We start from the raw sequence: 129,805 nt of genomic DNA on the forward strand, positions 1-129,805 counted from the left end.
AGTTATCACACGTTGTTTATGCCTCAATCTGGCTTCAACGCATGCGTGGAGTAGCCCATACCTACTTTACTTTGTCTATCACTGTAATATGTTCAGAAAATCGAAACTTTCTTTGGCCTTTTATGTCAAAATAAATTCAAATAAATACATAAATAGCCCAGCTGAGATGATCCCAAGCCCTTTACAAGGCACAGCATTAATAGCCTACTAGTATGCCTAGATTTAGTATGCATTTTCTGTCTTATACATTTAAAAGTTTCCTCATTTGTGGAAGGAAATAACGAAAAATAGTTGAACTGTCCTTTCAGTCCACTGAACAATGTTTAGGCCTATTTTTATTTATTAAGATCATCTATGAGATATTTTGATTAAGGTTATGGCTTTGTTCAGCTTTGTAATATTCTGGAGTTTTTCATTGTGTCATTCAGTTGGTAAATCAGTTGAGTTGATGTTGGACTCGTCATCATTAGGCCGGCCAGGAGGTTGTGTAACTCGAACCCCCATGTGTCCTTGTTTGGAGACGGGGGGTCCCAATCACGACTCGTGTGTCTCCCACACCGTGCACGACTTGGCAGCTCACTTTTCCAGATGTATTTTTTTCTCTGATGGGGAAAATTGCGGTGTTTGTTTGTACAAGGCGCTTGTGCGGGCCTTATCTGCTCAGGCCACTCACACCGTGATTTCAGAGCTTCAGCATGTAGTTTACGGGCTATTGTTCTGTCGAATGGCTTGTAAAGATATGCTCATGGCCTCCCACCTCATTATAAGCAACTTGCAAGTTCTGATTTTAAAACACCCTATCTGTCCTCCGCCCTGGCTGGCATGGGTTTATGCTTAGTCGACGTTGCCAAGCATAGAGAAAGGTAATGATTTCCATAGATTTTTTTAATTACTAAGTCAATAGCCAATTGATAGGCATACAGGCGTTTTGGTGTAGCCGATTGGGTAGTCGCTATTGACCTAATTGGGGGGAAAACATTTTCTCAGTACATTGGCAAGTTTTATATTGGCCTAATTTAAATAAAATAATTTGTAGATCAAGTTGTATTCCTATAAAATATAGCTATGAATACACTAATAAACTTTCCATACATTATATGATCATGAATGGGTTGTCAATTTATCATGGGAGTAAGATAGCCAATTGGGCATGCAATGTTAATTAGATTTTGGGCGCTCAATTGACCATTTTATGATACATTTTTGTGAATGGGTGTGTGTCTGGCTGCCAAATCTGTGTTCGTGAGTCGTGGCTGACGTCACGGCCAGTTAAACAGCAGTTTTTTGGGACTGGGGAGTCACGAAGCAAGAGGACACATTCCTTTGCACCGGGGAGCAGGCACGCCCCTCAAAGCTCCGCTGCTTTATAACGGGACTGGGCCGGGCAGAGGGAGACAACACAACTGTAACTCTGAACTCCAAGTGGAAGCAACTGTTCCCGTCAAATACGTACTGGGATACCATCCTGAAATCCAACGAGAGAAACATAGACACCAGAGACTCTAAAATAAAGGTAGGATTTTGCCTCCTGCGATTTTAAGTTTGTTTATGTATGCAGCCTGCACGAACCCTTAAATGATTATGAATGCAATATATATTTACATTTTCAGAGACCATTTTAAAGAAATCCGATTATGCATATCAACCAAAGCTGTAAAATTGTATGAAAAAGATGTTCCACAATAAAATGGGCATGACATATGTATTCCACTTTTTCCACACAGATGGATATGTACCAAGCTGGATATTATATGGAAGACTTTAGGACACAGGAAGTCCCTGCTGGTTTGGACTTTGCATCATATGGTAAGTCATGTTCTCATTGGATAACTTATTGATGAACACTTATCAATGCAAAAGTTCAGATTGAACTACACCCCAAACCAAATAACTGTCACCAACGCCACTAGAATTCTGATGAATCATCAACTTTATTAGTTCTCATTGTACCCTCTGAAAATAACTTTCAGAGTATCCACATTTTTCTATGATAAGATTTTGAGCTATGTTTCCTGTAGCTCTGTGTAGTAGTTGAAGGACAACGGAAATGTTTTTTGCATAGTTAGTATCTCATCAGCCCTGTCAGGAACTCAAAATGAGACCTTGACATCTGCTTCTTCTACCCAACCGAGGGCTGCGTCAGGAATAGGGCTGCTGGGGTGTGTGTCCATGCACTGTTTGTAGGAATGTCAGTCTGACTGAGGGAGGTAGAGCGAGGCCGGGTGGTCGGGTTAAAGACCCTCCCTCTCTCTTTCCCTAATCCTTTCCTCCAGACTTCCTTCTCCAACAGATTTAGAGCCCCTCTCCTCCCCCTTCATCACTACTCTGTCACACTCCCTCCGCTGGCGCTTCCTCCTCTTTCCCTCTGTTTCCCTTTCTCCCTCCATTCAACTAAAATGGATATGGTTGAGATTTTGTTCTGGGTGCCTCAGAATAGTTGTTGAATAGATATATTAATGTATTATTATTACTATTATTAAACGTAAATAAGAATGAGTAATAGTAGTAGACCATAACATTATTATTGCTTCAAAAATAGCAGTTAGACAGTTTTTCGAGATAAGCTTGTAACCCCTTCATATCAATATAACTCATTACATTCTAAACCATTTCTATTTCTATTCCATTTTGAGTTCTGTTCAGATCTTTATGCCTTTTGACTCATCCCCATCCTTCTCTTCTATCTCTGTGACCTCCAGACTACAGTGACGAAGACCTGTCTTTTCTATTAGACAGTAAAGGACCCGAGCAGCAGCAGTATCCAGAGAGTTCTGGAGAGCTGCAGAAGAATCCACGTCCGTACGACAACAAAGGTACGCATATAAAGACTCTTATAGAGGTTGTTTAACAACCACTTTATTAGACCACTCTGATAATAATTCTGGGGGAAAAAATCACTAGATAGGCCTGTCAATGACCATTGACTAACTTCCAATGTTGCTCACGTGTTTTTATTTTTGACGTCTTTCATTCTTTTTTTTTTCAGTAACCTCCAGTGACTCTGTCCTGTTCAACCTGGATTCATACCCAGAGTTTAACTGTTGGGCGTCATACCCAAGTGGTGAGTGTCAGTCCCCTATTCTCCAATGCATATGTTTCTATCATTTTGAGAATGATTCTATTATCAACACCTGTTGTAGTATTAGAAATGAATGAATATTGATCATGATTGTTCATTCCTTTTTTCTCTCTATCCATTATTAGATGGGCTGACTTTGGGCCAGTCTCAAGCGGGGTGCCAGGATTCCACCCAGACGTACCACAGCCTTGTGCCCCTGTGTTCCCCAGCCCAGAGTGGACAGTTCAGCCCAGGCATGGAGGATGCCAGCACCAGCAACTCTGTCCTCCCTGGAAAAGGAACGAGCCACAGAGGGACCCCCAGCACTGTCTGCCTGGACCACCTCAGTAAGAAAGACCACACATTTGAGACATAATGCAAAAAAAAATGGAATTAACCAATGCATGACCATTAGGCCTGTTTGTGTTTAGAAACATATTGCCAGTTTTTTGTAGGTTGTGTAATGTCTAATTCATATCATTTTTCAAGCTGTCTGTTATTACCAGCTCTTCTTCGTTTATTTCACTTTAAAAATAACCACACAGAGAAATCCATAGGCTATGATTACTTTGATAATATATGCAATATCTAACTCCTCCTCTTCCATAGGTGAAGCTGAGCACCGTCACTCAGGTGAAAAACTGTACGCACAGAAGACGTCACCCTCCTTCTGGCCAGACTACCCCTCTCCCAGCTACTGCGTATCCCTGCTGCCCCCTCACCACCCTCCATCTTGTTCCTCAACCCCTGGACCACAGCAGCCCTCAGAGCAGTACTGCCCCCGTGTGGCCAAACGCAAAAGTACACACTCCCAAAGACCCGAGAGGGAAGGAGGACAAGTGATGAGAATGTCAGCTTATCCAGGTGAGACTAGTCTCTTATCATGACTTATCATTACTACTGTTATACAAGTGTGTGTGTATATTGGAGCCTGATTGTGTGTTTGCTCTAGAATGTGTTTTTGTCATTACTGTGTCTTTTAAAATGAAACAAATTCATAGTATATCTTAAGAGTAGCAGGCAAAAACAACTTTTGTATGCAGTCTAGGGTTAAAGATAATACAATTCTGAATTTTTTTCATATGCATTTCTCTCTATTCAGGATCAGGGCCCATCCAATTGTGGCAGTTCTTACTGGAGCTGCTTCTAGACTCCGCCTGCTGTACCTTCATCTGCTGGACAGGAGACGGTTGGGAGTTCAAGATGTCCGACCCAGCAGAGGTGAGTTTCTCTACTGATTGTGAGAGATTTGAACCACTCGTAGTAGGAGTTGGAAACCAGCATAGGATTGAGCAATGGGAATATGCTATCAGGTGTTTGTGATTCTTTTTTAACCATCACCCCCTTTGTGTTTCATCCAGGTGGCCAAGCGCTGGGGCCAGTGTAAGAACAAGCCCAAGATGAACTACGAGAAGCTGAGCCGCGGCCTGCGCTACTACTACCACAAGAACATCATCCACAAAACGACGGGCAAGCGCTACGTCTACCGTTTCGTCTTGGACGTGCAGGGGATGTTGGGAAAGACGGCACAGGAGGTCCTGGCCAGCCTGAACATTTTACCCACGGGTACAGAGTCATCCTGGCAAGGCCAGGGGGCACCAGTATCATCACCAGTGTCCAGCGAAGCATGGGCGTCGCAGTAGAGGGAGTGTACCAGCACCACTGGTTCTCATTGGTGCTATTGTCTCTTGATAGTGTTATGGCTACATCACTAGAAAAATGCTATGTAGAATAAGCATGCCTCTTTGACATGTAGAAAAGGAATAACATCGGCTCTATTCATGGGATTTCTATCTGCAACATTAGACAATGTTTGGTGTAACACTTTTATTACCAAGTGATACAGTAGTAGCCATAGCTGTGGGAAGTAGGCATGTTGAGGTTGCTGCAGCACCCCCTGAAAAATCTGAATTTAAAAAAGTAAGTAGTAGCCTTCAATTTGATTTGGTTTTAGTGTATGACTTACCTCCTATTAACATCAGCATAATAAGAGCTCAATGAAACTGTATGCCCAGCTGTCTCCAATACTGATGCTCTTTATGGTAATGACATGGTTAGTGATTAACAACCCCCCTCCATCCTCAAGTACTTATTTCCCCCTCTAAAATAATGGGTGCATGACACCCCTGCTTACCACCCATGCTGTTATCCATGCTGTTGAACAATGTTTGACATTAACTTTGACTGTGAGGATCAGTCTGTTTTTATACTCTTACATATCTACCTCTTTTATTGCTGACAAAATAAAGCTAAGGGGGACAATGCTTGTTCTGTTGAATATAATGTGTGTGATTTGCATGATTTAGGGAACAATGTTTGTAAAATGATTGTAAATAAACTGTACATAACTTAAATACTATTTACATTTTCTGTATTATTTCGAAAGGTATAAAACTAAAATGAGCAGGCAAAAATATATACAAATAATATAATAGATTCGATAAGATACATTCTAAATGACATTTTTGTAAAAATGTAATGGATTAGGCTATTTTGTTTCTGCTGGAGTGTGCTGACGGACCTCCCCTGGTCTATGACGTGTGACGGTGTGAATTGTACAGTACCTTGAAGAGAAGACAGTCAGTAGCCTATTAGACAACATAATAGAAGACACGTAGCCTAAAGTCACAAAACCTTGTTGAAATTACAGTTTGGCATAAAATATGTCGAAAACCGTTGGCGATATATTAATTGGAGTCCTTGATGACTTGGGTGAGGCTGAATTGAAGAAGTTCAGACGTAAACTCTGTGACCGAAAGCAGGAGCCAAAAGTTCGCCGGGGCATTGTTGAGAAAGCGGACCCAGTGGACTTGGTAGACATTCTGACCCGTACCTTCACTGAAGACGGCGCTGTGAATGTGGCTATAGAGGTCTTGGGTGCAATTAACTGCCAAGATGTCGCAGAGGAACTGACGGAATTCAAGAAATGTAAGTCGAATAAAGTAGGAGGCACGTCCATTGGACATTTAAAAAAAACATATATATATATATATAATTTCATATTTGAAAGGTTTAAAAAACACTTCAGTTAACCCAAAAGTAGGCTAGAACAAAACTTGATTAGATCTAGGGCCTAATAAATTACATTGAAATGTCCATAACGTAGGTGAAGGAAAACTTTAAGGAAGTTGACAGTTTTACTTTCACTTATGCGAGCATTCTGTTTTGCTCTTCTGACCAGAATGATAGCATACAGTAGTATATATTACATTTGCAACTCAAAATAGGCCTAATACATTATGCAATAAACACTCGTTTAGATTGCCTGCTGATTTTGATTTATCTTTAGGTCTACTATTCATATTTTTATTCGATTGGTGGCATCTCATGAAGCCTATTTTACAGCTCAAGGATCTTGCGTAACATCGGGTGATGCAATGACAAGTGCAACTGGACCAAAGCTGAACAAAGGTAAACACTAAACCAGGTGTTATATAGCCTGTCTCAAATAGGCCAACGTTATTAAAATGTACAATACTGTTCAAAAGTTTGGGGTTACTTAAAAATGTCCTTGTTTTTGAAAGAAAATCGTTTTTTTTGTCCATTAAAATAACATCAAATTGATCAGAAATACAGTGTAGACATTGTTAATGTTGTAAATGACTATTTATCATTTTAAAAGGCTAATTGATCACTAGGAAACCCTTTTGTAATTATGTTAGCATAGCTGAAAATGGTTGTGCTGATTAAAGAAGCATTAAAACTGGCCTTCTTTAGACTAGTTGAGTATCTGGAGCATCAGCATTTGTGAGTTCAATTACAAGCTCAAAATGGCCAGAAACAAAGAACTTTCTTCTGAAACTCGTCAGTCTATTCTTGTTCTGAGAAATGAAGGCTATTCCATGCGAGATATCTCATACAACGCTGTGTACTACTCCCTTCACAGAACAGCGCAAACTGTCTCTAATCAGAATAGAAAGAGGAGTGGGAGGCCCCGGTGCACAACTGAGCAAGAGGACAAGTACATTAGAGTGTCTAGTTTTCTTTCAAAAACAAGAACATTTCTAAGTGACCCCATACTTTTGAATGGTAGTGTATGTATTACTGTAATTAGTGATGGTTTATGGGGAAACATTCAATACCTAAAGTATTTATCTTGATGAACAATGACAAAAGTCCTTCCTTTTAATTTCTTCTCCAACATATTGTAGGTGCAACTGCTGCCCTCCTCTAGAATCTTCAACAGCATTTTTAACTCCCCATAGCCTATTTAATCCTGTATGAATTAGAAAAAGTGCATCACGCCTATCCTCCAATTTTCACACCCTACACACATGCACGCATGCACACACATACACACACACAAACACGTAACATTATAGGAGGCGTGTAGAGATATAGGCACTATCAAATACATAATCTATGCTTTGCATTCCATCACTGCCAAAAGTCCCAAGCCATGTCCTATCTCTACCTCAGATAAACACTTTGTGGACCATCACCGGACGGCCCTGATCGACAGAGTGAGCCAGGTGGAACCCCTATTGGATAGACTCCAGGACAGGGGAATCATCACCCCAAACACCTACAGTGAAGTGAGGGCTAACAAAACCAACCAGAAAAAGATGAGGGAGCTTTTCGATGGCCCTCTGAAAGCATGTGGGTCCAAAGGCAAAGATATATTCTTAGATATCCTGATGGAGCTGGAGCCATTCCTAATCAGGGACCTGAAGGGGGAATAATGGAGATAGGGGCCATTCCATTTTTTTTTTTAAAGGCAAGCGACAACAATATGATGATAATAATGCCCTCTGTTTTACAGTATATTCTTAAATTGGAAAAATGAATTGTCTCCAAAGTTTGCAATAAATTAACACATTTTATTTTGGCTGCTGTTTTTTTCTTTTCCAAGGCAAATACTGTGTGGTGAATTCTGATCATAATTTTTTTTAAACCCAACAATAGAAAACATACGAATACATGTAGTAACAGTGTTATGCAGCCTATACAAATTAGTGAACAATTATTTGTTTCTTGAACATAAACAAGCATACGGCCATTTGAATGTAAACGTCTTCTTAACGTAAGAGAGCCATTGACAGCCTGGTCCTAGATCTGTTTTTTCTGTCTGGTCAATTAGTTGTCATTGTTTGCATAAGGAGCGGCAAGGACGGGCATGATGATGGCACAAACAGACTGGTACCCAGGAGTGTATTTTTTTGTCTCGTTAGAGTTTCCATTGGACACATTCAGGTAGGTCCCTCCGTTTCGTTCTTTCTGCTTTGTTTGCATCAGTCTTCTGTTTGGTTTCTTTTGGTTGCTAGCTAGTGATTACAGGCTAACATCCATATATGGCTGTCTGTAGACGTAGATGGCATAATGCCGCGTTCATGTGCTAGTCGGAAATAGGAAAGTACATTTTCGATTTATAACTGGTTGAGCTAGTCTGAACTAGGAAATGGACATTTCCGACTTCCTAACTGGTTGTAGTTATACACGTGCTGCGTTCAACAAGTTAACAAGTCGGAAATGCCGTTTCCTAGTTCCGACCAACACATGAACGCGGCATTAGGCTGTTTTTAATCGTTCCAATGAATTCTGCCTTTAGTTGCATGTACAACACATTCACAGTGTCTTTTTTCTTTTTGGGGAGGACACATCATCTGTTTAAAATGCAGGCTACTTGCACAAAATGTTATCTTAGTAGGCTTGTGTGACAATGCTTTGTTTGAACAAAACAAATTAATATTGAACAGTCAACTCAATGTATTAGAAATAAAATGCAATAAAAAATAAATTTAAAAAAGCAATAGACTATGCTGCTAGCATATTCAAACCCCACATTTGTTCACATTAAGTTTTGTCTTCAGTGTCTATCTGTAGTTTAAAAAAAACACAGGATTAGGCAAAAACGTCCACTCCCTGCATTCATTGGGAGAGTTAGCTAACAGCACCAAACAAGCATGTCCGACCCGTTCTTATTATACCTAGGTGATCCGACCTGATTGTTGTCTGGCGCTGAACCTAGTGTGAAATAATACTGTCTGAAACTAATGAGAAGGGTGACTGTATTTGAATAATGTTAGTGCAATTAGTATCTTGTTAGCTAGATACTTTGTTTATCTAAAACGCGCGAAGAACGATGCAGTTAGCCATGGAGTTCAGCTAGCACGATTTAGCTTCTAGCTATCCGGGTAATAAAGATGACAGCTAGCTACTGGTGTTCATTCATAACACGGGCATAGTTACTGTAGTCACCGATTACATGTCTGTGAGGTTACATGCTGTATCTTTAATGCATGTGACAGTAGGTGTCAAATTAAGAAGTGCATAATTCCATCAAATAGTGGACTACTACCAGCGTGGGTACCACCAATCTGTTTCTAATATCATGCCACTCCTTACCGATCCCTGGCAATGACATGGAGTACAAGGAGGGGCATGTTAGCAAAATTGGTTCTGGATTTCAGGCTAGACCGCTACGAACAAAATGTAAGCAATGGATCAAAAGCATCCTGTGACCTTTTCAAATGCATGATTTACATCCCTATGCTAATAATTAAGTGTGGGAACAAGTACAACAAGCAACATCGTGTTTCCTGTCACTGTTGGGCAGGTGTGTGCCTCTGTGTGTCACCAGCAGAGATGAGTTACGCCATACAGCTGTTGATTCACCATGGGGATTTCTGTCATGGCTGCGCGTTGCTCCCCCTGACCCGCCGGTTCCTTCTCCGCAAGCTGAGTTCTGGTCCCTGTGTGAGCTGCAGCCTTCGGGAGAGCTACCAGCTGCTACAGTTTGAGCTTCTGGATGAGGGCGAGAGTAGCCCTGCGCAGGTGAAAGAAGCCTACCTGCGCATGGCCAAGCTGTACCATCCAGACTCGTGCGCTGCTACGGCAGACGAGGCGCTGTTTGCGCGGATAGAGGAGGCATGCAGTGCGACATCAGAGAGGACATCGCGCAGATCCGAGAGAGACTGCTGCAGGGCAGGGCGCGGCTCACCGACCCCATGGGTCTCAGGGAGCATGCCCAGTGGCAGCAACTGTGTGGGGCGGTGGCGGAGGACCTTAAGAAACTCAATTAGACGTTGGATAACTTCAACCTGATTGCACCCATGCTTACCATGCAAATGGTCCACTTCTGTTTGGAGCACGAGAACGACCGCGCAGCGAAAGCAGCCATTCAAGGCAGACAGGAGAGGAAGAGGTAAAGAGTGAGGGAGTGGGAGGTGCAGAGAAGAGAAAGGGAGCAGGAGAAGATAAGATTAAAACACATCAACACTCTTAGCAAGGTGGCCTGCTGGCATGGATGCAGAATTTACTCAAATGAACAATGGACCATGAAGGCAAAATTAGATTAAAAAAAGGATATTTCAAATCAAACTTTTATCTATAATCCATTTACACAGGTGTCAACACACTTCGAAGAGGATGAGACAGAGGTGTTGAATCATTTGTCTATTATGTCATTTGCTGTGTTTTTGCTACATTGGGTTGATTACAGTAGCGTGTTATAACACACAGAAAACTAGAACAAGCCACTACTACAACACGGTTACTTGACCTTACTGTAACTCAACTGTGCTTTACAATAATGCTACACCGTGTCAGTGTCTGGACCTCAGGACACAATGGTAATGGTATTAGACTACAATAATCCGTTTAATGAAATACTTTTTGTCTACGTTTATAAGCTAAGCGATTCTAATTACATTGATTGGCTTCTTTGCTGAATGAAGGAATGAAAGCATAGAATACTCGATGTTCGTTATGAATGAGCAGTTGACTGAAACTGCTCTGAAACCTCTGAAGATTTTTTCGCACACTTCCAGTCAGATGAAAAAATCTTGAAATAGGAAGTAAGCTTTCGGGTCAGTCGACCTTCATCAGAGTCGATTGACCGAATGCTAAGCTACTATGAGTGGAAGTGTTCGGTGACTTTTTCCAGTTTTGCATTTTGCTTCCCGCAACTTCACTAGTCGATTATGGGTGTGCGGTAGATTCTGCCTAAGATTGCGTTGCAATAAAAGAGGTATTGTAACTCAATCTCTTTCTCACTTGTCATCGTGACTATAATACGTTATATTAGGATTGAGAACATCAACACTATTACCGCCTCACTATCCATCCCAACCTATCCTGGGAGCTGCTCCAATGCAGCAGGGTTGCAGATGACCATGGGGTTCTCCATATTGTCTCCAATACGTGTGTCTACCCCGTGCAGTGCTTGTGTGACGGCCCGTGGGAGGGTGAGTCCTTTGGTCCAGTCGTGGGAAATGTACTGGTGATACGGATCGTGGGAGCTCTCTACCTTCTTGGAGCGGATGTAGCTCAGCATGATACCAAACGTGAAGAAACTAAACATACCTACCATCAGTAGAACGTACACAAATCCCTGAGCTTGAGCCTTAGGCATAGCTCCGCGCACTGGGAGAACGGCCTGCTGGGTATTGTAGTTCTGAGGGAGAACTGGGACCGGTAAACCTGTGCCGTTCAGACATTGCTGTAGGAAGGATAGCAGGAGAGTCTGTAGCTCTGTGCCGTTTAAGTGCAGCATTGCTGACCTCTGCTGTGGAAGGGATCTGCTGCTCTGTCAACTGATGAGGGAGGAGAGCCTTGGTCAGTACACTCGCCCAATGAGACACACACAAAAACACACATTGCAGAAAGTCTAACACAGACACACCACAGCCAATTCGACACGAACACACAAACACCTTTGGAAGTTCAAGCTATTGTTGCTCACAAAGGTGCTAGTAGAAGATGATGATGGGGACCTTGTAAATAGAGTACTCTGTTGATTTCGAGGTCTTCATATCCCATAAGGGTATAAACTGTAAGGTAATCTGGTTCCACCTACTCTTCCTCTCCAAGACTTCTCTTTCTCTCACTGTACGGTCAGTTTGTGGTCACGTCTGTATTGTCATATCTGTATGGTCAGTGTATGCTCATGTGTGGTTGAGATGGAGCTAGGCTGTAGATCAAAGCAGCATTCAGACAGGAAGGAGAGTGGCGAGATTACCTTACAACAGGAGCAAATCACAAATCACCTCCAAACGTCCTAGCTATACCACTGCTTTTCCGTGTCTGTGTGTGTGCGTGCATGCGTGCGTTACCTGGAGACTCACCTTCAGGGGCCTAAGCAGTGGAGTGAACATTCAGCATTGCAGACGGAATGAACAACATATAATTGTGGCAATACTCCATTCTGCATGATAAACACATCCCAGTTAGTAGACCCCAGGCATTCTGCACCTAAGGAGTCCTTGGGACAATCTCATAATTTGCACATAGAATATTGTTTGACTATGCCTTTGGATGTTTGGTGTAAGCCTATACAAAAAGAATATCCTATAATCCCATTGTATGTTTTTCTGTGACCTCTGGGATAACTGTTTAATTTATCCTTATTGATTGTATCTTACTATTTCCGACTGCAATGAATATCAAGGTTGTGTGGTCTAAATTCGCATCCGTTAGCAGAGTTTGCCACCTGCTGGTCATTTTGGATTAGTTTCTGACAGAGGACCGCTGGCTCTGTTGCAAACGTTCAATTCAAGACAGATACATCGTTCGGACACAAAAGGAAAAGTCCCGAGTTTATGAGCACATTTGATTCGATTTTGCCTTGCTCCATATATGACTGTTCAAATTCTGCTTACAAACACTACGAAGAAATATACAGTGGCAGGTCTAGACGATCACACTCAACACTCCCACCTGCAAATCAACAGTCATTACATTCCTAAAACATGCTTAGGCAAGCCAAAGTATAGGTTGATCATGTCAAATCTTTTTTTTTTTTCATCGCTTTGGTACCATTTTCACAAGTATGTGATGAAATTTCACAACTCTTACTACATGACTCAAAACAGATCATCAAAAAGGCAGATTTAAAATTTTTTTTTTTTTACATACATTTCACCATCACTTAATCCAACTGCGCTTGATGGTTAATCACTTAACCGTTTGGTAAACCTATAGATTTTAAGCTTTTGTCAATTATGTATGGATTTTGAGAATTACAGATATAAAATGTGTGTTTGTAAAGTAGAAACATCTAAATTACATGTATGATACATGATAACCATACATAATGACTAGTCATTATTGCTAATTGATTTCACATAGTGTTAACCACAAGTGGTCACCATATAAAAGGGTGTGTGTCAACACTTGCAATTTCTTTCAACATGGAGCAGGATAGACAGCAAGGGAGAGGAAGAAATCAGAGAGGTGGGCATGGGCCCCATCAAAGAGGTCAAAGAGGTGGGCATTGGCCCCTTCAAAGAGGTGGACATCAGAGAGATGGCCGATTGCAGGGAACTGTTGTGTCTAGTGAAGTCCGGGCCATCGTCGTTGACCATGTGGTAAACAGAGGCCTTACCATGGCAGAGGCTGCCAGATTTGTTCACCCCAATCTGAAAAGATCAACTGTCAATTCCATCATGAGAACATTTTGCCAAGAAAACCAGTAAATCTGTAGGATATGCACCATTACAAAACATAGCTGCTATGGCTGACTTGCTTAAACAAATGTGGTTTCTACTGACAATTGAGATGTACAAACTATGGCATAAGGGAACGATGAGCGGATAACAATGAGGCATTCCGTAATTTCGATTAAGACATTAATGAGCGAGCTAAAACGGACGTAGTCAATATAACTATGTGTTCAGCACTTTTGAAATGTACATCAACAGAATGCAGAACATGGGCTGCTCTTACAGTAGTCAGTCAGAACCATAGGATAAAGGGGGCATATAAGCTAACAATGAAACCTCTTACAATATTAGATGACATTTCTCAAAAACAGATTATAGGCTACTTGTGCAGTACCACCGAGTTAGAACAGCAACGTTAGGCGAAATTAAGAGGTGAAAATAGACCAAATTATTTTGGTGAGGCACATGGGCTACTAACAGCTTACTACACAACATACACTTAGTATTACTTAATTAGCTACAGTATACATATCTCCCTGGCATATTACATAATTTATGCAGCAGCATACAAGACATTATTGGACTCATCTTGGCTTGTGATGTGCTCACTTAAACATGAAGGTGGCGCGGCGGTCCTTTGTCGGCAAATTTGTCATCATAGTCTGGCATTCTCTGGATTATTGGTGGGAACTCGGACAAAAAACACACAGCCACTCCATTGAATAGCAGGCTAGTGGTTGCTTTGCAATGCTTGCAGTAGTTAGCCACTGATTCCTTCCAAACGACTCTGTAAGAATTTGCAATTTCCAACTTGTTGTCTATCTTTATGTCCAATGGCCGATGAGAACCGATACGTTTTATCTTTAATTTCTCTTCATTATTTCTCTTCATATGACAAGGATTTGGCAGTAGATTGCTAACTTGATTCATGATGATGACTTCTAGCTAAGATTTTGAAAGTAAGACGTTGACACGATCAGTTCAATCAAAGCTACTGTACATATAACGTGATTTGACATCATTTTATCTGTGGCCAATGACCTTGAGCCTTCTTGGAAGGGCACTTGTAATATAACTCTATGGCAGGACCCAAAGGGCTGAAGTTTTGGATGTCTACCCTTACTAAGGACTTAAACTTAGCGATGACTCAGTGTCCTATGGGTGACAGAACACTGAGCCAATCACGGCGCAATGCTCCTATTTTTTGCTTGCTTGCCCCACCACCACAGAAAGCACTGGGCTAGGCTGAAACACCTGCATTTTGGAACTGCCTTACTCAAGAAAACAAAAAATAGGCCGTGTATGTGACTTTATTAACTCAATTATATATTTTTTTACATTGTTAGCAAACTGATATGTGACACATAAATGCCAAAATAACATGCAAAACAGGCAAGCCCCCCCCAAAAAAACATATATATATATATATATACACACACATATATGTACACACATATAAACTGCTCAAAAAAATAAAGGGAACACTAAAATAACACATCCTAGATCTGAATGAATGAAATAATCTTATTAAATACTTTTTTTTTTACATAGTTGAATGTGCTGACAACAAAATCACACAAAAATAATCAATGGAAATCCAATTTATCAACCCATGGAGGTCTGGATTTGGAGTCACACTCAAAATTAAAGTGGAAAACCACACTACAGGCTGATCCAACTTTGATGTAATGTCCTTAAAACAAGTCAAAATGAGGCTCAGTAGTGTGTGTGGCCTCCACGTGCCTGTATGACCTCCCTACAACGCCTGGGCATGCTCCTGATGAGGTGGCGGATGGTCTCCTGAGGGATCTCCTCCCAGACCTGGACTAAAGCATCCGCCAACTCCTGGACAGTCTGTGGTGCAACGTGGCGTTGGTGGATGGAGCGAGACATGATGTCCCAGATGTGCTCAATTGGATTCAGGTCTGGGGAACGGGCGGGCCAGTCCATAGCATCAATGCCTTCCTCTTGCAGGAACTGCTGACACACTCCAGCCACATGAGGTCTAGCATTGTCTTGCATTAGGAGGAACCCAGGGCCAACCGCACCAGCATATGGTCTCACAAGGGGTCTGAGGATCTCATCTCGGTACCTAATGGCAGTCAGGCTACCTCTGGCGAGCACATGGAGGGCTGTGCGGCCCCCAAAGAAATGCCACCCCACACCATGACTGACCCACCGCCAAACCGGTCATGCTGGAGGATGTTGCAGGCAGCAGAACGTTCTCCACGGCGTCTCCAGACTCTGTCACGTCTGTCACATGTGCTCAGTGTGAACCTGCTTCATCTGTGAAGAGCACAGGGCGCCAGTGGCGAATTTGACAATCTTGGGGTTCTCTGGCAAATGCCAAACGTCCTGCACGGTGTTGGGCTGTAAGCACAACCCCCACCTGTGGACGTCGGGCCCTCATACTACCCTCATGGAGTCTGTTTCTGACCGTTTGAGCAGACACATGCACATTTGTGGCCTGCTGGAGGTCATTTTGCAGGGCTCTGGCAGTGCTCCTCCTGCTCCTCCTTGCACAAAGGCGGAGGTAGCGGTCCTGCTGCTGGGTTGTTGCCCTCCTACTTTCTCCTCCACGTCTCCTGATGTACTGGCCTGTCTCCTGGTAGCGCCTCCATGCTCTGGACACTACGCTGACAGATACAGCAAACCTTCTTGCCACAGCTCGCATTGATGTGTCATCCTGGATGAGCTGCACTACCTGAGCCACTTGTGTGGGTTGTAGACTCCGTCTCATGCTACCACTAGAGTGAAAGCACCGCCAGCATTCAAAAGTGACCAAAACATCAGCCAGGAAGCATAGGAACTGAGAAGTGGTCTGTGGTCACCACTGCAGAACCACTCCTTTATTGGGGGTGTCTTGCTAATTGCCTATAATTTCCACCTGTTGTCTATTCCATTTGCACAACAGCATGTGAAATGTATTGTCAATCAGTGTTGCTTCCTAAGTGGACAGTTTGATTTCACAGAAGTGTGATTGACTTGGAGTTACATTGTGTTGTTGAAGTGTTCCCTTTATTTTTTTGAGCAGTGTATATATATATATATATATATATATATATATATATATATATATATATATATATATATATATATATATATACACAATCACATATATATATATATATATATATATATATATATATATATATATATACACACACACATATATATATATATATATATATATATATATATACACAGATACATATATATAGCACACACACACACACACACACACATATATATATATATATATATATATATATATATATATATATATATACATACAGTTGAAGTCGGAAGTTAACATACACTTAGGTTGGAGTCATTAAAACTTGTTTTTCAACCACTTCACAAATTTGTTGTTAACAAACTATAGTTTTGGCAAGTCGGTTAGGACATCTAGTAATTTTTCCAACAATTGTTTTCAGACAGATTATTTCACTTATAATTCACTGTATCACAGTTCCAGTGGGTCAGAAGTTTACATACACTAAGTTGACTGTGCTTTTAAACAACTTGGAAAATTACAGAAAAATGATGTCATGGCTTTAGAAACTTCTGATAGGCTAATTGACATCATTTGAGTCTATTGGAGGTGTACCTGTGGATGTATTTCAAGGCCTACCTTCAAACTCAGTGCCTCTTTGCTTGACATCATGGGAAAATCAAAATAAATCAGCCAAGACCTCAGAAAAACAAACGTAGACCTCCACAAGTCTGGTTCATCCTTGGGAGCAATTTCCAAACGCCTGAAGGTACCACGTTCATCTGTACAAACAATAGTACGCAAGTATAAACACCATGGGAGCACGCAGCCGTCATCCCGCTCAGGAAGGAGACGCATTCTGTCTCCTAGAGGAAACCGGTACAAAAGTATCTATATCCATAGTAAAACGAGTCCTATATCGACATAACCTGAAAGTCCGCTCAGCAAGGAAAAAGCCACTGCTCCAAAACCGCCATAAAAAAAGCCAGACTACTGTTTGCAACTGCACATGGGGACAAAGATCATACTTTTTGGAAAAATGTCCTCTGGTCTGATGAAACAAAAATAGAACTGTTTGGCAATAATGATCATTGTTATGTTTGGAGGAAAAGGGGGAGGCTTGCAAGCTGAAGAACACCATCCCAACCTTGAAGTGGGGGTGGCAGCATCATGTTGTGGGGGTGCTTTGCTGCAGGAGGGACTGGTGCATTTCACAAAATAGATGGCATCATGAGGGAGGAAAATTATGTGGATATATTGAAGCAACATCTCAAGACATCAGTCAGGAACTTAAAGCTTGGTCGCAAATGGGTCTTCCAAATGGACAATGACCCCAAGCATACTTCCAAAGTTGTGGCAAAATGGCTTAAGGACAACAAAGTCAAGGAATTGGAGTGGCCATCACAAAGCCCTGGCCTCAATACTAAGTGATTTGAAGATGTTGTACCCACTGTGACTATTAAAACCGACCCTAACCAGAAACCATGGATGGATAGCGGCATTCGCACAAAACTGAAGGCGCGAACCACTGCATTTAACCATGGAAAGATGACTGGGAATATGGCTGAATATAAACAGTGTACTTATTCCCTAGGCAAGGCAATTAAACAAGCAAAATGTCGGTATAGGGACAAAGTGGAATCGCAATTTCAAAGGCTCAGACACAAGACATATGTGGCAGCATCTACAGGCAATTACGGACTACAAAAAGATAACCAGGCACGTCACAGACACCGACGTCTTGCTTCCAGACAAACTAAACACATTCTTTTCCCGCTTTGAGGATAATAAATACAGTGCCACCGATGCAGCCCGCTGCCAAGGACTGCGGGCCCTCCCTCTCCGTGGCCGACGTGAGTAAGACATTTAAACGTGTTAACCCTCGCAAGGTTGACGGCCCAGACGGCATCTCTAGCCGAGTCCTCAGAGCATGCGCAGACCAGTTGGCTTGTGTGTTTACGGACATATTCAATCTCTCCATAAGTACTGCAGAGATGCACTGCAGTACTTAATGCAGCTGGTGGCCACATCAGATACTGACTGTTACTTTTGATTTTGACCCCCCTTTGTTCAGGGACACATTATTCAATTTATGTTAGTCACATGTCTGTGGAATTTGTCTCAGTTGTTGAATCTTGTTATGTTCATACAAATATTTACACATGTTAAGTTTGCTGAGAATAACCGCAGTTGACAGTGAGAGGACGTTTCTTTTTTTGCTGAGTTTACCATATTCTACACATCTATTACATCTTGCCCATGCTGCTCGGTCATCGCTCATCCATATATTTATATGTACATGTTCTTATTCCATCCCTTTACTTAGATTTGTGTGTATTAGGTAGTTGTTGTGGAATTGTTAGATTTCTTGTTAGATATTACTGCACTGTCGGAACTAGAAATACAAGCATTTCGCTACACTCGCATTAACATCTGTTAACCATGTGTATGTGACCAATACAATTTGATTTGTGAGCCTATACCTGCTCCCATACTCTCTTTTCCTCAACCTTATTGAGGAATTATTTTCAGCATGGAGGTGGAACGTGTGTTGTTATGTGTTAATAACATTTAGACTACGTTACCCAGCAGGCTATGCGGGAAGTGAATGGTTAAAGAATGCCTTGCATGGCTAAACATGGAGTTTTCTAGCTGAAGTATATGTTCATTAAAAGTAGTTAAACCTACGCCACGGTTTGTCATTATATAAGGAACAAACATAACAGAAGGTGTACGATTACTTTCCCCATGAGCGTGCCACCCTCCTTCTGGCCATGGATGAGGCATGTAACACCATCAATGCAGACCAATATCAAGCTTGGATTTGCCTTACCAAAAGATTTTTACCGCAATGCATGAACAATGACATTCACTTGTGGATGAGAATTTATGGCCAAATGCTCAAGACAGGCTTGATGCAAATGAATGCATGCTAAACGTTGTTTTATTTTCATTTAATTTCTTACATTTGATTACAGACAGTATATCTATGATGCAATCAGCACTTCTAAGGGCGATTTGAAACACGTATCTTGCGATTTGAAACATGTAGCTTGCATGGTTTGCTATTGGATTAACTGGTAATTACAACGACTCATTTGAAAAGATATCGTTGTGTTTTGGTGATTTAAACCAATTCTCGTTACATTTCACAATAAACTTGAGTCAATGGTGTGGTGAGATATGTTTATAATCCAAATGAACTCACAATGACAGGTTTTGAATGAGACTTGCTGCATTACAAGTGTGACCAGCTTGGAGTTTTGGATTAAGAGTTGTGAAAATAGCACCAAAGCGATTAAAAAAAACTGTAACAACATGGTCGCAGATGAGATCTATCTATGTAGATGCGCAGTTGTTCCTGCCAAAGCGTTCTATGTAGCGTAGGTGGAACCATCTGTAATCAGAGCTTTGTCAGAACTGTTGATCCATCACGTGATGACATTCTCTGTTGACTTGACACACTAAGTCTATTCGGCACCACCTGTCAATCTAATCACCACTCACACCAGCTGCAACTACCTCGTACAATAAATCAAGTACATTGTAAACTGCATGTGTTACACACTATGCTAAGACATTCAAATTATGTTTCTATGATGTAATAGCCTTGTAGCGTAGTGGTAACAATTGCTTGTGACTGGGTTCTCCACCTTTGATGTTTACCTGTTAGATACACACAAACAAAATACATCAAGATCGAACATCTGCTTTAAGAATAGCAATGCAAAAAAGCTTTTGATTGCAGCAAAATGTGTTCTAAATTAGAATAGGGAAAGTAATTCAACTTATTCTCTACAGTCAGCGGTCTACAGTTAAATCTACGGTACAATCAAGCCTATAAACTTACACTTTCAATCATGTGAGAGGATTTCAAAACAAACTCACCGTAACAAGTCACTCCAGAAGCACTCCACCACAACTGACCTTTGAGTCTAAAGGTCTGGAAATGTCAAAAGATAGACTGAGTTAATGGTCAGGAAGTGAAAGAGATGGAGGGATAATGAGAGAGAAAAAATGACATAGAAAGTGAAGTTACAGTGTCTGGTATAGAGTAGAATGGAGAATATGTACCATAGACATCCTTTAATTCACAAATGATACAACCTCTGTGGTGTGTATATTTGCACAGTATGAAGTATACATTAGCAGATAGTTAAGACCGGCTCTCACTCGTTTATTAGGGCCAGTTCTTGGGCCCTCAAGGCTTTGCGGGCGTCCCGCGCCTCGTGTTCAGCCCAGATCTTGTTGTAGCAGTGGATCAGCACCACAATCATCCACAGCTGCAGCACCACGATCAGCACGTACATCATGATCTCTGACACCACCGACAACAGCTCCCGATTGGCTAGGAAGAGGAGAGGGAGTGCTATGCAGAGATCATGAGTACTTTACTGTATACATTCATTTCATTTCTATAGAGCACATGTAGAGTTCAAGGTGAATTGGAATTATTTTAAGTAGCTGGTTAATGGCCTCATTTTTAAATTGGTAGGGATGAGGAAGTAAGAAAAGCAAATGTGGATATTTAACAGTATTTTGGGATTCATCCTATCGTCACATAAATGTGTGTTACATAAGAGACATTGTTTTTTTACTAAGAGGGAAAAGAGTGTAAATATGCAGTGTGGTCAGACTGACTGAAAAACTAGAAGGAAGAACTTCAGGAGTTTGTCACATACACAACAAAGATCATTAAAGAGAGATTGATTTAAAAAGCAATAGATCGTAGAAACATTGTTCACTGGGAGGGATCCCCATTACCTTCGGCCACCACAGTAAGCTCCATCTCCTTTTTCACTGTGATATATTCATTATCCAATGGGAGGTATGATCGTGGACTTCAGGATGATCGTGGACTTCAGGAAACAGCAGAGGGAGCAGCCCCCTATCCACATCGACGGGACAGTAGTGGAGAAGGTGGAAAGTTTTAAGTTCCTCACACATCACGGACAAACTGAAATGGTCCACCCACACAGACAGCGTGGTGAAGAAGGCGCAGCAGCGCCTCTTCAACCTCAGGAGGCTGAAGAAATTCAGCTTGTCACCAAAAACACTCACAAACTTTTACAGATGCACAATCGAGAGCATCCTGTCAGGCTGTATCAGCGCCTGGTACGGCAACTGCTCCGCCCACAACCGTAAGGCTCTCCAGAGGGTAGTGAGGTCTGCACAACGCATCACCGGGGGCAAACTACCTGCCCTCCTGGACACCTACACCACCCGATGTCACAGGAAGGCCAAAAAGATCATCAAGGACAACAACCACCCGAGCCACTGCCTGTTCACCCCGCTATCATCCAGAAGGCGAGGTCAGTACAGGTGCATCAAAGCGGGGACCAAGAGACTAAAAAACAGCTTCTATCTCAAGGCCATCAGACTGTTAAACAGCAATCATTAACATTGAGTGGCTGCTGCCAACATACTGACTCATCTCTAGCCACTTTAATAATGAAAAAATTGATGTAATAAATGTATCACTAGCCACTTTAAACAATGCCACTTTATATAATGTTTACATAGCCTACATTACTCATCTCATATGTATATACTGTACTCTATACCATCTACTGCATCTTGCCAATGCCGTTCGGCCATTGCTCATTCAGATAGTTTTATGTACATATTCTTATTCGTTCTTTTACACTTGTGTGTATAAGGTAGTTGTTGTGAAATTGTTAGGTTAGATTACTTGTTAGATATTACTGCATGGTCGGAACTAGAAGCACAAGCATTTCGCTACACTTGCATTAACATCTGCTAACCATGTGTATGTGACCAATAAAATTTGATTTGATTTGAGGTAGAGGGTGCGCTGGAAGGTGCAGCGGTAGGTGCCCGTGTCGTTAAACGTGACGTTGTGAATGAAGACGGCTCCTATCTGTACGTCCTTACTCCCCATCGTTCCCTGCCACTCTAGCCGGTCATTAAAGTCCTCATGGAGGGTGTTGGGGTGTGGGTGGTCATAGTGAAAGCTCTAAAAAGAAAGTAGAACACCCACACAGTGTTTATATACTCCCAGAGTATAAGTTATGTAATATTTCAACCATGGTATTACACATACATTCCTCTATACCAAATTGTTCCATATTGTCATTTTTAGCCTTTCTACCGTCTTGGTAGTCAAGTCACATTTTATTTACAGTGCATTTAACAAGTCTCATTACACTTTACAAAAACATTATACACTTACATAATACACACTTAATAATACACAATATATAGTACAGCTAGTCACTATGTAGTAGGCCTACTTACGTGGATGTACTCCTCCTCTCCTGTGGCTCTGAAGTGCCAGTCAACCGTGGTATAGGCCTGGACCTCCTCTCTCCTCTTACAGGAGATGCAGCCCATGAGGAAGCTCTCCCTGGCCACTGCCTCTGTCATGGAGTCCACCTCGGCACAGCCCCCATGACAATGTGGCACTTGGGTAACCAGGGGATCATGGTGCCAGAGGCAGAGTAAGAGGAGCGGGAGTTGGGGTCAGAAGAGAGAAGAGCAAAGAATTAGACAGCAGTTTGACATGAAGACGAAGTCCTCGCCCAAGATCAATGGGGTTATAAATAACAACAACACTAACATGATCAGGAACAATACATTGTATTGATCATTAGAATCATGTATAATATAATAACCAAGCTAATATTGCAATTTTTGTAGGCTACATATCATATTATAACAACAGTACACACTTGACTTTTGCATTAGGCCATATATCTTTTTGGTCTCAAATGTTTTAAGGGAAAACTTACCACAAAGACCAGGAGTGTCTATAACTGTTGTGTCATTTTTCTTCCAGAATTCTTGCCAGCAAATTAATAGAATAAAATTCACCACTTTTTTATTTTCTTTCTTTACTCCCCACAAGTTTCTTCTTACATGAAATGGAGTGAACTAATTTCCAATAGGTTGCTATGTTGTTAACTTCACTATTGTGAATCAATATTTTTCTACCTTCTTCAGGCAAGTTCTGATCTCCGCTTAATCAGAGTTGGTTTGACATTTCCAATTGATAACTGTTCAGATAAAAACGTATTGAAGTTTATGTATGATCTCTATCAATTAATCTGTGTCCATTACCTATTAATTTGCTTCAAACTACGAGAATAATAAAAATACAGAAGCTATCGATGCAGTTTTCAGCCTACACTTTAGTCTACACAGTATGAGTTCGTATTTTACGATGGTATTTTTAGACCGTGTAAATTCATGCCTGTCTTGAATGTCCAACAGTTTTAGCGCGCCAAGGTGAAAGATGAGAAGTTAAAATCAATGTACATGTCACATGCGTCGATGAAAGGTGACCAAAACGCAGCGGGTATAGTGCTCATCTTCGTGTATTTATTAAGAGAGAGTGAACACTTAAACAAAAATAACAAACGACAATCAACAGTTCTGTAAGGTACACCAACTATACAGAAAGCAACCACCCACAAACCCAAAGGAAAAAACAGGCTGCCTAAGTATGGCTTCCAATCAGAGACAAAGAAAAACACCTGCCTCTGATTGGGAACCATTTTAGGCCAAACATGGAAAAAGAAAGTGACGTCACCCGATTCAAACGCTATTAGCGCGCACCACCGCTAACTAACTAGTCATTTCACATCGGTTACATCTTCCACCAAAAATGGGGTTGAGTGTAACCGATGTGAAATGGACAGTTAGTTAGCGGTGGTGCGCACTAATAGTGTTTCAATCGGGTGACGTCACTCGCTCTGAGACCTTAAGTAGGATTTCCCCTTGCTCTGCCAGGTGTCACGGTTTTTGTGGCGCGATGGGTAACGATGCTTCGTGGGTGTCAGTTGTTAGTGTGTGCAGAGGGTTCCTGGTTCAAGCCCAGGTTGGGGCGAGGAGAGGGACGGAAGTTACACTGTTACACACGCACCATTTAAGCTTTGTCTTAACGCTAAGGTAGGCTAATGTGATTAACATGAGGTTGTAAGGTAAGTAACAAAAACTTTTCCCAGCACATAGACATATCTGATATGGGCAGGAAGCTTAAACTAATTTCAAAGATGATGGTACAAAAATACAGGTTTTTTTCTTGGTATTATCTTTTACCAGATCTAATGTTTTATATTCTCTTAAATTAATTTCACATTCCCACAAACTTCAAATCGTATCAAGAATTTGCATATCCTTGCTTCAGGTCCCGAGCTACAGGCAGTTAGATTTGGGATTTTATTTCAGGCGAAAATGGAAAAAAAAAAGGGTTCGATCCTTATGAGGTATTTAACGAGCAACCGATTCTTATTTTATCCATCAATTAAATTGTTATTTGTTTGGATTCTTTCAGTGGCCTAACGTTTTGATTGAATGGTCTGTCAATGATGGTTTTAATCTCTGAGAATAGATGGACCCTATAGGCAATAACAAAATTGCAGTTGTAATGCACATTGTCCAATTAACAGTTTGGTTATGAAGGATGATTATTTTGAGAAACATGTTGTCCACACTCTAAATGTAGAGAAAAAAATAAATAAGTATTCAGTTTAATATCACTGACCAGGAAATGTGAAATAATATCAAATTTGTTAAGCAAATGAGGCAAGAGAAAGACATGCGTATGTGTATTCAAATGTGTGCCTGTGTATAGTTTGCTTATAGGACACACATGATGCACAACTCGACAATGTTCCAGAATATCAAACCATCCGTTAATGTATTTGTCATTGTTGGCCTTTCCTATTAGTGTCAGAATTGGGATGGAAAATGAAGTTATTAAATTCTATTGTATTCTATTTCTAATAACTCCCTTGGCAAAGCTAACTTTTTTTCAACTGTCAGTCTGATGCACAGGAAGGGTTGACTCAGCATCAACAAGACGTATCAGATGTCCTCAGATATCTTTTATCAGGATTCTGAAGCTCATTCAATGCCAAATGACTTGGAAACACAAGGCTATTGCAATAGAAGGCAAGGTCAACAAAACAGATGACTGAAGGATAAAATAATGACAAAAAGACCCAAGGAGCAGATAGCCTACGAGGATCTAATAACATGCTGTTCATCACCTCTTTACCTTGTCTGTATGTACACATGTCTACCTCACATGTTTTCAAATGTATTTGTTATGTGATGAAATCTCAGCTGGTTAATGAAATGTGCTCTACTGATGTACAGTAATTTGATATGCACAGTAACAAGAGATGCAATTAATCTCTGGCAGGGAATGTCTAGGTCTTGTTTGTATGTTCTGGATGTCTAGGACATTCTCATGTGATGCAACCACACACGCGCGCGCACACACACACACGCACACACACACACACACACACACACAGGTATACTTAGGCCTTGAGGGTTGACAACTTTAAAGCTTTAAAACAAATATTGACTCATGATAAACACAGTTACAGTTGCGTATGAAACTGATGCCTGTTGATGTAGAGGGGGGGGGGCATCCATTTGTTATGTTGCTTTCACCACTCCTGTATAGGACACACACCTCCCCTCTCTTTATTCCAAACCACACATGCTGGTGTTTTTTTATTTTTAGCCCAGATCGGGTTTCTAGTTCCCCATTCTGCGAAGGGAAGCGTTCAGCAACACATCTCTCTGTGACGTGAAGTGGTTGGCGCAGGCATAAACTCAGATTCTCGTTGAGTCGTTGGCACCATGGAACTGGAGCTGTCCAAGTGTTTATAACAGGATGTAATTACCATGAAGCGCAAAGATGTAAATCAAAGAGGGAATTCTGAAAATGCTAAGTAATTGCGACCAGTATTGGCTATTCTCCGGGATAATTGTCTTGTGAAATAGTCTGAAACTGAAGCTCGAGTGAAACTAATAAAAACCTGTGAGAGGAGCAGCTTTTACCAGCAACATTATTCAGGTATGGACGTATAATAGTGTGATAGATTTGTTTCATTTGGTTTATTTATCATATTAAATGTAACAAACGAACATACCAACGTATTTTATTGATTAGACTATTGATTTGATCTTTCTATGCATTTTACTTATAGCCCTGTAGGCCACCTGTCCCTGAAGTATCAATCATGATGTAGACATACTGTAGACTGAGCAGTCTATTTCGTCAAAAACTTTATCACACGTTTTTGAGGTAACTTCTAAGACAGCTTTACTTATTTGTCACGTTATAGCCTAGTTACACATGCACTTATACAATATAGGCCTACACAGAAACGAGGGTAAGCAGAGAGACCATATTGAATTTACTTATGTAAATGAATATTGTCATGTGCATGAACACTGTCCATGTCTCTGCCCCTGTCTAGATGCCATACACGAACATTGACCTGTTGACCATTGCACTGTCATAGTAACCTAAATATTATACCTTTATATCATACATCTTTTTCGGCTACTAAAATGATTATTATTAATTATTATTGTTATTATTATTATTATGTATTATTAGTATACAAATAGGTAACTGTATTGTGTCTGTTGTCTTTCTGATATAATGTCCAAGTGGTGAAACCAAATTCTCTTGTTCCTTGTCAATATCCCCTTCTTGCTTTCAGTCTTCTTCCAGAACAAGGTGACCTGTCCTTCGCCCAGCGCCAGCAGCCGCGAAGTATTCGACTATATGGATAAAGTATCTCTCAGCTCCGCCCGAAATTATCAGTTACAGCTCAGAGAGAGTAGCCGATAGCAGCAATGGTGGGCCAGTGTGACCTACCTCATAAAGGTGAGACCCGGCCTAATAAACCTATATTAATCCATAATACCAAGGTTGTTTCATAGTAATTTAAATATCTGTATTTAGTTGTACTTTTCCTGTGTGAAGTTTCAAGCGTGGTTAAGTCCATCATTTTGCACAACATTATTGTGACTGCACATATTTGAATCACAAGAGGGCGCAACAAGTCTATTCCTGCCCTTCTATACATTTCTATATGCATTATTGGACTTGGTTTAAACAGCTCCCATGGTATTAAGTCATTAATTGAGAGGCATTACAGAATGACAGGTTGTTGTGGGCGCTATCCATGCGATTTATATTCTAGTGTTTATCGTTGAGATTGCGTTGATTCAGTAACCTGTGGCTGAATAAAGTTTCACCGTTTTAAGCCCGCCCTACTAGGATATAGCTTCGTCTGATTCGCTTAAAGTGCTTCCCATCATCATGAGAACCCGTTATTTCTCCTCCAGCGTTCTTATCACCAGACTGCACCACAAGTTTTGGGGTTTGGGTTATAATTAAAAATGATTACGGAACAATGTATTATTATTTAGCAATATTTTAACGCATTTAGAGAAACATCAACCCAGAGTTAGATATTTTTGTTGGTCTGGAACATAATGTTACATTTTAGAAGTAGTCAGGGAATATACTAATATACATGACTGTTGATGCCCCCCTCTTCAAAGTTTTTGTTTGGCTCTGTTGAGATTCTGCTTTTCGGTTCGATCGATTTCTGTCTTGCAGAAGTTATTTAGCCAACAACTTAAGTGCTAGACACAAAAATGGGAAACATTAAAGTTTCCCATGTAAGACTCATCATCGATGTTTAAGCCAACAAGATAAAAGCACAAGAAATACCAGCAAGCAATGTAGGTAGCGTTAGCAAGCCAGTTAACGTCAGACCATCAGCCAGCAGACAACGAACCGCGTTACCCGGTGCTTAGCTAGCTGGCTTACGACGGCGTTAGTATAACTAGTTAAGGGTGTTGTTGTTGTTAGCTAGCCAACAGTTAGCTCGCTTCAACTAGGCAAATGTCAGAATAAACAATACATTGACTGCTTCTATGTTCCACCAGTAGCTAGCTACGTGTATAGCCAGAAAGTTTGGGTAGCTAACTAGCTATCTTGTCAGTCAGGTCTCTGTCGGCTAGCTGCCTGCTGTGTTGGCAGCAGGAGTGGAGGGTTTTACTTCTCAAAAGGATGCTGCTAATGGGATCCTGTGAAAAAGTGGATTTTAATATCGCTCCTCGCACAGTCGCTCGGCTTGTCTTCGAAGCCGAGCAAGATAATCGAAATGGGGGAAATTCATCAAATGGGAGGTAGGACTGAATGCAACGGTTAACCGTTTAAAGTTTGTGTTGTGCAATCAATCAAATGTATTTACAAACCCCTTTTTGCATCAGCAGATGCCTAAACCCCCAAACAGCAAGCAAATAAGATGTAGAAGCACGTTGTTGGCAACTTCCTCAGAGGCTCTGAAGATATTGAAAGCTTGGCAAGCCAGTTAGCTAGGCTAATTTTAGCTAACTAGTTACAATACTAATGTATTTTTATTGTACCGACCAAAGACTAGTTGGCTAACTAGACAGACTATTGAATACAGACTGGATACCGTTACTGTATTGAAACCCGTTTGAAGTTGTGAATATTAGCAACCCAACTGTTACCCAACAGACTTGTTGTCATCAATGCCATGATCCTATTTTACCCATGCATTTGTGTCATCATGACTTTTAAGACTGGAGCCAGGTTAGTATTGCACCTACAGAAGCATGATTTGGGGAAGTCCTTGCTGCTGATCGTTTAATGCCCACCTGAATCTCTGGTGTGTTTTATTGCTAGTTTACAAGATATGGCTGTGTGTGAAGTAAAGATGGAGAGGGTCACACGAGTATTACCATTGAGTACTCTGAGCAAACAAGAGCATGCCAAGATTTATCTTGTGCAAACAGAAGAGCAAATACACTGTAGGGCTTGGGCCTTGACTTCAACAGGTGCCTGCATTGAATTGGTCAAAAGCAGCTAGACAATATATACACACACATTATCATGTCTGACAATATGATGTATGTTCGGCATCATCAGTGCTGGCCATGACTGACTGGCTGAGATAGTTGATTTGGCTTTGTCGATTAAAATTGCTCCACCATTTCCAGGTTTCCTCATTTCAGTTTGTGACAAAACAAGCGATTTATAGTGTAGAGAATCATTGTACCATCTAAACCGCTGTGAAATATTTTTTCCATAATCAAAAAATGTTGTATTTTCAGCTGTTTTGAAGCTGGTGCACAAAACTGGGAAGCATAGAAATAGCACACATAGGATGTCTAAGAAACAGTAGATCTGTTCTGTGATTTTTGTCTGGTCGCCCAAAAAGTTACATATTGCAGCTTTAAGAATGAAAAGAAGGGATGTTAATGTGGTTGAGCTGGACCTTGAGATTTGAAGGAGGGGAGATGTTGACGTGTTGTTGGTGTTTGAGCTGATCTTTGAGATGGGATAAAGGATTGTTGTACGTATTGTATATGTTTTTTGTTTTTAAAAAGTGCTTGAATAGCTTGATCTCTCCATTTGACTCCCAAGTGCGCGCTATAATCACTTTTACTGACTTAATACCAGAAGGGAGCAAACCTACAAAATCTGTCTAACAGCAATTTCCAACCAAACAATGCATCAAAAGCAATCAGACACCACTGATATTGGACACGGAATACATAACTTCCATCGATCTGTCTCTCTGATGATCAATAATTCACAAGCAGTCTGTGTCATGCAGTACTTCCTGATGCCATTTGAGGTCAGATCACAAAACCAATCGAAATAGACACCAACATGTATCAAAGTAACTGGGATCATCTTTTGTCCAGAAACTGATTTTCTACGATGTTAGTTTTTTTTCTGTCTATTAAGGGAGAATTAGACTGTTAGCCAATACTACAGTCTCTCTTCTCCTCAGCCCCCTGCCACAGCCGGACATAGATCGTTATCTCTCCCACTGCAAGTTCAACTGTTGCTATGATGAGACCAATTGTGAAACTGCACGCCCTGTGAACTTGGCTCAAGGTAAGAGGGAGAGCAGGCACATCGAAGGAGAGACGGAGACATCGGACAGAGGGAGAGTTGCAGAAGAAGAGGAAGTGAGGAACAAACCTACAGACGACTGACAAAAAGAGGCAAAGAAGCCCTACGCACAGAGCATGAGGTGGAGAGTTGGGAAAGATTAGAGAAGAAGACTGCATTGTATTAAATTCAATGAGGGCCCCACCCTGGCTGCAACATTATTGACTAAAATTAGCGGGTGAAGCCAACGGCTGTAACCTAGTGTAGTACTGTCATGCCCTACATTACCATGGAGAATAAAACCTGCCTTCCATAATGGGATCTTTCATACTGCACCATCTGGATGTCTCTGGAAACATGAGGTACATTCACAAATGTTAGCCTAGCTGGTCTAGGACCAGTCCACAATTGATTTGTACCAAAATGCTGTGATCGGATCTCAGACCGACTTCCTCAACATCCTGACTTGGTGTCAGCATCATTCATCGGAGTGTTTTGAAGTAAAACAATTGGTCTGAAGAAGCTCTGAGAATGATGACCATGTCTGTGCTGGCCACCACCGGACCAGAAAGCGGCGGCTCCATGACCCAGCTCGTCCCCATCCCCACGCTGAACATCCTCCCCCCGTCCTCAGACACCGATGCCTGGTCTCGCTCTCCCAGCCCTCGGCCTCCCCGCCGCCACCGGTGCTCCCGCCCCCACCGGAGCAGAGCCCGGACCAAGAAGAGGAGCGATGGAGAACAAGAGGAGTCACCCAAACCCCGGTGGGACGGCACTGAGGAGGAGGGGAGGGTGAAGGGGAGCGCTGCCCAAAGAAGCCCCTCACTTCTCCCTTCAGCCCTCTTGCCCCCCCACGTGGATGACGCGGTCCTGGGCCCTTCCCTGGACCTCTTGCTACCCCCGTCGTCTCGCACCTCCTGGTCATGTAGCTCGTCTCCCGGCCGGCGTTCACGCTGGTCCCTCAGGAGTCTGCTCAGCAGGGAGTCTGACTGGGACAGCTGCAGGTCAGTGCTCTGCGCTCTATCTCTCTCCTCTCTAGGACAGGCAGGCAGCCAGAGGCCTCAGGTTCCCTGCAGACTCCCTTCAGAACCCCCTCAAGGCCCTCCCATCTAGGGATGGGCTCAGTTATCTGCTAGCTGCAGGACTTTGGTTCATGGCCTAGTCATGTACTGAATCAGGAAACTGTAACTTAAGGCACTTAGTGCATTTTATGTCTAAGCATTAGGCTAAATGATCATTCACATGCAACATACTTCACTGATATTACATTAGATAAGATGAGACTATGTTGTCACAGATAAAAGATGTCACTGTTGTTTGACAGCGACTGGAGTTTTCTGTAATGGCACACCACAAGCCAACTATTTGGAAAGGGCACAGCAGACAGGGCTTATTGGTTAAGCACTAAAACCGCGGAGGGCAGATTATGCTGTTAAAGTCCTGGTGAACTCCAATCTGGGTTATATCACAGTTTGATTTTCTCAGGCAGGCAGAGGAACATGTTCATCATGCTCTTATAGTATTTCAGAGAACAAAACCATTAGCCCATGTCACAATATTAAAGGTGCTTCCTCACAATAATTGAAGTAAGCCTGCATCTTAAATTCTATTCTAGAGAAATTGTAACATTTTGAGAGAGGAAGAGAAATAAGCATATGAAGACAAAGGCATGAGGCTGAAAAGAGAGTAGGCTAAATGAAATGTTAGGGAAAACGAGAGGTCTATCTGTTGTAGCTGAGAGAGAGAGAGACCTCCGCTTGGTCAGTCACAAGGAGCAGGGAGGTGGGTTTGTGTGCACCGCTCATCCTGCTTAGAATGCATGACATCACCGCCGGCCAATAGGAGCCCACGCTTCGTCTGATGATGTCACCTCCGTCCAATGGGAGGGGGTGCTGCATAGCCCGCAGTGTCCTCGGTGGGCCTGTTAAAGAGCCATCCAGGCAGGCAGAGCGTGTTCCTCTCTCCGCTCCATATGAACAGCTGTGCCCTTGTCCTGTTCATTTACCAACCAGTTTTATTGACCCAGTTTTTGTTTTGTTGAATGAAACATATTACTTAGATAGACCTCTGACATTATTTTACAGCTCCTTAATGATACTGCCTGTATTTTCTATGTAAGGTGGTTAAATCTATATTAATTAGTTGAAACAATAACAAAGCGGCCACCCCGCGTCTGTTTTGGTAAAAAGCTAAGGGATGGGCCTGGATAAATGTAACCACTTTGAAATTCATAGACCGAGCTATGGATATAAGGACTGACCATCAATGCTGTCAAAATAATCGTTTTTGCTTTTACATTGTTTACAGTAAAAAAATGTGGTACGCCAGTTGAACTAAGCTCATAAGTTATCGTCAAGAATCAATGGCTATATATAATTAATTCAATGCTTAATCGATGATTTCATTGATCATTGAATCATTCATTCAGAAATTAAGTTTAAAAAATGGATGTAGCAACTAAGGATTCCAGTTTTAAGCAAGGGCTTTGTTTATCTACAGTACACACATCATACTTATCTATGCACTTCTCCCGTTGTCTGAATGTTGCCATTGTCAAATGATATACCACTGTTTGACAATGCATTAGGTTCTGAGTGAATCCTTTTCTAGATGCAGTCAGAGCATCAGGCAGGTAATACAGTGAGAAACGAGAGTGCTGGTGGTATTCATATATAAAACAGGAAAGGCCATGGCTGTGAATGATAAAGTCATCTTGTCATCAACACTTCATTGATCAAGTTGTTGTGAAATCCAGGCATTTTCTGTTTCGTTCCGGTGTTTTGTAACACCAGCCGACCGTCTCTGATGTTTGAGACGACACGTGAAATTATTAGGCCTGAGACTATTTGGACTCGTTCCCATTTAGCCTGGACGCGTTAATACAATGAGGCACAGTATTCTTATATCATTAAAACACTAGTCAGTTCATTTCATGTCTTTGGTTACCATTGTTTTTGTCCTGTTGCATGAAATAAACCCACAGTGTAGATGAGAATAATTGACCATTTGACAGCCACACCCTGACGAGAACGGATGATTAAGGCCAATGAAGGCGTTTTAGATATGGTTAGGCTAATGACTTCTGCGTGGTCGCTGTGGGGGTCTCAACAGACGGCTGATTTCCATGGGGATCTGAATAACGATTTGCATTGGAAGAACATGGAAGGATTCCAATGCAAATAATGAGTTTTAATACAGTCGAGTATTCTGGGGTGTTTTAGTTGATTTGAATGAGAGGCCAACAACTCGTGTGCGAAGCAGTCTGACGTGGAGAAATGCGAGATATGTTATGCCAGGCATGTTCCTACAAGATGCTGTGTAGCCACATCTCCCAGTCATTCTATTGTAGAGACTTGGTAGTTAGGCTAAATATTAGCCTTAGTCTACTAAGGTGATATTACCTCTGCCTTAAACCTCAGATAGGCTACATAGTCTATAGGCTCCTTTTGGCTGACTCCAACACTTTGTTGGTTGGGGACAGCTGTGTTGTGTGTTTTATCTATAAGAGATCAAGTTGGATTCCTCAAAAAGCACCTTTCCGTGGTGATCAAACCTCAGTCACTTGCGCAACACTGAACGCACAACACTGACCGCACAACTGTCTAAGCAGTAGCAGAATTGTAGTCTGAGCGACGGCGCGGCAACCTCTTCCAATATAAGGCTAGTAAACGGCCTTGCAAGTAGCCAACAGTTCTGTGTTAGGCTGTCAGGTCTCAACACCACAGTCATGAAATCAGTTAACATCTTAAAGATTGCACTTCCTTTGGCGGTTTAACAGAGTGTTCATGTAAGACCAACATGACGTGTACCATGTCTCCATAACCTGTTAGGTGACAGTAATATGGTGGGTGGGGGAGGGGTTCATCTTTCCTCCAGCTCCACCACTGTTGAATGCACACTTGGTGCTGAACAACTAAAAGCATCACATTTAAAAAGTAGGTTAGGCATATGTTCTTTATCCTTGGGCTGTTTTTTTTTGCGAACAGGTCATCAAACATTACTTGCAGACTGGGGTTAAATTAACTGAGGTGAAGGGAAAACAACTATCTTGTACATGTCCTCCCTGTCTGTTAAGGCCTGACCTGCTTGGCAGACGGATATCTAATTGAGTAATTGGCGTTGACCCCCCCCCCACCTCTCCAATTCACCTCTCTGCTGGCCACATAATCCCATTTGATAATCCACCGACACACAAAAACAACTGCAGATCAATTGTCTGCAGGCCAAGCCATTGTGTCTCTCTGTAGCCTATATTTGAGGTGTTTGGTGTCGCCCCCAGTTCATCATATTTCTGTTTGGATTAACGTTGACTAATTGAGTTTTGCTTCAGGTCTCCCACTCAGCAGAAGGCTGCCTCAGCCATTTTTTTTCTGCTAGATAGTTTGGAACGGTGCCTCACCTGAAAATGTGCTGAGCACAGGCCTAAAACACCACTCAGCTAATTAGCCCAACGAACATTGATCTCTCCCCATTGACGTTGTGCAACCACTGCTCTCTGGTAATAAGTGACTTTCTGTTGAATGTGCCGGGGACCAGATTCTTCTCCACTCTTTATTTTTCTCTCTCTGTCTAAGCATGTTCTTGTTCTTTCTCTTGCTCCCTTCTTCATCCCCGCCTGCCCTATGAATGGAAGAGATTACAGTAGGCACTCCTGTACCTCAGAAAAGCAGATTACAGAGAGAGGGAGGGAGCGCGCAAGAGAAGGGGGGGGGATCTGCATAGCATGGATTATGATGTATTCTACTCAGTGGGTCTCTAATCCAGAGATGGACAGAGCGATTGTGGGTTGAACGACTGGGTGGGCTTCGGTCAGGATAATTACAGTCGGTGTGATAAACCATGTTAGCAAACGGCTGTGATATTTTATTACACCATGTTAGGCCTATATTTATATAATCTGTCTACAACTGGCCCTAATTCATGTTTGCATTTACTCTTTCATAACCTTTCCCAGTACTGTCTTTATATTGATTTTAAAATAACTCAAGTCTTCTAAAAACCTATTTTATTTGAATCCCCCAGTTCAACGCTACACTCGTAGAAAAAAAAAAGGTTCCAAAATGGTTCTTTGGCTGTCCAGGTAAAACTCTTTTGGGTTCCATGTAGAATCCTCTGCGGGAAGGGTTCTACATGGAACCAAAAGGGTTATACCTACAAGGGTTCTCTGAAGAACCCTTTTAGGTTCTAGATGGCACCTAGTTATTTTTTTTTCTTCCCAAGAGTGCACTGCTACTATACATCCGTGCATGGCCTCTTGTGCCTGTGCCTCCACCTCCCCCCTCTCTCTGCTGCCTGTGTGTTCAGTACGGATTACTTATGGGCGCAGCTTGTCAACGCTAGTTTGCCCAGACACGGAGTAGGAGACTGGTTGAGGTCGCGCTACCTGCCTGGATGCGAGGGAAGGATGTTGGTGATGGGGAAGTGAAACAGGTCGCACATGAAGTGCTCTTTTCTATTCGGGGACCCCTGTGCGTTTTTATATCCGACAAAACAGACATCGGGATGGACAGTGTAGCGTCGGCTGGCTCGGCGCAGTGCACACAGGACCGGTGCCCTAGTGATACAGATACTATGAAGCAGCGTGTGGACATCACGTCCAAATTTAAAACACCTCATGACATGGAGTAAGTGGCAAAATGATTATTTACGTAATGGGGCTGTCTGCCCTCCAAATGGAAAAATTTCGCCTGTTTGTCCTCGTATTTAAATGCATTTCATAAAGGTGTAGGCTGCACTCGTATCCATGTGGTTGGGAAACTGGGAGGTCAGTGATTGCCTGTTTGAAAGATGGGCTGGTAGAAAGGATATGAACGTCGTTTGATTCGAATGGCCATTTCGGCACCGTGTCTGCTGTAATTGTGCGTCTATAGCAGTCTGAAATCAGCGACCTAATTTGGCTAATTTCTGACAGCATCTGTTATTGTGCTTGTATAACTCATACTTCCCTAGACAGTGCGATTTCACGGAGTTACATTCTAACCATGTCGTTGTTTACGTTCTGTTGTCTGACGGGCGCTGTGAATGGCGGTGGCGTTGATTTTGCGCCTGACTGTCATGTGCTTGGATGAAAGTCGTCTTCTGAAAACAGCTCTAAACAAAATATATGCAATATTGTGGTAGTTCCATTTGACAGTCGTTTGCATCTCTACATTGCATGATTTGTGATTTAGTTTGTAAACTCACTGACAGATTGATGCTGTCCGGGTCGGTCACACCAGTGACGTTTTGAAGGGTCACACCCCATATAATTAGAATACCAGAAAAGACATGAACCTTCTTATGATAAGATAAACTTAAACCATTTTGGTCAGGGGGTTGGGTCAACCATGGCTTGCCATTTCTGTGATAAGATATTATTTAAAATAAGGAATTTGAAGGATTGATCTGCACTGTATGTTAGCTAGCTAGCCAGTCAGCCTTTTTTTTAGAGGAATGATTCCATTCATTTGTCAAGTCAACTGCCAATATTGTAACATCCCATTCACACAGTGCAATCAATCCACAGCCATACACTGTCTGAAATCAGTTGATGATAGGATTTAGACAAGTTGTAAATGTAACAAGTAGGCCTACTGATATTGTATCATATAATAGCACTCTCAGCTTTCCAGGAAAACACACATTTCTACATTTATGTTCTGTTTGTATATATTTTAGAGGCGATTTATACAAAAAATGTGCATAAAACCTTTTATAAACGAATTATATGACAATTCTCACACAATTTCTGATATCACATACCTTTTTATTTTCCTGCATAAGGAAAATTAGGATTATGCCTCTACTGCCATTAATTCCAATTAGACTGGTTTGGAATTCTCCCTGACCAATATGGCTGCCATTTTCCATTCTGGAACTTTGTGTTCAATTATATATCTCCTCTAGTAATTTAGTAGGATCTCTATGGGACACTGTCCCAGACTGAACACAACAACAAGCCTATTAGTGTAGGTGGGTAGGCCTGTATGCGGTTATAATTAGCCCTACTGTACTTTGACTGTGCGCACAATTTAGTTGCAATGATGTCACTGAATCCTCACCCACCTGTACTGTACTGCAGGGTTTCCCAAACTTGGTCTCCCCCCCCCCAGCACTACACAGCTGATTCAAATAATCAACGCTTGATGATGAGTTGGTTATTTGAATCAGCTGTGTAGTGCTAGGGCTAAAACCAAAACGTGCACCCAGGGTGGGCCCCAGGACTGAGTTTGGGGAAACTGTACTGTACATGGATAAAGTGCTTTGAGATCATTTCTGAATGCACAAATCTGGCAGCAGGCATCACCCCAAGTGTTGGCTCATTCCTATGATTTCATTATTCAGAATCACAGCTACTATTGGGTTTTTTCTTCACAAGGGGGCTGTTACCTTGGCGATAATGCTGATATTAACCCCTACTCCCCCCCCCCACCTTTGGTCACCACGACAACCGGCAATTGGACTAGTGTGGTTTCAATGCATTTTGGCAGTAATGAGAGAAGAGTTGGAGGACAGAGCCGAGGAAAGGGAAGGGAGACTGCAAGGGAGAAGGGGAAGCTGACTGAACTGAGACTACGGATAGAAAAAAAAACACTGGGGGGGAAAAGAAGAGGGGAACACTGAAGAGAGAGAGAGAGAGAGAGAGAGAGAGAGAGAGATGGGGTGACCAATATGATCTAGAGGTTGGTGTATAAATGCTTGTGGCTGTATACAGTGGAGTGATTACTCAGTGTCGGTGTGTGGGCTATGAGTTATTGTTTGAGAATAACAAAATTATCAAATGAGCTCACACAAGTAGACCACAGTGTCCGTTGAAAGAGACTGTTTTTGTGTGTTAATAGCTCGTTAGTACGATATGATTCTGAGAGTCAAAACAGAAGGCGGTTGTCAGTTTTCACCGAACTGCAAATGAAGCGCAAGTCTGCAACCATGGAAACTTTTTTATGATGGCATCAATATAGCCATTTTTACGGGGCCATGACCTGAACTCTGAACATGAGATGCACATATTATGACAGCAATATAGGTTTGACCTTGTCTTTGAGTTCAGAATGTCTGCTTTCACTAGAAGGAAGACAACAGGTGTGTAGTATGCTTACACAACCATGCTACCTTGATAAAAGTGCTCTTAATAAAAACCTCCATTGAATATTTTCTGCCCTAATGTGTTTCTCATGTAGGCGTATTCATTCTTGCTCAAGTGCCTTGGAAATAAGATCAATTGAGCAACAGCCCCCACCTACTGTACTATTACCAAGCTGTGCTTCTTTTCATTTATGTTGATGGTAGAGGAAGGATCCACAAGGTTCATACCACTGCACTGCCACAGGTAGGATATCTAGGCTATATAGGAATGGACAGTGTCTGACCGCTCTAATTGCCACCAATCAGTTGGGAGAAAGGTTAGAGTTAGTGGTTGGTGATTGTGTGTTTTTAGCTAAATACAAAAGCACAGTTCTTCCATCCTTTCCGGCATGGCCAGATGGGCTTAACTACTTACATCTTTGGCCACTGAAATCTTGAGGATGACATGAATATGAATGTCTGTACTCTTTCCCTTAGCCTACCACTAATCTCTTCTATCTCTCTCTCTTTAGTACCGCCAGTAACTCTCCGCGCAGCACCCCTGGCAGCTCCCCCTCTCTGCGCCGCCGGGTGCTGGGGGGTAGTGGTGGGGGCGGAAGCAGGACCAGTGACGCGGAGGGTGGCCCGGGGGAGCGCAGCGGGGAAAGGAGAGGTTCGGACAGCCCCCTGCTCTCCTCCTCCTCTGCCGCCGCCTCCGCTTACCCAATCGCCTCGCGCCATTTCAGCCGCAATGCCAAGGTAACGGTGCCCCGTCTCATGCCACTCTCTCATTTTGTTATGTCAACAATATACCGGGGCCATATTCCGTAGGAAAAGGAGGTGGAGCGTTGCAGATAGAAATGTCATGAATAGAGCTGACGTGATTCCTTTGTCTACATGTCGGAGAGGCATTTGTGTATTTCTATACTATATTTCTATCTGAACATTCCACAACTATGTGCCCTGCTGAACACAGCCCTGCTTAATGTAGAGATAAGGACACACATGACAACACAGGGACACAGCCACGCAGTCAGTAGTCATTGGCCGTGTGAGAATACCCATAATTGTGTTGTAAATAGTAGCCATTTTGGGTAGGTGAAAAAAGTAACTTTTTTAATAGTATGTGAAATGTGGTGCTTTAAATGTCAGGATGTCATACTCATTTCGGCATTTAATGAAATAGAATTTGCTGAACACGTGTGGAAGAGAATAGTCTTTCGAGACCCAAGTGTGTCTGACAACAGCTGATAATCAGCTGATGGGACGTGCTGTACCAAAATTGAATGAATGAAGGGAGTAAAAGCAATTGCCATAGGATGATACATTCTCCGTAGGATGCCTAGTATGCTGATATTTGTTGCTTACTGCATTTTGTTTTCACGAAACAGTACGTTCTAAATAGTATGTGGTACGATTAGTACACAGTATGGAATTTAAGTAATGGCGTCAGCATGCTTCAGTTCGGCTGGCGCCTAGCTGAACTCGTCTAACCAAATGACTGTGCTTGCACACTCACTTAAAGACCTTAGCTGGAAAAACTAGAAAAAGCAGCAATAGTACTGTTTGTCCATTTTGACACACCATAGCCAGTATAAACTTCTTCAAAATAGTCAGAATTAATCTAAAATAACTCAAGAAATCTGTCATTAATTTTGACCTTTTTGCAGAGGAGATCTGTCGCACACTTTGACATCTAACTAAAATGTTTGCTGTAGTATTTCTTAATGAAAAAATGTGCACCAAATGTCATTGAATGACAGACTTTATTGAAGAATCCCTACTGTTGACCAATCACCGGCGAAGGGGCGTAGACTTCGCCTTGCCTCCAGAAAAAATGTTGTGAGCCCGACCAGCCGAAGTCCCCTGAAAAATAACTCACGAATTCCAAAACGAACAAAAACGTCACAAAATGTCATAATATATGCAGGAACTCTTGCGAACTGTTTCGGCTGGGAAGCCTTAAGTAGTAGACAAGCCAGATTTTGGACACGGCCAGTGTTAAATGGAATTGGAATAGATTGACTGTGGGCATATTGTCAATGCATGAATCATGGGCTACAAGCCAAACGCTAAAGGCTCAGTGCAGTCAAAAACATGAGTTTTGGAAAAATATTGTGAAATTTAGAAAATTCTGATAATGTCATTTTAGTGTAAGAGCTGTTTGAAAATACCATCTGGCATTTCAACCTGTTTTGGTGGGATGGAGTTCCAAACCTCTAACAATAACAGCTAGTTTTCAGTTTTTCCCTCCCCACTCCCAGAAAGTCTTAGCAAATATCTTGCTTAAGGAATTGCTCTTTGCTAAGAAGCCATTTTGTTTATTTTTGACCATTTTGATTGTTTTTAATCACAGTAAGGTACATCATTTTTACACAGAAATGATTTAATATTAAGATTAAAAACGGCTGCATTAGACCTTTTTACACACATAAAAGTCAGAGATGATAGAAACACACACACACAGCAAGCTTGATAAATGACCAGAACATCAAGGAACGCCATACAGGCCTAATGGCTAGTTTTTCCGCAGTGTCCCATTTGAACCTATCCCCCAACTACATGAATGTCAAAATAGATAAGACTCTACATTTACTGTTTGAGGATGGAGGAGCCTTTTGGATGCTGTTCATCACTGATTGTGTGCTGTTCTTTCTTTCCCTTGCAGAAAATGCAGAGCTGGTACAATGTAAGTATACACTTTAAGGAACTGTTCATTAGGGGCTCACACTCCGGTGCACTTTATTCTGCTGACGTGTAGCTACAGTGTTTCCTGGTTGGAGTGCACAGTACAGTATGAAATAGCACTTTACAGTGAAATGGCACCAATCGATGCCGAAAACGGTTTCTGTTAAATTGCCACCCCCTCGTTTAACCATTTCACTAAGCTTTGAACTTAAGCTGATTTAACTGTTCATTCACCTTAGTGTTCTTCTCATTTACCTTCTCAGTCTGTCGGTTTTACCTCAGGGACATTTTATCTGATGTAATCTCACATGGCAGATGTACAGTGGGGTCCAAAGGTATTTGGACAGTGACACATTTTTTGGTGTTTTGGCTCATAATTTTGAAATGATACAATGACTGACTAGGAGGTTAAAGTGCAGATTGTCAGCAGTCTTGTTGTGAGTCACAAGCTTGATGTAGTTATTGCGTGCTAGGAATATGGGAACCAATACTGCACTTTTGACTACTTTAATACACCTATTAGTGAATTTGTCCAAATACTTTTGGTTTTTTGGTTCACCCGATATGGATGAAAATCCCCTCAAATTAAAGCTGACAGTCTATACTTTAACCTCTGTCATTTTCTCATTCCAAATCCAAAGTGCTGGAGTACGGAGCCAAAACGACACACTGAGTTCCAAAAGTATTTGGACAGTAACAGTGTATATACAATATTCATAGACACGACTGGTTCTGCAAGATTATATTTGATAACGCATAGAACAGCAACAAAGTAATCTTTCTCTCTCAGGTTCTCAGTCCCACTTATAAACAGCGCAATGAGGATTTCCGCAAACTCTTCAAGAAGCTGCCAGACACGGAACGCCTCATAGTGGGTGAGTCACACACACACACACACACACACGTACACACACACACACACACACACACACACACACGTACACACACACACGTACACACGTACACACACACACACACACACACGTACACACGTACACACGCACGCACGCACGCACGCACGCACGCACACACACACACACACACACACACACAAGTACTTTGTGTGCGAGATTGCATCTCTGTGCTGACACTGTGGAAGTGAAGGGCCGACACTGTTGCTTTGTCAGCCTGATGTCTCCCCTCCAACCTCATTTTCCTCTCCTCCCCAGACTACTCATGTGCGCTGCAGAAAGACATCCTACTCCAGGGGAGACTATATCTGTCAGAGAACTGGCTCTGCTTCTATAGCAATATCTTCCGCTGGGAAACCACTGTAAGTTATAGACGCACGCACACACACACGTTTTGTTCTTCTATCTTCGTCGGGAGCTACATTTGAGTCCCAATAAAAATCCTATTTTTCTAAACCCTAAACCCTAAACCTAACTCTTTACCCTAATTGCAACCCTAAACCTAACATCTGAGCTTTAAATAGCCTTCATCCTCATGGGGATGTGGGAAATGTTTTACTATCCTTGTGGGGACTTTGGGGGATTTTAGATCCCCACGAGGATAGAACAACCCCCCCTACACACACACACACACACACACACAAACACTAACCCTCCTGTTCTGTTCAGATCACAATCCTGCTGAAAGATGTGACCACCCTGACCAAGGAGAAGACTGCCAAGGTCATCCCCAACGCCATTCAGATCAGCACCGACCACGACAAGGTGAGCCAAGGGGCTCGATATTCAGTCACACAGCCTACTATGACGGTTCAGAGTAGTGGAAGAACAGTAGGTAACAGGTGTATCAATGACATGTAAAGGAAAATAACTTTTATAATAGATTGTTGTAGACTGTGTGTGTGTGTGTGTGTGTGTGTGTGTGTGTGTGTATATATTGTTTAGATCAGTAAATGTCAACTGGGGGGGCGACGTCGCGGGAGGTTTATTTTGAAAGGATACCGCTGCAGCGCTTACTGTTGCTGACTTTACACGTGCCGTGCGTCCGCAGTGGTGAAATGGCTAGCTACGTTCAGACTCAGAGGGTTTTCACGCTGCACACACTAACTGACCAATACAATAACGTTCTCGCCACACACACACACACACTGATCCAATATAAATGTAATTCTGCAACACTGTTTTATTTTAAATGTGAGACGTCCAATCAGATAATACCGATCATCTTCTGACAACTACCTTGATTGACAGCTAACTACGCAGTTGTGTTCTGCAGGCGTTGCACATGTGGATAGTTAACTGTCATTTAAGTTTTTAAAACGTGCAGCTCCCTCTTCATCTACTGCTGCTTCCAATGTCAACAACAAGGCAGACAACCCGGTCCCTGTCGAGAGGAGAAAATACGACCCCGACTTTGTCAAATATGGTTTTATATATAAGACAGTGAGTGTGGACCGCAGTGCATCCTATGCAACGAGCTGTTAGGTAATGAGAGCTTGAAACCCCTCCAAAATGAAAAGGGATCTGGACACCAAGCACCCAAGACACAAAGATAAGACCGCTGACTTAAAAACAGTAAAATATCAATATCTGGAGGCCTCACAAGATTCATTGAAGAAAAGGCACTTCGCATCATACGTTGTGGCCCAGCGCATTTCTAAGTGCAAAAAAAGCCCACGCCAGCACAGAGGATCTCATACTTCCTGCTGCGATTGATATGTGAACTGAAATCTTGGAAGAGTCAGCCGCCAACAAACTTAAAACTATACCCCTATCCAATGACACCATGAGGAGAATCCAGGACATGTCTGAGGACATAACGTGCCAGACATCAGAGCGCATCTGTAAAAATGGCCATTAATCACTGCAGCTTGATGAATCCACAGATGTGGCTAACCATAAATTCTGATGGTCTATGTCAGAGACGTCTGGGATAATAAGTGCTGATTTGCCCACCACCAACACTGCAAAGTCTGTCTTTAACACAATGGATATGTACCTGGGCTCTTTGGGACTGGCCTGGGATGGGTGTGTTGGTGTGACCGCTGCTGATGGGGCAGCTGCCATGACAGGAAAGCACTCCGGGGTAGTAAAGCGGATCCTGGAGAGAGCACAAAGTGCGACGTGGAACCACTGCTTCCTACACAGGGAGGCATTGGCAGTGAAGGACATGGTGCCTGAGCTCCACGCCACTCTCCAGGATGTGCTCAAGTGTGTCAACTATGTCAAAAAGAGTTCTACGAAAGCAGGTGTTTCCAGGCCTTCTGTAGGGATATGAGGAGCGAGCACCAGCAGGTGCTTTATCGTGCAGAGGTCCGCTGGCTTTCCAGGGGTAAAGTGTTGGGTCGCTTTTATGAGCTTCGAGCGGAGATTGCTGCGTTTCTTTCAGAAAACAAGTCACCTCTGGCTGAACATTTTGATTGTGAGGAAAACGCTCGCACAGGTTGCCTACCTGGTGGATATGTTTGATCGTCTGAATTCTCTCAAAGTGTCAATGCAATGGAGGGGGCACAATCGATTTGAACAGAGGGGCAAAATGGATGCCTTCAAGATGAAGCTTACCGTTTGGGCAAATCATGTTTCTAATGGGAGTATTGACATGTTTCCCAATGCTGATTTCGAGATTCATAATCTGATCAACAAAGCGCACGGCGACACACTGAAGAAAAAAACCCTGTTTAACAGCATCTTGTCAAACTGCAGGGAAAGTTTTGCCACTACTTCCCAGAGGAGAACAGGAGACAAGATGACTGGATACGGGACGGGACCCCTTTCGAGTGGAGATGGGAAGCGTCACGTTGCCAGGCAACGAAGAGGATCAGCTGGTGGAGCTGTCATTTGATCACGGACTGAGCATGCGCTTCCTGGAAATGACACTGCCACAGTTCTGGTGCAGCGTAGTGGGAGAATATCCTGCTCTCGCCTGTCATGCAATCAGAATCATGCTGCCGTTCAGCACTACCTATCTGTGTGAAAGTGGCTTCTCTGCTATGGCCGTTCTGAAAACAAACTCCAAGCAGAAAAAAACTGGACAGCCAGCATGATCTCCGAGTTGCCCTGTCAACCATCACCCCAGACTTCAATAATACAGTGAGGGGGAAAAAAGTATTTGATCCCCTGCTGATTTTGTACGTTTGTCCACTGAAAAATAAATGATCAGTCTATAATGTTAATGGTAGGTTTATTTGAACAGTGAGAGACAGAATAACAACAAAAAAAATCTAGAAAAACGCATGTAAAAATTTTTATAAAGTGATTTGCATTTTAATGAGGGAAGTAAGTATTTGACCCCTCTGCAAAACATGACTTAGTACTTGGTGGCAAAACCCTTGTTGGCAATCACAGAGGTCAGACGTTTCTTGTAGTTGGCCACCAGGTTTGCACACATCTCAGGAGGGATTTTGTCCCACTCCTCTTTGCAGATCTTCTCCAAGTCATTAAGGTTTCGAGGCTGACGTTTGGCAACTCGAACCTTCAGCTCCCGCCACAGATTTTCTATGGGATTCAGGTCTGGAGACTGGCTATGCCACTCCAGGACCTTAATGTGCTTCTTCTTGAGCCACTCCTTTGTTGCCTTGGCCGTGTGTTTTGGGTCATTGTCATGCTGGAATACCCATCCACGACCCATTTTCAATGCCGTGGCTGAGGAAAAGAGGTTCTCACCCAAGATTTGACGGTACATGGCCCCGTCCATCATCCCTTTGATGCGGTGAAGTTGTCCTGTTCCCTTAGCAGAAAAACACCCCCGACGCATAATGTTTCCACCTCCATGTTTGACGGTGGGGATGGTGTTCTTGGGGTCATAGGCAGCATTCCTCCTCCTCCAAACACGGTGAGTTGAGTTGATGCCAAAGAGCTCCATTTTGGTCTCATCTGACCACAACACTTTCACCAGTTTTCCTCTGAGTCATTCAGATGTTCATTGGCAAACTTCAGACGGGCATGTGTATATGTGCTTTCTTGAGCAGGGGGACCTTGCGGGCGCTGCAGGATTTCAGTCCTTCACGGCATAGTGTGTTACCAATTGTTTCTTGGTGACTGGTCCCAGCTGCCTTGAGATTATTGACAAGATCCTCCCGTGTAGTTCTGGGCTGATTCCTCACCGTCCTCATGATCATTGCAACTCCACGAGGTGAGATCTTGCATGGAGCCCCAGGCCGAGAGAGATTGACAGTTCTTTTGTGTTTCTTCCATTTGTGAATAATCGCACCAACTGTTGTCACCTTCTCACCAAGCTGCTTGGCGATGGTTTTGTAGCCCATTCCAGCCTTGTGTAGGTCTACAATCTTGTCCCTGACATCCTTGGAGAGCTCTTTGGTCTTGGCCATGGTGGAGAGTTTGGAATCTGATTGCTTCTGTGGACAGGTGTCTTTTATACAGGTAACAAACTGAGATTAGGAGCACTCCCTTTAAGAGTGTGCTCCTAATCTCAGCTCATTACCTGTATAAAAGACACCTGGGAGCCAGAAATCTTTCTGATTGAGAGGGGGGTCAAATACTTATTTCCCTAATTTAAAATGCAAATAAATTTATAACATTTTTGACATGTGTTTTTCTGGATTCTTTTGTTGTTATTCTGTCTCTCACTGTTCAAATAAACCATAAACCTACCATTAAAATTATAGACTGATAATTTCTTTGTCAGTGGGCAAACGTACAAAATCAGCAGGGGATCAAATACTTTTTTCCCTCACTGTACATAAACTTATCAAACGGAACACCCCCAGCTTTCCCACTGATAGCACACACACACACAGGTTAATGAGTTATTGTTCACTATGTTAATTAATTCTGACATTCATATTACCTTTTATTAGATCTGATTAAAAATGTACGCCTTTAAAAAAATGTCAAGGTTGTGAAACTATTGACATTTGTAATTGATAAAGAAATCCTAATTTGTTTTTTCTATTGTAAACACTGGTATGTGTTACTGTTCGTTTAACATCATTAGACTGGTTTTGTTTTTTCTATTGTAAACACTGGTGTGTGTTACTGTTTGTTTAACATTATTAGACTGGTTTAGTTTTTTCTATTGTAAACACTGGTATGTGTTACTGTTCGTTTAACATTATTAGACTGGTTTAGTTTTTTCTATTGTAAACACTGGTATGTGTTACTGTTCGTTTAACATTATTAGACTGGTTTTGATGTCATGTTCTGAGTGATAATGTATTACACTCCACTCCTGAACTGATCACCTAATTAAATGGCTTATTCTCTTCAATTGGTAAATGTTTTTCTCAGTTAATATGACTGTGTAATGATTTTCTTTACTACCACAATTGAGACAGTCTATTTAGTAAGTGAAGCCTACCCAAGAATGAAGCTGCAATACAACAATACAAATGGAATTATCAGCAGTCCATAATATTGGGTCGCGTCTCAATTGTCACTGTCAAATTTGGGTCACCAGGCAAAACCAGTTGAGAACCACTGGCTTAGATGCTCCCAATGCTTGACAAATACCTTGTATCATGGCAAAATAGGCTATTTCTGTCATGGTTTTTGACAAGCCAAAACCCAATCAATAGCAATGACCACTAGCCGTCATTCCATCATTCACTCAATTTGTTTTCCTCTGTGCTTGCTCTCTTTCTCTCTCTCTGTCGTTTCATCCAGCACTTCTTCACGTCTTTCGGGGCGAGGGATCGCAGCTACATGATGATTTTCAGACTGTGGCAGAACGCACTGATGGACAAGGTACCCACCTCCAGCTCTCACACTCCTGCCAGTGTGACATTAATTGGGAATACACTACTGTTCAAATGTTTGGGGTCACTTAGAAATGTCCTTGTTTTTGAAAGAAAAGCATGTTTTTTTTTTTGTCCATTTAAAATAACATCAAATTGATAAGAAATACAGTGTAGACATTGTTAATGGTTGTGAATGACTATTGTAGGTGGAAACGGCTGGTTTTTAATGAAATATCTACATAGGCGTACAAAGGCCCATTATCAGCAACCATCACTCCTGTGTTCCAATGGCACGTTGTGTTAGCTAATCCAAGTTTGTCATTTTAAAAGGCTAATTGATCATTAGAAAACCCTTTTGCAATTATGTTAGCGCAGCTGGAAACTGTTTATTGGATAATATAACTATTAAGTGATGAAATATAACATAACAAAATGCAACAGGACCCAAAATGCATATAACACTGAACAAAACTATCGGTTACTGATTGATGGAATTTCCTCTTGTAGGACATATAATTCAAAGAAGTTAGTGAGACATTGGGAAGGTTAATGTCTGTTTCCTCTCAGCCTCTGTCCCCAAAGGAGCTGTGGCACATCGTCCATCAGTGTTACGGCACTGAGCTGGGCCTCACCAGTGAAGACGATGACTATGTCTCCCCCACCGGCGAGCACATTAACGGTCTACTGTGAGTGTACATGTTCGCTGTGTGTGTGTGTGTGTGTGTGAGAGAGAGGGAGAGAGATTCTGTTGACGTGTGTGCGCGTGCGACCATTTAGTTTGGCGTTGTCCATTAAATTAGAACTGTCGTCCGTTAACTTTGTGACATCTCTGGATTATCGATCCCCTCAATTAAAAGCCACTACTGTGATTGTGACTTTTTAATCATGCTGTTCTTCCTCCTTTTCCTCCTATGTCTTCCTTCATTCTCTCTCTCATTTTCTCCCCCTCCCCCCATACTGCCCTTTTTCTGTCCCCTTCATCTCTCTCTGTCTCTCTCTTTCTGTCTCTATCATTCCCCCCCACATCTCAGGCCAGTGGAGGAGTCAGTCTCTGTCTCTGACCTGTTGGACCTCAGCTCCTTGGGGGCTATAGCTTCACTGGGCAGCTCGCCCCCCTCCTCCATGGCAGCCTTGTTCCCCAGTGGCCCCCTCCTAGCCAGCGGTGGTCTGGGCTCATCTCCCCCCTCCTCATCCACCTGTCTGCCCATAGACATCCCCGGCAGAACCTCCCTGGACCCCCCGGACCCCAGCCCGCCCAGCTCCCAGATCTCCCTGCCCTCCTCCACACACACCGCCTCCTTGTCCGCCCCCGCCTCGGCTGCTGCCTCTTTCGTGAGTTTTGTTTGATTTCATGCCAGGGAACTACAGGGTCATATTCATTAGACAATGTTTTGAAACGTTTCACCCTAAGTTAATATGACCCAGGGCATCGTTAGTTATGGGGGTGGGTATAACTTTGAACTGGCTATAGAGATAGTTTCATAATTATGACTGTTCCATGGTTTATCTTGATAAGATAAATATACCCCAGTCATACCCCAGGAGATCAAAGAGTCGCTTGTTGGCTCTAAACGGTCATCCATCTCGGATTTAATGCCAATGGCTGTGTTCCAAATGGCACCCTCTTCCCTATATAGTGTACTGCAGGGAATAGGCTTCCATGGCCCTGGTCAAAAGTCGTGCACTATATAGGGAATAGGGTGTTATTTGGGACGCAGCCCATGCTATGCCTAAAAGAGCCAGTGTTGTTGTCTGACCCGTGCAGAGTAGAGGCTTGAGGTCATATCAGTCCGCTAAGGCTCCTCAGTCGTGTGTGTGTGTGTGTGTGTGTGTGTGTGTGTGTGTGTGTGTGTGTGTGTGTGTGTGTGTGTGTGTGTGTGTGTGTGTGTGTGTGTGTGTGTGTGTGTGTCTGCCTTAATGACCTCACGGCGGGTGGTAACTAACTACTCCTTTCTCTCCCCTCACATGCCATTTCCTAGTATATGGAGGAGGGCGGGGACAGCTTGTTGGAGTCGGCCAATCATATGGTGCCCCCGTCGGCCACCAGCCTGGGAAACCTCACCTCATTGGACCAGCTCACCAACGACGACGAGCTGCCCACCGACCCCAGCAACTCCTCAGACACACAGGAAGAGGGTGAGTTCCTGGAGCCCACTGGAGCATAGTTACAGTGGGGGGGAAAGTATTTGATCCCCTGCTGATTTTGTACGTTTGCCCACTGATAAAGAAAGGATCAGTCTATAATTTTAATGGTAGGTTTATTTGAACAGTGAGAGACAGAATAACAACAAAAAAATCCAGAAAAATGCATGTCAAAAATGTTATAAAATGATTTGCATTTTAATGAGGGAAATAAGTATTTGACCTCTCTGCAAAACATGACTTAGTACTTGGTGGCAAAACCCTTGTTGGCAATCACAGAGGTCAGACGTTTCTTGTAGTTGGCCACCAGGTTTGAACACATCTCAGGAGGGATTTTGTCCCACTCCTCTTTGCAGATCTTCTCCAAGTCATTAAGGTTTCGAGGCTGACGTTTGGCAACTCGAACCTTCAGCTCCCTCCACAGATTTTCTATGGGATTAAGGTCTGGAGACTGGCTATGCCACTCCAGGACCTTAATGTGCTTCTTCTTGAGCCACTCCTTTGTTGCCTTGGCCGTGTGTTTTGGGTCATTGTCATGCTGGAATACCCATCCACGACCCATTTTCAATGCCCTGGCTGAGGGAAGGAGGTTTTCACCCAAGATTTGACGGTACATGGCCCCGTCCATTGTTCCTTTGGTGCGGTGAAGTTGTCCTGTTCCCTTAGCAGAAAAACACCCCCGACGCATAATGTTTCCACCTCCATGTTTGACTGTGGGGATGGTGTTCTTGGGGTCATAGGCAGCATTCCTCCTCCTCCGAACACGGCGAGTTGAGTTGATGTCAAAGAGCTCCATTTTGGTCTCATCTGACCACAACACTTTCACCCAGTTGTCCTCTGAATCATTCAGATGTTCATTGGCAAACTTCAGACGGGCATGTGTATATGTGCTTTCTTGAGCAGGGGGACCTTGCGGGCGCTGCAGTACTTCAGTCCTTCACGGCGTAGTGTGTTACCAATTGTTTTCTTGGTGACTATGGTCCCAGCTGCCTTGTGATCATTGACAAGATCCTCTCGTGTAGTTCTGGGCTGATTCCTCACCATTCTCATGATCATTTCAACTCCACGAGGTGAGATCTTGCATGGAGCCCCAGGCCGAGGGATGTTGACAGTTCTTTTGTGTTTCTTCCATTTGCGAATAATCGCACCAACTGTTGTCACCTTCTCACCAAGCTGCTTGGCGATGGTCTTGTAGCCCATTCCAGCCTTGTGTAGGTCTACAATCTTGTCCCTGACATCCTTGGAGACCTCTTTGGTCTTGGCCATGGTGGAGAGTTTGGAATCTGATTGATTGCTTCTGTGGACAGGTGTCTTTTATACAGGTAACAAACTGAGATTAGGAGCACTCACTTTAAGAGTGTGCTCCTAATCTCAGCTCGTTACCTGTATAAAAGACACCTGGGAACCAGAAATCTTTCTGATTGAGAGGGGGTCAAATACTTATTTCCCTCATTAAAATGCAAGTCAATTTATAAAATTTTTGACATGTGTTTTTCTGGATATTTTTGTTGTTATTCTTTCTCTCACTGTTCAAATAAACCTACCATTAAAATTATAGACTGATCCTTTCTTTGTCAGTGGGCGAACATACAAAATCAGCAGGGGATCAAATACTTTTTTCCCCCACTGTACCTAGAAAATACATTTTCATCTCATGTAGACATGGGAGATTTGAGAGGGAAAGATGGGATTGTAGACACTTTTTACCAAGGTGAAATTCTAACAAACCGTAAGGTGAAATTCGAACAAACCGTAAGGTGGTTTTCTCCCATCTCCTTTCCTTCATTCCCACTAGTCTGAAAGAACGTGACAGGTGAAAGCGATTTCCACCCTGCTGCTTTCAGCTATCCTTTCTTCTCCGATCCGTGCAGATGCAGAGAGCCAGTTGAAACTGCTGCATACACACCCTTCCTATTGATCCTGTACTAGTAGTCTACCAGGAGTCTAGTAGGACCTACATTATGTCATTGATTGACTCTCCTGAGAACAGACTGTGTGACTTGCTGCATTAAAGGCAAAACTCAAGAGAAACTTGAGACGTCTGCATTCATTTTTCTGAAGATTTTTTTTTTTTGGTGACTGCGATTTGACCGATAAAGTGCAACGTTCACGTTCCAGAAGTCTGAACTGTACTAGTGTTACTTTACTAACAACCTGTTAAAGTGAGGACTCTAACACTTCTCTTCTGCTCAAACAGAACGGTGTTAAACTGTGTCCCGTCAACAAAAGGCACATTCTCCCCCCATTATCTCTGCCGTTTATATATTTTATTTAATCCACGTGAAAAGCCATTTCATCTGACACTGTGGAATTGAAGTTGCTTGAAAAGCCAGCCCCATTTGTCTATGCAGTTGCAACAAATCCTGGGGGATATAAAAAAAAAAAAACTAATATCATAGAAATTCTGATGATACACTTTCTCTCTGCTAACGGGTGCGTTACTAAAGTTGTGACTGCTGTTTAACTCTGTCCCCGTCCAGACGAGGTGGAGTCGTTCTGTGCGGACCTGGCTGGCCGGCTGCACATCAACATGGTGGTGCGCATGAGCGTGGACAAGCTGCACGACCTGCTCTTCTCCGCAGACACACACTTCATCCAGCATCTCTTCTCCCAGCGCCACTTCACAGGTCCGTACAGCACACACGTGGCAAGAAACGCACACACCGACGTGCGCACACTAGCGCACCTGCTCTTCACATACACGCGCAGACACACACACACTTTGTTGATCTTACACATGGTTGGCATTGGCAACGTTCTCGTTTTTCTTCCTCTTGATCCCTTTCTGCTCCTTCTGTTTTCATTCCCTTTCCAAATATCTCCTTAAATCTATAAATATTGTTCCTAGAGTACATTCCAGTACACACCACTGTTTCCCAGTACTAGTGATAGTCTGCCTAGAAACATGGATAGGCTACAACACGATAGGATGCAAAATGCTTAGTTCATTCCATGTGACTGATCGGCCCTTCCTAAAGTCCAGTCCCCCAGGGCTTGTACAGTAAGCTTTAGGGCTGCGTCCAGGATGGGCACCCTATTCCCTATGTAGTGCACTACGTTGGACCAGAGCCCTGGTCCAACGGAGTGCAATAGGTAGGGAATAGGGTGCCGTTTGGGACGCGGCCTAGGAGTGTTAGTGCGCGAGGCGCTCGTTGCCACTTCTTCCACTCCACCGTTCATCTCCTGATGCGCTGGTGCTCGTCTCTGCTGCGCCACACAGTATGGCTGTTGTCATGTATGGGGATGGAATGATTCTTATTGTCCTCCTAGTGCTTAGACAGGAGCGGTCCCAAATATTGGCACCCTGGCCTATTCCCTATGTGAATAATAGGGTTCCATTTGGGATACAGTCAGGGCCCCCCCCCCTCCTTTCTCTCTTCTCAGACATGGGCCAGTGTATTGTAGCTCTAATGAGCAGTCCACAGTATTTGTTTCCGCTGTGTTAACCTTCCTCCATCTCTCCATCTCTCTCTCCTCTTCAACACCTGATATGCTATTGTCTGTTTTGAGAGAAGCAGTACAGGGCTCTGCGTATTCCTTGTTCTTAGCACAGTCCCCTAAAGCTGTCATTTATTAGATGCTGCCATAGAGGCTGGTTGGTTGGTTGGTGGCCTCCCTGGTTTGTGCCCCTGCCAGCTTTGAGGACACTGTGTGGATTTAATTAGTGAGTTTTCCTCTGTGAAGCGGTGCTGTGTCCCTCTCGCTTTTCTCCCTCTGCCTTCCTCTCATTCTGTCCTCTCTCACTTCTACTTTCTCTCTCTCTCTCTCTCACACACACTCACTCCCTCCCTCATTATTTTCGTGGTCCTCTCTCTCTCTCTCTCTGTTCCTCCGTCAGACCTGTCAGTTCGTGAGTGGCAGCAGGACAGCAGCAGTGGGAACACCAGCCGGATCCTGAGTTACACCATCGCCATCAACAACCCCCTGGGGCCCAAGACCGCCCCCGTAGTGGAAACTCAGGTCAGTCTCTCAGGGTGTTTGGATTCGACCGTTTTTTAAAAACATTTGGTCGACATGAGTGGAGGCTGGTGTCACGTTAAATCAGACAACGGGCTCATTGTAATGAATGGAACCGGACCAAACGTGGATTGGATGTGTTTGATACCGTTCCATTCATTTAATTCCAGCCATTACAATGAACCTGTCCTCCGGTTTTTAAACACCAACCTCCATTGTCCTCCATGTTCTGGTTTGAATATCCGGTTCGCAAAAGAAAAACCAACGAATTCTAGGGCATGGCGAGTCTCCACTGAGTTGGAGAACAAGACTTGACTTGCCTTCTGAGGACTGGGACACACCTCATAGGCCGTTCGCTAACACCGTTCCCTCGCTCCATCCAGACGCTGTATAAGAACAGTGCCCCGGGCGAGTGTTACGTGGTGGACTCGGAGGTGATTACCTCGGGCATCCCCTACCAGGACTACTTCTACACCGTGCACCGCTACTGCCTCACCGCCGTCAACAAGAACAAGAGCAGACTCCGGTACCTACCTTCACCAGCTTTTCACTAGCAGTTTGTGTATGAGCCGCCTGCGCAGATCAAATATCAGGGGGTGGTGGAATTTGAACGTTTTAGTTGTATGAATCGACTTTTTTGTGCGCTAACCTACTGAACGTTGTGTGTATCAGGTGAACTCACTGCCTTTTAGAAACCGAGAGTTTATGATCTTACGCCACATAAAATACACCCGATATGGATGAAGTGTCCTCTTAAAGTGTTCTAAGGTGCAGTTGACTCAACCTGATTTATTGGTCACATACACATATTTAGCGGGTGTAGGGAAATGCTTGTACTTAGGCAGAGCTGCCATGTCTGTTGGCTCCAGCAGTTCAGCGGTGGATCGGTATTCATTATGATAGGTTTCTAGCTTCTGACGTGTGATCCCTTCGTATAATACTGTTATATAATATGTTCTATTTAGCTGTGGGGGGGTCCCAGGTACGTGCAGTACCGGGCATTATGTCTAGTGACACAGAGTGCTGCAGGGATGGGTTACTGGTTACAGTGTGATGGACTCTGAGTTGTGTCTGCAGGGTGTCGTCAGATATCTGCTACAAGAAGCAGCCGTGGAGCCTGGTGAAGGCGCTCATCGAGAAGAACACCTGGAGCGGCATCGAGGAGTACTACAGACACATGGGTGAGACTGACTTACATTGTGGTCTTGTTCTCCTACTCAGGATAAAGCAGGGTCTGTGTTCTTATTGCTTACCACCTCTTCTTTCTGGTTATGTCTCTCCCTCCCGCTCCCTCACCGTTCTCTCTCTCTCCCTCCCGCTCCCTCACCGTCTCTCTCTCTCTCTCCCTCCCGCTCCCTCACCGTCTCTCTCTCTCTCTCCCTCCCGCTCCCTCACCGTCTCTCTCTCTCTCTCCCTCCCGCTCCCTCACCGTCTCTCTCTCTCTCTCCCTCCCGCTCCCTCACCGTCTCTCTCTCTCTCCCTCCCCTCACCGTCTCTCTCTCTCTCCCTCCCGCTCCCTCACCGTCTCTCTCTCTCCCTCCCGCTCCCTCACCGTCTCTCTCTCTCTCTCCCTCCCGCTCCCTCACCGTCTCTCTCTCTCTCTCTCCCTCCCGCTCCCTCACCGTCTCTCTCTCTCTCCCTCACCGTCTCTCTCTCTCTCCCTCCCGCTCCCTCACCGTCTCTCTCTCTCTCTCCCTCCCGCTCCCTCACCGTCTCTCTCTCTCTCTCCCTCCCGCTCCCTCACCGTCTCTCTCTCTCTCTCCTCCCGCTCCCTCACCGTCTCTCTCTCTCTCCCTCCCGCTCCCTCACCGTCTCTCTCTCTCTCTCCCTCCCGCTCCCTCACCGTCTCTCTCTCTCTCTCTCCCTCCCGCTCCCTCACCGTCTCTCTCTCTCTCTCCCTCCCGCTCCCTCACCGTCTCTCTCTCTCTCTCCCTCCCGCTCCCTCACCGTCTCTCTCTCTCTCTCCCTCCCGCTCCCTCACCGTCTCTCTCTCTCTCTCCCTCCCGCTCCCTCACCGTCTCTCTCTCTCTCTCCTCCCGCTCCCTCACCGTCTCTCTCTCTCTCTCCCTCCCGCTCCCTCACCGTCTCTCTCTCTCTCTCCCTCCCGCTCCCTCACCGTCTCTCTCTCTCTCTCCCTCCCGCTCCCTCACCGTCTCTCTCTCTCTCCCTCCCGCTCCCTCACCGTCTCTCTCTCTCTCTCCCTCCCGCTCCCTCACCGTCTCTCTCTCTCTCTCCTCCCGCTCCCTCACCGTCTCTCTCTCTCTCTCCCTCCCGCTCCCTCACCGTCTCTCTCTCTCTCTCCCTCCCGCTCCCTCACCGTCTCTCTCTCTCTCTCCCTCCCGCTCCCTCACCGTCTCTCTCTCTCTCCCTCCCGCTCCCTCACCGTCTCTCTCTCTCTCTCCCTCCCGCTCCCTCACCGTCTCTCTCTCTCTCTCTCCCTCCCGCTCCCTCACCGTCTCTCTCTCTCTCCCTCACCGTCTCTCTCTCTCTCTCCCTCCCGCTCCCTCACCGTCTCTCTCTCTCCCTCCCGCTCCCTCACCGTCTCTCTCTCTCTCTCCCTCTCAGAGAGTGAGGTGTGTAAGCTGGAGACTCTGCTCCAGTCTGAGGTGTCAGTGGTGACCTCTGGGGATGTGGTGGGGGCAGACTCTGCCAAGACACCCCCGGCCCTGCGGCGACGCAAACGCACCTGCTCCCGGCGCCCGGGGGACCGGGAGAGAGAGGGAGGGGGCGCGGGAGGTGGAGAGCGCGGGGACCGAGGGATGGGAGACGAGCGGAGAGAGCCGGGTGAGTTAACAGGGTTGTGTTGGCGTAAGGAGATCGTATTGATTAGGGCACACTGAAACATAGTCCCTCCCCTTTTCAGTACATTTTATTCCGTTTGATGCCTAATAAATAAGACCCATGTAAAAGATTGTCAAGCGGCGAGTTCAACGTTTACCTCAAATGTGTCAATCCAACTTTGTCTCCAGGTTTATGATAATTCATACAACTAAATGTCGGATGCCAGTGGTGCTCCGCATTGCATTATACACTGACATCTGGTGGTGTGATTTGGAACTGCATCCAGGCTCTTCTGGCAATAAGTCACGTGTTTCTCCCTTTTGACCAGGTGGTCAGTACAAGCACGGCGAGCGGTGGCGTGGCGGAGGCATCTCTACCATACTGCTCATAGTCAGCTTCATGTGAGTACCGACCTCTCGGCGTGCGTGAAAAGAAACACTGATTGTTGATCGTTTCCCCTGTCCCTTAGTAGGAGTAAACCAAGGGAATTATCAATGGCTTGATCTTGTCCAGTTCATGAGCTTGTCAGAGAGCTTTTGGATGAATCCATACTTGAGATATGCACATTTCACACAATTCTCCCGTTTGACATCAATACATAACCTACTAAACTCAAGTTGGGATTGGACCTTTTGTGAGTGATTGTGAAAGTGTTTTTTGGGCCCTCTCATCCCTGTAGCATTACCGTAACCACCACGTGAGTTCCGCTAGTGTACAAATGAGTCTGAATGCTTGTTTTGTCTTTTTCTGTAATCCATGTCGTCAGTGTTTGGGAAGGGGGTTCAACGAAATGAATATCTCCTCTGCTTACTAACGGCCTCCCGCTGCCTCTTTCTCTCTCTCTCTATCGCTTCATGTGCATAGGATCTGTGTCAGGTACCGTATAATAATCCTCAATGTCTTGTCGAATGACATGTTCAGTGTTGAAGTCTGCTCTGCTATTTGATGTAGTATGATTTGTTGTCCAAAAACGTGTGTGTGTGTGTGTGTGTGTGTGTGTATACAGTTTGAGTTGTACAACCACATTTCCCATTCCTCCTCGAGTTGTCATTCCTGAATGTTGTCCCTTTATTCATAACCAAGTCTCGCTCCCTCTGTTTCTGGCCTATACTTATGTCAATACATTTACCCTCTCTCTTTCTTTCTCTGCAGTTTTGGTTCTCTCACCATCTCTTTCTCTCAACTCTTCTCTCTCTCTTTCTCTCCTCTAGTCTGGTGGTGTTGGTGGCCCTGAACATGCTCTTGTTTTACAAGCTGTATTCTCTGGAGAGAGCTGCACACACACTGGAGACGTGGCAGTCCTTCTCTCTGTCTGACAGGTAACCAAACCAGGAAACATCTTTTATATTGTAGTCATTACTACTTACCCATCCTATTCTCCTTTTTGATTTAAAACTAGATTTGAACTACAACTAAATGCACCTCTGATTCCCACTGTTCTGTTTTGTTCTATGATTTTAGTTTTGTTCTCTTCCGTTGCTCAAGAACAAACCAACACTTTCATTGGATATTACTTACTACCAGCGCTGCATTTCTAACATGTGAACTAACTCCTCTTCTCTCTCTCTCTCTCTCTCCCTCTCATTCTTCTCCTCTCTTCTCTCCATCCAGTCCTCTACCCCAGTCTGCAGGAGAGTGGGCCCAGGTGTTGCAGCTCCAGAGACAGTTCCACCAGGCCCAGCTGGGCAAATGGCAACAGATCCTCCAATCCTCAGTCACTCTGCTAGACCAGGTGTGTGTGTTTACTTTCTGTGTGCGCGTGTCCAAGCATGTGCGCGCACATTTACAAAGCATACACAAGGCTTCCAAACGGCTTCACTGTTATTCATGAATGAGTCATCATGACTGTCGTAATGACATTAGCCTCCTCCTCTGTCCTCTCTCTCTCTCCCTCAGATGAAACAGTCGTTGGAAAAGCTCCACCGTGGCATCGTCACTCCAGAAGTCCAGCAGGATCCCCCCTCGAACCCCACTTCGGAGTCTCTCACTGAGCACTGATCCTCCACCCTCCAGCCCCCACAAGCCCTCAATTGGGTGTGAATAGACCATGGGGGAGAGAGCCAAGGGGGAGGTGGCCAGAGGGGGATGGTCCGGCTGGGCCAATCAGGGAGAGTGACTCACTCTCACCTGACCCCCAAGCTCCACTCCTGCTTCTCTACTCAAAACAGACAGGGAGAGATGTGGGGGGGGGCACATGGGAGTGGGAGTTACCTGTAGGGGACCTACACTATCCATAACTCCCCATGCCTCAGTCTGAGCAACCTGCAATGGGGTGGGGGGGTGAGTGACCTTTGGGGGGACTACACTACCCATAATTCCCCACACCTCAGTCTGAGTAACCTGCAATGGCAAAGTTCCACCTTCCATAGTCACCACCACCTTCTCTCACGGCCAGACAGTTAGACTGAGAATGTCTTCAGGACTACAGCAATAACATAGCATGGTGAGCCAACCATATCTCCCACAGTCAGGGTTAAAGGCTGGCCAGTTTGTATCGTACCATCCGCTCCTCACATGCAACCAACCACGCTGCTCTCCCTGAACCATCTCCCCTGCCTGAGAAGCCAAGAGACATTTTCAAGAAAGACAGACGATCGACTGCATTTCAACATGTGCAGTCCTGCTGTTGCATTTCAAATGGACAGGGATCCAACTCATTTCAAAATGGATTGACTTGACTTGGTCCGACTGCATTTCTCAAAATGGGCCAACCTGGATTAACTTTGCGTTTCAAAATGGATGGAAATTGGGAGCTTTCCCAGCCCTGAGAAACAGCTATGGCTCTGTTCCCAGCTGAAGCCAGCCTAGGGGACTTATGTGCCTCAGTGTGAGGGGTCCGCTCAGCTAAGTCCTCCTTGAGCCTCTGGAAATGAGGGACACATGAGGAGAGAGGGACGAGAGAGGGGAAAGCTCTGATAGATACAGGAGACTTTCTGTAGTCCACCTATTTTAGTCGTTCTCTCTTTCTCTCCATCCATCTGGGATCAGCAGCTTCCATCTTAAAGGCTTGATCTCTGACAAAGGCAGTCCTTCCTCTGCTAGGGGAGAGTCATTTCAAAACAAGACTCAATATTTTTTATTTTTAGACGTGAATAATACAAAAAAGACTCCTAAATCCTCTACTAGCTCGTTTTTAGCATTAGCTGTCTTTTTGAGGGTGACTGGGTCGTTTTGAGAATTGAGAGAGAGCGAAGGATGATTGTGTGCGCCAGACCATTACAGTATTTATTTTACACGACTTTGATTTCGAAAAGTCCTGTCCCGTTCTCAATGCGAGTGATTTTTAAAATATATATATATATATATATATATATATATATATATATATATATATATATATATATATATATATATATATACTCTGTGTTAATACTTCAGCACGGACCAAGAAAGAGCTATAAAGTGAATATTTTATATTTCCTGGTCATAGCAATAATGATATTTGGTGATTTATACTACTTTTGAAAAGTAGTATATCACTAAAGTGTGTTCAGGGCAAAATGAGACAAGCAAGCAAAGATCTGGAGAAGGAGACGGAGATATATATGTATTAGAAAGAAGTGTCCTCATCGTCACTGTTACATTTGGTATTATTAAGATTAGTATGATTATGAGTTTTTTTTGTCTGAGACTTTTTTTGTTTGTTTGTTTTTCCGCACTTGGTCAACTTCTAATTGTATTATTGGCTCGGACTTGAAGTGTTTCAGGGTTACTGACTACTCTGTAGACCAGGCTGCGTTCCAAATAGCACCCTATTCCCTTTATAGTGTGGTGCACTACATAGGAAATGATGTGCCGTTTGGGACGCAGGCTCCGTAGACCAGGTAAACAGAGAGACGCCATAAACTAGTGACTTTCTAGTGTAAACTGGACTGGACTTAAAAAGGACCAACCAGAAGTCTAGGCCTGGAAGAAGATAAAGGGAAACTATTGCAGTACTGTGTGTGAGTTCAAATTGATATGTTATTCCTTTTCATTTTATTCTTATTGTTTTTGTTTGTCGAAAGGTCATCTCATTTTATTTTCTGCCTGTCCCCCCCCCCATCTGATTCCCCCCCTCACTGTCTATCATAAACCATCTTCTCTCTTCCTGATTATTTTCCTTTTCATCCCCCCCTCCTATTGTCTCATTCACTCTTCCTCTCTCTCTTTCCTCGTTGTGCTCCCTCCCCCCCTCTCCTTCCGTCTCTCGCCTGTGCAAGTGTGTGAGCCTTGCTGTGCACGGCCAAACAGTGAGTGATCGAAGGATGTACTATATTTATTAGGGTCAGGGAGGAGAGGGGGATGGGGGTCGCGGGGAGCAAATGTACTGTAAAAGATTTGATTGTACACAATGCCCTGGAGAGAAATGAAAAGCTCTAAAATATGCAACTCATCGGAGTCTTATTTTTTTAAAGTGTGTGTGTCGTGTTAACCATTTTCATAAAAAGTTGAACTAAAAACTATTTAAAAACAGTCGGTGTAATTATGTCATCTTTCTGACTTCCCAGCTTGTCCAAATTCAAACTTATCTGTTGCTATGACCTGTTGAGGCAAAGCATTTCATTGATTTTAGATTTCTGCCAATAACAGCGATTTCAGACAAAGTCCATGTAGATCGATACTGTTGATTGACCTACAAACACAGTTGATCAACTGGCCTACATCATTACCAAGGAGCAGGAGACACCGTTGCAATCTATTCATGTCACAGGAATTGATCTGGCCTGCTATCTCTCTAGGTTGAAGGGTGGTCATTCTGCTTACCGTATTAGATAATATATCATAATATCTGTCCTTGAGTAGATGCTTTCACCCAAAGCAACGTAGTCATTTGTTATAGCTACGAGTGGTCCCGGGAATCGAACCCACTGTTCCGGCATTGCGAGCGCCATGCTGTACCAACTGCGCTTCAGAGGACACGCTAGTTAATGGGGAACTTCAAACCTTGTCGGGTTTTTTTTAAGGAGAAAACTTGAACTCTCCTGTGTTTCTGTTTGTTCATTTCATACCTTCTCTGTTAATAAAGGGGGGACTGAGAGAAGGGAGATGCGGTGTAGGGCTGGTAGTCGCCGGGATAAGTACAATTAACATTTTAGTCATTTAGCAGACGCTCTTATCCAGAGCAACTTAGTGCATTCATCTTAAGATAGCTAGGTGGGACAGCCACATATCACAGGCATAAAAAGTACATTTTTTCCCCCCCACAATAGCTATCAGTCGAGTCAAAGCTAGAATGGGGGGAGAACGTATATGTATATGTGATATATCAGGCACCTTGTTCATTATGTTAAAGTATATTTGGGAATTGTCATTTTAAATAAGAGCGGTTTTAAAAGGTCGTAAGGGAAAGTTTGTGTTTGACCACTGCCGAAGTCGGTCATGGTTGACGCCACGGTCAACAGACTACGCTATCTGTTATCTGATCCTCCTGACTCCCAGTGAGCCCGTCAATTTCCTGGAAATGTGACATCACCAGTTTCCAGTCAGGTCATGAGGTTAGCCGCAGCACATTGACAGCCATACAACATGTGACTGCATGCCAGTACAACAGGCCAGTTCTGTCCCACACTTCAGTAGCCCCTGTGCTCTTTAGATTATATTATTACACTCTGTCTGTGTCTCTGTCTCTCTCTGCGTGCGAAAGAGGGTCTTGCTTGTCAGAGACCGAAAAGTTCCCACAAACATTTCCCCAAATATACAAATCTGACAAGGTAGAGATTGTTTTGACTTAATAAACCAGACATGAAGCCTACTCCATTCTCACATGACAATTGTATTATGGTATGAAGCTGACCGTTTTTGCAAGCAACATTTCCACAGTAATGTGAACTGGAAAAGCTCTTCACTGAACATTTTTAATTACAGCAGAAGTAGATTATTCCCTGTTTTAAGCCTGTTGTTTTTTTCCAACATATATTCTGCTATTTAATGTTGAAGTTCTTTGAAAGGTGAATAGAAACTCTAATCTGACCAAATCAGCATCAAGGTTTTTAAAAGGGATTTTGAATAATTCAGAATCTTGAACATTAATTCTAATGAATTGTCATTTGTTCATGTGTGGCAGTTATCATGCGATAACAATCCTATTATTCTTTCACTTTTCTGTACTTCAAATGTAGCAAACCCAGATCCCAATGACATTATACAAGAAAGTATGCATGCAAGATGGCAGTCCACATTAGGCAGTCTTATGCTGCCCCTGGAGGTATAATTCAGAATTGACTGCCAAATAGGAACGACGGATGTCAGTTTTCAATAGCAGCTCACTGTATTCTGCTCCATAGGGATTGATCGATATGAGCACTAAACCAACACTGTATATAGTATACTTTCTGCTCACATTGGGTATCTTCATTAAATAACTTGTTTTAAACCAGTTTAGCGTCTTGTCTAAACCATTTCAGGTCTTCGACCGGTCACAGACGTTCCTGCTCTAGGCACACTGGACAAATTGTGGTAGTTTCCCACGGCAGTAAAATGGTAGCTAATATCACAAGCCCTTGGTTGTTGTAAATATGGTAAGGAAAATCTAGCAAGTAAAGCATTAATGAAATATGGAGAGACTGCAATAAACATATGTATAATGTATGGATGTTGCATATTGAGGTTTCCAGTCACAACGGTAGAATGATAGTTTAAACATTTAAAAATGGCACTGCTGAATAATTCTAGCTTTGAGGAATTGACCACGTTAATTACCGTAAATTGTCTGACGTAAGCAACCCTCACAAGCTGATGTCCAAATGAATGTACATCAAATCACAACCGTCCGTTTCTCTCGCGAAATCTCAGTGAGACTAACCGGTTACGTGGAAATGATTCCATTGTGTTGATAACTAGTTAGCTACAGTCCTCTATGTACATACATGAGTCCTATACTAGACACTGGGTAGTGAATTTGCCCTGATCCTAATGTACTTTTTTGAGTTTGAGAGAGTTATCCCCCGTCCAAAAAAAGAGGAAGACTATTGGTAACATTACTAGAACATTAATGCTTTAACCTTTAACAGGTAGACAGATGTTGTCAAACAGAAATAGCTGCTCTGGATGTGTACAGTCCATTACTCCCAGCTAGTCAGCCGTGTGTTAGGCTACTACTCCTCGGGGTACTCATTTCATTAACCTGAATGGATAACTTAAGGTTTTCTTGGAATGCTTTCGAATATACCGGTAGGCTAGTCTAGATCTACACCTAATAGCCATTGAAGGTCTGATACATTTAAGTCATTTAGCAGACGCTCTTATCCAGAGCGACTTACAAATTGGTGCATTCACCTTATGATATCCAGTGGAACAACCACTTTACAATAGTGCATCTAAATCTTTTAAGGGGGGGGTTAGAAGGATTACTTTATCCTATCCTAGGTATTCCTTAGAGGTGGGGTTTCAGGTGTCTCCGGAAGGTGGGCTACAAGACGGGCTACTGAAGCCATTGGGCAAGATTGCAGTTGAGTTCTGACCTCTAATTGCTTTGATACAAGCACACTTTAGAATCCTGAAAATGACCTTTAGAAACATTTTAATGCCAATGGTTATGATGTATCACCAAACATGCAGCTATTCTTAATGTACAGTACTAACTTAATATAATGTAGGAGTATTATAATGAAGATTTGGATTGCATAATTAACTATACGTACTGTGTATATATAACTCTCTTTGATATTTATAGTACTGCTAGATAGTATACTCATGCTGTATATTTGTATTTAAACACAGTAATGTCCTTTTTTTCATTGGCTGTTTCACTTCTCATCCATCTGTTCTCTGGACAAGCCTCTTGGCTGCTTGTCCTCCTGGATGGGGTAATGAGATGGTGTCATAATGGAAGAAGGGGTGAAGATGAGAAGTGTTGAAGGGCTATCAAGAGCTATTTGTCGTTTGGAGCCATTCTTTAACCTGAAATAAAAACAGAACTTGTAAGAAAACATAGATGCCATGAATCCACTATTCTCTTGTGACCACCTTAAAGGGGAAGTTTTATTTTAGGGGGAGAAACCATCTAATATCAAGTTGTAAAATCCTGAACTTCCCCTTTAAAATGTAGGTGATTTGGTTCTGGGTGCTGATATGAGTTCCCATCAGTGACAGAACAAGAGTAAAGGAAGGAACAGACAGTGAACGGCCAAGAGTCCAGTTCTGGGTTAGTAGTAGGGGAAACCTACCAGTGCTATTCGGTTACTGCCACCATTGCACAATTCTCTTTACTCTCTGAAGCTATAGCTAAGTACTCCGCCCTGTGAGAGAGGGAGAGAGGTGAGGAATAAGAGAGAGGGGGGCAGAGAGGCAGTTAGAAAGAGAACGGAGAGAGGCAGTTATAACGAGAACGGAGAGAGGCAGTTATAACGAGAACGGAGAGAGGCAGTTAGAAAGAGTACGGAGAGAGGCAGTTAGAAAGAGTACGGAGAGAGGCAGTTAGAAAGAGTACGGAGAGAGGCAGTTAGAGTACGGAGAGAGGCAGTTAGAAAGTAACAGTTTTAGCTAGGTAATTACATGGCAAGAAAATATTTTCTGAGGAAGATTGAGGAAAAAGTGTTTAAGTGTGTGCTCTTGTGCGTGTGTCTGCGATGAATTGGACCGGTGTGTGTGTGTGTGTTTGTCTACTCACGCGCTCTCTCTCAATGCTTCCTCGCCTTGCGCTGATATCTTCCTGTAGCAGTAAATCATCTCCACCACCAGCCATACCTGCAGCCCAACGATGGTGACATACATCATCACCTCGGACAAGATGGAAGCTATCCCCCTGGTCACTAGTGAAAGAGACTAGAGGTTAAGAAGGAGACCGCCTTGGGCTTAATTAATTGTTAATTAATTAGAAGCTATTTCAATGAAAATATACAGATTTCTGATGCCTCATAAAACATGATGAAACAATTATCCCCAGACATCCACAAGGGTTCAGTGTTTCACTGGAAATGGCCCAGTTTTTCAAGGTCAACATTAATCTCAACTAAAACTGTTGGAATGACCTCAAGTAGTAGGTGAGCTGACTAAACTTGCTGCTAAACCCAACGTTCTAGAGACACTGCATCGACCGTTGTGGGAGCTTTTAAAATATTACTTAGGATTATGAAAGCAATTTAGCTCTTGGGAGTCTGACCGCTCCTCTCTTGAGAAAAATCCTTCATCCGAATGCAGGTCCATTAAAGCAGTACAGTAGGTCTCTATGTATTCATACCCCTTGACTTATTCCACATTTTGTTGTGTTACAGCGTGAATTCAAATTAGGATACATTTTTTTTGTGTGTCTCACCCATTGACACCATAATGACAAAGTGAAAACTTGTTTTTAGAAATGTTTGGAAATGTATTGAAAATGAAATACAGAAATAGCTAATTTACATGTACATATGTATTCACACTCCTGAGTTAATACACCTTTGGCAGCGGTTACTGCTGTGAGTCTTTCTGGGGAAGTCTATAAGAGCTTTGCACACCTGGATTGTACAATAATTTTCCATTAATATTTTTTTTAATTGGTTGTTGATCATTGCTAGACAGCCATTTTCAAGTCTTGCCGTAGATTTTCAAACCGATTTAAGTAAAACATGTAACTAAGCCACTCAGGAATATTCAACGATGTCTTGGTAAGCAACTCCAGTGTATATTTGGCCTTGTGTTTTATGTTATTGTCCTGCTGAAAAGTGAATTCTGTTGGAAAGCAGACTGAACCAGATTTTCCTCCAGGTTTTTGCCTGTGCTTAGCTCTATTACGTTTATGTTTATCCTAAAACCTTGCTAGTCCTTGCCGGGGATAATGTCACTTCATATAATGTTTTCATACTCTGCATTACTCATCTCATATGTATATACTGTACTCTATACCATCTACTGCATCTTGCCTATGCCGTTCGGCCATCACTCATTTATATATTTTTATGTACATATTCGTATTCATTCCTTTACACTTGTGTGTGCATAAGGTAGTTGTTGTGAAATTGTTAGGTTATATTACTTGTTAGATATTACTGCATGGACGGAACTAGAAGCATAAGCATTTCGCTACACTTGCATTAACATCTGCTAACCATGTGTATGTGACAAATACATTTGAATTTGATTTTACCCATGACATGATGCAGCCACCACTATGCTTGAAAATATGAAGAGTGGTACTCAGTGATGTGTTGTGTTGGATTTGCCCCAAAAATAATTGTATTCAGGACATAAAAACCATTCCTTCGCCACATTTTTTGGCAGTTTTACTTTAGTGCCTTATCGCAAACAGGATGCATGTTTTGAAATATTTATTATACTGTACAGGCTTCCTTCTTTTAACTCTGACATTTAGGTAAGTATTGTAAAGTAACTGCAATGTTGTTGATCAAACCTCAGTTTTTTCCTATCACAGCCATTAAACTCTGTAACTGTTTTAAAGTCACTATTGGCATGGTGAAATCCCTGAGCGGTTTCCTTCCTCTCTGGCAACTGAGTTAGGAAGGACACCTGTATCTTTGTAGTGACTGGGATACACCATCCAAGTTGTAATTAATAACTTCACCATGCTCAAAGGGATATTCAATGTCTGCTTTTTTCCCTTCAATAGGTGCCCTTCTTTGAAAGGCATTGGAAAACCACCCTGGTCTTTGGTTGAATCTGTGTGTGAAATTCACTGCTCACCTCTACGCAGACGACACCATTCGGTATACATCTGGCCCTTCTTTGGACACTGTGTTAACAAACCTCCAAACGAGCTTCAATGCCATACAACACTCCTTCTGTGGCCTCCAACTGCTCTTAAACGCTAGTAAAACTAAACGCATGCTCTTCAACTGTTCGCTGCCCGCACCCGCCCGCCCGACTGGCATCACTACTCTGGACAGTTCTGACTTAGAATATGTGGACAACTACAAATACCTAGGTGTCTGTCTAGACTGTAAACTTCCAGACTCATATTAAGCATCTCCAATACAAAATTAAATCTAGAATCAGCTTCCAATTTCGCAACAAAGCCCCCTTAACTCATGCTGCCAAACATACCCGCTTAAAACTGACTATCCTGCCGATCCTTGACTTCGGCGATGTAGTTTACAAAATAGCCTCCAACACTCTACTCAGCAAACTGGATGTAGTCTATCACAGTGCCATCCGTTTTGTCACCAAAGCCCCATTTACCACCCACCACTGCGACCTTTATGCTCTCGTCGGCTGGCCCGCGCTATGATATATGTCGCCAGACCCACTGGCTCCAGGTCATCTATAAGTCTTTGCTAGGTAAAGCCCCGCATTATTGAAGTTCTTGATGATCCAAGAAATGGTTGATTTAGGTGCAATCTTACTGGCAGCAATATCCTTGCCTGTGAAGCCCTTTTTGTGCAAAGCAATGATGACGGCACGTGTTTCCTTGCAGGTAACCATGTTCGACAGAGGAAGAACAATGATTCCAAGTACCACCCTCCTTTTGAAGCTTCCAGTCTGTTATTCAAACTCAATCAGCATAACAGAGTGATCTCCAGCGTTGTCCTCGTCAACACTCACACCTGTGTTAACAAAAGAATCCCTGACATGATGTCAGCTGGTCCTTTTGTGGCAGGGCTGGAATGCAGTGGAAATGTTTTGGGGGGATTCAGTTCATTTGCATGGCAAAGAGGGACTTTGCAATTAATTGCAATTCATCTGATCGCTCTTCATAACACTCTGGAGTATATGCAAATTGCCATCATACAAACTGAGGCAGCAGACTTTGTGAAAATTAATATTTGTGTCATTCTCAAAACTTTAGGCCATGACCGTATATCTCTACTGTATGTCTTTTTTGATACAGTATCTACTTTAGGGTCAGCTGTCAATGACAGTGATTTGTTGGACAATCATTGGCGTGGCTGTGGCTGAGCATTTGGATTGGGGGATATGAGACTTAATGACAGCTGTGGCCGCTTCTGTGACAGGGCTACTACTACTTACCATCCATCAACAGCTGTGTAGATAATGAGATGTACAACTGTTTCCTGTTTGTCAAATGTCCTTGATTTTGATATCAATGCTTCCATTTTGGAACATGGTCCAACCTACCATGGGCCATCTAACCCTGACCCTAAATCAAAATCATATAACTCATGCACCTTGTTCATCATCCGCTTGGACAATATTGCCACTTTTGGCAATTCAGGCATGGACATTGAGTGTCGGTCAACTCCTGCCCTCTCTTCCCTTCCTTCCTTCCCTCCCTCTACCCCGCTACCCCACCACCCTCTCTCCCCTCCAACTCTTCCCCCTCCCTATGCAGGGTTTAAGTAAGCCTATGTCATGGCTCTACTTTCACAAGGGTGATCTTAGTGTACTATTTCCCTCTCTTCCACCCTCTCTCTCCCCTCCTCTCTCCCCCTCCCCTATCCCCAGATGAGGGTGTGTGTCTACTATACTGGTTGTGTGTGTGTTCCTTTGCATGTGTTCGTTTGTGTCTAGACCTAAACCTAACCCTGTGAACCCTAAAGCCAACGCCTCACGCCTTGGCACCACGTTGAGGTGGACGATCTTGGTGGTGTCGTTGTGGAACTTGAAGGAGCTGAAGGTGAGGGTGCGGGTGAAGATGCAGCGGTAGGTGCCCGTGTCGTTCCACGTCACGTTCAGGATGTAGATGGAGCCGTCCTGCAGGTCCTTGGTCTTCTTGCTGCCCTTCCAGTCCAGACGCTCGTAGAAGCGCTCGTCTGGGGTGTCGCTCATTAGATCCTCGTAGCTGTAGATCTATTGGAGAACACAATGGGGGGGAAGTGAGACATACGAGCTTGCAATCCAAACTAATATGCTGTTTCCCCGTTAAATGGAGCATATCAGTTTGGATTGGCTATGTGGTTAGAGCGTATGCCCTGAGATTGGAAGGTAGGCCGTTTGAACCTTGCTCATGTCATACCGAAGACTTAAGCATTAAGGAGATGCGTTGGGGGAAAGGCCTTGCGATAGACTAGCATCCTGTTCAGGGGTGTACATCGAGGATCCTGCTATTCTAGCTTATTTAGTTTCGATTCTAGGTTATATGAGACAGGGTTTGGTGAGCCAACACACTCATCCTGGGCAGATCATATTAGGATTTTTACATTACTGGATGAAATCTGTGCAGCACTTTAATCAAAGCACCAATGTTCTGCATCAACAAGGGCTCATATCTCTGGACTAAGTGCTCAATCAGGTACTTTGGTTCTGTTATGGTTGATTATGGAGTGATTTCAAAAAAAGATTAAGTAATTTCTGAAGCAGTTTGGTTAGTACAGTATGAGCAGTAGTGGAAGAAGTACCCAATTGTCACACTTGAGTAAAAAGTAAAGATACCTTAAGAGAAAATAACTCAAGTAAAAGTGAAAGTCACCCAGTAAAATCCTACTTGAGAGTAAAAGTCTGAAAGTATTTGCTTTTAAATATACTTAAGCATCAAAAGTAAATGTAATTGCTAAAATATAGCAATTACACTTCCCCAGAAAGTATTAAAAGTAAATGTATACATAATTTAAAATTCCTTACATTAAACAAACCAGACTCCACCCTTTTCTTGTTTTATTAAAATGTACGGATAGCCAGGAGCATGCTCCAACCCTCTGTCATGACGTTGGCCTGTGGGTAAGGTTTATGACCCCCCATAAATATCTTTCTTCCTTCCCCTCTCTCTGACCCTAATGAAGGACTTTTGAATAGCCTTTGTTAAATATAGAGAGTTTGGGAACATCAAACAAGTGGGGGGAAAGGAACCATATTTCGGTAATAGAACCAGTTGGAAATATACCAGGTACTTAATGAGTATGGATCTCAGTTCGGTTGTCATCTGAGACATTATGACTGATGACAGGACGACATAAACTGTACCTGGGAAAGTCTACACATTCTAGGTATCAGATTCATATGGAATTGTTGTGCAATTTAAATGTTTGATATTGAAACTGTTTGTTAGAAGATTAAATGTAATTTAGCTTCCAATTGAGAGAATTGGGTTTTCATAAGGAAAGAGCCCTGACCAATCAGTGGCCTGCCCCTGTGAAGAGACGGGTTATAAATGATGAAACACACCCTTCTCCCCTCGCCACTATATAAGCCAGTGACAAAATGTAACCAGCCTGTTCCGGGTACGTGAGGTCTGCAGCCTCTGCGTTAAAAGGACTCACATGTCAAGTACAGAACTAAGCCAACCTCAGCGTGAGCTTTTGTTGCGAATGGTATGAACTTTGAACTCTTATTCACTACAGAAGTGATACTTCCTAGCCGTTGAGTTAGCAGCGGCCGCTGTAAACGTGGGCTAGGAAAGGACGGACGACGTAACCAGTCTAACACACAACGAAGATACTACAACGTATCCAATTTACCACCAGTGACATTCTTCCGAAGACAGGAAGATCTCTGTTGGCCAACACGGCCAGTATCTACGACCAACCTACCGAAACGCAGCTCAGAGTAAATATTTATTGCATTTTCCTTTTCCAAATGGCCGGTAATTTAGAATGCATACAATACTGTATTTACGATAGCATAGCTGCTTCCTTTGTTCCTCAGTCTTCCCGCTCTTTCATTCAAGCCCAACCCCCTTTCTTTGTGTAACAAGCCTCATACAGGTAGCGTCCACCAGGGACGTTTTCTGTATGACATAATTTGTATTCTGTGTATATGTAATTCTGTGTGATTAGTTAGGTATTCGGGAAATAAATAATTAAACCCAATTTTTGTATTGCTGATTCAACTTGTTAGCCAGGGTTTGTGAAGATAACCAAGAATTTACAACTTTCATATGAGACTGAAAATAAGGTGACGATTAATATTGACTGCTATCGATGTAAAATATTACTAGGTCTTTAAGAGTTTACTCGGAAGATAATGGCTCTATAAACACTCTTCCGCGGTGTCCCGACTTTCTAGTTAATTACATTTACATGATTAGCTAATCAAGTGAAATTAATTACAGAGAAAGGATTTTATAGAATAGCATGTCATATCACTTAATCCGGCATAGCTAAAGACACGACACCTCATACATAATTTACAAACGAAGCATGTGTTTAGTGAGTCTGCCAGATCAGAGGTATTAGGGATGACCAGGGATGCTCTCTTGATAAGTGTGTGAATTAGACCATTTCCCTGTCCTGCTAAGCATTCAAAATGTAACGAGTACTTTTAGGTGTCAGGGAAAACGTATGGAGTAAAAAAAAAACGTCCAAGTATTTTTACTTAAGTAATTTACATCAACGAGTATAAGTATCATGTGCAGTGTTTTTCCTGGTCCAGCATGCATGTCTATAACAGGGATTCTTATTTTTACAGTAAAACTATATAATAATAATAATATATGTAATTTAGTGTATACGTTTTAATCCAAAGCAATTTGTAGTAGACTATGCATGCATTTTAGAATATGTGACCCCAGCAGGAATGGAACTACAACCCTGAGGTTACTAGTGCCACATTCTTACCAAATGAGCCACACAAGACCCCCTACAGTGACTTCTGACTCTGCCCCTTGACCCCTATGAAACAACAGGCTGAATAGCACGGTCAGAGGTCTAACCCATGTCACTCTGCTCTTGACCCCCAGCCCTGACCTCTCCTTGGGGTTCTGTTTCACGAGATCAATCTTAGCTTTCATTTGTTCGAAGTTACTGGATGGAATACGAGGCCCCTGCTAGGGGCTATTGATGCATAATAGTCTTTATTGTTTTTGAGTATATGCTTTCAGCATTATGCTCAGCATGTTGTAGTAACTGAGGGCTGAATCCTAACTTGTATGGATATGTACACACGATAACTCATGTAAATCATGCATTGCTATCAATAACAGATTGTTTTACTTATGCACACTGGTCTAAAACGGATTCACCCCTTAACATCCAAACTTTTGTTTCACAGTTTCCAAATATTGTAGTGTCAAACCAGGCAACTGGCTGCGGCCACTCCCCCAGCAGGAGCCCTTGTTGAGGCTGTATTAGTCAGGGCCTGCCTGCACCACTTCCTGATGCATTAGCTGTTTAGAAACAAACAGAGCTAATGGGATCTCTCTCCTCATTTATGCTGTTATGTGATGGAGGGATTTAATGGCTAATGGCTGCCCTGTATTGATGTTGGAACAGACTCCTTCCTTTTAGGGAAAGTTGTGTATGTTTACATCTGACACTGAGGAAAAGAGCCCTTCATGAAAAATGCATGGCTGTGATGCTCTTTCTCATGATAAATGATAGCTCCCATTTCACTGGAGAAGAGAAATTGCCTATGAATCAAAACAAGCATGGTTACATTTCATGTGTTTTGTCTTTTTACTGAATGAGTTAAAATGATCTACCATTGATGTGTCTCCATTGTACAGCACCCATTGGTGTGATGACTTGGTAGTCATTGTGTTCAGTGGGGCTCTAACGTTCATGAATTGCTTATGAAACCTTGTTTCGTAATCCAAATTGAAACTAAATGTCAATGAATGCGTACTGGAAGCGAAGTCAGGTGCAGGAGAGCTGAGTGAATTGAACAGGCGCACTCTTTATTCCGGTAAACTTGCAAAAAAGCACAGAACAATGTGCCCAAAACACTGAACATAGACAAATGTCTGGCGCGTAACAAAATTCCCAATATACAAAGTACACGTAACACAAACAATCTTCCACAAAGACATGATGGGGAACAGAGGAATAAATACATGTAGATTGATTGGGGAATGAAAACCAGGTGGGTACGGAACAAGACAAAACAAATGGATACATGAAAAATGGAGCGGCGATGGCTAGAAAGCCGGTGACGACGACCGCCGAACGCCGCCCGAACAAGGAGAGGAGCCGACTTCGCCGGAAGTCGTGACACTAAAGGCCTGCCTTTGTTGCTGATACAACAGACAAGTCAACCTGCTTAGCTACCTCATTGACTCTCCGTGGGGTCGATCCCCACAGAATGAATGGGGACACTTTTCAAACTCTGCTGGGAGGGATCACTTATTGTGCACTTGCACACTCCCTGTCATGGATTTAACAGCGGTGGAAACTCCCTCCAGCCAATGTTAACACTAATCCAATCCTTTAAATCCATCTCGGTGAGTGCGCAAGTGCACAGTTTAATAATAATCATTTAATTATTATATTTCTATAGCGGTTTTCATAATCTCAAAGCGCGTCAAAAGCAAAAAACAAACAAGCAATACATCATGAGTTGCCTTTAGTTTAGGAGAAATGCGGAGAATCTAAGGTGTCTCAACAATATGTATTTTCCCCGGAAGTGTGCACTCATTCACTACTTCCCACAAATCTAAAAGCACTGCAGTCATGGGCTAGTGGGAGTACCATATTTATTCTACCAGTACTTTCCTTTTAAATCAATGACGGAAGGTGAACAGGTGCACATTTTGCGAGGAGGAGAGATAATTGGGATATATCCCGCTACTGTCCCTATGGATCCGTGTCTACTCACTTTTGTGAACTCGCTCTCCCCTTTGGGCATGAAGGACCATTCAACAGTGGCCTCGGCGGGCACCTCGGCCCTCATCTTACAGGAGATACAGCCCAGCTTAAAGCCTTCGTTGACCACTGCGTCAGTGTCAGAGTCCACCTCCACACACGCTCCATGGCATAGAGACGCTGAGGAGAGAGAAAGTACAACAAACATACAGTTAGCCATGGATATTTGGTGCTAGCCATGGATATTTGGCTTTACAGCCCACTGGGCGAATCAACGTTGTTTCCACGTCATTTCAATGAAATTACGTTGACCCAACGTGGAATAGACGTTGAATTGACGTCCGTGCCCAGTGGGAGTACACTCCTCTTTTACAGTGGTCACATCCGTGCAGCACGATAATTTCATCACTATAAACGGTTGGTCACTATAACCACGTTCACAAAAAATTGAGTGCAGTGTACGAGTAAATCTGAAGTAGGCCTGAGAACCATCATGGGTGATGATCCTTGTTCATTGATCCATGGCTTGAGAACAGGCTGATACAAGGCCAACACTCTAGGGATTTTATCTCAATACGTTGCAGGCAAACTGTCTCCTAATGCTTGTCAATTGAATTGGCAGATAATATGATAATGATATGGTAATGATATAATTAACAGTTTTTGTTTTGCATGCTTGCTCCTATCGCTCATAGCATGCTTGTCTTTTTTTCAATATCAGAGCATAAATTCTTGCATTTTTTTTATTTCCACTCATAATTTCGATATAGGTTTTGGTCAATTGTGTTGTTTTTTTCAGATTCATATAGTCTATTGACCAATTAGCCAAACAAGCTACAATGGGTAAGGGTGACCTGGATGTAGAAATTGAGGGGAAATAAACAGATTGCAGTGAGCGATGCTAGTCTCCTTGCAGCCTGACTGCGAGGTATATATAAGTAAGCTACTTGCATATATAGACGCATAAGTCAATATATGCCATCATGTCGCATACTGTACATCGGCCGAGAGCAACACACCTGTAACTGCACGTGTTTCTTTCTCACACTGCACCCTGCAGTTTCCACAAAGGCATCTGCATCGCTCTCAACCAATGATCTCGTGCTATTTTCAGCTTTGACCTCTGGCGATGCTTTTTTGTTCAACCGTAATGAGATGAGGGGACAGGATACACATTGCACATGCTGTCAGATGAAAAGGGACTTGAAAATAAACCAACACATAGTTTGGTTGAATTTCATAGTCACCATTCATAATATACTACAGTACCTGATATGCACCAACGTGAGAACTCTCTGAAAGAAATATTGCAACACTGAATGCTGATACAGATGAAGACAGAGAGAGAGAGAGAGACAATGCTGCAGAATACTGCAGAGAAAGAGGAAGAAACAGAGGGAGGGTTGGAGAGAAGGGAGGAAGGAAAAGGGGAGGAAAGGAAGGAGGAAGGGAGGAAAGAGTGAGAGTTAACAGCCATTTCTAGGAGAGGCAGAGGGGACAGGCGTAATGCCTGCTGATTCACTGCAGAGAGAGGGGGAGGAGGAGAGAGAGTTAACATCACAACAGTTTCATCACATCAGCTACTTCCACATTGGGGGGGGAGACAGCCTATGCAGACAGACGTGTAGAAAGGGGACTGGGATGGCTAGTTTTGACTGCTCAGAAAGGAAAAGACCTGGAAGGAACACAGACATGAGGACCCCTAACACTGTCACATTTCACACTACCACCATATCATCCAGCAAATGAGAGAGTTGGTTGGGGGAGGTTACAAGACAGGAGATAATGCTGACGGACCATTGCTACAAGACAGCAGAGGAGGGAGAGGGAGAGTGGTGAAAACTGACACAGTGTAATTAGAGAAAACACAAACAGTGGCAGGCCGTTGTTTGAAGAGGAGAGGAGAGGAGAGGAGAGGAGAGGAGAGGAGAGGAGAGGAGAGGAGAGGAGAGGAGAGGAGAGGAGAGGGGCACAGTGGGGAGGAGTGGATGCTGCTACTGGCTGTTCATAGCAGAGACAGCGAGAGGAGAGGGCAGGAGAGGAACAGAACATGCAGAGTGGGTAGACTCATCCAAACAAAGTGCAGACTCAGTGACCTACAGTTGAAGTCGGAAGTTTACATACACCTTAGCCAAATACAATTAAACTCAGTTTTTCACAGTTCCTGACATTTAATCTGAGTAAAAAGTCCCTGTCTTAGGTCAGTTAGGATCACCACTTTATTTTAAGAATGTGAAATGTCAGAATAATAGTAGAGAGAATGATTTATTTCAGCTTTTATTTCTTTCATCACAATCCCAGTGTGTCAGAAGTTTACAATTAGTATTTGGTAGCATTGCCTTTAAATTGTTTAACTTGGGTCAAACGTTTCGTGTAGCCTTCCACAAGCTTCCCACAATAAGTTGGGTGAATTTTGTCCCATTCCTTCTGACAGAGCTGGTGTAACTGAATCAGGTTTGTAGGCCTCCTTGCTCGCACATGCTTTTTCAGTTCTGCTCACAAATGTTCTATAGGCTTGAGGTCAGGGCTTTGTGATGGCCACTCCAATACCTTGACTTTGTTGTCCTTCAGCCATTTTGCCACAACTTTGGAAGTATGCTTGGGGTCATTGTCCATTTGGAAGACACATTTGCGACCAAGCTTCAACTTCCTGACTGATGTCTTGAGATGTTGCTTCAATATATCCACATCATTTTCCTCCCTCATGATGCCATCTATTTTGTGAAGTGGACCAGTCCCTCCTGCAGCAAAGCACCCCCACAACATGATGCTGCCACCCCCGTTCTTCACGGTTGGGATGGTGTTCTTCGGCTTGCAAGCTTCCTCCTTTTTCCTCCAAACATAACGATGGTCATTATGGCCAAACAGTTCTATTTTTGTTTCATCAGACCAGAGGACATTTCTCCAAAAAGTATGATCTTTGTCCTCATGTGCAGTTGCAAACTGTAGTCTGGCTTTTTTATGGCGGTTTTGGAGCAGTGGCTTCTTCCTTGCTGAGCAGCCTTTCAGGTTATGTCGATATAGGACTCGTTTTACTGTGGATATAGATACGTTTGCACCTGTTTCCTCCAGCATCTTCACAAGGTCCTTTGCTGTTGTTCTTGAATTGATTTGCACTTTTCACACCGATGTACGTTCATCTCTAGGAGACAGAACACGTCTCCTTCCTGAGCGGTATGATGGCTGCGTGGTCCCATGGTGTTTATATTTGCGTACTATTGTTTGTACAGATGAACGTGATTGATTTCATTTCATTTGATTTTCCCAAGATGTCAAGCCAAGAGACACTGAGTTTGAAGGTAAGCCTTGAAATACCTTCACAGTTACACCTCCAATTGACTCAAATGATGTCTATTAGCCTATCAGAAGCTTCTAAAGCCATGACATCGTTTTCTGGAATTTTCCTCTGTTTAAAGGCACAGTCAACTTAGTGTATGTAAACTTCTGACCCACTGGAATTGTGAGTTAAAAGTGAAATAATCTGTCTGTAACGATTGTTGGAAAAATTACTTGTGTCATGCACAAAGTAGATGTCCTAACCGACTTGACAAAACTATAGTTTGTTAACAAGAAATTTGTGGAGTGGTTGTAAAACAAGTTTTAATGACTCCAACCTAAGTGTATGTAAACTTCCGACTTCAACTGTATCATCAACCTTCTGCAAACTAATTTCCGGTAATGTGACAGACACAGAGCACAATATCCAAATCCGTTGCGTAATCTGTTGATGGTTGGGCAGAGATTTGCCTTATGCAACTAATATTCCAGAAACTGCAGATTAGATTAGGAGAGGAGCCAGTGCGGGAGATTAGCCGTTGATATCAATTTACTGAATGCAGTCTGAATGCAACAATACAAAATGGTGAGTTATAGTCCCTGAAAAGGCTGTCTATCTGTCAGTCCCTACAGACTGATGTTGATAAGTCAACTGTTAGGAACGGAAGGGATTGCAAGAGGATGGATGGAGGTCATCTTCGGAGCCAGAGAGGAGATAGACAGAGAGGAGATAAAAGGAAAAGGCAGAGAGAACATACAAAAGATAGTGATCTACAGTAGAGTGAAGGAGTGAGAGAAATAGAGAGAATGGAAGCGGATCTATAGAGCGAAGGAAAGAGGGAGAGAGACAGAAGGGAAGCAGATCACGTCAGTTTCCATGACAAGGTTACCACCCATTTACAGTGGAGATGCATACACACCCTCGACCTGGGGGAATAGCACACATCCATGACATGTCCCTGGACACTAACCAAGAAATGAACTTTCCATAGGAACAAACACATGTAATGTACACATCTAGACCAGCATCGCTGGCAGCTAGTGAAGTGACTGCATTTGAGGATGCCTGAAGAATTCTTGGATCTGTGTTGAAAATGGCCTATTGACACTCCCCTAGGCTTTTTCTATCTTTGAATTAGAATCTCCAGGGAAGGAGTTGTGTCCATAGTACTGTACATTGAAGTGTAGTCTGGGGACTTCTATCAGTTCAGGGAAAGAGAGCATGTCACATGCCCTAAAAGACACATCTATAGAAACACCGTCCTGCCTTTAAATGCTCAAAAGGCAGCATCTTGTCGATTTGGACACAGCCTACAGTGTTTGTTGTCTAATATCTATCTAGTAGGGCCATTTATCCAACTTCGAAACAGACTAAAGTATATTGATGAACTAAATGCTCTCCCGTAAATCACTACCTCCCTGCTTAACGGATACCAAACCTACTAGTGATCATGCCCTTGCTCAACTCCATATCTCTCTCGTGCTGCCTATCTCACTTTGTCTCTGTCTCACACACACACACACACACACACACACACACTCTCAGATGTAATCTGAGTGCGAAGGAATTATCGTGAGACACCCATCAGGAAATCACTTTGGAACACTATCCCTCCCCTCTCCCTGTCTCCAGGCCCAATACTCTGGCTGTGTGTGTGTGTGTGGAGGTTTTTGTGTGTGTGAACTGCTTCAACCTGAGGCTGAACTGCTTTGACTCATGGGCAGACACAGAGAGAGAGAGGGAAAGAGGGAAGCCTCCATGTCCCCTCTAACGGAGGACCCCGCATCAGTGGTGCCTGCCTGTCTAGACTGACTAGGAACAGAGCGCCAAGAATAGAGGCTCTATGACCAACAGTCAGTTTATCTATCAAATGTATGGCTACCACTGCAGATGACCCTGGGCATGTTAGTGTGTTTGTCTTGTTACATCACTAGACTTTAAACCAATATATTTCAGTCCACATGAAAAATAAAGACAGACTATGCATACTTTTCTTACATTTCTATGGAAAACTTCTTTAATATTTTTTTAGAGTACTGTTTAATCAGTGAGTACATTACAGGTACAAACTCTAGGCCATTATACTAGCTACAGTCAAGTAAAACATACTTAAGAACCTGCAGAGCACATAAAGACAGTGCTTTCAGTGTGTGTGTGTGTGTGTGTGTGTGTGTGTGCGCAATTAGAACATTTAGTCATGGTCCAGATTAGCGGATTAGATTAGCGGATTAAACGGATAGATTACACCGTCCATCAAATTTACAGATTTGAATAATTGATTTTATTTTGAGGCTATTCTGAACACCTAGGAGAAGCTTGAACCGGATCACAACTGCAAGAATATGAATGATCTTATCAGTGCAATGGCTGCTGCATTTCCATTTACAGTCTTCCTTCCCCAGATGTTAGCACACACAATTTGAGTCCATCAATCAGGACAGCCTTTGGGAGGGCTATTTGAAATGGGCAAGTGAATAAATTACGTCGATCTTAATTGAAGCTATGAACTATTGAATTGATCTCATCTCCAAAGTGCTTGAGATGTTTGGAGAGGCTTGCCACTTCCAGTATTCCATTAACCATTAACCTCGTCCTTTAGCAATTCCTGCTCGTCCATTTGACAGGCTATGGGTCTATGGGCCTGTGCTGGTCTCTCTAACAGCAAGGATTCCTCAAGGCTGCCAGTCTTTAGATTTGATGTGTCTTTATGTTTTACACTCTTGTCAACAGCAAGGACAAACGAGGCAGGTAGTATGCAGTTTAGTCATATTGGGGGAAAATGAGATCAGCCCATTTTGGTCTTCTTGTCTCACTCCCATGTACTTGTCTTAATCATCTGCTTGTCCAACTCTCATCTACCTGTCCAACTCTCATATACCTGTCTCACTCTCATCTACCTGTCTCACTCTCATCTACCTGTCTCACTCTCATCTACCTGTCTCACTCTCATCTATTTGAAGACCAGACTTCTTTGAGAATTCTGTCTGTCCTTATCATCACCCATTGTCTGTCTCCCTGTCTGTCCTCTCTCATATTTTCTCCCTGAATGGGTACAGATGTGCACAGCACGCCAGACCCTGTCTCTCTTTGGGCTGCCCTCACTTGGCCTGTCCAGCAGACATACAGGCTGCTTTATTTACCCGTTACACAAGTGCTGTTGCATAACACTCATACCTCCACCCCAACCTCTCTCTTCCTCCTCCTCCTTCTCTTTCTCTCTCCCTCTTCCTTCACTCTCTCTCCCCCCTCTCCCTTTTTCTCAAAAACTATTTTTTTCAGCCTGGTCTCATTGTCCTCCATCACTCTGCAGCTCTCTTTGTGCACCAACTCTCCATCCACTCCATCCCTTCATTCTTTTGGTGCACTGACATCATTTTAAGAGAGTTGGCTGTAGTGCTGCCAGCGAGGGTAAACTGTGTGTCCTGAGGGTACTGCTAACGGGGGCAGGTTTAGATGGGGACACGGTGGGCATACTGTGTGTCCTACATTTGGGACAACATGTGGTGGCAGCGGTTGTTTCGTTTACAGGGGCAGGGTTAGAGGGGGACAGAGTTTGGCTGGGGGAGATAAGCTCCCCCTAAATCTCCCATTTAAGGAAATGCTTCAGCATTAATATGGAGTTGGTCCGCCCTTAGCTGCTATAACTCCACTCTTCTGGGACGGCTTTCCACTAGATGTTGGACCATTGCTGCGGGGACCTGCTTCCATTCAGCCACGAGAGCATTAGTGAGGTCGACCGCTGATGTTGGGCAATTTGACCTGGCTCGCAGTCAGCATTCCAATTCATCCCAAATGTGTGCGATGGAGTTGAGGTCAGGGCTCTGTGCAGGTCGGTCAAGTTCTTCCACACCGATCTCAACAAACCATTTCTGTATGGACCTCGCTTCGTACACAGGGGAATTGTCATGCTGAAACAGGAAAGGGCTCTCCCCAAACTCGGATTGCCAGATGGTGAAGCGTGATTCACTCCAGAGAACGTGTTTCCACTGCTCCAGAGTCCAATGGCGATGAACTTTACACCACTCCAGCTGACGCTTCGCATTGCGCATGGTGATCTTAGGCTTGTGGCAGCTGCTCGGCCATGGAAACCCATTTCATGAAGTTCCTGACGAACAGTTCTTGTGCTGACGTTGCTTCCAGAGGCAGTTTGGAACTCTGTAGTTGCAACCGAGGATAGACAATTTTTACACGCTGCGCGTTTTAGCACTCGTTCTGTGAGCTTGTGTGGCTTACCACTTCGTGGCTGAGCCGTCGTTGCTCCTAGACATTTCCACTTCACAATAACAGCATTTACAGTTGACCGGGGCAGCTCTAGCAGGGCATACATTTGACGAACTGTCTTGTTGGAAAGGTGGCATCCTATGACGCTGCCACGTTGAAAGTCACTGAGCTCTTCAGTAAGGCCATTCTACTGTCAATGGTTGTTTATGGAGATTGCATGGCTGTGTGCTCAATTTTATATACAATTGAAGTCGGAGGTTTACATACACCTTAGCAAAATACATTTAAACTCAGTTTTTCATAATTCCAGACATTTAATCCTTGGTAAAATTCCCTGTCTTAGGTCAGTTAGGATCACCACTTTATTTTAAGAATGTGAAATGTTAGAATAATAGTAGAGAGAACGATTTATTTCAGCTTTTATTTCTTTCATCACATTCTCAGTGGGTCAGATGTTTACATACACTCAATTAGTATTTGGTAGCATTGCCTTTAAATTGTTTAACTTGGGTCAAATGTTTCGGGTAGCCTTCCACAAGCTTCCCACAATAACTTGGGTGAATAAGTTGGGTGAATTTTGGCCCATTCCTCCTGACTGAGCTGGTGTAACTGAGTCAGGTTTGTAGGCCTCCTTGCTAGCACACACTTTTTCAGTTCTGCCCACATATTTTCTATGGGATTGAGGTCAGGGCTTTGTGATGGCCACTCCAATACCTTGACTTTGTTGTCCTTACGCCATTTTGTCACAACTTTGGAAGTATGCTTGGGGCCATTGTCCATTTGGAAGACTCATTTGCGACCAAGCTTCAACTTCCTGACTGATGTCTTGAGATGTTGCTTCAATATATCTACATCATTTTCCTCCCTCATGATGCCATCTATTTTGTGAAGTGGACCAGTCCCTCCTGCAGCAAAGCACCCCCACAACATGATGCTGCCACCCCCGTGCTTCACGTTTGGGATGGTGTTCTTCGGATTCAAGCCTCCCCCTTTTTCCTCCAAACGTAACGATGGTCATTATGGCCAAACAGTTCTATTTTTGTTTCATCAGACCAGAGGACATTTCTCCAAAAAGTATGATCTTTGTCCCCATGTGCAGTTGCAAACCGTAGTCTGTCTTTTTTATGGTGGTTTTGGAGCAGTGGCTTCTTCCTTGCTGAGCGGCCTTTCAGGTTATGTCGATATAGGACTCGTTTTACTGTGGATATAGGTACTTTGTACCTCTTTCCTCCAGCATCTTCACAAGGTCCTTTGCTGTTGTTCTGGGATTGATTTGCACTTATTGCACGAAAGTACGTTCATCTATAGGAGACAGAATGCGTCTCCTTCCTGAGCGGTATGATGGCTGCATGGTCCCATGGTGTTTATACTTGCAAACTATTGTTTGTACAGATGAATGTGGTACCTTCAGGCGTTTGAAAATTGCTCCCAAGGATGAACCAGACTTGTGGAGGTCTACAATTTTCTTTTTGAGGTATTGGCTGAATTATTTTGATTTTCCCATGATGTCAAGCAAAGAGGCACTGAGTTTCACAGTAGGCCTTGAAATACATCCACAGGTACACCTCCAATTGATTCAAATGATGTCAATTAGCCTATCAGAAGCTTCTAAAGCCATGACATCATTTTTCTTGAATTTTCCAAGCTGTTTAAAGGCACAGTCAACTTGGTGTATGTAAACTTCTGACCCACTGGAATTTGGATACAGTTTATTATAAGTGAAATAAACTGTCTTTAACAATTGTTGGAAAAATGACTTGTGTCATGCATAAAGTAGATGTCCTAACCAACTTGCCAAAACTATAGTTTGTTAACAAGAAATTTGTGGAGTTTTAATGACTCCAACCTAAGTGTATGTAAACTTACGACTGTCAGCAAAGGGTGTAGCATAAATTGTTTATGAAATACACTGCTCAAAAAAATTAAGGGAACACTTAAACAACACAATGTAACTCCAAGTCAATCACACTTCTCTGAAATCAAACTGTCCACTTAGGAAGCAACACTGATTGACAATACATTTCACATGCTGTTGTGCAAATGGAATAGACAACAGGTGGAAATTATAGACAATTAGCAAGACACCCCCAATAAAGGAGTGGTTCTGCAGGTGGTGACCACAGACCACTTCTCAGTTCCTATGCTTCCTGGCTGATGTTTTGGTCACTTTTGAATGCTGGCGGTGCTTTCACTCTAGTGGTAGCATGAGACGGATTCTACAACCCACATAAGTGGCTCAGGTAGTGCAGCTCATCCAGGATGGCACATCAATGCGAGCTGTGGCAAGAAGGTTTGCTGTGTCTGTCAGCGTAGTGTCCAGAGCATGGAGGCGCTACCAGGAGACAGGCCAGTACATCAGGAGACGTGGAGGAGGCCGTAGGAGGGCAACAACCCAGCAGCAGGACCGCTACCGCCACCTTTGTGCAAGAAGGAGCAGGAGGAGCACTGCCAGAGCCCTGCAAAATGACCTCCAGCAGGCCACAAATGTGCATGTGTCTGCTCAAACGGTCAGAAACAGACTCCATGAGGGTGGTATGAGGGCCCGACGTCCACAGGTGGGGGTTGTGCTTACAGCCCAACACCGTGCAGGACGTTTGGCATTTGCCAGAGAACACCAAGATTGGCAAATTCGCCACGGGCGCCCTGTGCTCTTCACAGATAAAAGCAAGTTCACACTGAGCACATGTGACAGACGTGACAGAGTCTGGAGACGCCGTGGAGAACGTTCTGCTGCCTGCAACATCCTCCAGCATGACCGGTTTGGCGGTGGATCAGTCATGGTGTGGGGTGGCATTTCTTTGGGGGGCCGCACAGCCCTCCATGTGCTCACCAGAGGTAGCCTGACTGCCATTAGGTACCGAGATGAGATCCTCAGAACCCTTGTGAGACCATATGCTGGTGCGGTTGGCCCTGGGTTCCTCCTAATGCAAGACAATGCTAGACCTCATGTGGCTGGAGTGTGTCAGCAGTTCCTGCAAGAGGAAGGCATTGATGCTATGGACTGGCACGCCCGTTCCCCAGACCTGAATCCAATTGAGCACATCTGGGACATCATGTCTTGCTCCATCCACCAACGCCACATTGCACCACAGACTGTCCAGGAGTTGGCGGATGCTTTAGTCCAGGTCTGGGAGGAGATCCCTCAGGAGACCATCCGCCACCTCATCAGGAGCATGCCCAGGCGTTGTAGGGAGGTCATACGGGCACGTGGAGGCCACACACACTACTGAGCCTCTTTTTGACTTGTTTTAAGGACATTACATCAAAGTTGGATCAGCCTGTAGTGTGGTTTTCCACTTTAATTTTGAGTGTGACTCCAAATCCAGACCTCCATGGGTTGATAAATTGGATTTCCATTGATTATTTTGGTGTGATTTTGTTGTCAGCACATTCAACTATGTAAAGAAAAAAGTATTTAGTAAGATTATTTCATTCATTCAGATCTAGGATGTGTTATTTTAGTGTTCACTTTATTTTTTTGAGCAGTGTACATTAAATAAGTATGTAATTGTTCTGTCATTTGTTCACTCAGGTTCTCTTTATCTAATATTAGGTTTTGGTAGAAGATCTGATAACATTCAGTATCAAAAATATGCAAAAGGAGAGAAAATTAGAAAGGGGGCAAATTCTTTCTCACAGCACTGTACATGTAATATGGATTCAGAACGCGTTATGTGCATTTGTGCATACTGTAATAGATTTGTTGTTTGCATACCATAGTGAAGCATACCTCACACCTCACCTACAGGTACTAATCTACACTGTTCTAGACTGTTCCATGCTGCCGCTAATGAGCCCTCCATTTTAACTCCAACGCATGGCCTCATCTCATCTCGCTATTCGCTCTGAAAACAAGAACAGCTGGTTTAGGGTTTTAGTGAGCAATCCGGCAAAAGGCAACACTCACTCGCACGCACGCACGCACAGAAGTACACTCTGGTCTTGTTTATTGCAGTCAATGGGAAGGAACTCTTGGTTAATACTGTATCTCTATTATTTAACAATCAGTGTTACAATCACAGTCAGAGTCCCTGTAACTAAGGCTAAACCAACAAAGATTCACACACCCTTCTCCTCTCAAAAGCTGACCATGCACACAGCACGGCCACTCTGATCATCCCACAGTACTGGGCATCTATGCTTATTGGCCCCTATAAGAACAGACAAAGAGTGAAGACTGGACTGTGGCCGTGACAACCACCCACTGCCCACTCACCTTGCAGAACCCACAGCGCCAGCGGGACCAGCAGCAGCTGAACTGCAGACATCCTGGCGGAGGGAAGGGAGAGGGCTCTCACCGGTGCCAACCCACAAGCACTCTCACACACACACCCCACAGACAGGGAAAGACAAAGCAAGACTGTAGGTCTCCGTCTATTAGCAGCTACTCCAAATAAAGGTGCTCCAACAGAAAAAACCTCTGGGTCTTCAAAAGGTCTTCACTCTCACTCCAGTGAGGATGAGTAAAAAAAAAAATAAAGAGAAAAGTAACAAAACACAACTGGAGCGTCCCAACCAGTCTGGGAGAGGAGATCTGAGGCAGGACCTCTTCTGGTGAGGCGCAGTCAGAGTAACTTTTTTGTCCTCCTCTTCAGCTGGTGCTTAGCCTGGGGGGCATCCCTCTGTGGGTGGAGGGGGGTGGCCAGTTGAGGAGGAGGTCAGCTCTAGGCTGCGTCCTTGTCAGTGCCCCTTTAGTGTCAGGAATATACAGCCTCCGCCTTACCTCACCGGCCTCCGTACTGAATCAGACTGGTGCCTGTCCAGCCTGTACAGAGTCCACAGTCTCCACACCACCGTATTTAGTTACCAATGATGAAAAAATACTGCCCTGCGCCTCAGGTTTCAGTAACCCTTGTTGTTCATTTAAAGCTTTTGTTCAACTATTTATAATCTGGACGGTTGTTTGGCAATGTGACTGGGTGCACACAGAAAAAAGCAACATGTGGTAAATGGACTAGCAGCTGATATGATCAATGATTCTTTGCGGTGAGGTTTTTCAGGAAGACATGTTGAGTTTAAGCTCAGAAAGTAGATGACAACATTAGTGTGTCTGATGGAATTTGTGCATATCATGGAAGACAGATAATTGTGTAATGAGTTTGAGTGATGTAATGCAATATTCAACATAAAAAAGTGTTATATTTGCAAAAATAAAGATGCAGGTCCATCAACAAATCATTCCACAACACTTATGATAATTGATGCTTTACATTTATATTTTAGTCATTTAGCAGATGCGCTTATCCAGAGGACTTGCAGTATGCCTACTTAGTGCATACATTTTTGTTCTTGTTCATACCAATAAACCAGTGCATGTTTTTATTATTATTGTTTTGTTGTTGGTAACACTAGTCCCTACAGGTCATGATAACAGGTCATTCCATAGACAACAATTAAGAGTGATTGTGGCCAAGAAGGCATGTAGAAATAACTTTACAGCTGCCCTATTGACGATCTAACTTTATACCATTTGTTATTATAGCAGTGGTCGAATAGATACCATACTAAACTACATTCCGATATATTATTGGATATGACTATACAAACCCACAGAATTAATTAATAAAAATGCCTAATTAAAAACCGAATTAAATTCGTGATTTTCTCCACATCTGGCCACTTCACATTTGAAAAAGATATGCTGCGTTTATGAGCAATATCTGTCCTTACGTATGGTACCCTCTTATTCCTTATTTTCTTTCCCCATGTGTTTCTCTTTAGATTAAATTCTCTATTGCGTCTACTCCAAGGTTTTGGGTCGAATGTTGCCTTCCAGGCAGTTCCGTGCGTTTGAGAGAAACCTGCCGCTGCGTGGAAAGCGTGGCACAGAAGTTCAGCAATAATACGCGAAGATTCCCATTCTAGGCACTTTCAAATAATCGCCACAGTAAGCATAAGAACCGGCTATTTTTCAACATAATTTGCTATTGAATAGGTGACCAGAGCGCCGAGGGGAAAAACGGATGAGCCTGCGAAATGACATGGTCTTCGGAAGGCTGCTCCCTATCTAGGCGATATCACTCTTTGGGACAGGGAGAGCGAAGAGAGGTTGGGGAGGGAAATGAATAGGAGGAGGGGAGGAGTAGTGTATTGCAGCAGTGGAATGGAGAGGGATGATAGGAGAGGTATGTGGATGTGGTTGTGATGGCATCGATTATTTATTAATGTACCGTTTTCATCCGTAAAATGGGCAAATCAGAGCCTATAGGCCTATGAAACGGCGCCGTAGCATAACGCTGAGGCGGGTTTGGCAAGCACTATGTATTTAACTTAAGGATCAGACCCTTTTGTTCAATTTTTGCATAAAATCACTTACCCTAATTTAACTGCCTGTAGCTCAGGACCTGAAGCAAGGATATGCATATAGAGTAGCTATTACAGTGAAAAAATACCATACTATTGTTTAAGGAGAGTGCACAACAAAACAAAAAACTTTTATCAAGGCAACTGGTTTGATACATTCACCTCTGAAGGTAAATGATTACATTCAGTAATCTGGCTCTGATTTGTCATCCTGAGGGTCCCAGAGATAAAATGTAGCACAGTTTTGTTTGATCAAATCCATTTTATATTCAAATGTATGAACTGGGTTCTACAGTTTGAGCCCGTGCATGTATTTTTCTTTTGTAGTATCTTTTACCAGATCTAATGTGTTATATTCTCCTATACTAATTTCACATTTCCACAAACTTCAAAGTGTTTCCTTTCAAATGGTATCAAGAATATGCATATCCATGCTTCAGGTCCTGAGCTACAGACAGTTAGATTTGGGTATGTCATTTTATGCAAAAATGGAATAAAAGGGTCTGATCCTTAAGGGATTATAGCTTTCACCTGGATTCACCTGGTCAGTCTATGTCATGAAAAATGCATGGAAATGTTTTATACACTCATTGAATATGTGTGTTGACTGTGATCGGGTAGGTGTGTCTTGTCTGTTTAATTAACAAAATAACAAACTATCGATTTCATGCAGATGGCGCATGGCTGCACCTGTAACATAAGCCTAATTAAACTCAAAATATGCTGTTCTCTTCTTTTGAAAATGCATTTTATTAGTTGATTAATCGGAAATTTTCCATGGAAAGTTAAGCCCTGGAATTTGGGGAATTTTGCTTAAATTCATCAAAAAAGTTAGCTTATAACAGTGAACCTTTTATGTGGGATACACATGAGGCAATTCTAGGTGTTATGGCATATTTTGGTTAAACTATCCCCAATTCAATGGAATTGCAACCCTCTGCATGCACAGTGCATTCTTCCATCACATGTGCAGTGCACTCTTCCATCACATGTAGAGCTGATTCTCAAGATCTTGCACACTAATGAGATGCTATTGAGCCCACACTACTACACTGTCTGAGCCAAGGACTACATGCTTTCTGGTAAGTTTTGATTACAATACTGGGTGGGGTGAATATATTTTATATGACATACATGATTTTTTGTTAACTTGTAAATAGTAGCCTACAGCAAAGTGTGTTTAAATAATTTCTAACTTGTTAACAATTTCTGCTAGTTAGTTTTTGCTACCATGTGGGTTTTAGCTTGCTTGAGCCTGCTAACTGAGGAGTGTTAATTCACCTGTTTCCGTACATGTTTAATTTTAAAACATTTATCTTACCAAGGAGTTGTTTAATCTAACTGCTTAACTATTTATCTGTACATGGAATTGTATTAATTTTTTTGTAAATTTTTTTTCTAATCTTTACAGGAAAATGCCACGGCACTATTTAACGTGTGGAGACATTTCATTGCAGCTAATGTAGAGGGAAAACCTGAGTACATTTGCAAATACTGATCCAAATCATATGTGAAGAATGCAACAAAGATGCAGAATCACCTGTCCAAGCGCATAAAGTTCCCTCAGCGCTCACAACAAGCAACCTCTGACAAAAGTCCCTCTACTTCAATTCGAGGTGAAAATGATGAACCAGACAACTTATTGATAGCAACAACTCATGGTCCTCCTGGAATCAGATTTTTTTTTGACTCAAGTCATAAAAATGCTGATCAATGTCTTGCTCGAGCTGTGTATACAACTGGTTCACCTCTGATGCTCACAGGCAATGTGCATTGGAAGAGATTTCTGAATGTTCTTCGCCCAGCATACACCCCTCCAAACAGACATGCTTTATCTACTAATTTGCTGGATGCAGAGTTCAACAGAGTTCAAGTGAAGGTCAAGCAAATCATAAAGAAAGCAGACTGTATTGCAATCATCTCTGATGGGTGGTCGAATGTTCGTGGGAAAGGAATAATTAACTACATCATCTCCACCCCTCATCCAGTATTCTACAAGAGTACAGACACAAGGGACAACAGACACACCGGTCTCTACATTGCAGATGAGCTGAAGGCAGTCGTCAATGACCTTGGACCACAGAAGGTATTTGCACTGGTGACAGACAATGCTGCGAACATGAAGGCTGCTTGGTCTAAAGTGGAGGAGTCCTACCCTCACATCACACCCATTGGCTGTGCTGCTCATGCATTGAATCTGCTCCTCAAGAACGTCATGGCACTGAAACAAGAGAGCCAAGGAAATGGTTAGGTATGTGAAGGGTCATCAAGTTACAGCAGCAATCTACCTCACCAAGCATTACATTTACATTTACGTAATTTAGCAGACGCTCTTATCCAGAGCGATTAACAAATTGGTGCATTCACCTTATGATATCCGCAAAGTGAGAAGAATAAGAGAACCACATTGAAGCTGCCCAGCAACACCCATTGGGGTGGTGTTGTCATGATGTTTGACAGTCTCCTGGAGGGGAAGGAGTCTCTCCAAGAAATGGCCATATCACAGTCTGCCGATATGGACAGCCCCATCATAAGGATCCTCCTGGATTATGTATTTTGAGAGAGAGTGGTAAGCAGCCTGAAACTCCTGAAACCTATAGCAATAGCCATTGCATGGATTGAGGGAGACAATGCCACTCTGTCTGATGTTCAGACTCTGCTTGTAAGAGAAGAAATCCGTACTGTCCTGCCCACTTCACTGTTGCTCCAAGCAGAGGAAACAGAAGTTCTGAAATACATAAAATAAACATGAAGACTTCTGCCTGAAGCCCATACACGCCGCAGCGTAAATGTTGGACCCCAAGTATGCTGGCAAGAGCATCCTGTCTGGTGCAGAGATCAACAAGGCCTATGGTGTCATCACTACTGTGTCTCGCCACCTTGGCCTGGATGAGGGCAAGGTTTTTGGCAGTCTGGCGATGTACGCTTCCAAGCAAGGGCTTTAGGATGGAGATGCAATATGGCAGTCGTGCCAACATATCTCATCAGTCACCTGGTGGAAGGGACTTTGTGGATCTGAGGGTCTTTCCCCTTTTGCCTCCATCATCCTCCAAGTCCCACCAACGTCAATCGCCTCAGAGCGCAACTGGTCCTTGTTTGGGAACACACACACCAAAGCACGCAACAGGCTGACCAATACAAGGGTTGAAGAATTGGTGGCCATCGGCAAATTTGAGGATTTTTGAGCCTGACAAGGAGCCATCCTCAACAAGGTTGGAAAGTGACAGTGAAGATGTGGCCTCAGTCTGACGTTCAAGTGATGGACATTGAGGAGGTCCAGGGAGAAAACATGGAAGCCTGAGAGGAAGACAACCAAAGCTTTAGTTTCTAGACTATCATTTTACAGATGCGATGAATCATTGGGGATCATTCAATATTCCCTTTTGTTGTTCGGTGAAATCATCCCATATGAAGAGTCCTTTCATTTAATTAAAGTTCAATTCGGAACTAAATCGTTTTTAAATTTCTATTGGAAGGATTTAATCATTTGCAATTATGTCTACTTAAGAAAAGGTAAAACATTTATGTTTCTGTCTCCATATGATATGGTAAATATATCCAATGCAAAAAAACATCTACATTTAAATGGTATTAATATTAATTTGCATATATTTCCGTTAATTCCCATATATTCCCGTCAATTCCCACGGATAGTTTCCACCTCTGAATATTCCCAAAAATGTGCAACCCTAGAAGCGACCATGTAAGGCTTTGACAACTGGTTATCAAGGGGCAAAGTATTGACACGTTTTTTAAATTGAGGGACAAGCTTAAAGTTTTGTTTACTGACCATACTTTTCACTTGTCTGACCGCTTGCATGATAATGAGTTTCTCACATGACTGGCCTGTCTGGGTGATGTTTTTTCTCGCCTGAATGATCTGAATCTAGGATTACAGGGACTCTCCGCAACTATATTCAATGTGCGGGACAAAATTGAGGCTATGATTAAGAAGTTGGAGCTCTTTTCTGTCTGCAATAACAAGGACAACACAGAGGTCTTTCCATCATTGTATTATTTTTTGTGTGTAAATGAACTCAAGCTTACAGACAATGTCAAATGTGATATAGCGAAGCACCTGAGTGAGCTGGGTGCGCAATTACGCAGGTATTTTCCCGAAACGGACGACACAAACAACTGGATTCGTTATCCCTTTCATGCCCTGCTTCCAGTCCACTTACCGATATCTGAAAAAAGAGAGCCTCATCGAAATTGCAACAAGCAGTTCTGTGAAAATTTAATTTAATCAGAAGCCACTGACAGATTTCTGGATAGGGCTGTGCTCAGAGTTTCTTGCCTTGGCAAATTGACACTGATGCCCTTTGCAACCACGTACCTATGTGAGAGTGGATTCTAGGCCTTCACTAGCATGAAAACTAAATACAGGCACAGACTGTGTGTGGAAAATGATTTAAGACAGACTCTCTCCAATACATCCCAACATTGCAGAGTTATGTGCATCCTTTCAAGCACACCCTACTCATTAACCTGTGGTGAGTTATTCACAATTTTTGATGAACAAATACGTTTTTATATGTAAGATGGCTAAATAAAGAGCAAGATTATTGATTATTATTATTTGTGCCCTGGTCCTATAAGAGCTCTTTGTCACTTTCCACGAGCCGGGTTGTGACAAAAACTCACCTCATTGTTGTGTTTAATAAATATATTGTATAGTGTGTGTGTGGCAGCCTTACAATGATGGCAACAAACGACTTTGAAGTGCGCTGCCCCTGGTGCTAGAGGGGGTACGCAGCTGGAGGATGAATGTTTGAAGGGGTAAGGGACTATAAGAAGTTTGGGAACTACTGCCCTAGAGCACACAAAAAACTATACATACCTCGGCCTAAACATCTGCGCCACAGGTAACTTCCACAAAGCTGTGAACGAGCTGAGAGACGAGGCAAGAAGGGCCTTCTATGCAATCAAAAGGGACATAAAATTCAACATACCAATTAGGGTCTGGTTAAAAATACTTGAATCAGTTAGAGAACCCATTGCCCTTTATGGTTGTGAGGTCTGGGATCCGCTCACCAACCAAGAATTCACAAAATCGGACAAACATCAAATTTAGACTCTGCATGCAGACTTCTGTAACAATTTCCTCTGTGTACAACATAAAACACTAAATAATGCATGCAGAGCAGAATTAGGCCACTAAAACCACCTAAAAGGAAGCGATTCCCAAACCTTCATAACAAAGCCATCACCTACAGAGAGATGAACCTGGAGAAGAGTCCCCCAAGCAAGCTGGTCCCGGGGCTCTGTTCACAAACAGACCCCAAGGACAGCAACACAATTAGACCCAACCAAATCATGAGAAAACATAAAGATTATTATTTGACAGATTAACAAAAAAACATAGCAAACTAGAATGCTATTTGACCCTAAACAGAGAGTACACAGTGGTAGAATACCTGACCACCGTGACTGACCCAAACGTGCAGGCAATGAAGACTACCCCATGGCAAGGCACTACAAATCCTTACACCATGGCCACCCTGCCTCCCTACAAGCTATGGGTATTGATCAAGTTCTGGCCTCTATTAGAAAAGTGGACCGTCTTAAACAGTTAAACCAAAGGGAAGGTTTTTGGATTTACAAACTACAGGCCACTAAATACCCTGGTTTAAATGAAGATATGGATTTCTCACCCTTCCTGTAGGTTTGCTGTCATCTAGTGGACATTTTGCTCAATTGCCCTCAGCTATGTTTAGACTGTTGTTGTTCATGTTTTGCTGTGTTCTAGTGTACCATGGAATATATTGCTTTCTTATTCTTGACACTTCTCCCAGTCATATTTAAGGTTAGAACTACCTTTCTAAGTGTTCTGATACTTCTAGCTTGGAGTTGTATTTTTATGATAACATAGCTACAGTATTTCACTTTTAATGTGGGTAGTATTGCTTATTAGGTGTGTCCAACCAATTGTGTAACCCCTCCCTCTTCAAATTAGGGCTAATTGGAAAAGCTGTTCAAAAGAGGACATTGTATTATTTCTTTGTACTCCCTGACTAAGGCCATGCAGCCAAAACGCGTCGGATTTTTAAAACTTTGTTTCTATTGAACATGCCATACAAATAAAGGCATTTTATTAATTATATGAGGAGTGCCTTGGTCCTCCTTTCTTTTTGATGACCAATTCACCCCCCTTTACCAAAGAGCACCTTCTGTCTACCAAAATGTACTATTGTGTACCTTAGTAGCGCTTCCCTTCCTCCTCTTTCTATTAGTGTATGTAAACTTCTGACCCACTGGAATTGTGATACAATGAGTTATAAGTGAAATAATCTGTCTGTAAACAATTGTTGGAAAAATGACGAGTGGCGTGCACAAAGTAGATGTCCTAACCGACTTGACAAAACTATAGTTTGTTAACAAGGAATTTGTGGAGTGGTTGAAAAACAAGTTTTAATGACTCCAACCTAAGTGTATGTAAACTTCCGACTTCAACTGTAGGAGCACAAATGTCCCCTTTTTAGAACTTCAATGTTTTTTCCACTGTTTGGGGATCAGAAAAAAGGTACTGAAACATGGATGTGAAAACTACAGTGAGGAAGCAGAAGAGTTAGAATTCCCCTCATCACGCAATAAAGTACATTTTGTAACAAAAATCTATCCTCACACGAATGTGGTGAAAAACATGATTTGATCAAATACAAAATAATACAAATAATAATATCCACCGCTTTCATGAATGGCTTTTAATGTGTTGTAGAATGAGCCAGTGAAGCCGTCGGTCTTACCTGCATAGGACTAGATGTCCTCAGTAGATGTGACACAGTGTAACTAAGGTCTGTGTATGTAATGAGAAAACACTACCTGGCGTCTCAAGCGGCTGTTGGAAGGGCTGGCTCATTATCATGGTGGAGCCCAGGTGGATTTGACACTCATAGTTCTTGCCCTTCTCTAAGGGGAGGATCACAGACAGGGTAACAGACAGTGAGTGGCATGTTGGGGTGAAGAGGATGAATGTTGTGTCCATCTTGTAGCAAGGATAAGACAAACCCATAGTCCCGGGAAACATTCACAGCACACATGATTTAGGTCTCATTCTCATGGAATCTGGATTAGACATACAGAAAGACACACACACATTTTTATCATAACATGGTCTGGTTTAGGAATTGAAAAACTGCAATTAGTGGACAACATGGCAAAAGCATAGAAATTGTATCATTACCATGTATCAATAGCTTAACACCGTTCCCTTTCGTCCTCTTATCTTGTTTGGCAGCCCTATAAGAAAGTTTACACTCATACTTTCCACTGCTATCCTCCCACTGGACATTCTTCAGAAGTACAGATCTGTTTGGTGAGTTGCGGTCACTGTCCAGAACATCCACACGATCCTTGTACGGTGACTCTGGGTCAGGCCACAGTCTTGTCATTTGGGTCAAACTTGTAATTTTATGCCAGTAGAGAATGGGACTCTTTGCTACCTGCTAGTCTGGGATGTGAATTAAGTAACAGTCCAATGTGGTATTCTGAGCCAGTTTTACAATCTCAGGTCTCTGGATCAGGTCTCTGAATAATTTTATGAGTCTGTAAGTATCATGTCCTGTATCTATTGTATGGTTAAGTTACGTAATCTAGAGAACTTTATATGAAACACACCACCTCTTGTTTTTTAATAGAATGAAAAATTTTGTTTTTTTGTCTGTGAATAATTCATCCTTTTCAATTTAACTTTGGCATATGAGTTGTGCCAAATATGTGATTTGACAAAGTTGGTTTTTTCTATTCAAACTTTGGAAGCCTTGAACTTTCCAGCTGAAATAATACATTTAATACAACTATTATATACATATCCTAAAGCAGGAATATACACAAATAATACATCTGATGAAATGTCTTTAGAAAGGAGCATGAGACTGGGATGTCCTCTCTCTCCTTTCCTGTTTGCACTGGCATTTGAACCTCTTGCAGAAAACATTAGACAGGACCCATGTAATAACTATCAGTATTGGTAAACATGAATATAAACTAAACTTATTTGATATACCTGACTAATATTGAAAACTGCCCCCTTGTAAATAATATTTTCAGAATACTCTTAAATCTCAGGATATAAAATGAACGTGGAAAAAACAAAAAAAATGTAAACAGGAAAAATAATAACTCATACTCTACAGCAATCCTTTAAGTGGACCACAAAAACATATTCAACACTTAGGATGCTTAACAATATGAAAGCAGATATAATTAAAATGGAGCAATCTACCCATAAATATTACAGGTAGAATAAACCTATTTAGAATGGCATGGCTACCAAAGTTTTTATATTTGTTTTTGGTAAGACAATTACCCCACCGAAGACACTCTTTAAAAAAGTATACTTGGCCATTATAGACTTATTATGGGCAAATAAAACTCATAGAATAAATAGGAAAGTTTTACATGTCCTTAAGTCTGAGGGTTGTTTTAGCCTTCCAGACTTGGAATTGTATCAACTCGCAACCCAATGCCTTTACTTGTGACATAGTTAAATGCACTAAAGAGGAACAATTGGTACATATTGAAGATGCACATGGTCATCCCTAGAATCCTTTCACGTGTCTGTTTTCAAAGGATGAATCTAAGAACATTAACAACTTCATAGCTACGAACACTATGACAATATGGAAGAAAATGAAGCGTATTCTACAAGAACCAATATCACTCCCTAAAAACACACCCCTATGTAACAATCTTTGGATAGCTTTTCAGAATTCACCGATAAATTGGAACACATGGAAAACTAAAAGCATAGAAACCGTAAATTACTTGGTATGGAATACAATATGGAATACAATGATTTCCATACAGAATTAAAAAGCAATTTTGGACTGACCAATGTAGATATTTTCAAATATATGCAATTTAAAAGTCTTATATAATGACATTTCGAACTGAAATATTTTGGACATCAGAGCAATGTTGAACACCAAACTGGAAGTCTTCCGACTAGCTTGGAAAGACAGCACCGTGCAGTATCGAAGAGCACTCACTGCTGCTCGATCATCCTATTTTTCCAACTTAATTGAGGAAAATAAGAACGATCCAAAATTTATTTTTGATACTGTGGCAAAGCCAGCTGAAAAGCAGCATTCCCCAAGAGAGGATGGCTTTCACTTCAGCAGTGATAAATTCATGAACTTCTTTGAGTTGGTATAAAGCTAATTGTGGTGCACTTTAGGAGGAAAAAAATAACAGGTTCAAGCTGCATAGACTATAAAAAAGGGGTCGAACATAATAAACGGCTCTCTATCCACCGGATGTGTACCAAACTCACTAAAAGTGGCAGTAATAAAGCCTCTCTTGAAAAAGCCAAACCTTGACCCAGAAAATATAAAGAACTATTGGCCTATATCGAATCTCCCATTCCTCATTAAAAAAAAAAAAAGCTGTTGCGCAGCAACTCACTGCCTTCCTGAAAACAAACAATGTATACAAAACGCTTCAGTCTGGTTTTAGACTCCATCATAGCACTGAGATTGCACTTGTGAAGGTGGTAAATGACCTTTTAATGGCATCAGACCGAGGCTCTGCATCTGTCCTCGTGCTCAGTGCTGCTTTTGATACCATCGATCACCACATTCTTTTGGAGAGATTGGTTTAGATCTTATCTGTCGGAAAGATGTCAGTTTGTCTCTGTGGATGGTTTGTCCTCTCACAAATTAACTCTAAATTTCGGTGTTCCTCAAAGTTCCGTTTTAGGACCACTATTGATTTCACTATATATTTTACCTCTTGGTGATGTCATTCGGAAACATAATGTTAGCTTTCACTGCTATGCGGAGGACACACAGCTGTACATTTCGATGAAACATGGTGAAGCCCCAAAATTGCCCTCGCTGGAAGCCTGTGTTTCAGACATAAGGAAGTGGACGGCTGCAAATGTTCTACTTTTAAACTCGGACAAAACAGAGATGCTTGTTCTAGGTCCCAAGAAACAAAGAGATCTTCTGTTGAATCTGACAATTAATCTTGATGGCTGTACAGTCTTCTCAAATAAAACTGTGAAGGACCTCGGCTTTACTCTGGACCCTGATCTCTCTTTTGACGAACATATCAAGACTGTTTCAAGGACAGCTTTTTTCCATCTACGTAACATTGCAAAAATCAGAAACTTTCTGTCCAAAAATGATGCAGAAAAATGAATCCATGCTTTTGTCACTTCTAGGTTAGACTATTGCAATGCTCTACTTTCCAACTACCCGGATAAAACACTAAATAAACTTCAGTTCGTGCTAAACACGGCTGCTAGAATCTTGACTAAAACCAAAATATTTGATCATATTACTCCAGTGCTAACCTTTATACACTGGCTTCCTGTTAAGGCAAGGGCTGATTTCAAGGTTTTACTGCTAACCTACAAAGCATTACATGGGCTTGCTCCTACCTATCTTTCCGATTTGGTCCTGCCGTACATAGCTAGACGTACGCTACGGTCACAAGACGCAGGCCTCCTTACTGTCCCCAGAATTTCTAAGCAAACAGCTGGAGGCAGGGCATTCTCCTATAGAGCTCAATTTTTATGGAATGGTCTGCCTACCCATGTGAGAGACGCAGACTCAGTCTCAACCTTTAAGTCTTTATTGAAGACTCATCTCTTCAGTAGGTCCTATGATTGAGTGTAGTCTGGCCCAGGAGTGTGAAGGTGAACGGAAAGGCACTGGAGCAACGAACCGCCCTTGCTGTCTCTGCCTGGCCGGTTCTCCTCTCTCCACTGGGATTTTCTGCCTCTAACCCTATTACAGGGGCTGAGTCACTGGCTTACTGGTGCTCTTCCATGCCGTCCCTGGGAGAGGTGCGTCACTTGAGTGGGTTGAGTCATTGACGTGATCTTCCTGTCTGGGTTGGCGCCCCCCTTTGGGTTGTGCCGTGGCGGAGATCTTTGTGGGCTATACTCGGCCTTGTCTCAGGATGGTATGTTGGTGGTTGAAGATATCCCTCTAGTGGTGTGGGGGCTGTGCTTTGGCAAAGTGGGTTGGGTTATATCCTGTCTGTTTGGCCCTGTCCTGGGGTATCGTCGGATGGGGCCACAGTGTCTCCCGACCACTCCTGTCTCAGCCTCCAGTATTTATGCTGTAGTAGTTTATGTGTCGGGGGGCTAGGGCCAGTGTGTTATATCTGGAGTATTTCTCCTGTCTTATCCGGTGTCCTGTGTGAATTTAAGTATATTCTCTCACTCACACACACACACACACACACACACTCACAGGACGTGAGCCCTAGGACCATGCCTCAGGACTACCTGGCCTGATGACTCCTTGCTGTTCCACCTGGCCGTGCTGCTGCTCCAGTTTCAACTGTTCTGCCTGTGGCTATGGAATCCTGACCTGTTCACCAGACGTGCTACCTGTCCCAGACCTGCTGTTTTCAACTCTCTAGAGACAGCAGGAGCGGTAGAGATACTCTGAATGATTGGCTATGAAAAGCCAACTGACATTTACTCCTGAGGTGCTGACCTGTTGCACCCTCGACATCCACTGTGAATATTATTATTTGACCCTGCTGGTCACCTATGAACATTTGAACATCTTGGCCATGTTCTGTTATAATCTCCACCCGGCACAGCCAGAAGAGGACTGGCCACCTCTCATAGCCTGGTTCCTCTCTAGGTTTCTTCAAGGTTCTGGCCTTTCTAGGGAGTTTTTCCTAGCCACCGTGCTTCTACACCTGCATTGCTTGCTGTTTGGGGTTTTAGGCAGGGTTTCTGTACAGCACTTTGAGATATCAGCTGATGTAAGAAGGGCTTTATAAATACATTTGTTTTGATTTGATTTGAGGGAATTTTATTTGAGTCAGAAAAGGATACTCATATAATAGGTAAGATATACAAAACCTTGCAGAAAGCCTATATAACTGACAATCTCTTAGAAAAAAATATTAAATATTAGAATCAAGACCTAAAAATAACTGATATTGGCACAAGATTAAGGGAGTGTTGGAACATAACTAACAAAATTACAGTAAACGAAAATGAATGCTTATTCCAGTATAAACTAATGTACAGAATGTATTATACGTGAGAAGAAAAACAATCACAAATTCTATAGCACAATGGCAGAGTCATGTCTTAAGTGAAAAACGAACAGTGACTCAATGATTCACGGCTTGTGGGAGTGCTATAAAGTCCAAAGGTTTTGGGCTGAATTAGAAACTTGGCTGTCAGAAGGTTTAGAATATATATGTACTTTTAATACGTCTATACGCATATTTCAAGTCATGGCATATGAGGGTGCTCGGTGAGATACCCAATGGGTTGGACTGTACTTTTGTCACGTCCTGACCAGTAAAGGGGTTACTTGTTATTGTAGTTTGGTCAGGACGTGGCAGGGGGGTGTTTGTTTTATGTGGTTCGGGGTTTGTTGTTATATGTGTTTATGTAGAGGGGTGTTTGTTTAGAGTATTCCGGGGTTTTGGTTATGTTCTATGTTGTGTATTTCTATGCACTATCTATGTTGTGTGTTTCTTTGTGTTGGCCTGGTATGGTTCTCAATCAGGAACAGCTGTACATCGTTGTTGCTGATTGAGAGTCATACTTAGGTAGCCCTGTTTTCACCTGCCCCTTGTGGGAAGTTGTTTTTGCACTGCTGTGTGTGTAGCCTGCATTACTGTTTGTTTGTTCATTTTCTTGTTTAATAAGTGTTCAATAAAAGTTAATATGAGCACTCAACCCGCTGTGCCTTGGTCCACTATATACGATGACCGTTACAGAACTTCCCACCACCAACGGACCAAGCAGCGGGGGTTGGAGCACCGGGGAGAAGGATGGATTTGGGAGGATAAACGAAGGAAGCTGGAGGAGAATGAGAGGCAGCCCCAAGATATTTTTTTTGGGGGGGCACACGGACAGATCGGCGGAGCCAAGGATGGAACCAGAGCCAGTCGGGGTGAAATTGGAGCTGAGCGAAGCAGAGACAGTAAAGGAGTTGATGGGTTAGGTGTGTTGTGTTGGTGTTTTAGGCACGACATTAGCCCTATGGAGCGTGTCCTTAAATTGATGTCACCTGAGTCAGCTCTCCATACTTGTCCTGAGGTGCGTGCTAGCCGGCTGGTGAAGACAGTACCAGCACCACGCAGCAGGCCTCCAGTGGGTCAGCCCAGTCCAGTATGTCCTGTTCCTGCCCCTCGCACTAGCCCTGTGGTGCGTGTTGCTAGTGTGGTACCTCCGGAACCAGGCCCACGCACCAGGCCTCCAGTGCGTCAGCCCAGTCCAGTACGTCCTGTTCCTGCTCCTCGCACTAGCCTTGAGGTGCGTGTCCCTAGTCTGGCGTCTCCAAAGCCAGCACCATGCACCAGGCCTCCAGTGCCTCAGCCCAGTCCAGTACGTCCTGTTCCCGCTCCTCGCACTAGCCCTGAGGTGCGTGTCTCCAGTCTGGTGTATCCAAAGCCAGCACCACGCACCAGGCCTCCAGTGCGTCAGCCCAGTCTAGTACGTCCTGTTCCCGCTCCTCGCACTAGCCTTGGGGTGCGTGTCTCCAGTCTGGTACCTCCACTACCAGCCCCACGCACCAGGCCTCCAGTGCGTCAGCCCAGTCCAACTCGTCCTGTTCCTACTCCTCGCACTAGCCTTGGGGTGCGTGTATCCAGTCTGGTACCTCCACTACCAGCCCCACGCATCAGGCTTTCAGTGCGCAGTCCCCGTCCAGAGCTTCCGACGACAGTACCCCGTCCAGAGCTTCTGGCAATAGTGCCTCGTCCAGAGCTTCCGGCAACAGTGCCCCGTCCAGAGCTTCCGGCAACAGTGCCCCGTCCAGAGTGTCCGGCGACAGTGCCCCGTCCAGAGTATCTGGTGACAGTGCCCAGTCTAGAGACGGCCTACAGTCCGGAACTGAGTGAGACGGCCTACAGTCCGGAACTGAGTGAGACGGCCTACAGTGCGGAACCGAGTGAGTCGCCCTACAGTCCGGAACCAGCGCAGCCAGAGTCACCCTACAGTCCGGAACCGGCGTAGCCAGAGTCGCCCTATAGTCCAGAACCGGCGCAGCCAGAGTCGCCCTATAGTCCAGAACCGGTGCAGCCAGAGTCGCCCTACAGTCCGGAACCGGCACAGCCAGAGTCGCCCTACAGTCCGGAGCTCCCAGAGTCGCCCTTCAGTCCGAGGTCTACAGTGAAGCGCTTCAGCCCGAGGTCTACAGCGACGTGCTTCAGCCCGAGGTATTCAGCGGGGGTGGACAGGTTAGGTGGGGGACTAAGGCCAGAGCCTCAGCCAGCTCCACAGTAGGTAGCCACCCTCCCTTCCCTCCCTTTAGTTTGGGGGGTTTATTTTTGTGTTTAATTTTTGTGTGAGGTGCATCCGGGGTCTGCACCTTTGGGGGGGGGGTACTGCATTACTGTTCGTTCGTTCGGTTTCTTGTTTTGTTTAATAAGTGTTCAATAGAAGTTAAAATGAGCACTCAACCCGCTGCGCCTTGGTCCACTATATACGACGACCGTTACAACTTTTCTCGTCAATCATTTTGAAAAAACATTTGCTTAAAAATTGGAAATCAAATGAGCCTCCATCGTTAAGACAGTGGATGAATAAAATGCATTATTATTTAAATATAGAAAAAATATGGGCTGCAGAGAGAAACAGAATACTGCAATTTGAGGTCATATGGCATAGAGCAGTGGTCACCAACCTTTTGTCACGATCACTTTCTGAGTCAAAATGCCAGCTGAGATCTATCGCTCAGACATGACTTAAAAAATGTAACCACTAAAAAACAGTTCCGTAGCAATGAGGTTTGCGCAGTTAGCTGTAGGCCCAATACATTATGATCATATATTGGCTTTGTTTGAATTGCCCTGCCAATGCATTGTTGTTCAGGCCATTTTTAATTTGAGGTAGGCTATTTGATGATCACACCAGTAATAGATCCGTTGTTGTATTACTTGTGAGGCACAGCTGAGTGAGCATACATTTAAATGATTTCTTTGTATTTTTATTTTACTGGGCTGATGGTGCTTGGATCTGATGGTCAGTCTCAGGAGGGAAGAGAGGAGAATGAGCTCTCAACATCTCTTCACTCTCCCTTTCCTCCACTGACACTGTCCAAAACGGGACACCATCTTCCAGCTGATTGAGAAAATCGAGTCGCACCGCATTATTTCTTCCTCATGCACAAATTCATGTTGTTACAATACCAAAATGTACAATCTTAAACAAGATAATATAAATCATAAGACAGTTATGTATATTCTCCTGTATGAACAGAGAAAGTGAAATATTATTCGATATTAGAAATGACCCAAGCCACTACTAACAACAACAACAACAACGCAAGCCTATAGATACACTTTCCTACTCATTCATTACAGCTGCACTGCTTGTTGTAGAGCTGAGCGGAACAGTAGAGGCTTCTCAGAGGAGGAAGGGGGGGACCATGCTCCTCAGTGAATTTCATTTAAAAAATAATTGTAAAACACTTAAGTTATCCTTTTTAGATAAAACTATACTAAATATAATCACATCACCAAATAAGTGATTAAAACTTACTATTTTGCAAAGGTCTACAGTAGCCTCAACAGAACTCTGTAGGGTAGCACCATGGTGTAGCCAGAGGACAGCTAGCTTCCATCCTCCTCTTGGTACATTGACTTCAATACAAAACCTAGGAAGCTCATGGTTCTCACCCCCTTCCATAGACTTACGCAGTAATTATGACAACTTCCAGAGGATGTCCTTCAGCCTATCAGAGCTTTTGCAGCATGAACTGACATGTTGTCCACCCAATCAAAGGATCAGAGAATTAATATAGTATTGAAAGCATAAGCTGCAGCTAGCTAGCACTGCAATGCATAAAATGTGGTGAGTAGTTGACTCAAAGAGAAAGACAATAGTTGAACAGTTTTGAACAAATGTATTTATTCCAAAATGAAGGAGAAGCGAGAAAGAGAGATTTCATAATTTTTTTCACTTCATTTCACTTACTTAGCTAGCAAATGCAGCTAGCTAGTTTAGCCTAGTGAAACACCCTGCTCAAACAGAGGTAATAATATGACTTTCCAACACAACACTGGAACTCTTCCAAGTCAAGGTAAGCTTTTGGTATTACTAATTTAATGCCACCGGTGTAACTGCTTACTGACTGTACACTAACATTACTGAATGATTGTAGCGGGTTTACTAACGCGTTAGTTCTATTAGCTATGCTGCCTATGACATTACTTTAGCTAATATAGTGACAACGACGTAGGCTGTTTGTAGAGGTATGGCTTGGACAGGTTTTTTCACCTGGTCACATACAGCTGATTTGTTGTGCACTGAAGTCCACAAGTGAAGGGAATAGAAGGAATACAACGTGGCTGTTATGAGAGTGAACTCTGTTTATGCATGATCAGGGGTGTATTCATTCCGTGGATTCTGTTGAAAAACCTTTCTTCTTATGGCTTGGGGGCAGTATTTTGATGAGAAGCGTGCCCAAAGTAAACGGCCTGTTACCCAGAAGCTAGGATATGCATATAATTGGTAGATTTGGATAGAAAACACTCTAAAGTTTCTTAAACTGATAAAATAATGTCTGTGAGTATAACAGAACTGATATGGCAGGCGAAAACCTGAGGAAAATCCATCCAGGAAGTGGGATCTTTTTGATGGGGGTATTTTCAATTGAATGCCTATACAGTATCTAATGGGTTAGGACCCAGATTGCAGTTCCTATGGTTTCCACTAGATGTCAACAGTCTTTAGACATTGTTCCAGGCTTGTTTTCTGAAAAATGAAGAAGAATGAGACCCTTTTTGTCAGTGGACTGAGGAAGAATGCAGAGCTGGTTTGCGCGCGTGACCGATTCGCCCTTCGTTGTTTTTCCTTTCTATTGAATACACTATTGTCCGGTTTAAATATTATCGATTATTTAGACAATTGACAACCTGAGGATTAATTATACACATAATGACATGTTTCGACAAACTTTACCGGTACTATTAGGATGTATTCGTCTGCATGTTTTGACCGTCTTGAAGCCAGTGGATTACTGAACAAAACGCGCCAACAAAACAGAGTTTTTGGGATATAAAGTGGGACTTTATCAAACAAAATGCACATTTATTGTGTAGCTGGGACATTTGTGACTGCAACCATATGAAGATCTTCAAAGGTAAGTGATTAATTTTAATCGCTATTTCTGACTTTTGTAATTCCTTTACTTGGTTGTAAAATGTTTGTATGCTTTTGTAAGCGGGGCGCTGTCCTCAGATAGTCGCATGGTATGCTTTCACCATAAAGCCTTTTTGAAATCTGACAAAGTGGCTGGATTAACAAGAAGTTAATCTTTAAGCCGATGTATAACACTTGTATTTTTTATGAATGTTTATAATGACTATTTCTGTATTTTGAATTTGGCGCTCTGCAATTTCACCGGATGTTGTCGAGGTGGGTCGCTAGCGGAACGCTTGCGCCAGAAAGGTTAAACGGAAGCAAACAAAAAAAGCGGGGATAAACATACCTGGATTTGTCCAATAGAAACTCATGTTTGCTAGATGCAGGCAAGAGTGTGCAAGGCGGTATTGATCTGTGTGCACCTACTTTGTAAACTTTCATTCATAGGCTAGGTTGAAGCAACCTCATGATGGGTATAGGGACATTTTGAGTATCATGTAGTAGCCTAAACCGATCACTGTTACATTGAACTGGGTGAATGGAATATGAATGAGTCATCCAATATGCTATAATAGAAATAAGTCTATGCTCATGAAAAAAAATCGTTCTCCCTCATCTTAAACGGCACTGACTACCTCTGGTGGAAATAGCAAGAAACACGCATTATATGGCTTATAAAAGTATTGAATACAAAAGTGTTGCCAGCGCTGAGTAAGAACTTAAACTCTCTCGTAAAAACAGCAGCTCTTTTCTGTATTCGTTGACAGTCTCTCGAGTCATGGTTTTAAACGTTTTGAAATCTCACAGTATCAACTTTGCTGTAGTTTTCTTTTATGCCTGCTACTTTACTGCCGACACAGTAATATGAGCCATCCTATTGGCCAGTGGTAGGCCGATAGGGCACTTGATTTGCTCTCTGGGCCCGCTGGGAAGGCAGAGTTTGTACCTTCACAGCCCGAGACGAATAAAACAAAATAGAAACACAAGGCTTGATAGTTGGGTTTTTTACATAAATGTTTGGAAATCGACTAGGAATGCCTTGGAGATCGACCAGTTGATCGCGATCGACCGGTTGGTGACCACTGGCATAGAGTCTTACAAGCACTGGAAATTGAAGCAGTGGGAACATGTGGGTCTGAGCACGTGTGATGTCATCGATGTTTGTGTGTGTCTGTCTATTGTATTGTTCATATGTGTTTGAAAAATGTTACATTTATCTTACAAAAAAAGGAGTTACAAAAAAAGGAATTGAAATCCTGTCAAGTGTAGCACATGACAATAAACATACATTGTCTTTCTTACAAATCACACAAGTGTAGTTCATCAAAACACCTAAGTTACACTGACGCTACACTGTAACTTGCTGTGGAAAAAAGCCAACACGTTATTTGAAACCTGAGAGGTGGTGTTATAGGTTGTGAGACTTCTGAGTCATTTGGTCGTTGCAGATGGAAATTGTTTTGTTGAATGTGTCAAACTGCAATAAAAAATTCTGAACTTCAACATACATGATGTTTACTACTGAAAGTTTGAGGGAGTAGGAAGGGGTAGAGGAATCTGTTTTGTTGACAGTGCTCCAATATGAATAAAATTCCTTAAACAACAATGTTCTTGTGTTAGATTTGGTATATAGCATTTTTAAAAACAGTTTTAGCTGTGGACAGACTTGACATACAAGATAAACATACACTATATATACAAAAGTATGTGGACAACACTTCAAATTAGTCGATTTGGCTATTTCAGCCACACCTGTTGCTGACAGGTGTATAAAATCGAGTACACAGCCATGCAATCTACATAGACAAACATTGGCAGAAGAATGGCCTTACTGAAGAGCTTAGTGACTTTCAATTTGACACCGTCATAGGATGTCACCTGTTCAACAATTTACTTAGTCAAATTTCTGCCCTGCTAGAGCTGACCTGGTCAACTGCAAGTGCTGTTATTGTGAAGTGAAAACATCTAGGAGCAACAACGGCTCAGCCCGCTGAGTGCTGAAGCAAGCAGCACATAAAAATCTCACTACCGAGTTCCAAACTGCTTACGGAAGCAACTTCAGCATAATAACTGTTAGTCAGGAGCTTCATGAAATGGGTTTCCATGGCCGAGCAGCCGCACACAAGCCTAAGATCACCATGCGCAATGCCAAGGGTCGGCTGGAGTGGTGTAAAGCTCGCCGCAGTTGGACTCTGGAGCAGTGGAAACGTGTTCCCTGGAGTGATGAATCAAGCTTCACCATCTGGCAGTCCGACGGATGAATCTGGGTTTAGCGGATGCCAGGAGAACGTTGGAGTAATCTCTCAGTTAATTAGCATTTGTTGATAACAAACACAATTATCCATGAATCATATAAATGTTGCTTAGGTCCTTACATAGAACGTTAGTACGTCGCATTACAGGGAATTCAACATGGAGGGCATTAGAGCAGCAGTTAGCTACAGTTGAAGTCGGAAGTTTACATACACTTAGGTTGGAGTCATTAAAATGTGTTTTTCAACCACTCCACAAATTCCTTGTTAACAAACTATAGTTTTGGCAAGTCGGTTAGGACATCTACTTTCTGCATGACACAAATAATTTTTCCAACAATTGTTTACAGACAGATTATTTCACTTATCATTCACTGTATCACAATTCCAGTGGGTCAGAAGTTTATATACACTAAGTTGACTGCCTTTCAACAGCTTGGAAATTTCCAGAAAATGTCATGGCTTTAGAAGCTTCTGATAGGCTAATTGACATCATTTGAGTCAATTGGAGGTGTACCTGTGGATGTATTTCAAGGCCTACCTTCAAACTCAGTGCCTCTTTGCTTGACATCATGGGAAAATCAAAAGAAATCAGCCAATAACTCAGAAAAACAATTGTAGACCTCCACAAGTCTGGTTCATCCTTGGGAGCAATTTCCAAATGCCTGAAGGTACCACGTTCATCTGTACAAGCAATAGTACGCAAGTATAAACACCATGGGACCACGTAGCCGTCATACTGCTCAGGAAGGAGACGCGTTCTGTCTCCTAGAGATGAACGTAATTAGTGTGAAAAGTGCAAATCAGTCCTAGAACAGCAACAAAAGACCTTGTGAATATGTTGGAGGAAACAGGTACAAAAGTATTCAGACCCTCGAAATTCTCGAATTATTCAGACTCGAAATTGAGCTGCGGTGCATCCTGTTTCCATTGATCATCCTTGAGACGTTTCTACAGCTTGATTGGACTCCACCTGCGGTAAATTAAATTGATTGGACATGATTTGGAAAGGCACACACCTGTCTATATAAAGTCCCACAGTTGATAGTGCATGTCAGAGCAAAAACCAAGCCATGAGGTCAAAAGAATTGTCCAGAAGGAAGAATCTCTGCAGCTCTCCACCAATCAGGCCTTTATGGTAGAGTGGCCTGACGGAAGCCACTCCTCAGTAAAAGACACATGACAGCCCACTTGGAGTTTGCCAAAAGGCATCTAAAGGACTCTCAGACCATGAGAAACAAGATTCTCTGGTCTGAGGAAACCAAGATTGAACTCTTTGGCCTGAATGCCAAGCGTCACGTCTGGAGAAAACCTGGCACCATCCCTAAGGTGAAGCATGGTGGTGGCAGCATCATTCTGTGGGGAAGTTTTCAAGCGGCAGGGACTGGGAGACTAGTCAGGATTGAGGGAAAGATGAATGGAGCAAAGTACAGAGAGATCCTTGATGAAAACCTGCTCCAGATTGCTCAGGACCTCAGACTGGGTCGAAGGTTTACCTTCCAACAGGACAATGACCCTAAGCACACAGCCAAGATAATGCAGGAGTGGCTTCGGGACAAGTCTCTGAATGTCCTTGAGTGGCCCAGCCAGAGCCCGGACTTGAACCCGATCTAACATCTCTGGAGAGACCTGAAAATAGCTGTACAGCGACGCTCCCCATCCAACCTGACAGAGCTTGAGAGGATCTGCAGAGAAGAAAGGGAGAAACTCCCCAAGCTTTTAGCATCATACCCTAGAAGACTCGAGGCTGTAATCGCTGCCACATCATTGCCAAAGGTGCTTCAACAAAGTACTGAGTAAAGGGTCTGAATTGTTATGTAAATGTAATATTTCGTTTTTTTATTTTTATACATTTGCAAAAAAAATTTTTTTCACTTTGTCATTATGGGGTATTGTGTGTAGATTGATGAGTATTTTTTTTAATCTAATGCATTATAGAATAAGGCTGTGGAAAAGGTAAGTAACGCAGCGTGAGTTGGTGTCACGGGCTGGCTCGAGGAACAGGAGAGGTAGAGTCAGGCGCAGGAGACAGAGAGAGTTCGTGACCACACTTCTTTATTGGAAGCACTGTACGTGGTCGACAAAGTATAGGGGCGCAGCCCTGAAAGATTCTGCGGTGGTGTACACAAACAAAATAAACCACTGGCAGAAGGAAAAACTCAGTACACGTTCTTTTCGAACACAAAAAACCCGGACAAGCAACACAATCACGTACAACCACATACATCCTACGCTAACCTAAATAACCCCCCCTTACTAATGACTAACCCAAAACAGGTGCGTGCCTACCTAGACCTAACCAAACGAAAGTGAAACAAAAAGGGATCGATGGTAGCTAGTAGGCCGGCGACGACGACCGCCGAGCTCCGCCCGGCCGAGGAGGGGCGCCACCATCCGTCACTGTCGTGACAGTTGGGTTCATCTTTCTTTATTTTAAACGTGAATCAGCAAAACAATAAACAATACAACGAAGGAAAAGCTATGCGTGCAAACACATGCAACGCAAAGACAACTTCCCACACCAGACAGGTGGAAAAAGGGCTACCTAAGTATGGTTCCCAATCAGCGACAATGAAGTTGTCCCTGATTGAGAGCCATACCAGGCCAAAACACAGAAACACAAAACATAGATAGGGAACATAGAATGAACATAGAAATATAAAATATAGAACATACATCAAACCCCAAAACACACAAAACAAACACCCCCTGCCACGCCCTGACCAAACTACTATAACAAATAACCCCTTTTAATGGTCAGGACGTGACAAGGTCAAAGGTTCTGAATACTAAATGCACTGTATATTTGGCCTAAGCAGTCTTACTATCTCCTGTCTTATCTGCGTAAGACAAGAAGGGCTGTGAGCAGAGCCAGAAGCACGGTGATGGGGACCAGGAGGATGGCCACGAACAGGAAAGCTGGTTCAGGAAGCACCTTCTCTAATGCTGAAAAACACAAGAGGAGCAGACATAGGGTGGCGTCAGTCATTGAGTGGTATTGCAGATACGGAGAGAAAGCTACATTTCATTGCTATGCACCGACACAAATGGCTATATACTGTATGATAAACCTGGATATAAGTCGACTTGGCAGTCTTCAGTAGATGTGACACACTGTAACTGTAAGGTATGTAATGAGAAAACACTACCTGGCGTCTCAAGCGGCTGTTGGAAGGGCTGGCTCATTATCATGGTGGAGCCCAGGTGGATTTGACACTCATAGTTCTTGCCCTTCTCCAAGGGGAGGATCACAGACAGGGTAACAGGCAGTGACATGCTGGGGTGAAGAGGATCAATGGTCTTTTGGAATACTTTAGATCCGTCTTGTAGCAAGGATAAGACAAACCCATCATCCCGGGAAACATTCACAGCACACATGAGTTGGGTCTCATTCTCAAGCCCAAAGAACATCGAATCTGTTTTAGACATACAGAAAGACACACACATTTGTATCATAACATGGTCTGGTATAGGAAATGAAAAACTGCAATTAGTGGACAACATGGCAAAAGCATAGAAATTGTTTTATTACCATGTATCAATAGCTTAACGCCGCTCCCTTTCGTCCTCTTATCTTGTTTGGCAGCCCTATAAGAAAGTTTACACTCATACTTTCCAGTGCTATCTTCCCACTGGACATTCTTCAGAAGTACAGATCTGTTCGGTGAGTTGCGGTCACTGTCCAGAACATCCACACGATCCTTGTACGGTGACTCTGGGTCAGGCCACAGTCTTGTCATTTGGGTCAAACTTGTAATTTTATGCCAGTAGAGAATGGGATTCTTTGCCACCTGCTGCTCTGGAGTGTGGATGAACTGGCAGTCCATTGAGGCATTCTGAGCCAGTTTATACACAACCTCATCAGGTTTCTGGGTAACTGTCTGGGCCCAGGCTCCTGTGAAAGAAAGTGTATATGGAGGCTCTATGATGAGTCTAAATTTATTGGCAGCCTTGATAAAGATGAGCAAAAAAGACTGCATCAAATAAATCATACAAATATTGAGATTTATTGTATGCTCCAAAAAATTGGAAAATTATATTATTTCATTCTAATTCAATTTCTCTGAGAAAAATATTTTATTTAACAAGTAATAAAAACAATCTAAGAAAAGGTGTGTATAATAATTTGTGCGTATTGCGTTTTGCTATAATGCAGCATTTCTGTATGGTGCACTCAAAATGTATTGTAGTTTAGTAGCCAGCCTAGGTTACTGCTCAAATGTTGCTGTAATAGGCCTATGTGATTCTACTTTGCATGGTGTTTTGTTGCAGGTTTAGTTTTTTAGGTATTCAATATCAAGCTTTAAAAACCACGAAACCAGACTGCAACATTTTAGTAGCCGAGCTAGGATTGTGGCATGTGTCTGTAAACCTTCCCTCCGCTGAACGCTGTGAATTTACCAATGCAAGCGCATCTGGCTGTAATTTCATAAAGTAGATAACTCAACTGTTAACTCATTCATTCTGGCTTGTGTGTCCTATTCAGCCCGTGGGCCTTGTGTTCGACACCTGTGCGCTAGCCTATTAGCCACCTTTTGACTGACTTGTCATCATTGCCCTTACTCGTTTGATTATATTGACATTCCCAGCCTTAGTTACAGTAGTCCGTTTTTGTTCAAAAGATTTGAGTAATTGAAACTGAAACAGTATATCCCGAACAGTTGGAGGCAGCAAACAATGTACCAAGCCAGTTGTGATTTACAACCTGATAGCAACATTTTTTTGGACTACCAAGAAATGTATTGGTGAATTATACTGAACAAAAATATAAACGTGACATGCAACAATTTCAAAGATTTTACTGAGTTACAGTTCATAGATAGAAATCAGTCAATACATTCATTAGGCCCTAATCTATGGATTTCACATGACTGGGAATACAGATATTCTGAGATTTTGTGACCAACAATCATTTGTTGGTCACATATACCTTTTTCCCATGGATCAGAAAACCAGTCAGTATCTAATGTGACCACCATTTGCATCACGCAGCGTGACACATCTCCTTCGCATAGAGTTTGCAAAGTAGTTAAAACGCTGTCCGATCCACTTTAAACTGAAATTAATTATTTTTTAAAGTCTGATGTTAATATAGATAACATTTTGTTGGGCTCGGGGGCAGTATTGAGAAATTTTGAAAAAAATATGTGCCCATTTTTAACTGCCTCCTACACCAACTCAGAAGCTAGGATATGCATATTATTAACACATTCGGATAGAAAACACTCTGAATTTTCTAAAACAGTTTGAATGGTGTCTGTAAGTATAACAAAACTCATATTGCAGGCAAAAACCTGTGAAAAATAGATTTAAAAAAATGTGAATTTTGTGACTGTACTATTTAGTGTCATTTTTTTATAGATACCATAGTGAGAAAGGATTCATTTCGCAACACCTACGGCTTCCACTAGATGTCAACGATCTTTATAAAGTTGTTTGAAGCGTCTATGATAAACAGAGAGCAAATTAGAATGCAAGGAAGTTGACATGTCGTCACTTCATTTCTTTGCGCCTGCGCATAAATCTGAGAAGCGTGAGTTTGTCATTATTGTTTATCTAGACATAGGATAGGTTGTGTGAAAATATTACTGATGTTTAACGTTAAAAATGGACCAAAAGATTAATGCTAAACAACGTTTGACATGTTTGAACGAACGTAAATAGATTATTTACTAGTTTTTTTTAGCTTTTCGGCGTGATTTTACACCCCCCCACCACGTTTTGTGGGAGCATAATGAACGCTAACTACTTGGTGTTATTTGGACATAAATTATGAACTTTGTCAAAAGAAACCACATTTGTTCCGGACCTGGGATTCCTGGCAGTGCCTTCTGATGGAGATAATCAAAGGTAAGGGGATATTTACAATGTTATTATCGATATTAGATGATGCTAACTGTATAGCATAGCTTATTGTTCTTAGCATAGCACCCCGTTTATTGCAAAATGTGATTTCCCAGTAAAGTTATTTTGAGATCTGGCCATTCGGTAGCAATTACGAGATGATAATATATTATTCTTTGAATGACAATATTATAATTTACCAATGTTTTCGAATAGTAATTTTGTTATGTTCACCGGAAGCATTTCAGAGAAGAAAAAATCTGAATTTCACGCTACTGTAAAATGCTGTTTTTGGATATAAATATGAACTTGATGGAACAAAAAATGCATGTATTGTATAACATAATGTCCTAGGAGTGTCATCTGATGGAGATTGACAAAGGTTAGTGCATAATTCTAGCTGGTTTCTGCTTTTGGTGACGCCTGACCTTGAATTGAAAATGGATGTTTGTACTTTTGTGGCTATGTACTGTCCTAACATAATCTAACTTTATGCTTTTGCCGTAAAGCCTCTTTGAAAATCGAACAATGTGGTTAGATTAAGGAGATGTTTATCTTTTAAATTGTGTAAAATAGTTGATTGTTTGAGAAATTGAAATTATTAGATTTTTGATGTTTTGAATTTCCAGCCTTGTTAGCAATCCCGACTCGGGGTTCATTGCTAACCTGTAGCCCCAACAGGTTAAAACGCTGTCCGATCCACTTTAAACTGAAATTAATTATTTTTTAAAGTCTGATGTTAATATAGATAACATTTTGTTAAACAAAATCTCTTTCTCTGAGCAATTGTATTAGTATAAAATAACATAATTAAAAAAATGTAGGAGCATACAATATATTAATTATGCTATTTAGCAGATGCTTTATACAAAGCGACTTACAGTCATGCATGCATATATTTTATGGAAGGGTGTTCCTGGGAATCAAACACAATACGCTGGAGTTATAAGCGCCATGCTCTACCAACTAAGCAAAGGACACTATATACACTGAGTATACCAAACATTAGGAACACCTTCCTAATATTGAGTTTCCTCAGAACAGGCTCAATTCGTAGGGGCAAGGACTCTACAAGGTGTCGAAAGTGTTCCACAGGGATGCTTGACTCCAATCCTTCCCACAGTTGTGTCAAGTTGTCTGGATGTCCTTTGGGTGGTGGACCATTCTTGATACACATGGGAAACTGTTGAGCAAGGAAAAATCCTGCAGCGTTGCTGTTCTTTACACAAACCGATGCGCCTGGCACCTACTACCACACCCCTTTCAAAGGCACTTAAATATCGGGTTGCCTTGTGAGGATTTGTAGGCGAGTAAGTAAATCGCCACTACCATCGGATCTATTGGCCAATGTGCAATCACTGGAAAACAAACTGGATGATCTACGCTCGACTATTCTAACAACGGGACATTAAAAACGGTCATATCTTAAATTTCACCAAGTCGTGGCTGAACGTCGACACGGATGATAAAGAGCTGGCTGGGTTTTCCATGCATCTGCAGGATAGAGCAGTTACGACTAGTAAGACGAGGGGCGGGGTGTGTATTTGTCAATAACAGCTGGTGGGCGATGTCTAATATTAAAGAAGTCTCAAGGTATTGCTCACCTGGGGTAGAGTACCTCCTGATAAGCTGTAGACCACACTATGTATATTATTCGTAGCCGTCTATTTACCACGACAAACCGATAATGGAACTAAGACCACACTCAACGAGCTGTATAAGGCCATAAGCAAATTTTAAAAATGCTCATTCAGAAGCGCCGCTCCTACTGGCCGGGGACATTAATGCAGGGAAACTTAAATCCGTTTTACCTAATTTAATTTCTACCAGCATGTCACATGTGCAACCATACTCTAGACCACCTTTACTCCACACACAGAGATGCATACAAAACTCTCCGTCGCCCTCCATTTGGCAAATCTGACCATAATTACCAGCAAGCAAAAACTAAAGCAGGAAGTACAGTGACTCGCTCAATACAGAAGTAGTCAGATGACGCGGCTGCTACCCTACAGGACTGTTTTGCTAGTACAGACAGGAATATGTTCCGTGATTCATCCAATGGCATTGAGGAGTATACCACCTCAGTCACCGGCTTCATCAATAAGTGCATTGAGGACGTTGTCCCCACAGTGACCGTACGTACATATCCCAACCAGAAGCCATGGATTACAGGCAACATCCGATTCGAGCTAAAGGCTAGAGCTGCCGATTTTCAAGGAGCGGGACACTAATCCAGACGCCAACAAGAAATCCCGCTATGCCCTCAGATGAACCATCAAACAAACAAAGAGTCGATACAGGATTAAGATTGAATCCTACTACACCGGCGCTCGTTGGATGTGGCAGGGCTTGCAAACTATTACGAACTACAAAGGGAAACCCAGACGCGAGCTGCCCAGTGACGCAAGCCTACCAGACGAGCTAAATGCCTTCTATGTTCGCTTCGAGGCAAGCAACACTGAAGCATGTATGAGAGCACCAGCTGTTCCAGACAACTGTGTGATCACACTTTCCGTAGCTGACGTGAGCAAGACCTTTAAACAGGTCAACATTCACAAGACTGAAGGGGAAGACAGATTACCAGGGCGTGTACTCAAAGCATGCACAGACCAACTGTCTTCACTGATATTTTCAACCTCTCCCTGACCAAGTCTGTAATAGCTACATATTGCAAGCAGACCACCATAGTCCCTGTGCCCAAGAATGCAAAGTTAACCTGCCTAAATCACTACCACCATAGCACTCTTTACATTTTACCAGGTAAGTTGACTGAGAACACATTCCCATTTACAGCAACAACCTGGGGAATAGTTACATGGGAGATGAGCCAATTGTAAACTGGGGATTGTTAGGTGACCATGGAGATATGAGGGCAAGATTGAGAATTTAAGCCAGGACACCAGGGTTAACACCCCTACTCTTACAAAAAGTGCCATTGAATCTTTAGTGACCACAGAGAGTCAGGACACCCATTTAACGTCCTTCCGAAAGACAGCCCCTACACAGGGCAATCTCCCCAATCACTGCCCTGGGATATTTGTTTTTAGACCAGAGGAAAGGGTGCCTCCTACTGGCCCTCACGCATCACTTCCAGCAACATCTGGTCTCCCATCCAAGGACCTACCAGGACCAACACTGCTCAGCTTCAGAAGCAAGCCAGCAGTGGGATGCAGGGTGGTATGCTGCTAGCTACTGATTGATGTTGGTAGCCATGAAGTGCTTTGAAAGGCTGGTCATGGCTCACGTCAACGGCATCATCCAGGAAAACCTAGACCCACTCAAATTCGCATACCGCCCCAACAGATCCACAGATGACACAATCTCAATCGCACTCCACACTGCCCTTTCCCACCTGGACAAAAGGAACATGTATGTGAGAATGCTGTTCATTGACTGCAGCTCAGCATTCAACACCATAGTGCCCAAAGCTCATCACTAAGTTAAGGACCCTGGGATTAAACACCTCCCTCTGCAACTGGATCCTGAACTTCCTTACGGGCCGCCCCCAGGTGGTAAGGATGGGCAACAACACATCTGCCACGCTGATCCTCACTACCGGGGACCCTCAGAGGTGCGTGCTTAGTCCCCTCCTGTACTCCCTGTTCACTCACGACTGTGTGGCCAAGCACGACTCCAACACCATCATTAAGTTTGCTGATGACACAACGCTGAGACAGCCTAAAAGGAGGAGGTCAGCTACCTGGCAGTGTGGTGGGGGGACAGCAACCTCTCCCTCAATGTGAGCAAGACAAAGGAGATGATCATGGACTACGAGAAAAGGAGGGCTGAACAGGCCTCCATTAATATCGACGTGGCTATAGTGGAGCGGGTCGAGAGTTTCAAGTTCTTTGGTGTCCACATCACTAACAAACTATCATGGTACAAACACACTGAGAGAGTTGGGAAGAGGGCACGACAACACCTTTTCCCCTTCAGGAGACTGAAAAGATTTGGCATGGGTCCCCAGATCTTAAAAAAGTTCTACAGCTGCACCATCGAGAGTATCCTGACTGGTTACATCAACGCCTGGTATGGCAAATGCTTGGCATCTGACCGTAAGGCGCTACAAAGGCTAGTGCGTACGACCCAATACATCACTGGGACCAAGCTTCCTGCCCTCCAGGGCCTATATACTAGGCGGTGTCAGAGGAAAACCCCCAAAATGTCAATTTCCAGTCACCAAGGCTTAGACTTTTCTCTCTGCTACCGCACGGCAAGCGGTCCAAAAGGCCGCTTGCGGTTCAGTATTTGTATTATTTATTTGATAGTCTTTTTTTTGCTGATCTTTATCAAGGGTGCCAATATTTTCAGATATGACTGTACCTGTAACTAGCCATGATATTTACTCATGACAGACTTAACATAGTTTATTCTTAATATACAGTTTGTGGCTACGTGCTTATAATGGTTTAGTAATAATTAAGGAGTCAGAATTATTTCAAACATTAAAAGGTCCAGTGCAGTCAAAAACATGGTTTCATATACATTTCCACACTATGAAGTAGGAATAATACTGTGAAATTGTGAAAATGATGATAATGCCCTTTTTGTGTAAGAGCTGCTTGAAAATGTCTGCCTGTTTTGGTCAGATGGAGTTTTGGCCTGCCTGGTGACATCAACATGCGATCAATTAGTTAATAGACCAAAAAAGAAAGAGAGATCCAAACTTCTGCCAATAATAGCTAGTTTTCAGTTCTCCCCTCCATACTCAGTCCACTCCCAGACACTCCTAGCAAAATTATTGAAAAATTGCTCTTTGCTAAGAAGTTACTTTTTGAAAAAGAAATCACAGTCAGTTACTTAATTGTTGCCCAGAAATGATTTAATATTGAGATTTAAAAAACAGCTGCATTGGACCTTTAATCCATTTTGCCGTAACATTTAAAAGGTGGTAAAAGTTTGAGGTTCAAAAATCTCACCTGCAGCGACGAGGAGGGCAATACTTAGAATGTTCCACAAATCTCTCTTTGAATTTGAGGTAATCAAAACCTTTGCCATTTTCCTTTTTACCACAATAATTGTCTGATTAGACCTTTATCAGCACAGACAAAAATGATAAAACAAGCTGTGCTGAAAATGATCATTTCCTGTCTCTGTCTGTATGGTTAAGTTTTGTAATGTATTCTAGAGAACTTCATAGGAAATACACCCACTGAAAGAGTTGGGCTGATCTGTGACTCACTGATATCTTTCCAGTCAGAGGATTGAAGGGACATTTCACTCAGAAAAACTATTTTGGTATTTTATTCATTATTCACTGTTGATACAGTCCCAAAAATATTTAGTTTTTGAGTGAAATTTACCTTTAAGGCAACCTCAGAGAGTTACACGTAATAGTGAACTTTGTTTTCAGAGGACACCCGAGATGCAAAAACTAGGTGGCAGTATGCACCCTTTCAGTTTGTCTACCAACTCATAGAAGTAGTAGAAAATTGACTACTTCAAAATGGAAACTGCCGCAGTGGCGCTGCCTGTGCACTCACATACACCACAATGGGACATACACCAACCTGAAACACATAATGTATTGGGGCGGACTGTTCTGCCCTCTGTATTTCAGACCAAAGTGAGACAATCTTAAAGCTCACTATAGACCTATAAAACATGTTAGCCTCTACAAAGTCTTTGGATGTATTTGCAGTATGACTATACTGTGTTCTTTGTTATTTCTTCATCTTTTCCAGTGCTAACTGAATGGGCAATTCATGTATTTACAGTGTGATTGTGTGTTCTGTTTCTCCATCCTCCATACTTTCCATCGCCATACTTTATTGTCATAATCACTGCAGCTGATAGCATAGCACATACTGTCACGTCCTGACCATAGAAAGATGTTATTTTCTGTAGTAGAGTAGGTCAGGGCATGACAGTTTTTTCTTCTTCTATTTCTATGTTGTCAGGTTCTAGTTTTGTATTTCTATGTTGGGGTTTTGTTTGGGATGATATCCAATTAGAGGCAGCTGATCCTCATTGTTTCTAATTGGAGATCATACTTAAGTAGGTATTTTTTTTTTCCACCTGGGTTTGTGGGAGATTGTTTTTGAGTAGTGTATGTTTCACTGCTGTATCACGGTTTGTTGTTTTGTCCATGTTTATGTATTGCATAGTTTCATTTACATTTACGTTTTTAGTCATTCAGCAGACGCTCTTATCCAGAGCGACTTACAGTAGTGAATGCATACATTCTTTTTTTTCTTTTCGTACTGGTCCCCCGTGGGAATCAAACCCACAACCATGGCGTTGCAAACACCATGCTCTACCAACTGAGCCACATGGGACTTTCATAGGGTAAATAAAATGTGGAACAACACACACGCTGCACTTTGGTCCGCTTCTTCCTACGACAACCGTGACACATACTCAACTTTTACTTGACGATAATCAACGGCATCCATCAATGTCAAATCAAATTTTATTGGTCATATACACATATTTAGCAAATGCTATTGCGGAAGTAGCTAGATGTTTGTGTTCCTAGCTCCAACAGTGCAGTAGTATCTAACAATTCACAATAATACACACAAATCTAAAAGTAAAACAATGGAATTACGAAATATAAATATTAGAAATATATATATAGTACCAGTCAAAAGCTTGGACACACCTACTCATTCCTGTTTTTGTGGGGTTTTTTTACACATTGTAGTATAATAGTGAAGACATCAAACTATGAAATAACACATATGGAATCACATAGTAACCAAAAAAGTGTTAAACAAATCCAAATATATTTTATATTTGAGATTCTTCAAAGTAGCCACCCTTTGCCTTCATGACAGCTTTGCACACTCTTGGCATTCTCTCAACCAGCTTCATGAGGTAGTCACCTGGAGTGCATTTCAATTAACAGGTGTGACTTGTTCAAAGTTAAATTTTGGAATTTCTTTCCTTCTCAAGGATCAGACACTTTTTTTCAATTGTTGCCTAAAATGATCATCTTTGAAATGCAAGAGAAAGGACATTGTCTGACTTGGACTCTAGGCACAATTTAGATTTTGGCCACTAGATGGCAGCAGTGTATGTGCAATGTTTTACACTGATCCAATGAACCATTGCATTTCTGTTGAAATGTTGTATCAAGTCTGCCCAAATGTACCTAATTGGTCAATATATACTTTTTCAAGTACATAACTGTGCACTCTCCTCAAACAATAGCATGGTACGTTTTCACTGTAATAGCTACTGTAAATTGGACTGTGCAGTTAGATTAACAAGAATTTAAGCTTTCTGCCCATATAAAATATGTCTATGTCCTAGCAAATTTCTCTTGTTACTTACAACGTCATGCTAATCACATTAGCACATGTTAGCTCAACCGTCCCGAGAGTGGGACACCAATCTGTAGAGAACCTTAAGAGCATTTATTAATGTGTTTGAGCCAATCAAATCAAAAATCCAATCAAATCTTCAAATCTAATTTTTTTTGTCACATGCGCCAAATACAACAGGTATTTCACCTTACAGTGAAATGCTTACTTACAAGCCCTTAACCAACAATGATGTAAGAAGTTAAGAAAAACATTAAAATAAGTGTTAAGTAAGAAACAGAAAATAGAAAATAAAAGTAACAAATAAATAAACAGCAGCAGTAAAATAACAAGCGAGGCTATTTACAGGGGCTACCGGTACAGAGTCAATGTGTGGGGGCACCGGTTAGTCGAGGTAATTGAGGTAATATGTACATGTAGGTAGAGTGACTACGCATAGATTATAAACAAAGAGTAGCAGCAGCGTAAAAGAGGGGTCTTGGTAGTCATTTGATTAGCTATTCAGGAGTCTTATGACTTTGGGATAGAAGCTGTTAAGAAGCCTTTTAGACCTCAACTTGTCACTCTGGTTCTGCTTGCCGTGCGGTAGCAGAGAGAACAGTCAATGACTAGGGTGGCTGGAGTCTTTGACAATTTTTAGGGCCTTCCTCTGACACCGCAACAATCAGTTGTGTTGTGATAAGGTAGGGATGGCATACAGAAGATAGCCCTATTTGGTAAAAGACCAAGTCCATATTATGGTAAGAACAGCTCAAATAAGCAAAGAGAAATGACAGTCCATCAATACTTTAAGATATGAAGGTCAGTCAATCTGGAAAATTTCAAGAACTTTGAAAGTTTCTTCAATTGCAGTTGCAAAAACCCATCAAGCGCTATGATGAAATTGGCTCTCATGAGGACCGTCACAGGAAAGGAAGACCCAGAGTTACCTGTGCTGCAGAGCATAAGTTCATTAGAGTTAAATGCACCTCAGATTGCAGCCCAAATAAATGAACGGATGTTCTCCACATATGTAGTTCCCACCATGAAGCATAGAGGAAGTGTGATGGTGTGGGGGTGCTTGCTGGTGACACTGTCAGTGATTTATTTAGAAATCAAGGCAAACTTAACCAGCATGGCTACCACAGAATTCTGCAGCGATTGGTCATCCCATCTGGTTTGTGCTTAGTGGGGCTATAATTTGTTTTTCAACAGGACAATGACCCAAAACACATCTCAATGCTGTGTAAGGGCTATTTGACCAAGAAGGAGAGGGATGGTGCTGCATCAGATGACCTGGCCTCCACAATCACCTGACCTCAACCCAATTGACATGGTTTGGGATGAGTTGGACCGCAGAGTGAAGGAAAAGCAGCCAACAAGTGCTCACCATATGTGGGAACTCTTTCAACACTGTTGGAAAAGTATTCCAGGTGACTACCTGGAAGCTGGTTGAGAGAATGCAAAGCTGTCATCAAGGCAAAGGATGGCTACTTTGAAGAATCTCAAATATAAAATACATTTTTAGTTGTTTAACTTTTTTTGTTGGTTACTACATGATTCCATATGTGTTTTTTCATAGTTTTGATGTCTTCACTATTATTCTACAATGTAGAAAATAGTTAAAATAAAGAAAAACCCTTGAATGAGTAGGTGTTCTAAAACTTTTGACTGGTAGTGTATATCTGTGATGGGATGCATAGACATTATGGACAGTATGTGGATAGAATATTTAGTATATCTGTAGAATACGTAGGATAGAATGTTTTACAGCAATAGTTGAATAGGATGGCCTTGACTAGAATACAGTGTATATACACCAGTGGAGGCTGGTGACTTGAGAAGTTGAGTGTCACGACTCCCACCGAAGGTGGCGCCCCCTCCTGCTCGGGTGGCGCTCGGCGGTCGTCGTCACCGGCCTACTAGCTGCCACTGATTCCTTTTTGTTTTCCCCTTTCTGTTATTGTTTGCACCTGTCCTTAGTTGGGTTGATTAGCGGGGCTATATTAGCTAGTTAACCCGCTTGCTCTTTGTGCGGGATTGTTTCTCTGTATGCTGTGCTTGGTGACACGCTGATTTTTGTATTTTGCATTAGTGCGTGTGTTTGCGCCAACAGTGTTTTTGTCCCCTGTGTTTGGGGCACTTTGTTTTGTGTGCGCTCTGATTGCTGTTTGGGGCTGCTTGTGTTTTAGCCATTGTGCTCATTAAAGCCACTACCCTGTATCGCTGCTTCCTGCATTTGATTCCTCGCCAGCACTACACCCAAGCCTCATTTGAAAAACTGAGTTTAATTGTATTTGGCTAAGGTGTATCTAAACTTCCGACTTCAACTGTCTATATATATTTTTTGTAATTTGTTTTGTTGTTTGTTTTTATTGTTTCCTTTTACGATATAACAATGCAATTGAATTACATTTTGCACTAAACAATAACTTGGCAGCCATTAATATACAGTACCAGTCAAAAGCCTGGATACACCCACCCACTCATTTGAATGGGTAGGTGTGTCCAAACCCCCCACCCGCACCACACATACAATAGAGAAGATAGAAAGGGAAACAATCTCAACCTTATAATTTTTCACCAGCAACCCCCCCCCCTCCCCCTAATAACAACTAAACAAACAAAACAAAAGGCCTACCCCTACCAGTCGTCTATGTATGTCTGTAGTCTATCAGGCCATTACAGATTGTTTTCTCTTTCTGTCTCTGAGAGAAAATGTCCTCAGATGTCAGAAAAGTTATTGAGTTTACCATTCATTTTATAAATCAATCTTTCATATGAAGCTTTTTCTGCCAAGACTATGTACCATTCCTTATATGAGGGAGGGTCCATCTCCCTCCAGTGTCTCAATGTGAATCTTTTGGCTGTTGTTAGAGCAACTTTTAGCCAGTTTAAACATGAGATTCTAAGTCTATCAATATCGTTACTGATATTCAGTAATAGAAAAGCAGGATTTGCAGGTGTTGTGGTATCCAGAATATCCCCAATCTTTTCCATCACCTTCTGCCAAAAGGTATGCAAGCTTTGACAGTCACAGAACATATGGTTTATGTCACCTGTACTTGACTGACATCTCCAGCATAGACTGGATTCTACCAAACTATTCTGTTCAACCTCAGAGGAGTCCAATAAATCCTATTGAACACTTTAAATTGAATCCGTTTGAACCAGGCATCTCTCATAGAGAGGAGAATCTGTTTTACTGTTATATTCCATTCCTCCTCTCCAAAAGTTACCTGCAGGTCTTTTTCCCCATACGGACTTTAGGGTTTTACAAATTCCGTTATATCCACCTACAGTATAAGGTAAGCCCTGCGGTATGTGGTAATTTGCAAAGAATTTCTATCTTATTAACACATATCAGAATGTACAGAGAATTTGTTGTTACTCTGTCCTACCTTAAACATAAGCTGGGGATCTCTCCAAAAGTCTTGTTTCTGTAAATTATACTTGGACCTTAGTTCTTCAAAAGAGGTAAACACGTTTTCTTGATATAGACAACCAATGTTCTTTATCCCCTTTCTATATCAATCTTTCCAGAAAACCATGTGTCCCCCTATTTTTAATTTAGGAGCTATGACCATCTTTATAACCTGTATCCTACCCCATAATGGGATGTGTAGTTTATCCCAGCTCTTAAACTGAATTTTAATTTTGTTCAGTAGTGGGTCAAGATTTTCATAAATCATGTTCTCCAGACCAGGATTTAAAGCGATCCCCAGGTACCTCAAGTTTTTAGGGAAACATTGAAACCTCCAGCTGAGGACGTAATTCCTCAGACAATGTTTTGATAGCGGCATTAATTCAGATTTGGTCCAGTTTACTTTATAGCCCGATATCTCTGAAAATGCGTTTACTAAGTCCAGTGTCATGACGTTGGCCTCTTTTGGTACAGGGAGGACAGTTGACCCCTCCCTTTTGCACACAATCCACCCTGTGTGTAAAGGGTCGTAAAAACTCTAAAATTCCAGGAGAGTCTCTGGCCACATGGCCCATCGAGAGACACAGGAAATTCTTCCAACTCATAGAATTGGAGAGCCAAGCGACATTTTGTGTTCTGGAGAAGGTATGGAAGATTGGTGAAGAATCCAGCTACGAACTGATCCGCTTGGTACCATTTTGTGATACTCAGAAGAGACAATATAGCCATATTACCATAAAACTGTTTATATAATAGACTCAGTTTAAGACTTGCCTCATATGGGTGTATGGAATGTATTAATAAGGATAAAGCTTTTGTAAGACATTGAGATGCTATGTACTGATGTAATGTGATAGAATTGTATTTCTGTAACCAAATCTAACTCAGTCATAGGCACGCCCCAGGGACACATACAGGACCAGGCGTCATTTGACCAGCCTGTTCGATGGGCACTATAAAACACTCCCTGATTTACATTTCTCCAGACCAGGCCTACACTCCGTTGGCACATAGGTTCTACCATCTAATTCCTCTACTGAAAGTGAACCATACCACGTGGTTAACTTTTAGACTATTGATACCGACAGAATAAGAACAAGTCTTTGATATTAATTATTAGTCTGCAGCTAAGTAAATTATATCATCGAACGCGAAGACCAACGAAACCACCATTCTATGACGACATTAATGAATGTCGCTCTGAAAGATCCATTCTAACCGAGAGAGAGAGAGAGAGAACGCGGACAAAACTTCCCAACAGAACTACTCTCCAACAAGAATCAGAACGACACACTGAGCGTAAATATATATTGATTGCAATTGTTCCCGAATGAGTGAGCCTTCAATTGTCAATTGTTAATATTAATGAACCTGTGTAACTTCTCAGCCGACCTTTTATGATCCGTTGTTCAACAGGCCGACCTGCCTGTTTAGCGAGTAGGGCACATTCCGATACCAATCCTTTGTGACGATAATGACTGTTTGTATGTTTTTCTGTTAATTACTTAGTGTAGTAAATAAATGATTTTAAGACAATTGATGTATGGATGATTTTAGTAAAGACTGGGTTCGTGCAGATACAACAATTTACGACGTTTGGTATGAGACTGGACTAGAGGTAAAATACACCAATTAAACTAGAAGATAATCTGCCTATACTATAATAGAATATTATAGTACAGGAAAGTTATATTAGGAAAATTATAGCTTTGTAATCTGAATATTCTCCTTGGTGCCCCGAACTCCTAGTTAATTACAATTAAACGATTAATCAGTTTAATCGAGTGATAATAATTATAGGGAGCTAATTGATAAACATATCTTCCGTTTAATGGTACCCCCAAAGACACGACACCAGTGAAGGCGATATGGAGAGTTGGGGGTCTGACATTATTAGTAATATGTCATCTGCATAAAGCAGTAGTTTATTCTCCCAACCTCCCATATTATTAACCCCTATGATTGACTTATGCAGCCTAATAGCTTCGGCTAATGGTTCTATTGTTATAATAAATACATTTACATTTACATTTAAGTCATTTAGCAGACGCTCTTATCCAGAGCGACTTACAAATTGGTGCATTCACCTTATGATATCCAGTGGAACAACCACTTTACAATAGTGCATCTAAATCTTTTAAGGGGGGGGGTTAGAAGGATAACTTTATCCTATCCTAGGTATTCCTTAAAGAGGTGAGGTTTCAGGTGTCTCCGGAAGGTGGTGATTGACTCCGCTGTCCTGGCGTCGTGAGGGAGCTTGTTCCACCATTGGGGTGCCAGAGCAGCGAACAGTTTTGACTGGGCTGAGCGGGAACTGTGCTTCCTCAGAGGTAGGGAGGCGAGCAGGCCAGAGGTGGATGAACGCAGTGCCCTTGTTTGGGTGTAGGGCCTGATCAGAGCCTGAAGGTACGGAGGTGCCGTTCCCCTCACAGCTCCGTAGGCAAGCACCATGGTCTTGTAGCGGATGCGAGCTTCAACTGGAAGCCAGTGGAGAGAGCGGAGGAGCGGGGTGACGTGAGAGAACTTGGGAAGGTTGAACACCAGATGGGCTGCGGCGTTCTGGATGAGTTGTAGGGGTTTAATGGCACAGGCAGGGAGCCCAGCCAACAGCGAGTTGCAGTAGTCCAGACGGGAGATGACAAGTGCCTGGATTAGGACCTGCGCCGCTTCCTGTGTGAGGCAGGGTCGTACTCTGCGAATGTTGTAGAGCATGAACCTACAGGATCGGGTCAACGCCTTGATGTTAGTGGAGAACGACAGGGTGTTGTCCAGGGTCACGCCAAGGTTCTTAGCACTCTGGAAGGAGGACACAATGGAGTTGTCAACCGTGATGGCGAGATCATGGAACGGGCAGTCCTTCCCCGGGAGGAAGAGCAGCTCCGTCTTGCAGAGGTTCAGCTTGAGGTGGTGATCCGTCATCCACACTGATATGTCTGCCAGACATGCAGAGATGCGATTCGCCACCTGGTTATCAGAAGGGGGAAAGGAGAAGATTAATTGTGTGTCGTCTGCATAGCAATGATAGGAGAGACCATGTGAGGATATGACAGAGCCAAGTGACTTGGTGTATAGCGAGAATAGGAGAGGGCCTAGAACAGAGCCCTGGGGGACACCAGTGGTGAGAGCACGTGGTGCGGAGACAGATTCTCGCCACGCCACCTGGTAGGAGCGACCTGTCAGGTAGGACGCAATCCAAGCGTGGGCCGCGTCGCAGATGCCCAACTCGGAGAGGGTGGAGAGGAGGATCTGATGGTTCACAGTATCAAAGGCAGCAGATAGGTCTAGAAGGATGAGAGCAGAGATGAGAGAGTTAGCTTTAGCAGTGCGGAGAGCCTCAGTGACACAGAGAAGAGCAGTCTCAGTTGAATGACCAGTCTTGAAACCTGACTGATTTGGATCAAGAAGGTCATTCTGAGAGAGATAGCAGGAGAGCTGGCCAAGGACGGCATTTTCAAGAGTTTTGGAGAGAAAAGAAAGAAGGGATACTGGTCTGTAGTTGTTGACATCGGAGGGATCGAGTGTAGGTTTTTTCAGAAGGGGTGCAACTCTCGCTCTCTTGAAGATGGAAGGGACGTAGCCAGCGGTCAAGGATGAGTTGATGAGCGAGGTGAGGTAAGGGAGAAAGTCTCCGGAAATGGTCTGGAGAAGAGAGGAGGGGATAGGGTCAAGCGGGCAGGTTGTTGGGTGGCCGGCCGTCACAAGACGCGAGATTTCATCTGGAGAGAGAGGGGAGAAAGAGGTCAAAGCACAGGGTAGGGCAGTGTGAGCAGAACCAGCGGTGTCGTTTGACTTAGCAAACGAGGATCGGATGTCGGCGACCTTCTTTTCAAAGTGGTTGACGAAGTCATCTGCAGAGAGGGAGGAGGGGGGGAGGGGGAGGAGGATTCAGGAGGGAGGAGAAGGTGGCAAAGAGCTTCCTAGGGTTAGAGGCAGATGCTTGGAATTTAGATTGGTAGAAAGTGGCTTTAGCAGCAGAGACAGAAGAGGAAAATGTAGAGAGGAGGGAGTGAAAGCATGCCAGGTCCGCAGGGAGGCGATTTTTCCTCCATTTCCGCTCGGCTGCCCGGAGCCCTGTTCTAAATAGGAGAGGCGAGAGACAGTCACTTTGTTTCTGCTGAAAATGGAGATGACCGTAGTCCGTTAGTGACTACTATGGATTTGGGGTCATGGTACGTAAGTTTAATAATATTCTGAAAGCCCTGTCCAAATCCAAATTTATTTATAGTACAATGCAGGTAGTCCCAGCCCACCCTATCAAAAGCTTTCTCTGCATCTAGGGATAAGGCTGTCACTGAAGTATCCAAATCTTTTACCTTCCAGATGACATGCTGTTGCCGTCTAAGGCTGTCAGATGAAGTTCTGCCTTTCACAAATCCCACCTGGTCTGGATTTATGATTTTCTTTATGATATGATTAGCCAGAAGTTTTGTAAACAATTTTCCATCTAAATTGATCAAAGAAATTGGACAGTAGCGCCCACACTCATGGGGATCCTTTCCCTTTTTGAGGATAAGGGTGATTGCTGCATCACTCATAGAAGGTGGGAGCTCACCTGTGTCAATCGATGTGTTAAATGTTTAAAATATTTCTGGGCTAAGCTGCTTTGCAAACCTTCTGCGGGTGAGAGGGGGTCTGGTTGAAGTTATTTATTGCAAAGCTGATTTGACCTATTTGGATCTTCCCAGGACAGTCATGACAACAGAGAAGTGTCATCAAATTATTTTTCAAACATCCTTTCTGAATTTAAAAGTAATCCTCGAAGTAATCATCTAGTGTTTCAAAAGTATCTGTAATCTGATTACAATATTTTTGCTGGTAACTAAATGGATTATAGTTACCATTTTTTGTAATCCGTTACTCCCCAACCCTGACTGTATCTAAACATATCATTTTTATCAGTAAGATGTGGTCTTTTGATATAGTTGATGACATTAATTATTATTGTAATTTTTAATGTAGGCTCCTATCTTGCCGATACACATCAAATATGAATATTTGTCAACAGTTGACATTGTACTTTATTGATTGCATGTTTGGATTTCTGTGACTTTAAATGTCAATACAATTAATTTGTGACTTTACAAGTTTGCCACCCAATCTTATTTGTATAATTATTATTATTGTTAATATTACTATTATTCATAATAGAATACATTGGACAGTAACCTGTGAAGGAACATTTTATGCTTGTGCTTTTTGACCAATTTGACTGGGTTCATTTAAGTGAATAATTGAGCTCGCCTGTGAGGAATCCTCACTATCAGTATAATGCAATTGGCAGTACGCCAAGAACATTGTTTTGAGAACCAAAAGGGGTGTCAGTTTCAAGGTCTCAGCTTAGAGAGAAGAAGCCTTGTGAGGTATTGGTCAGTCACATGCACGAACTAAAAGTTAATGATGAATTAATCATGAATAATGTAAATCATACAAATATAACCTGTCTGTTTAAGCAAGCATATAAGAGAACTCACGGGACTGCCCCGACGGAGTTCCTAACAGACGTGTACTACTTGGTGCATTAAGTTTGTTGGAACCTCTCCAGGTTCCTGATAAAAAAATAATTATTTAAAATTGACTCAGAGTGTCCCTGTGTTGAATTTCCACAACAAACCTTAAAGCCCTAGATTCCTAGACTGTTCTTTAAGGAACCTTTTAAAAAGGTTCCTCAGGGAAAAGTTTCCACTGGTGTTGCAACCTGAGGAACCCCTAAAGGTGCCTCCAGGAACCTTTTCATTTTAGAGCCCTCAAACTCAACTCTGGACCTCGAAGCCAGTTCCACTGCTGTAACGGGTGTCGTAAGGATCAGACCAAAACGCAGCGGGAACGTGTATACTCATCTTCTTTTTAATGTGAAGAAGGAAAAACAAACAAATCACATATACAAAACAAACGACCACCACTAACAGTCCTATCAGGTGCTCAGACACTAAACAGGAGACAACTACCCACAAATACCATAAACCAAACACCCCTCTTAAATAAGAACTTCAATTAGAAGCAACGAGGAGCAGCTGCTTCCAATTGAAGGTCAACCCCATAAACTAAACATAGACATAGAACGACTAGAACTAGCATAGAAATAAACTAACAAGAACATAGCCCAAAAACCCCGGAACACTCTAAACAAACACAACTCTTACACAATAACATAACCCAACAAACCCTGAACCACATAAAACAAACACCCCCTGCCACATCCTGACCAAACTACAATAACAAATAACCCCTTTACTGGTCAGAACGTGACAACTGCATTGTTTTCATTGTTCCCCTCTAATCAGGGACTGATTTAGACCTGGGACACCAGATGTGTGCAATTAATTATCAGGTATAACAGAAAACCAGCAGGATTCACACCTCGTAGGGTAAGAGTTGAGTACCGCTGTTTAGAGTATACTGTTTGCGCAATACATTTTGATAACTCGAATACTAATTGAGGGCCTTTCCGACTGTCAGCAAT

The 129,805-nt window shown here is 42.8% G+C and overlaps 6 protein-coding genes across 17 annotated transcripts; 3 read left to right on the plus strand and 3 right to left on the minus strand.

Annotated features, from left to right (window-relative positions):
- The first annotated feature begins 1,159 nt into the window (after positions 1-1,159).
- On the plus strand, positions 1,160-5,417 carry LOC100194710 (protein C-ets-2). 2 transcript variants are annotated; one of them, XM_014165442.2, is made up of 8 exons: positions 1,160-1,513; positions 1,725-1,806; positions 2,733-2,813; positions 2,987-3,061; positions 3,205-3,405; positions 3,668-3,922; positions 4,161-4,279; positions 4,420-5,417. In XM_014165442.2, exons 2-8 carry the CDS (start codon positions 1,725-1,727, stop codon positions 4,699-4,701), a joined length of 1,095 nt encoding a protein of 364 aa, XP_014020917.1. In that variant the 5' UTR covers positions 1,160-1,513; the 3' UTR covers positions 4,702-5,417. The 2 variants fall into 2 exon arrangements, with proteins under 2 accessions (XP_014020917.1, XP_014020911.1); XM_014165436.2 differs by having other exon boundaries at positions 1,164-1,513; positions 2,700-2,813.
- Positions 5,418-5,585: 168 nt separating this feature from the next.
- On the plus strand, positions 5,586-7,881 carry LOC106582385 (apoptosis-associated speck-like protein containing a CARD). 2 transcript variants are annotated; one of them, XM_014165452.2, is made up of 3 exons: positions 5,586-5,986; positions 6,392-6,469; positions 7,478-7,881. In XM_014165452.2, exons 1-3 carry the CDS (start codon positions 5,722-5,724, stop codon positions 7,738-7,740), a joined length of 606 nt encoding a protein of 201 aa, XP_014020927.1. In that variant the 5' UTR covers positions 5,586-5,721; the 3' UTR covers positions 7,741-7,881. The 2 variants fall into 2 exon arrangements, with proteins under 2 accessions (XP_014020927.1, XP_014020936.1); XM_014165461.2 differs by having other exon boundaries at positions 5,589-5,986; positions 6,404-6,469.
- An 11,006-nt stretch (positions 7,882-18,887) lies between these two features.
- Positions 18,888-22,915, minus strand: LOC106581681 (sodium channel subunit beta-1-like; the record flags this gene model as incomplete). The annotated part of the gene is made up of 6 exons (XM_014163908.2): positions 18,888-20,101; positions 20,324-20,378; positions 20,609-20,783; positions 21,200-21,259; positions 22,235-22,412; positions 22,694-22,915. Coding segments are annotated over 5 exons (681 nt in total), but the record flags the coding sequence as incomplete, so codon positions are not given.
- Positions 22,916-25,935: 3,020 nt separating this feature from the next.
- LOC106582397 (protein Aster-A) lies at positions 25,936-62,722 on the plus strand. Of its 6 annotated transcripts, XM_045703629.1 has the most exons (23): positions 25,936-26,270; positions 26,404-26,501; positions 26,926-27,092; positions 30,046-31,153; positions 38,726-38,951; positions 40,861-40,881; positions 41,671-41,755; positions 42,050-42,153; positions 42,461-42,556; positions 47,414-47,494; positions 48,055-48,173; positions 48,519-48,819; positions 49,467-49,623; positions 52,110-52,256; positions 53,468-53,589; positions 53,970-54,112; positions 54,664-54,767; positions 56,152-56,370; positions 56,696-56,768; positions 57,232-57,243; positions 57,579-57,686; positions 57,979-58,099; positions 58,264-62,722. In XM_045703629.1, exons 4-23 carry the CDS (start codon positions 30,681-30,683, stop codon positions 58,363-58,365), a joined length of 2,814 nt encoding a protein of 937 aa, XP_045559585.1. In that variant the 5' UTR covers positions 25,936-26,270; positions 26,404-26,501; positions 26,926-27,092; positions 30,046-30,680; the 3' UTR covers positions 58,366-62,722. The 6 variants fall into 6 exon arrangements, with proteins under 6 accessions (XP_045559585.1, XP_014020949.2, XP_014020976.2 ...); XM_014165474.2 differs by lacking the exon at positions 26,404-26,501; XM_014165501.2 differs by lacking the exons at positions 26,404-26,501; positions 57,232-57,243 and having other exon boundaries at positions 25,938-26,270.
- Positions 62,723-63,851: 1,129 nt separating this feature from the next.
- On the minus strand, positions 63,852-86,724 carry LOC106582421 (sodium channel subunit beta-1). 4 transcript variants are annotated; one of them, XM_045703641.1, is made up of 6 exons: positions 85,412-86,724; positions 73,711-73,877; positions 68,768-69,033; positions 64,958-65,099; positions 64,515-64,586; positions 63,852-64,248 (listed from the first exon to the last, which is right to left on the minus strand). In XM_045703641.1, exons 1-5 carry the CDS (start codon positions 85,461-85,463, stop codon positions 64,554-64,556), a joined length of 660 nt encoding a protein of 219 aa, XP_045559597.1. In that variant the 5' UTR covers positions 85,464-86,724; the 3' UTR covers positions 63,852-64,248; positions 64,515-64,553. The 4 variants fall into 4 exon arrangements, with proteins under 4 accessions (XP_045559597.1, XP_014021006.1, XP_045559595.1 ...); XM_014165531.2 differs by having other exon boundaries at positions 68,796-69,033; positions 85,412-86,672; XM_045703639.1 differs by lacking the exon at positions 64,515-64,586 and having other exon boundaries at positions 85,412-86,666.
- A 22,141-nt stretch (positions 86,725-108,865) lies between these two features.
- Positions 108,866-117,802, minus strand: LOC106582443 (uncharacterized). Of its 2 annotated transcripts, none has more exons than XM_014165570.2 (4): positions 117,594-117,802; positions 110,360-110,722; positions 109,977-110,243; positions 108,866-109,773 (listed from the first exon to the last, which is right to left on the minus strand). In XM_014165570.2, exons 1-4 carry the CDS (start codon positions 117,670-117,672, stop codon positions 109,664-109,666), a joined length of 819 nt encoding a protein of 272 aa, XP_014021045.2. In that variant the 5' UTR covers positions 117,673-117,802; the 3' UTR covers positions 108,866-109,663. The 2 variants fall into 2 exon arrangements, with proteins under 2 accessions (XP_014021045.2, XP_014021036.2); XM_014165561.2 differs by having other exon boundaries at positions 109,974-110,243.
- Between the last annotated feature and the right edge of the window lie 12,003 nt (positions 117,803-129,805).

The sequence above is a fragment of the Salmo salar genome, chromosome ssa02 (assembly GCF_905237065.1).
Source record: "Salmo salar chromosome ssa02, Ssal_v3.1, whole genome shotgun sequence".
In the NCBI taxonomy this organism is placed as follows: domain Eukaryota; kingdom Metazoa; phylum Chordata; class Actinopteri; order Salmoniformes; family Salmonidae; genus Salmo; species Salmo salar.

Bases quoted from the DNA above. Each gene is read 5' to 3' on its own strand.
- LOC100194710 (XM_014165436.2), top strand. From the start codon at position 1,725: ATGGATATGTACCAAGCTGGATATTATATGGAAGACTTTAGGACACAG. The intron at 2,814-2,986 runs GTACGCATATAA...TTTTTTTTTCAG, and splicing joins ACGTCCGTACGACAACAAAG to TAACCTCCAGTGACTCTGTC. The intron at 3,406-3,667 runs GTAAGAAAGACC...CCTCTTCCATAG, and splicing joins TGTCTGCCTGGACCACCTCA to GTGAAGCTGAGCACCGTCAC.
- LOC106582385 (XM_014165452.2), top strand. From the start codon at position 5,722: ATGTCGAAAACCGTTGGCGATATATTAATTGGAGTCCTTGATGACTTG. The intron at 5,987-6,391 runs GTAAGTCGAATA...CATCTCATGAAG, and splicing joins ACTGACGGAATTCAAGAAAT to CCTATTTTACAGCTCAAGGA. The intron at 6,470-7,477 runs GTAAACACTAAA...TCTCTACCTCAG, and splicing joins TGGACCAAAGCTGAACAAAG to ATAAACACTTTGTGGACCAT.
- LOC106582397 (XM_045703629.1), top strand. From the start codon at position 30,681: ATGATGACCATGTCTGTGCTGGCCACCACCGGACCAGAAAGCGGCGGC. The intron at 52,257-53,467 runs GTCCGTACAGCA...TTCCTCCGTCAG, and splicing joins CTCCCAGCGCCACTTCACAG to ACCTGTCAGTTCGTGAGTGG. The intron at 56,371-56,695 runs GTGAGTTAACAG...CCTTTTGACCAG, and splicing joins AGACGAGCGGAGAGAGCCGG to GTGGTCAGTACAAGCACGGC.
- LOC106582421 (XM_014165525.2), bottom strand. From the start codon at position 85,463: ATGTCTGCAGTTCAGCTGCTGCTGGTCCCGCTGGCGCTGTGGGTTCTG. The intron at 73,878-85,411 runs GTGAGTGGGCAG...CTCTCTCCTCAG, and splicing joins GGCGCTGTGGGTTCTGCAAG to CGTCTCTATGCCATGGAGCG. The intron at 69,034-73,710 runs GTGAGTAGACAC...GTTCTCCAATAG, and splicing joins GGGAGAGCGAGTTCACAAAA to ATCTACAGCTACGAGGATCT.
- LOC106582443 (XM_014165561.2), bottom strand. From the start codon at position 117,672: ATGGCAAAGGTTTTGATTACCTCAAATTCAAAGAGAGATTTGTGGAAC. The intron at 110,723-117,593 runs GTGAGATTTTTG...TTTCTTTCACAG, and splicing joins TGCCCTCCTCGTCGCTGCAG to GAGCCTGGGCCCAGACAGTT. The intron at 110,244-110,359 runs GTAATAAAACAA...TGTCTAAAACAG, and splicing joins CGTTAAGCTATTGATACATG to ATTCGATGTTCTTTGGGCTT.